This window comes from Lathamus discolor, chromosome 6, assembly GCF_037157495.1.
Source record: "Lathamus discolor isolate bLatDis1 chromosome 6, bLatDis1.hap1, whole genome shotgun sequence".
Classification (NCBI taxonomy): Eukaryota; Metazoa; Chordata; class Aves; order Psittaciformes; family Psittacidae; genus Lathamus; species Lathamus discolor.
Genome location: NC_088889.1, coordinates 82,838,354 through 82,960,249, shown reverse-complemented (window position 1 = coordinate 82,960,249; position 121,896 = coordinate 82,838,354). Strand labels below are relative to the sequence as shown.

Here is a 121,896-nt window from a genome sequence, read left to right as displayed (position 1 = left end):
TCTCCCTCAGCCTCTTGCGCCTCCAGTAAGCGGTCGGGCCCCTGCAGGGCTCAGCTCCTGGCTCCCTGAGTCTGTTAAAGCCACACAGCCACCACCCGTGCCAGGAGGGCAGCTCTCTGTGGGGATCCTGCCTGTCACCGCGGCCTGGCCCCCTCCATGGCTGCAGCCGCGTCCCCGGTTCTGCCGGCCCGCAGCTGCGAGGGGTTTGGCCCTGCCCCTTCCGGGGGGCTGTGGAAAGCCGGCACGGAGGGCGGCTGTGGGGGTTACAGCTTGCCCGGGGGCTTTCTGCTGCGTGGTCTTTTGTTTCTCAGCCGCCGTGTCAGTCCTTTGTGTGTCCCTTCTCCCCAGCTGCGAGGGCTGCTCCGGCCTGCGACCGCCGTCCCTCAGCGGGAGCAGCCCCGCTGGCGGGCACTGACCAGCCCTGGGCTGGGCTCTGGCGCGGTACCTGCGCTGAGGTGAGGCACAGCCGACATCTTGAAAGGAGCGGATGCCGTCCCATTCAAGTACCAGAGGGAGCGGTTCGCGCTGGTGGAGGGTTTGTTGTGTGACCCCTCTCTTCCCTGTGCTGCTTTTTTACCCCCCTCTTCCTCCTCTTTAATCCCCACCTTTCTTGGATTTAGCTTTTGATCTTCAAGCACCAGTGCAAAATGCTTCCACAGCTCAGGAAGCTGACCAGATTCGCATTTAACTTATTTAAATATATCGGGCTGAAATTAAAGCAAAGGGAGACAAAATTGGGAACAGACCAGAGAGTAAGTGTATGTGTGTGTACGAAGGAATAAAGGCACTGCTGACAGATACACGGGGAAGATTAAACATGGGGAAGAAGACAGGGAGAACCCAGTCCCTCTTTGTTGTTGTATCAAACACACTGTGACTAATGGCGATAATTCCCCCCCCCATCAGTAACATAATAGAAGAATAAAACTAATTGTCATCTGCCACCCACTGTTTGTAACGCAGCTTCTCTTAAATAGTTCTTATGTATTGAGTTCAGCTGTCAAAAGGAGCTGCTTTCTTTATGGTCTGCAAAATGCATTTCAGTATGAACACAGCTCCATGCAAAGGTCACCCTATCAAAAATGTTTTCCCTCGGTAGTGAATGTAACAGCATTTTGCAGTCTATTCTCACTATTTTACTTGATATTTCTTACATGGTAGACAGCTGGAGATTAAATTCCTTTTGATGGGCAGAATTTGAGGGAGAGTGTTTTGTAGTGTGCTTTGGGTTTCCCCCTCCTCTCTTCCATGCTGCAGTATGGGCTTTTTAATAGCTACTTATGACAGGTAGTATGAGCCTTAAAAAGAGCTGGAGACAGAAGAAAATTACCTATTGCTTTTCAGATTGGCTACTGTTCCTTAGGTTACTAGTGTGTGTTCCTGTATGTGCTAGTGTTTTAATGGTAGTTTGGTTCCTGGATGCTTAAACTACTCTCTCTGTCAGTGTTTCCATTTACTTGACACATTCCAAATATGAAAAGACTTTGGGAGCCAGCCTACAGAGCGAGGGAGACCACAGCGACAGTAAATATTGGTACGGACAATAGGCAGAGGTCAGACAGCAGCAGGAGGGAGGGTTCCTGCTAACACTTCCACAGGAGAATCAGGGTAAGGTGAAGTTATAATTACAGGTGTACTCATGCAGGGGTGCCTGCTCTCCGTGTGTGCTCCTAGACCTGCCTGTAGTGTAAGCTGGTGGGGGAAAGAAGAGAAAGGTCTGACTGTCTCCTGCCAGGCATCTGAAAGTGGGTGTTACCTCTTCAGGGGTATAACTGGCATATTTCACACATGTTTTTACTACAACTTTGCTGTGTTTTGGAGTTGCAGAGGGGAACTTTGGAGAAGGCTTTATTGGCCTCCAGAGGGAATGGTTTCCTCTGTTGTACTGCCTGGGTTAACCCGTGGTGACCCTTGCCCAAAAGACCGTGTGTAGACAATGAAAACAGTGGCTCTGCATCATCCTTCCGAGTGCATGTGAAGTGATCTTCCAGCAATGGCAAAGGGAAGCTCAGGATAGCTGAGAACGTAACACCAGGTGTTCTCCCTCTCCTAGAAGGAGGAACCTGTCTTGCAAAGAAACATTCCTTATGATTTCATCTGTGGTTCAATTGTGTGCGTTGATTTAGGTGTCACTCTGCCAATGTGAACAGAGATCTTAAAAAATTAAAGAAAATGGCAGGGAGAAATGGTGCTAAGCTTTGAGATTTAGGACCTTCATTAAAGGCAGTCCTCAGGAGAAGTTCATGTTGTAGAAGTGACTGGTGATCAAGTTGTCTTGGAAGATTTGATGGTGGTGGTAGGTCACCTCAGCAGACAGGAGGTTGTACTGCCCCGAGAATAGATGAGTGGTGAGCCAGGGCTTGCCTCAGTGAAAGTAATGTAGTGTCCCAGTAGTGTCCTTGTATAGTGGCATGGGCAGACCGTGCCCTTGACTTTGTGTGAAAACAGTCAGGGCATACCAACAGTTTGGAGTTCCTAAGCATCAGCCTTCAGCTGGGGCCCTGGATGCGAATTGACCCTGGAGTGTCTGATTGATTAAGCCTGGGCTGTTACTGTTTGATATGTTAGAGAGTAGTAGTACTGGATGGAAATTTCTGTTGGACCAGCTTCTGAGACAGCAAGGGGCAGCTGGGATAATGTAGACCACACCTTACCTGCAGGGAGGTACTCTCCAGTAAACCCTGAACAACTTCTCTGGTGGTAGGTGTGCTTTTTCTCAAGCTATCCATCAGCACAGAAAACTTCCAAGTCTCTCCAGGCCTTATTCTTCTCTTGAATGTGAGAGTTCTCTTTTTTAAAGGGCGACTGTACCACATATAATAGATTTTAGTTACAAGTGTGCTCTGAATGCAGCAGAACCTGCTTTGATCTATTGTGCTAGTAAAAATGTCTTGACACGGATGGGTGTCAAAGCCCTGGGCTGAATTAACTGGCCTGGAATTAGTGGATGTTTAGCAAGGGTGTTCCAGCCAGGGAAAACCACATGATCTCGTCTCTTCTTGCTTCTACGCTGCTGTGCAGTCCAGAGAGCTCCTTTGTTTTAAGTTGTGTTGTTCATGGCAGAGTAACAAGGGTGAAAGTCCATACTTTTTCTCTGGGCCCTTTTGTGGGTGACAGTGCCACGAGGTGGCAGTGGCCATCAAATAATGTCTGGCAAGAAGTACAAGGTCCAGGCAGTGCCTTTGTTCAGCTCTTTGCAGTCTGATGTGGGAGCACAGTCCAGCACCTAAATGCCAGCCAAGGCACTGTTCTGGCTTATACTTGTCCTCTGACTTTCAAGGAGACCCAGATTCCCATGTCTCCATTTTCATGTTGTCTGAGCACCTCAGTAAAGTGAGGGTGAGCAATGACTGAATTCTTGATGAACGCTGCATTGCTTCACTGTGTGCACACTTCCCAATGCTTACTGCCTTTGGAGGGCTTGCTCCTATTCAGGCTGCACCTTCTCTGCAGGATCATCTCAGGCGTTTTGTGTAACGGTTCTGTCTCTTTTCCAGCTATTTAGTTTTTGAGTGTCATTTTGCTCTTCTATGTCTGGCTACATGGAATGGACAGCAGGAATTGCAGCCTGAATAAAAGCTAAGTCACTTGAGGTTCTCCAGGCTTGGCCAGTTCAAGAACCAAACCAGAGGCAGATGAAAATGTCTTCATGATGCGGCTGATGGCTGTCTCTGGTGTAAACAGTGTAAAGTAAGAGCCAATCTCTCTAAGGAGAATGGCCACAAAAGACAGGATGGCTTTTGTGTTGTGTAGTCAAGTTGTTGGAGAATCTAAAGGCAGGTCAGGAAGATGGAAAGAAAGCAGAATCCTTCTACTGATAAATCAAGCACAATAGCACAAAATGTAATAATGTGACATTTTAGGTAGAACATTGCACATGAGTGAAATGTGCTGCCTACCTCTGATGTAAAACTTCACTTTCCAACAAGGGTCTCCATTGCTGTCACATTAATGGGGCTGGTAGATACCATGAGCCATAGATTTCTGTAGGCAAACCTCCCATTTCAGGTTCTTGCCTGTAAAATGGTTCACCCGTTCAGGGGTAATGTGAGGATATGTTTGTAAATATTCTTGGGGTCCTCATCTGTTTTTGGGAGAGCACTGTGAAATGCTTGAAAGGGAAATTCTGTCAAAGCATACCCATAATTAAACTGTTCCATTTATTCGTGAGTTCGGGCAGGCTTATTACTGTTTTTTTTCTGACCTTGATCTAACAAATTGTGTAATGTGGTGTGCCATGCATCTGCTGTTCTATGTGTGCTGGGGAGGGTGGACACCTGGTGTCAGTGGAGGGGCAGTAGTGGAGTGAAAACAGTGGCCTCACTGGGAATTTTCTTCTAAGATAAAACCCCTTCATGGCTATTTGTGAAACATTGCTCTTGAAGCAGCAGCATGGGTAGGGTTGTTACAAGCAGGAGACTTTATAAAAGCAAATAACTGCCGAGTGCTTAATGAAGGTCTGTGGGTTCTGACAGCTGAACTCTTCTGGCATCAACACTGGCTGCATTGCTGTGTTACATGCTGGTGGTTGCTCTTGAAAGACAAATCTGTACAGGGTACGTGGTGCACATGTTGCTCCTCCTTGGTGTAAGACACAAGCTGTTTCCATTGTGTTATACTGTGGGTCAGATAGGCAAAGTACCCATGTAGTCACATGCAAGGACCATGACTGGTTCTGCACTCCTAAGCTGGGGGAGGCAGAGAGAGGAATTGTGGACAGTTTGGTAGGAAGGGAAGCAACCTGCTGGAGAGGGGTGGATGCCTGGGCACTGCATCTGCCAGCGTGGACTCTTGAGTCTTTGCAATATATGTCATAGGAAATGTGTGTGCTTTTCTCATTGTGTCAAAGCCAGAAAGCCCTGGCCCAGCTGGAGGAAAATAAGAATTTGAACAGAGATCTCATCAAGCAAGATGTTCCAGCATGTTACGAAACAACTTGCTGTATGCTTGAAAGGCACCTGCAATGCATAAAAAGAAATGGCTCAACCTTGCATTGGAAAATCTAAAGCAGGTATGACCTCATCTTTTCATGCTGGAAAATTACTGCCACTTGCTGTTCTTGCCATCTTAAAGTGCTTACTGGGGAGTCAGTGATTTGGGAGCAAGTGTAAATGTGGCTCAGTTGCTTATCAAGTTGCAGCAAAGTCTCTTGGTTGGAAATATGTTTAATGAATGGAAAAGCAAATGAATAAGCAATATTGTCTGGCTTGTAACTGGCCTATTCAAGGTATCTGGAAGGCTTGATAGGGAAGAATTTTAAGTGAAATGTGGTGCCTGACCCTTGCACTGAAGGTAACTGTGGTTATGCTAGTCACAGTAAAGATTTCTGGTCTAATGCCCCACCTTTTCATTCAGGAAGCATGGTCCCAGTGACAAACACTGCCACAGCATTTAGGAAAATGAGCTGGTTCCATGATGCAGGTGCAGTGTACAGTTTGGGGATGCTCTAAGTGGGCTAACAATAGGTGGCATAGATGGTTGTATCAATCTGTCCATTCCTTATGCGAGTTCAGAGTACTGTGCTTTCGTTGTGCTTGCAGAGCTGGGAGAACCCTTTCAGGTAGGCTTGGAGGTGAGGTCTGCTCACAGGCTGTGTTCTACTGGGGGGGGAGATGATCCCTCTGTGGTGGGCTGCCATGTTAGAGATCTTTAGAATAGAATATGACCTTTGGGAGATGAGTGTTTTATGAGCAAAAAATACTCAAAAATTAGGCCCAGCATCTCTGGTACTACAGCCATTTCCAGAGAGTGCACCCAATGAGAGAGAAGTTCCTAAGAAAGGGAAAGAGTGGTGGCAGTGGCTGGAGAGACCTGCAATCTGCATTACTAATTGTGTGCTTCACTCACGAGCAGTTGAATATTCCTTTCTTCTCAGCAAATTACATTGCTCTAAAAAAATAAGTAGGGTCTGTTTCTAAGTACAACAGCTCAGGAGCTCTGAGCCTGGTGTTTTCTGGAGGTCTGCAGGTTGCTATAGGCCCTGCCAGGGGAGTGAGAGCCAAGTTTGGGCTAGGGAAGATGCTCCTTGGCTTCAGGCTCTTGTTTCACAGCAGGACACATGTAAGCCAAAAAGGCCCTTAGCCTTGAGGCAGGCCATGTGGGATGGGACCACTGCAATATGTCTGTTTGGCACATGTGACTGTGTAGGGATAGACAAAGCAGATTAAAGTATATCACCCAGCAGTGCTATACTTCCCAGTGGGGAAGTCTGACACTTCCCCAGGGAAGCCATTCCAATGGTTTAATTGCTCTCAGTGCTGGGAAACAAGCTTTTATTTCAAAGCTGAATTTGTTTGACTTCAGTTTCTGCCCATTGGGTCTTATTTTGATGAGGCTTACTTTTGGCTAGCTCTTCCTTTTGCAAGTATCTGTGAGTATCAACTGAGTTGTCCCTTTGTTTTATTCAGACACATTAAATTCCTTATGTCTGTCTCTGCAGGAATTGTTCTCCAAGCCTGAGTTTCCTTTCAGCTCTCATTTAAACTTATTTCCATGTCTTCCTATTCTCTGAAAGCTGACCCTTTGGTCTGGGGACAGTCCTTTGGATTTAGGTCTATGTACAAAGTTAAGGTCGCTCTCATGCTGCCTGGATCTTCAGTCACGCAAGAATGGCATCAGCACTGCAGAGATCATTACTTTTTTCTCTGAATCCTTGTTTTCTCTCCTGTAAACACATTGTCTTTTTAGTTCCCAAATCTCCAGCCTTGCATTGTGTTCTGCAGTGTTAATCCAGCAAAGGCTGTGCTTACTTCTGCAGACAGTGCAGCAGGTCTGGTTGGGATCTGGGGCTACGTGACACTAGTGGATATTGGCACATCCTGCCAGGTTGCTGTTTTCTATCAGGTCAGTCGTCTGTGTGTTACTAGCACTCATGGAAATGGGAAAGTTCTCCCTATGACCTCCATTTCACAACAATTTGCTTTGCAACTTAATTGTTGTTTGTCAACATTAGAAAATGTCTTCAGGTTTGGCTAGGCTTCAGCAAAGTAGGGAATGGGTACTGCTCTCGCTTCTGTTGGGGTTTTGCTGTCTATCAAGGGGGAGGTTCGGATGGGAATGTGGCAGGGAAGCTGGGTCTAGTGTCAACCATGAAGGCATTAAGGTACCACTGAGATGGCTCTGTTTAGGCATATGAGCTTTTATAGGCAGTTGCAGTGAGGAGCTACTGAATATCGTTCAAAACAACCATCTGGGCAGGCTGTGCTGCTGTCCAGAAGAGCCATCTCTGTTTATGATTAATATTTTTCTTTACTATGAACCCTCTGTTATTTGGCCGCTTTCCACAAGAATTGGTTAACCCCTTGAAAACTCTCAGGAAGTGAGTAACATTGTCTGGATTTGATGTTAAATTAAAGGTTAAATGATGTCTGCCCCCCTGTACAGTGCAGCCCCCATTAGCAAAATCTAGAAGGACCAGAGAAGGACAGATACTGCCTGCAAGACCCAGTTTGCACATCAGAATAGTAAATGTCTGACAGTAATGAAACAGTGCTGGAAGGAATAACAGGTCTCATTCTTCCCAGAATGAGTCTGGATGGAATGCACCCACGGGTGCTGAGGGAGCTGGCAGAGGTCATTGCTAGGCCACTCTCCATCATCTTTGGTAAGTCGTGGGAAACGGGCGAGGTGCCTGAGGATTGGCGGATGGCAAAGGTCACACCAATCTATAAGAAGGGCAAGAAGGAGGACCCGGGTAATTATAGACCGGTCAGCCTTACCTCCATCCCTGGAAAGGTGATGGAACAACTTATTCTTGACTCCATCACTAGGCATATCAAGGATGAGGGGGTCATTAAGAACAGCCAACATGGTTTTATGAGGGGGAAGTCATGTATGACCAACCTTACAGCCTTCTATGAGGAAGTGACTAGGTGGAGGGATGATGGTAGAGCGGTAGATGTAGTTTTTCTTGATTTCAGTAAGGCATTTGATACTGTCTCCCACAGCATCCTCATAGATAAGCTAAGGAAGTGTGGGCTTGATGATCAAGTAGTGAGGTGGATCGAGAACTGGTTGAAAGGAAGAAGGCAGAGAGTTGTGGTCAATGGCGCAGAATCTAGCTGGAGGTCTGTGACTAGTGGAGTTCCTCAGGGGTCGGTGCTGGGACCGGTGCTGTTTAATATTTTCATCAATGACCTGGATGAGGGAACTGAGTGCACCCTCAGCAAGTTCGCTGATGACACAAAACTGGGAGGAGTGGCTGACACACCAGAAGGCTGTGCTGCCATTCAGCGAGACCTGGACAGGCTGGAGAGTTGGGCGGGGAGAAACTTGATGAAATTTAACAAGGGCAAGTGTAGAGTCTTGCATCTGGGGAAGAACAACCCCATGTACCAGTACAGGTTGGGGGTTGACCTGCTGGAAAGTAGTGAAGGGGAAAGGGACCTGGGGGTCCTGGTGGATAGGAGGATGACCATGAGCCAGCAATGTGCTCTTGCGGCCAAGAAGGCAAATGGCATCTTAGGGTGCATTAGAAAGGGTGTGGTTAGTAGGTCAAGAGAGGTTCTCCTTCCCCTCTACTCAGCCTTGGTGAGGCTGCATCTGGAATATTGCGTCCAGTTCTGGGCCCCTCTGTTCAAGAAGGACAGGGAATTGCTTGAAGGAGTCCAGCGCAGAGCCACAAAGATGATTAAGGGAGTGGAACATCTCCCTTATGAGGAGAGGCTGAGGGAGCTGGGTCTCTTTAGCTTGGAGAAGAGGAGACTGAGGGGTGACCTCATCAATGTTTACAAATATGTAAAGGGTAGGTGTCAGGATGATGGAGCTAGGCTTTTTTCAGTGATATCCAGTGATAGGACAAGGGGCAATGGGTGTAAACTGGAGCATAGGAAGTTCCACGTTAACATCAGGAAGAACTTCTTTACTGTAAGAGTGACAGAGCACTGGAACAGGTTGCCCAGGGGGGTTGTGGAGTCTCCTACACTGGAGATATTCAAGGCCTGCCTGGACAAGTTCCTGTGTGATGTACTGTAGGTTACCCTGCTCTTGCAGGGGGGTTGGACTAGATGATCTTTTTAGGTCCCTTCCAACCCTTGGGATTCTGTGATTCCCACCTGTTCTGCATCTCTGCCTTCTGCAGTGTCTTTCTAATGCTGCTGGGATTTCAATGCAGTGCTTGAGTATGTACTAAGTTTCTAATTTCTCAGACTTAGGAGGGACTAAAATGTGTTTTTAATGCTTTGGTGAATGGAGATATTTTGCCAGAAAAAACCCAATATAGAAATCTGAACCAGAAGGCAGGGTATCTTTTTTTTTGTTTGTTTTGTTTTTCAGAGTTTGTTTTTCTGTTTAAACACAAATATTTCTCCTTGACACCCTGCTTGAGAACAAATAAGGTGATTGCTCCTTATGGCTATTCAGGTTTCCTCATTTGAGTCTGCTTAATGACAGTCAGATTAAAAACAATAAATGGCAGGCAGTTGGGCGGAGATGGTATGTTAAACGTTGTGGAGAGCATGGAAACCCTGTGTCAGCCCAGATCTTGTAAAGGGAAAACCATCACTTGGCAGAGACAGCTTAATAGGCTTGTAAAATCTGGCACCATCAAAACCATGATTTGGGTTTTATCAAAGCATGGCAGTGGAGCCTTGAGAAATGACAGCTGTATTATCCATCTTCAGATCATTCTGAGAGTAACATCAGGAGTAGGCTGAAAACAGTTCAGAAAATAACTGCATATAGAGAGTTTGCTGAGGGCAGAAATGTATAGGTAAAATTGAAATGAAAGAATAGCAGTATCAATAAACTTCCTACAGAAGCTATCAGGCATGACATGAAAATGACGTGAAAGTTGTCACCTACTGTGTATTTTATTCCCATCAGGAAGGTTTGAGGGATGAGAGGAGAATGCAAACAAGGCAATTAGAAGACTGGAGTGTGTTGGGGAAAGGAGTTACGGCTGATGTGTAGAATCTTTCTATGCAGTTTTCCCTACCAAACATAGGGGCTAGGCCAAATGCTGATATAGTGGAGCAGATATGGGAGTGAGCAGGCTTCTGGAGTGATTGCAGTGTCAGATGGTGAGCGCAAAGGTGGTACATGCAAGATGCTGATTGTTGCAGCAAATGACACAATGCTGCTCTTCCTAGAAGAGTGTCCTAGAGGCAGAAGACTCTAGCTGGCGTTTCTCACTCACTGCCAAAATCTGTGAGCCTTTGAGCATGATTCAAATTCACTCAAGTCGTTGCCAGGATTTCCAGTACTTTTTCTGGGCTGTGGACCAATCCTGCTTAGTCAAATCCAGGTAGTACGGATGTAGGGGATAGTAAAATGTCTTTTTTTTTTCCTGTCAGCGTATTCTGACTCTGAGGCATTTGTACTCATTCTTTTTCTCCAGGATGACTTGACTCACAGCCAGGAGTTCACTGTACTTGCTTTGGGACTCTGGGCCCAAACTGGAACTGGCCACAGCTACTGGAAAAGAGAGCCCAGCAAGTAGGTTAAACCACTTATGAATGATGGCATGGCTGAGGCAGCCAAACTCTATTTCTGAAAGTGACTTAGTCACCTAAGAAATGAAACCACACTGAAAATGTTCCCCTTCCCGAGATCCAACTGCTTTTCAGACATTACCTAAGCCATCAGGCTGTGACTGGGACAGACTACTGTGATTCCAATTTGCCAGTTTCAGGTCATTAATGTCCAGAGAAGGGACTTGATTTTCAGACTTCCCCAGACACGGCAAGTATCTATTGCAGTTTATGTTCAGCTTGCATAATTCATCCAAAATTGACATTGCTTTTTTGACCTATATTTAGCTATATTTTTGCCACATAGCTGGCCAAACTTGCAGTGTTTCCAAGGGAAAAGAGAAGAAGTGAAGGTTGCAGTCTCTATTTTCTGAATTAACGATTGTATGTCTGAGAGCTTCAGAGTCTTGATCAGAGAAGCTAGCAAAGAAGAGAAACCATTTGCATGAACGTGTGGTGAATGCTGAGGCACAGGCTCAGTTGCACAGGGCTGAGAATACTGTAGTGTTTATATGCAGGGGAAAAAAGTGATATGAAAAGAGCAAGCTAGTAATTTTAGAAAGCTGGTCATTACTTTCTCTTTTGCTCTCAGCAGTCTCTCTGAAATTAATTGGTTACTCCTTTGTACTGGAGATAGATATAAATAAAGAGGTTTATGCTTTTGGATGGAACACAGGCACTGAGCTGAAGAGCAGGTACTGCCTCTGCTGCATGAGACAGGCTGAGGTGTGCCAAGCAGCTGGAAGTTGCTGGGAGGCAGGGGAGTAGTTTGATAGCTGGAGTGGGGTCGGTCACCTGTCTACAGGTTGGTCCCATGCTGCACTCATGACAGGACTGTATGCTGTTCAGTCCCAGGCCTTTGGTTCACATTGGGAAGCCTCTGATATGCTGGTGCTCAGAGCTGCAGTGCACACAGACCATGGTTCCTGAAGCCAAAGGGCATTTGTGCTGCTGGAGAGTGGCGGTCGTAGGGTGGGTTCACTTGTAGGGTGGGAGCATGACATTCTAAAGCAAAACAGGGCTGTCTCCATGTCCATTCCTGTAAGCTTGGTACAGAAGGAGAAAATGCCTTTTCAAGGGGAAAAAAGTCAATGTATTCACTGATCAGAGCGTTCAGTGGGTTTATTTGCCAAAATAACCTGTGTGCCCCCAAAATAAGAAAAGACCTCCATGACACTGAGTCTGTGATTCTAGATCCTTTCTCCCTTTGAACATTTGCTCTTCTTCTGCAATATGTAGTTATTCAAAGGTAGCTTCAAAAGATCAAAGTTGGATCCAGTCTTTATAGCATTCATGCCCCTGCCATTCAGTTTATGCAGATATTAATGAGGTGTATTTTGTATGGCCTGACATTCATGTCTTCTGTTTAATGAGATTGTTCTGCTGTCCTTCTTGGTTTAATAAGCAACAGAGTCTCCATGATCATGTTCTACAAAGATATTTTTCCACTTCAGGCTTATCAGGAGCAAAACTAGAAATGATAATTTTAACAGGTATAAAACATCAGGATCTTGCGTCTGATGCCTTCAAAGCAGTGCTTTCTCCTCTGCTTCGCCTACTCTGTATTATCACAGGTTTCAGGCTAACGCGTACATTTCTTGCCCTTTTATCTCTCTAATTGTTTTCACAAGTTCATTAATGATTTTGCAAAAGCTGTAGTGAAACTAAATAACATGCTCATAAACCTTTAAAGGAGAATATACCCAGTCGGTGATGAGAAAAGTCTCATTAGTCTTTTCAAATCGCTCCCAGCAGGTTTTTCTGCAGATTCCAACTTGTTAGGCACATAAATAAGCTTCTCTAATTTAGTTGGCTGTGCTGATTGTGTGACAACTGAAGTTTGCTTTGCTTTTAAGTAGCTGCTAAAATCACCTTTCTAAAGCAGATGTTCTGAGAGCCAGAACCAGGCTGAATTCTGAGAGGTTTTTTTTGTTTGCACTCTGTGGAATTTCTTGGGCTACTGATGTCACCTATGCTTTGTTGCCAAGAAAATCCTGGGGTAGCTCTTTGGAAAATTACTGTATTTTTCTCTGAACTGGGAATATTGAGGTGATGATGATATAGCATCCACAATATATCTTCAGGCCAAGGCTTAAGATGGTGTGGGATTTTTGCTGGGACAAAAACTTAAATTTTATATGATTAACCATGAAGTGATAAGTGAGCTCTTTTGTGTTCTCTACAGATGATATGTCCTGACATGTGCCTGGGGCAGAGAGAAGAGCTCGATAAAATGAAGGCAGCTGCAGCATCTGTAGGACAGAACATGTCCTGTGGGAGGTGGTCCAGCAGTAGGAGGCAGAGCCTCATAAAACAGCATTTCAGTCCAGCAGGATGTGGGGGCAAGTGTGGAGGACTGGCCTTGGCGCTGAAGCAGCCATGGAGAAGCAGGAGGGCTGGAGGCTGGGAAGGGAAGGAGTCCAGGAGTGGAGGAGCCAAGGGGAACCAAGTCCAAAAGGTTCACCACTTCTGCCCGGGACATCCTGAACTGCTAGAGCAGCACATTTCCATTCCCCCTCATCTCAAAGCTGTTCCTTCTATGCTGAGATAAATATGGAAAATGATTTTCCAAGTCTTGAGAATGCTTTCCTTTGAGCTCATCTAGATGAGGATATTTGTACTACAGAAACCTTAATTGAAGTATTTGATTTCACTTTTGTATGTGAAATTAATTTATGTAACATTTAAACCACATTTTATTTATACAATAGGAACTTAGAACTAGAGTAAGTGATTAAAACAACTGAACAGCCTCTTCTGAAATTTTAACTTTGCTAAAAGCATAATGATCTTTTGACATGATTTTCTAATCAAGAATTTCTGAAAGTAAGTTAAATACAAGAATACATTTTAGAGAAGTATTTTACCGTGCAAGCTCTATTTTATGCCTGACACTAAAGATTCTGGAGGAGTTTTGATTGGACTAGGAAGGGAATACTAATATATGTTTTAGGGCTTATTTCTCAAAGTTGCATAAATGAAGTTGAACTGTCTGGTAATGTTACTTCAAAGGGTTAAAAATCCCTTCTGGTTGTGTTTATCGTGTGCTATGTTGTCACCTCTCCATGTAAAGCTACTCAGCATCAAACTGGTGTTCTCACATTAGAGAGTAGTCCTTGGTGACACAGAGGAAAATCAAACTTCCTTCCCCAGGGAAGCAAAATAAGCATATCCAAACTCAACACTGAACTGAACTAACTGAGTCAGGTTTGCATCACTACCCAGTGATGATCACTGCCTAGCTCTGTGGAGCACTTCACATATAGCAGAGAACTGAGACATCTCTTTTATCTGTGAGCACAAATGTTATCTACTTGTCTTGTGCAGGCCTTTCTTGGAAAGGGGATTCAGCTCTAACCATTATTAAGGCCTTGCTTTGTCTGAGACTTTGCTCAAGCTGTAAATGGCAATTTTTGGTTGTTATAACTGACAGCTGTCGTAACCTGCACTTTTCACACAGCCCTGCATGGATCACAGTAAAGTGCAGCTGTCAGCCCTGGCCAGCCCAGAAAACAAGACACGCATCTGCTGACGTTTAACCTCGGCTTTACTGGAAAGAGCAAAGCCCTTCCTGGAGTTAATTGCTCTGCTGAAATGTCTTGGGTGAGATGCTGCACATGTAGGACTCTCCTGACCATAGCAAGTGCTTGCTGAGCACGGCTGAGGGCTGTAGGTGGCCCATGCACTTAACTTTGCACACCTAACCCTGCTCACCTACCTGCAGTGTCTGTACCTTCTGCAGGGTGGCAGGAGCAGGAATCTGGGCAGGCTGTGCTCTGAATTCAGCTGGGCATCTTCCTGCCCCAGGGCCCACCTTCTAATATCCATGCTGTTCCCAGCTGCTGGCCTGAGAGGGACAGATAGCTGTGGCTGTGCTCAGGCTTGCACATCCCCCTGTTAGTTTTACTGGCTAGATGGTCTCTGGGATCAGTTTCCCTGGGATCAGAGACTGAGCTCAGTGTTTTTCCAGAAAGGGAGGTCACAGGGAAGTGCCGGTTTCTGCAGGTTTTCCAAACTGGATTTTGCTGGGTATCATCTGAAACTGTAAGAATGAGATTCTAAGTTTCCATTTTAAAATGTTTGGCAAACCTCCTTGATTTCTGCGAGAAACAGTTCAGGATAACAGATGAGACTCCTCAAAGCTGATTGTTTGTTTGTCGCTGTTTGTTTGTGAAAATGTCAAAATCTTGACCTAACCTCTTGGGATTAACTGAGGAAGGGCAAATCTCTTTCCCTTCCCCCCTGTCTCTTCCCAGGGCAAAAAAAAAAGTTTTCCACACAAATCTTGAGCCCTCATTATGTGAAAGTCACAATTTCCAGTCTCTCATCACTTTGGCTATTTTAATCACTTTTTTAGTGCCCAGCTTCCATTCACTTTTCCCACTTTCTATAAGAGAGCAAATGTCTCCTTTCTGAGAGCATAGTTGTACTGCTGCATTACAGTGTACAAAGCTTTCTGAAATCTTTGGATAGGAGCTACAGTTCAGTGGAAAGTCCTTCCATTACACAAGAGAAAATAATTTGCAATTAATTAAGTTATTGGATTAATTCCTCCTTTGTTCTGTCTGAAAATGGCCTGTGAGCACATTGCTAAATTCGCAGACAATTCACTACATAGTTTGTGAGTTTCTTCATGAAATAATTCCTGGTTTGACCAGAACAAATAGTTCACAATGTGCGAGTGGAATTCATAATCTCTTAGTTTCTCCATTGGCTAATGTATGGAGAGAGGTTCACCATTCAGTGTAAAGTGCAGGCAGCAGAGGACGTGACTCAAAACTTGCAAATGAAACGTGCTTGTGGCTGGGATGTGAGGGATTAAGCAGCCCACAAGTGAGGAGCTGGACACAAGGATGGGAAACCAGGACAGACTGGCCATGTAGCTTGTGTCTGGTAGTGCTGGTAGAGGTTGTGTGGCAAAGCACTTGATTGCCGCATCATCACCCAGCCTGTCCAGCTAGTAAATATTACAGGAGCTGAAAAAATGAATGGGAGCAGGACAGAAAATGTCACTGATTGTGCCAGCAACTCCAAAGGGCTAGCAGGGTGACACTGGCAGCCCTTTCTGTCACTGCTGCAGCCACAACTCCTCTGTGCTGCTTGCAGGCAGCTGTTGAATATCAATCTCCATTCCTCTCTTCTTGGTATTTGGATAAAGCACAGGATGCAAAAAAGAGAGATGCCAGGTTTTGTTTTATTGCATTCTGTTGCTTTCTGCTTTGGTGGTTTTGTTGCCTGACTTGGTATAAAAGCTGGCTGGAGTATTTTCTCCTCTGTAAGCTAAATCTTGTTTTTATACTCTTCTTGTTGCAAAGAGTTGCATATGGTGCTTCTGAAGTCTGCCTGTGCTGGCTCATGATCAGCCATTAACACAAAAGTGAGCACTGGCTAATGAAGATGGAAGTGTTGGCATTCAGACTGGTGCTGATTTGCTAGTCTCTGGTCTCGATGTCTTTGCCCCCCATTAAAACCACCTAGGTGTAGCATATGCCACAATGTTCACTTTGTCAAAACATTGGCTGTCTTTCTAGATTAGTGCAGCTCACAGACCAACTGCACTGGCATCAGAAATTATTTCATTCTACCTCTATTAATTAAAATAACCTAAGATTATCTCATGTTATTGTGGCTTTTAAGAGCATACTTGTGTCTATCACTGTTTCCACAGCTGAAGTTTGACTGATTTGTGTTGTGACTGTGTAATGGTGGCTAAATCTGGAGTGAAACAGGAGCAGCAGTTAGTGAAACCCAAAAGATTTCTTGCTTCTCAACTGTCTTTGGCTCCGTGGCAGCTTATATCTCTACCATCTCTCTTGTGAAGAATTAGAGTTGAAGAATTGTCCCTTGCTACTTGGGTGGTGGAATCTGTCGAAGCAGCAGTCAGTAGATGGCACTGTTAGACCTGCTTGAGAGGTTATGTGGCAGGTGAACAGCGCAGGTACAGCTCTGAAAGGTGTTTTGGTGTTTGTACTTGGCTTCTCTCCTGGACACACTGGTTGTAAGTGGCAGGTGGACTTTTTCCCCCAGCTTAATCTCTTATGCCAGTGTCTGGTGATCAGGGTGGGGGAGCACATCACTATTGTTTTGACATGGTGCCTGCTGAAAGGGTCCAACCCCTAAAGATGTTTTGTGACCTCTGCTCAGGCACCAAGTCAGACAAGGCAGTTGGCATTAGCTCCACAGACATCTTCCTCCATGCAAGAGAACTGATAAAAGTACCCAGCTCAGCTTCACAAGCACAGGGGGTGATGTTTCAGTTTTGATTTCCTTGAAGGTCATTGGGGTATTTCTAAGGGATGGGGAGCCCTGGAGCTGCTGGGGGAACCAGCATGGAGGCAGCATGCTGTGGAGATCAGTACAGTGCTTTTCTGTGCAAGCTTGGCTTGTTCTGTGTGGCACTTCAAAATTGCAATATGGTCTTAAAATAATAGCCAGTTCTGCACTGCTGATGAGAGAGGCTTGTTTCCTAAGGGATGATTCCTGGAAAACTAACTAGCATTGCTGTAAAATGAGGATTTGTGATTTAATAGTTATCGTGGGAGCAGCTCCAGGAATCCCTCTGCTGCGCAGTCACCATCCTGCATAGGCTTCTGTTCTCTGATCAATGCCTTTCTTCCAGCTTCTGGAGCAGACACCGAGTTTGACATCATGTTCATCTGTCCATGCTCTGTAATATTGTCAATGACATTCAGTACTTTAGGGATTTTGACTGCTGACTTTCAATGACATTTGGAGCAATCTCCATGCCCAATGTGAGGTACTCCTCTGTGCTAAAGAATATAAAAGAGACTATTGCATTTAATATATTGAAGGGCATGAGACACAGGAGCAGTTTGTGTGATTTATTGAGAAAGGCAACAATGTGCCATAGCATATTCTGTAAATACAGGCACAAACAAATTGTGCTACATCCTGCTGCAAATTTTGTTTACTGCTAGAGTGTCTAAATTAACAAATGCAGCAATAATGGATTAATTCAAACAACAGGTTCCATCACAAGCTACTTGGTCATTAAGATGGGGATGCACTTGAGTGCCCTCACAAGGATGCAGGACTTCAGATGATGGTGACATGGGACAAAACAACATGTCATTTAGGGCATGGCCCAATGCCCTTGACTCTGCAGGAGGTGTTTAGTCCTGGCTAGACTGGGGAAAGGGGCTGCCTCAATTTCTGTGCTGTAGACCACACTCTCTGAACCACTTTTGCATCTTACATGAAGGCTAACCTGCATCTCTCATTGGCTGCCTGCCCTTGACCTCACTTTTTAAATGGGTATCAAGCACAAGACAGGTGATTTCTGTGTTTTAGTGTCTGAATCTCTCTCTCGTTGCATTCTTACTCACTTTTGCTCTCTTTGTATCTGGAGGGTAGGTCCAGGGAGAATTGCTCTTGGTTTCTTTGGACAGATTCCCAAAAAAGAAGAAACAAATAAGTAAGTACATACATTTTTTTGAAATAGTATTGATTTTTACATGTGATGAGGCTGACAGAAGAGAGAAGCTGGCTGACAGGAGGCAGTGTGGTGTGTCTGCTATCACATCTTATGCAAAGTTTGATGTAGCCAGCTGGCAAATACCAGCAACTCTTCTGAGTTCATCACTCACCATGTTTGTGTTGACATTTCTGGCAACGAAAGGTAAAGAGTTATCCCAGCTGCAATAATCTGCGAGGTCGCACTCTGGGTTTCTCTTAATTTGCCTGAAATTAAAGTCTCTTTCAGCAGGAGCAAATCACATGCTAGTGTTTGCCATCATTACTACTTGATGGACCTGTAGTAGGAGATGGGTAGAGGACTTGTGGGAGATGGAACCTGTAGTGATCCAGTCCCAGCTCTGTAACTGCACACCAGTAACCGCACAGCTTACACCTTCATTTCCTGCCTCTTAAAACCTGACTTTGTTTTAACCTGTCTCCCTTCAAATGCAGTACACATCCTGCTACATCAGGATGGTGTGAGGTGCTGCAGCCCCAAAATGAGCAGTAGGCTGAGCCTTGTGTTGCTGGAGAGGCAGATGTGGGGATGCTCAAGTAGCTCCTGAAGAAAAGCCTTCAAATGAGTATCTTGACCATGTGTCCTTGTATGGGGACTTGCCATTTTATCAGGGAAGGCTCTGTGCTCCCATGGCTAAGTTACGCTTCTCGTACTCTTCACAGCATGTCAAGCTTGTGCTGTTTGCAATTGACAGCAATTAGGATTGAGTTTTATTACTTGTTTGATATTAGCTGCTAGATAACATAAACAAGCTTTATCTGAATTCTGTCCAAGCATGTGAGATGCTGCTGATGGGCAAAGACTGTGTAAAGACACCATTAACTCTAAAGAAGAAGCTAATGCTGACAGTAGGTTTTCTTTGAACTATCAGAGTCCATTTCAGCTTCAGATGCCTTTGCATAGAACCCTTGACTTAATCAGTAATATTGAAGTCTTTGGACCTCATTCTCTTCTCCTACCCGACTCACCCTGAGGTGACACTGGAATGATTTTCCTCTTGATTCTGATGTATCAGAGTGAGACAAAAATTTGACTTCTAACGTGAACCTAGAATATATATCAAAACAAAAAAGAAACAAGAAGACAGAACTGACAGGATGTTTGCAATGTAGTGGAAATACAAGGTACATTTGATATGTTGGTTGAAGGTATTGAGAAACTTTACTTGCATTGCAATGGTTTTTGGTCATGGAATATAATGGCGTGGCATTTTGTCTTAGTACATGAACACTTACTAAAAATAAAGAGTGGATGTGGGATACTGGACTGGTATTTTAAATAATAATAGAAGAACCAATGCTGATGTGTGAAGAACTTTTTATGTAATTTTAAATAGTTGCTATTTTAGTAATCTAAATTTTCCTGCTGTACTTTAGATGGAATATGTCAAGAAGTTCTGTCATTATCTGGTGTTCTTTAATAGACTTAACTGGAATCTTATTTACAGATCAAATCTATGGACCAAATAGCAGTGAGAAATCCCTTTTCTTTCTGAGAAGATGATGTGTGTACCCTAAGGAAAGCAGTGGTGGCATGCTCTGCCAGCTCACATTCTCCTCTTGCTAGGGATCTCTGTGATACATGCAGACAGAAAAATAAATACAAGGGGATGTTGGCTTGGTTGAATTCATCAGTCATTAGGTGAACTAAGTTCTGTCTCCCAGTAAGTTTTTCTTGCAAACTTTCATGTCCTAATCATTATTTTCCTAGTAAGGAGATAATGACTAGGATTTAGGAGAAGGTAAGGTACAATAGGATTCCAAGAGCCCTAGCAAGGAAGCCTGACGTCTTCAACTTCCTTTTAAAAATACTTCTCAGTCTCTGCTCAGGCTCCAAACCCCCTAGTACCTTTCACTGAGAGGAGGCAGCAACATATTTGACCTTTAATTCTCCTCTTCCATTTCCCCAAGAAAGGAAAGGGTACCCATTCTTCCTGCAGTGTTGAATATACTGTAGAGGTTGTTGGGCAGTAAACTTGCTCTCACATACACGCTCTAGTAATGTCATGATAGCACTTGTTAAAAAGTCCACAATTAAAAGTCAACAAGAAGAAAATGCTCAAACAGTAGTGATAAAACTATGAGTGAGCCAGAGCTCATTTTTGACTCAATACAGCGAAAGCACCAAGGCCCTGGGAAGGAAAGTTCTGTCTTAACTCTTTGGCCTTTTTAGCCTTTTGCACAAGCAGGTGCTTGCAGCTCTTCCTGAAAACTTATTGATAGGACCAGCTAAATAAATGCATAGAGTTTAAAAGTCACTTTCTCTGTGCCTTTCTCCATCTCCTCTACCAAAATAATTCTTGTTAACATTTCTCCTATTAACCAAGATTTTCAGGAGATTAAATTCAACACAGTAGTTAATTGCCAACTTTATTAAATATCAAGGCACTAGTTATGTGAAAAAGAAGTTCTCTAGACAACTATTAAGGTCTGGAGAGGGTATTTCCTCATTGCATAGGAGCTAAACTTCAATTTGTATCATTATTTAGTGTTCTGTGGCAGGGTCCCAGGTGGTATGTGAGTTATTGACATATTTAGATGTTTTTGTTTAAAGTATCTTGTTATTTATATCTCAGAGTCCCTGTCGCCCCCCCCCCCCAAAGCAGTAAATTGTCAGATTTGGTTTAAGTATTAGTAGTTCTACTGTCAAATCTTAGTGAATCAGGTTGTACAGCTCCTAACGTATACTTGAAAACCTTTGCACCTTCATGTGGTGCTGCTTGGAGCCTTTGTCAAAATCAACATTTTCTGATTTGGTATTGAAATTACAGTTGTGAAAGAGAAAAAATGTCTTTTAATGCTGACTGCATGGGAAGCTGTGATGCTGAAGTGATGGACTTGCAACCCAAATTCCAGTGAGGCAGAAAAAATCTATACTGAGAAAAAACAAATGCTGTTCTCATTGCAGTTTTAAGCAGGTTTGGGACATGCCAAAGCAGGTTTAAGCAGGTTTAGGTAACATCTCTGACACAGAGATGAGGGCAAACAATAAGAATATGCATCTCCAGCCTCTTTGTGGGTGTTAAATGGTGTTTAGGACAGGCACTGACTGGCTATGATCCAAATCCTGCTGAAACAGGGGAGTATTACAGAATCACAGAATCCCAAGGGTTGGAAGGGACCTAAAAAGATCATCTAGTCCAACCCCCCTGCAAGAGCAGGGTAACCTACAGTACATCACACAGGAACTTGTCCAGGCGGGCCTTGAATATCTCCAGTGTAGGAGACTCCACAACCCCCCTGGGCAACCTGTTCCAGTGCTCTGTCACTCTTACAGTAAAGAAGTTCTTCCTGATGTTAACGTGGAACTTCCTATGCTCCAGTTTACACCCATTGCCCCTTGTCCTATCACTGGATATCACTGAAAAAAGCCTAGCTCCATCATCCTGACACCTACCCTTTACATATTTGTAAACATTGATGAGGTCACCCCTCAGTCTCCTCTTCTCCAAGCTAAGGAGACCCAGCTCCCTCAGCCTCTCCTCATAAGGGAGATGTTCCACTCCCTTAATCATCTTTGTGGCTCTGCGCTGGACTCCTTCAAGCAATTCCCTGTCCTTCTTGAACAGAGGGGCCCAGAACTGGACGCAATATTCCAGATGCGGCCTCACCAAGGCTGAGTAGAGGGGGAGGAGAACCTCTCTTGACCTACTAACCACTCCCTTTCTAATGCACCCTAAGATGCCATTTGCCTTCTTGGCCACAAGAGCACATTGCTGGCTCATGGTCATCCTCCTATCCACCAGGACCCCCAGGTCCCTTTCCCCTTCACTACTTTCCAGCAGGTCAACCCCCAACCTGTACTGGTACATGGGGTTGTTCTTCCCCAGATGCAAGACTCTACACTTGCCCTTGTTAAATTTCATCAAGTTTCTCCCCGCCCAACTCTCCAGCCTGTCCAGGTCTCGCTGAATGGCAGCACAGTCCTCTGGTGTGTCAGCCACTCCTCCCAGTTTTGTGTCATCAGCGAACTTGCTGAGGGTGCACTCAGTTCCCTCATCCAGGTCATTGATGAAAATATTAAACAGCACCGGTCCCAGCACCGACCCCTGAGGAACTCCACTAGTCACAGACCTCCAGCTAGATTCTGCGCCATTGACCACAACTCTCTGCCTTCTTCCTTTCAACCAGTTCTCGATCCACCTCACTACTTGATCGTCAAGCCCACACTTCTTTAGCTTATCTATGAGGATGCTGTGGGAGACAGTATCAAATGCCTTACTGAAATCAAGAAAAACTACATCTACCGCTCTACCATCATCCCTCCACCTAGTCACTTCCTCATAGAAGGCTATAAGGTTGGTCATACATAACTTCCCCCTCATAAAACCATGTTGGCAAGAATAACTTGTTCCATCATCTTTCCAGGGATGGAGGTAAGGCTGACCGGTCTATAATTACCCGGGTCCTCCTTCTTGCCCTTCTTATAGATTGGTGTGACCTTTGCCATCCGCCAATCCTCAGGCACCTCGCCCGTTTCCCACGACTTACCAAAGATGATGGAAAGTGGCCTAGCAATGACCTCCGCCAGCTCCCTCAGCACCCGTGGGTGCATTCCATCCCGACCCATCGATTTACAGATGTCCAGATTGCATAGCTGATCCCTAACCCAATCCTCATCTACCAAAGCAAACTCCTCCTTTGTCCTGACTCCTTCTGGGGCTATAGAAATCCGGGGCCCTCGGCGAGAGTCTGCAGGAGTAAAGACAGAGGCAAAGAAGGCATTCAGCACCTCTGCCTTCTTTATATCCTCTGTCTCCAGGGTACCCACTTCGTTCAGCAGTGGGCCTATATTGCCTCTTGTGTTAGTTTTATTTGCTATGTATTTGAAGAAGCCCTTTCTATTGTCTTTAACCCGACTAGCAAGATTGAGTTCCAAGGAGGCCTTAGCTGTCCTAATTGCCTCCCTACATCCTCTAACAACTGTCCTATATTCCTCCCAAGCGGCCAGCCCCTCCTTCCATAATCCATAGATTCTCCTTTTCCACTTGAGTTTGCCCAGCAGCTCCTTGTTTAACCACGCCGGTCTCCTAGATCCCTTACTTGACTTCCTACTCATTGGGACGCTCCGATCCTGAGCTTGGAAGAAGCGGTCCTTGAATGCTAACCAACTATCTTGAGCCCCTTTACCGCCTAGTACACTTTCCCATGAGACTTCCCTTAGCAGTTGACTGAAGAGGCCAAAGTTGGCCCTTCGGAAATCCAGAACTGTGGCTTTGCTAGGTATTCTATTCCTCCCACACAGGATCCTAAACTCCACCATCTCATGGTCACTGCAGCCAAGGCTGCCATTGACCGTCACCACTTCGACCAAACCCTCCTTGTTGGCAAGTACTAAATCTAGCAGCGCTGCTCCCCTAGTTGGTACGTCCACTATTTGCATTAAGAAATTATCATCAATGCACTCGAGGAACCTCCTAGACTGTGAATGACTGGCTGTGTGAGTCTTCCAGCAAATATCGGGGTACTTAAAGTCCCCCACGACGACTAAGGCATGTAGTCGCGAGGCTACTTCCAGTTGCCTGTAGAAAGCCTCATCAACTCCTTCATCCTGATCAGGAGGTCTGTAATAGACCCCCACAACTGTATCACCCGTGCCAGTCTGCCCCTTGATTCGTACCCACAGACATTCCACTTGCTCCTCATCCGACCCCGGACAGAACTCAATACATTCTAGTTGCTCTCTCACGTAAAGAGCAACTCCACCACCTCGCTTCGCTGACCTATCTTTCCTAAAAAGGACATAGCCATCCATGACCACATTCCAGTCATGTGAACTGTCCCACCATGTCTCTGTAATTGCCACTAGATCATAACCTTTAGCCCGCACACAGACTTCTAACTCCTCCTGTTTATTCCCCATGCTGCGTGCATTGGTGTACAGGCATTTCAGGGAGCCAGTCCTAGTACCCTTTTTCCCCTGCGGGACAGGGTCTAAAAAGCTATCCTTTCCCACAAGTGAAACAAGAGATTGATAGTCCTCCTTAGCCCGAGTATTTTGGTGATGTTGGTTGGCTGTGGCTTGGGACTGTGATGAGTAATGGAGGAGGGGGCAGATTTTGTGTTTGCCTAATGCTCTCTCAAGTGGTGGAGCTCGGCTGCTAGGGAGCATGGTCTGAAGGCTTCATTTGGAAGCACTTTTCCATTCTTGGTTCTGGACTCCTGACCCCACTAGCCTTTGGCTAACTGGCTCTGGTGATAAAGTCCACAGCGGACACCACAGTGACGAAGATCTCTGAAGCAACCTTTTCCTTCAAATAATGCAAATGGGAGACATCACTGGGACTTTGCTCTCCATGGGCGAACCTGTGTGGTCCTACTTCTTTGAGCCAGGTTCTGTGTAAATCATATTGCAGCTGATTTTCCTTTGAGTGGATCAGTTCTTGTTGGTACCCTGTGTGTGATGGTGCTTTGGGTTGTTCATTAATGTCCCCTTAAATGTTCTCTGTCCCCACATGTTCCCTTAAACAGCTGATTTCTGTCAGTGCCTCCTGGCACTCCCCTGTCCACCAACAGACAAATTGGTGTTATTAACTGCTGTTACCATACTGATTGCTCTCTGAGGGAATGACCCTCGTGTCAAGATTTCTGCTGAGTACAGGACATTTGCTGCCCCTGCTGCTGCAACCCCCAAATCTTACTTTAAAAAACAACAGATCTTTCCTTCTGTCATCACCCCAGCTGTGCTGTCAGATCCACTCATGAAGACACTCTGAATAATTGATTTCTGCCTTGTGCAAAACCGAAGCCCAAGGAAAGTATCACCCACATTGGTAGATAATTTGGTGCAAAATCCTTCATGAGGCAGTGACCTGGAATAACTGAGAGGCCAGAAGATGAGGGCCAGCAATTCTGTTGTCCCTATGATCTTGTCAGCATGTGAAAGCTACTGGGGGGCAGGTACTGACTAAATCTGTGCACACATACTCTTGAGCTAGATTACACCAGTGCAAGAGTTAAGGAGGGACAGATCTACATGTAAACAAGTCATTAATGGACTATGCAGAGAGTTGAGCTTAACTGCTGCTGGACAAATGTCTTGTGAAGCCTTCTTTCTCTCTGTCTTGAGAAGCAAACAGAAATACTTTCTTGTCCTTAGGAGCCAATAATTTACCTTCATGGAGAGGAGAGGAAATTAAAACCTAAAAGAAACCCAAATGATGTGACTCTGTTGCCAGCATCCTCTGCTTCTTTAGGCTTTGTTCCAGTGCTTGCATTGTCTGTACTGTTAATAAGACTGTTTTCCTGTGAAAGGCAGCTACTTATATATTCTTGCTTCTTTTTAAAAATGTGACCCTTTAGCTTTTGAGATTTCATAACTGCTATTAATCTGTTCAATGAGGAAAAAATAGTGACATAAAATATAATCTGATTTGTCTGACTTCAGTCTTCAACCCCAGCATTTACTCTTTTAGGTATGTCTTCCCTGCTCTTGGGAATGCCAACCCCTGCCTGGGGCATGGTGGCTGGGAGCACAGAGCGCATCCTGAGCGCATCCACTGCAGCCTTGTGTAGAGGCAAACAGGCTGTCTCTTGTTTCTGATTAGGCCTTCATGTCCTGCCCTCCCTACTGCCTTTTTGACCTGCTGTTTGTATTCAGTAGCTATAGTCATCTTGTGGCTCAGCCTCCAGTGCCCAAGAGGCCTCTTGGTGTTATGCATTCCCTGGAGCTGTGCCTGGATTGTAGGTTTATGTTCAAAACCTCAGACTTGGTAAATGTAAGATGATAGTCCTGTGATCAGAGCTGCCCTAAACTTCCTTATACTTTCTTATATGCCTTGCAATTTCAGAGCAAACATACTTCTAAACTACAGATATTTGAGTGATGGGAAGTTATTTTTCCAACCCTTTTCAAGGGTTGAATCTCACTCTGTCACTGTACTTCTCCAAAGTGGGATCCAGACCAAACTCTGTCCACTGAGTGCCCCCCCTTCAGAAACACTTCATATTGTAGCACAGTACAAGGTGAACAAATACTGAAGTGAAAGCTGGAGGTCAGAAGAATATTCCTTTCCTCTCTTCTTACCTATGTATACCATGAAAGCACCTTTCAAGCGCCTAATGTTTGAGTAATTCTCCTCTTTAATGCCTGAAAGTTCTGCTCACCTCTGCCTTGCTGGCTGACTGAACTCACACTGCCTGTGTCTCCTTCCAGGATGACAGCCAGGAAATTATTACAGTGCGATCTGAAGACCATAAAATACAGGATGAGCAGATGGCAGGTCACGTCTCCTTCTCATGAATAGCCTATGTCACCGTGGCACTGCCTCAGCACATGCTGAGCCACACTCACAAGGTCTAAACAAGAAGCATCACCAGTGGAGGAGATGTCTGTCAAGACAACATCCCAGCAGCACAGACCTTGCGACTGTGACAAAGAATTTGGGCATTGGCAAGAAGCTTAAGTGACAATGAGCTTTAAATACCTGCTGCTAAGATAATCACAATAATCTGTCTGCCAGCTTTTTCCTAATGTGCATTTTTTAATTCATTGTGGGAGGCAAAATCCTTTGACTGGTGAAATGAAGACATGGCACTGTGACTATAATTTACATTGTTAAATAACTGGAAGGAGCACCTATCAAAAGCTGGAAATCCTACCCAAAGCAGAACATCTGCCTTCATGGATTAATTTAAAAAAAGATGAGAAATTAGTGTTTTCATAGAAAGGAATTCCTGATGCAAGAGATCCTCAGTTCTGTGAAAGGGATTAAAAAGCAAAATGTCTTGGTTGCAGGATTTGCTGTGGTTCTGCTGTTCTTCTGATCTTTTTGAGTCCACCCTTGGAGTAGGGAATCTTAACCCTCTACCTCTCACTGCTCTGTGCACTACTGTACTTTGTGGGGACAAGATGCTGGAATAGCCATTTTGATTGTTCCTGGTGTCCCGGAGAGGATGTTTATGAGCAAATTATTTTCTCTTCTCTCTAATTGGGAAACTCAAACAAAGCTCTGTCACGTATTGGCCCTTTGTGCAGCAGTCAAGTTGATCCCACTTATCTTTTCAGTGTTAATTGCAAAAGACCTCTGCTCCTATGAGCAGCACTTTGCTGAAGAAGGCTGTATGTTACCTATCAATCAGCAGCACAGTTGGGTATATTTGATGCATGGGGATACACCATGGTGTAGAAATTGTCATTGTTCCGTTACTACTAGAACAAATGAAAGATCTGGGATTCACAAATTTCTTGGTAGAATGGAGTTGTTAGTTTGATAGGAAAGTATCTTCTCAAGAAAATGGGGAAAACATTATATCTAAATGAGCCACTGAGCTCTAACAGCAGGGCCAGCAGGTGAGTAATGTGTACTGAGAGAGACACAGCTATTCAGAAATCATTTCTTATGCAGTTTGTTTTCAATTAATGAAGATGACTGTTTTTCTTCCTTTCACACTCTACAGCCTCGTTTTCTCCCCTGTCCTGAGGTGAATGAGGTGGGAGGGAGCAAGAAGCAACTTGTCAACCTAGGTGGCAGCTCAGGACCTCAGTCTATGAGCAGTGCCTGGCTTGCATGAGATCTGATGCGTATTTGGATAGTGTTATAAAAAACACCTTTCCTTGGTCCTAAGGTGAAATGAGCTGTAATGTCACTCTGTTCCCGTGTGAGTATGTCCATGCCCTGCAGAGGCTGCTTTGAGCACCTGACACCTTTGTTGGCAAATGGGTGTGAGAGGCAGATGTTCATGGAGCTGGGACTTGCAGCTCCCTGCTCACCTCTGGAAGGGGCCCTTTCAAGGACATTTTTAAGGCATGTTTGCAGACGCTTGCATTGCTGCTCACTGTTCATGCTGAGGAATAAATTGGATTTGACTATCTGCAGCTGCTTTTGGCACCTTTCACTAGTGCAGAAATTCCCGTTGTGATCTATGAAAAAATAACCACCAAAAATCCTTAATTTTCTGAGAAATATTCCTGGGCAAAATGTCACCTTTCATATAGCACAGCTGAACATAGCAAATTGTACCGTTTATTCAATAGGGAGCATTATAGTTTGCACTTTGCATTTCTAAAACTTGAATTTGCTAAATGGAGCACTTCCCACTGACAGAGCTGAGGTTGTGGTGTGCTTTTTTGCCCCCCCCCCCCCTTTTTTTTTTGCAGCTGGAAGCCATTTTTAATTGTATCATAGAGCTTCTTAGCCCTGTTGAGTCTGGCTTAGTGTTCCTCAAGGGACAGAGGAAGATTTGCTAATAGCTTTCCAACCCACTTTAGTCTCTCTCTTCCTAACGAAAGCTCTCAGCAAAACAGACTTGAGCAAGGTCTTTGTCCTGGATGACTTTTTGCTGAATAAGTTAGCAATGCTCTACTTAGCAAAATCTCATATCCCCTGTGGATGCATTCAAACTTACTGGTACACTACAGTGGGGCTGTGACAAAGATAATATGAAAAATACTAAGAGAGGAGTTGTGTTCACATTTAAACCTTAACGCAGCCAATACCCAACATGGGTACTTGCACATGCCAAGGAGATAAAGAAATATTTTGACCTGAATCAGAAAAATCTGTCATTTTTGCACAGAGAACCTGAAACTGGTCCCTCTCTCTCACAGATGAATAGCCAGAATAAGCTGTCCACCTTCAGAGAATTAGTTGACTTTGCCTTTCAAGAGCATTTGTTTCTTCTATATGAAATGTGCTAATAAGTGTGCTTTTTACAGCAATCTTGGTTCCTAAAAATACGTATCCTGGGGTTTTAGATTTTTATTTTTCTCAGACTTGTGTGGAAGTTGTATGCTGTAGGGCCTCTTTTTTTTTTTTTTTTTTTAATGCTTTTTCTTATTCCTGTCATACAGTGAAATGAATTTTTAGGTGATAGATACTGGACTCTGACAGGCATCTCATCTTGTACTGAGGCTAGTGACAGCCTGAAAGAAATTGCTCATCTGAGTCAACAGCCAGCTTCTCCAGTTGTATTTGTCTTCAGTGCTAATTCCATTTCTTTGCTCAGTTTTCCTGAAATCTGAGCACACACACACTGACCTGATAAATAACTGAAGCCAGCAGTAAAGATAAAGAAAAATTCTACACTTCAGAGGTCAAGCTAGCCTCCAAATCATATTTGCCCTAATGGAGAACAAATTCAACACTACCAAAAGTCAAATGAATGTTTAGTCGCCTGAGAAAATACCATTATAAACTGAAATGAGCTCTCATTATTTTTTCCATTTTATTTCTCTAATTTCTCCTTGGCTTCTGCTACAAAACTAAATGTAGGGGCATTAGTCATGGGGTACTTCAGAGGCACCCTCAAGGCAGAAGCAAGGTTCGAAGGTAAATCAGAGCTGGTGGCTCTTACAATGGATGCAATTGCTTGCATTAGGCCTGCAGGATGCAGATTTTCATTTACTTGATTTATTCCTATTGTTTAAGCTGTGAAGTGGCACAGGCGTGGTGGAGCCAGGCTGATGAGGGACTTTATAGTGAGCTGTCAGGGCAGAAAATCCCATTGCGAAGGGACTCTTTCCTCAGGGCTGTTTGTGAGGATGGTGCAGCAGCAAGCTAAGTGAATGATTTAAAAGGGTAATGGAAAAAAAGACACATGGGGAAATAGGAGATTAATTATCTGACATGCTGTTAGGCACCAAGGTGTCGGACTGCCTCATGCAAACAGCTGCAGACCTTGGCAGATCAGGCCTCTTTCTGGAGGTGAGGTGGTGATCCCTTTCTGGAGGTGAGGAGGATATCTCAGCCCCTCATCCTGCTCTGCACAGCAGCTGATTTGTCTCTTCCCTTTCCCACAGGAGCTGGTCTCTTCCTTCTCCAGCATGAGAGATGCTGGTAACCTGTATCCTAATCATACCCATAAGCCTCCCTCTGCCTTGTTACATGCTTTGAGTGTGTGACTGCAAAAGCTGATAGCTGTCTAATGCAATATTTCTAACAGCCAAACCTGTTTGTTTTGGAGCCCAAAAGGTGATAAGTAATAATTTTTTTCTGTCATTGCTTATGTCATCAGGTCACGTTCCCACCTTATTTTATCACCGGCATCCTAGAAAGAACATCCTGAGTAAGGCATCTTGGCAATAACAAGGTGTTTTATTGATAGGTATGTTGCCTTCTGGAGAAATAATGGAACCATCAGGGCCAAATACCGCTGTAATAGCATGTTCAAGACTTCCTCTTGCAATTTATGTCTTGGAAATTCCATAAACCACATTTATTTTGCAATGCATTGGAAGATAGTAGGGAATTACTGTGGAGGTAGATATTACCATGGGCTGGGGAAAAGTGTAGAACCTTTTATGTATCCCTCTGTGTCCCTGTAAAATCTCAGCTCTGTCTTACCTCATTTGATATATGTTTCTTACTTTGGGCATATGAGTCTTAATTGGTTACAGGAACTTTTCTACTTAGTCTAAGTGCAGTTGTGGAGTTCATTATGGGCAGCTACATAGCTATGGTCTACATACAAAGGATGAAACATTTTCTGTTCTGTGGGTCTCAATTATTTATTACAGAAATCTGTTTGTAATTTAACTTCATTAGATTTGCGTTGATGACAGAAGTAATACTGACCAATTGACTTGCATGTAGTATATGGAAAAGGGTGGACATCAGTAATGCCTTTGAATTTCTGTGCTGTAGGAACATCTTAACAGAGCTGTCAGCAAGCCGACTTACTACTTAGACTGATTTTTTTTTTTCACCTATGTAAGATAGTGTGTGCATTTTATAGTAAGTTACATTGAACCAGCTTACTGAAGGATGTCTTTCTGATTTTGTGGCTTTTGTTCATCCGCTTGCACTGTATTTGTAATGGGAATTCATTTGGTGAAAGTTTCCTGTAAATATCAAATGTTCCCCCTCCCAATATCCCCAAGCAACAACTTGCTCCTCTTCCCACACAATCAAAATATTTTCAGAAGAAAATTCTAATTTTTGTCAAAACAATTTTCAGAAAAAAACCCCAGGCAGTATCATGGTTCATTTCAATATTGACATGGTCTGCTTGAGGTGATCTATTTTTAGTGATAGCTGTGTCCTTCTCTTCCACTGACCAGGTTTCCAGCTCGCCAGTGGCTCTCCTGGTACTGTGACATTTCTCTTCTTATGGAGCTGGGGGATTTCTGTGTCAGTGATGTGTCTGGGATATGTAACCCAGTGCCAGAGGCTAGGCTGAACAGGAGAACGAGAGCAGGGGGTATGCAGCTGTGTGGGCACACATACAATCAGATATGTTAGTATCTTTTTTTAAGTGAAGTCTTCTGAATTATTCTTTTAAGGCATATCCCTTTCTTTCTTTGAGTTTGGAATGATAACAGATATCAGTTTATCAAACATCCTAATTTTTGACCAGCTATATACAGAGCTCAGTACATTCTGTTTTTTTCCCCGTTTCCTCTGTTAAGGGGTCAAAGCCAGCTCCATGAAAGCATGTTACTTTCCAGCACATATTATCCAGTTTTAAGGACAAAAGGACAAATCTTTTTTGGAGGAGGCAGGTTTGATGATTCGCAATTGTAATGACATATTTATTCCAGGGCTAAACTTGTCCAACTATTTATAAGTGCACACAATATAACAGCTGTATATGCTGTATGTATTGTTTGGCTGTGGGAGAGTGAGTGCTGCTCCTGGCATAAAAACAACAAAGTGGATGAATCTGAGAGCTAATATGATATCCTAGGCACTTCTCCATATATCAGTAGAAGGAATAGTACTAAAAAGGCTGCTTCTCAGATTTTAATAAGATGGTGTCTGTGAAGATTACATTTTGGCTTATGGTACAATATTTCATTTTCCTCACTTCTTTAGAATCTTTTTTAATAATGCATCTGTGTGTACATTTTGTGGTTGCAAGCATATTTTAGGTCACTCAGTCAAGTGACATTAAAGAAACGTGCTAACAGTGAATTTCAAATGCTGCTGGTAGATGGATGCAATAGCTCATCTGGTAAACAAGCTGTTCCAGAGAAAAAGTTACTCATACTGTGTATGACAATTATGGTAACTGAAAATGTTAGTTCAGCTTCATGTCACCAATGCCATCAGCAGGCAGATGGCTTTGAGATAACCCCAGTCGGACTGGCCATGTCTGTTCCAATAGCAAAGATAAAGTTGTTTTTTCTGTCCCTATATTTAACATAGCCCGTACCGATCCAGTATCACACTGGGTAACTCGTAATAAGTCTGCAGAAATCAACCATTCAAAGGAAATCTGTAGTTCTCACTCAGCGCTCTTCCTTGTTCTTATAATGTGATGTATGTTTCACAGGGCTGCATTATTCTATATATACTATATATACTGGGCTCTTATTCCAGCCACACCTTATAATCAGATTTCCTGGAAGTTAGAGACAAGAGAAATTCTTAAATGTTGTTGATTTTAGTTGTCTTGCCGATATTTAGATCCTGGCTGATCAAGTATGCATGACACTAGTGTTGTGTTTACTGAAAAACAAACAACATTTGCACTGGTGGGAAAACAGTCTATCTATACCTCATCTTAGATTCAACACCTGTGTCAGCACTCCCACTTGTATCAGAATGGTATATTCTCTACTAGCAGGCAGCAGTCTAGGCAACCCAGAAAGTATTATCTGCATCCCTGAAAATTCCTGTTGCTGTTACAGGGGCAGCAAAGAGTTACATTAGTCTTTTGAGCTGAAAGCTCAGATCTGGACATTGCTGCTTTGACTCAAAGTGTGCAGAATGGAGTAGAAAATGTCATTACTTTAATGTTAAGTGAGCAAAAATGTGCAAATCATGGAATGTGCAGCAGTTTTTTAAGTCTCTTGAGGACAAAATAGATCTGTGTAAGCTTTGCTGTAACTTATCTGCAGGTGAGCCCAAATTTCATTAAAGCATATATCTCACAAAATTATTTGTTGATTTAGACCCCTTTAAAGGATCTCACTGTCTGAGGTTCTTGTGCTGGCACATTTGCAATGAACAGTTCCATGGAAGGGTGGCTCAGAGTAAAACTTGTTGGTGGGTAGAATTATGTATTTAATATGTTCAACATCATTAATTGTACCTGCTATTTATATAGCGTATTACAGGGTCAAATTGTCATCCTAACTGATTTATGCAACAGTCAAGATCTTTTACACATTCTAACCTTGAATCAGGATGGTAAAATGACATGCCTCATGTCACCCAGAATGTCAGTGGCAGCGTCAAGGTTGGTCCCATAGTTGCCAGATGCACCTGGGGGCTCATTCCTCCTCCATTTACTGTTCAAGGACACCTATATGGCTGAAGTTTAATTTAGGTAGTTTCTCAAGGAAAAGTAAATTCTTTCAGTGGTCTGATGAAACAGAATGTGTATAAGGAACAACTGAACATTATTTTAGGAATAATCAGAAATGTTTAATCCAGATGGGAGAATCAATACCCAATAGCCACTGACAGACAGAGCTTAACACAGAGTACCAAATAACCACTTACAGTTTAAGTTCTCTTTATGACCACCTTGTGAGCAGTTTGCACTCTTGAATATATTAAGCAGCTGTGAGTAATGAACAAACTTGTAAAAATGAATATGGTTTTTTGGGGGACAGTCAATGAACTGAGGAAGAGCAAAATTTATTGAACAAGTCATTTATTTAATGGACAGTTTGACTCAAAAGTATGGTGCCTCCACTGCAGCTCGTAGCTGGACCTAAGGGGCCCATATATGTTATTCTGGTATAAACTCCCTCCTGTATATTTTAGTGCTAAGGTAGACTTCTGGCCTTTCCAACAGGATGTGAACAGTTAGATAATGACAGCAAGCAGTATGGAAACAGTGGAGTTAAGTCCTGGAGGAGCATCACTGCAGCCAAGATAGAGCAAGATTAAAAAGAGGATTGAACTTGTAATTGAACTAGCAAAAACATCCTGAAGGCTGATGTTAGCAGATTTGGGAAGGTAACTGGTATGTCATCCTTCAGGTTGTAAGGGTAAATTTTATTAGTAGCTTGGATGAAACTTTTTTGGAATGAGACAATTATCTCCTGTGTCTCTGCTGCAGCCTCTCTCTGATGGATCTGCAGTTGCCTGGTGACCTGCGGCAGGACCTGTGCAGGCCAGAATCTTGATCCATTTTGGCAGTTCTCATGCATCTTTTAAATCTTGTAGACACTTCCAGCACAACCATGGTGTAGACATGTATAACAGAGTATGATGAAGAAGCCTTTTGCCTGTTCCCACGGCAGGTTGTTAATCAGTTTTTCCCGAGGTGTCTGGGACTGGTCACTAGATGCTTGACTCAGCAGCTGATTCCATACAGCAATTCTTATACTGTTTTCAGCTTTACTCTGCTTAAAGCTAGATCAGTCTTGGAGAAGAATTTGGTTTTCTGTATGTTTGCTGGTTTTTGAAAGGAAATGGCTGACCACAGCTCGCACATACAAACCAGGCAGGACAAATCAACAAATAAGCTGTGTGATACCATGCCAAGGAAGCCACTTCCCTGCACCTGCAGTATATGAAAGGAGGTATAGCATGGCTATTTTATAACCATGTGAATACTTGGCTCCAAATTGGTAGAGAGGATTAATGAGTGATTGTTTTGTTGATGAAAAGCACACAGCATTTGTGCCCTCTTAAGGGAATCAGGTGCCAAGACAAAAACATACTAAGCCACTGCTTTTAGCCCTGAGTGGAGACGCAGCCCTTGGAACTGGGAAAGGGTATGTTAAAGAGTAGAAAACAGATCGATAAGTGGTTCTTAGAGAGGAATGTTTGGTGCTGCTTAAATGGTTATGCTGCAGGGAGCTAGAGAAGGAAAAGCTGTATGAGGAACGATGAGAAAAGCTACTGCAAAAAAAGGGCATTAGTTGTTAAAAGCAGGGCCTTACCCAAATCGCATTTTTTTAATATATAAAGAAAAAAAACCCACACCAAAACCCAAACCTAACCTTGAGTGAATAAAGCATCAATTTTCCTACATTTTAAATGAGATCTAAAAAGAACTCAGTAATGGCATTGGTTGCCATGGTGTTTAAAGGTGAAGCTCCACAGACACTTCAAATAACAGGAGATGCTTTTATCTATGTGGCTGAGTTAATTTTCATCTGCTGGAATTATTCATTTAGTTTGCTTTAATTATTCTATATTGGCAGTATCATAAAAGGGCCTGATCCTGCCATCCTAATACAGACAGAGCTCTTCTTGAGTCCAGGGGAAGAAAGACTAGATTCAAGCTGAACTAGTCACGAGATACAAATTGGAATGCTGAGTCTTTGGGCTTGAAGAGATGCACACAGACATACTGCTAATGGCACAGAAGTCCATTTAAATAGGGGTCAGGCCACAACTGGGCAGAGACACACCAGGGTCTGAAATGTGAGGGTGCGTGGAAAATCCACAGAAGGGGTGCTGTGTCCTGTTAATACAGGCATTCATGCTCTCCCACATCCGTTTGGAGGGACTTTGGAGGTTGAAAGATTCACTCTTGCGTCCTTCCAGGTTTTGCCCTCCTTTTGTCAGGGCAGTAATGTCCCCAGCTGGGCTAGCGAATGTTGGTGAAGCAGACAAAGCCTGTCCCCTTGCTTTACTCACCTCTAAACTGCTGGCATGTTGGACTGCCCCATGCCAAACAAGCTTTTGGGCTTGCTTCTTTTACGTGTCTTTTGTGGCACTGGGAATGGTTGACCAAATAAAAAATTTACTAAGTAGATGGGACCTGCATTTAGATTCCCAAATCCTTACCACACACTTTGGTCTGATTTTTGAAGTGCTAAACACTTGGCTTCTCCCATAGCCTTCAGTGGTACCTGCTGGGTGTTTGCTGCTTTTGATAGCAATGCCTACTTGAGTGAATGCTAAAATCCCTGCTCCTGTGCTCTATTTGCAATAGCATCCCTGTGGCTATGAAGAACCTGGAACTTGTCTCAGATCTTGTCTTATATGCACACTTTATTGATCCTGTGCCTTATTACCTTTGTATCCCACCAGCTTAGCTCCCTCTTCCCCTTGTATTTTGGCTAAGAACACAGCCATCAATACTAGCATTGCATCTCTAAACACAAATATCTCTTTGCTGTTTTTGACTTTACTTAAAACACAGGAATGACCTGAAAGAGGGAAAATTAGAAACTGATAATGCAGCCTTGTGTAACTATACTATGGCTGTCATTTGAAGCAGATGAGTAATAAATATCTTTATCATGGTTTTCATCCAGATATTAGTTGTCACATAATCCACAATGAATCAGCATTCACAGTCTCAAGAGCTTTTCCAGCGCCCTCTGTATGTTATAGTTTATTGATTTTCATCTTTTTCCCCTTAGATGCATAAGTCATGAACCCTCTGTTATTAAGAGTAGTCCCAATTGCACATACCTTTCATTTCCTTTGGATTACATTAATTGCCTGACATCTAAAAGTGATCTGGGCTTTTCAGTCTTCAGCACTGGACCACAAGAAATATTTACCAGCTACGGCAGATTTATAAAGATGCCACCAAGATGCCTTGAGACTAACAATCAGAAAACACAGCAGCAAAACAACACCATTTTTTAAAGTTAAATGCTCAGAATGCTAAAAAGGAATAGCAGATAATAAAGCTAAACAAAGACTTGTATTCAGACCATTTTTTCATCCACTTGTCTCACATAAAAGGAAGGTGCTGGTGGTTTAAAAACGATTGCACAGCATCTGATGACAATTAGAAATTTAAAAAAGTAGCTTTAATTTTAATTTGGTGTTGGGTCTTTTTTTATTTCAGATATCTTTTAGATTCAGCCCTCTACCTCTATTACACAGTTGTTTTCTTTTCTTGCATGCCTTGCTTCCCTGTCTTTGTAAGACTCAGCTGAGAATGGCTGGATGATACTCTATAAAGAGCAGCTAAGGTGAAGAAGGGATTTTCTAGGCTGATGTTAACAATCTAGAACTCAGACATGTTCTGCACAGAATCATAGAATCTTTTAGGTTGGAAAAGACCCTTAAGATTGAGTCCAACTGTTAAAAACACCATTAAACAATAGTTAAAGGTGATACACTGTACTGTAAAGCTGATGAGAATACAACACAGTCCTTCAGTATAATATTTGCATGACTTCGAACAAGTCATTTAGCCTCCCTGCACCCTGTTTCCCAGGTATAAAGTGAAGGTAATTGCACTTCTCTCTCACTGAAGACTGTGAGGATAACTGCTGTAGGAGGTGCTCAGGTACTATGGCAACCAGACCAGGAAAGGAGCTTCGACAAAGGAAATATCCTGTAGATGTGTAGTGGGAAGGAAATGATACAAAATGTGCAGTCTTAAATGCATCAAAAACTTTGCAGCTTTGTTTCAATGACAGAATTAATAGGCCTGATTCTCATTCAGCCACAGTCACCACTTCTTGTGTCTAATAAGATCTGTCCTAAGGCCCTACATCACTGGCAGAGACGCTACCCTTTCACCTATACAGGTATTAGGGTCTTTTTCACTGCATTGAGGAAGTGACTGAGGTCCACACGTACGATATGAAGATGTTCCCTGCTTTAAAGTGACTTCAGGTCTGCAGGTAAAAAAAAAATAAACTTAAAAAATAGATCTTTTACACTGATCTTGGTGTAATTTATAATTCAAAATGCAACGTTCTATGTACAAACCCAGTGGAATTGAACCATTTAAAACTAGTCAGCAAAGGCAGTAATAACCATTCTTTAATGATACACAGTGAGAAAAGGTGATGCAAAATGTTAGTAATTCTTACCCAAGTGACCTTGTAGCAATTGTTTGTGTTTGTCTGGGTTTTAGATAAATGCTGTACACTTACATATTTATAAATCATTTTCTTTCAGAGGGAAAGGACTTGCTCACAGGGGATGACACTTCAGCAACACACCTGACCTGTCCTGAGGTTCTGAGAGCCAGGGGGGAGCAAACCACGTTCCATGGTGAGTGGGGATTTTAAATAACAGAGGTGCCCACTGTGGTGGGTGTACTGGCCTCAGCTGGGAGGCCATCAGAAAAGATTGGCAGCAGCAGGGGAAGGCTGGAATTGGTAGTGTTTTTCTTCTCTCAGTGCCTCAATGTAAACTTGAGAGATGCTGTTACGGCCTGCCAAGCTGGTTAAGTGAGCCATCTTCCTAGGAGTAGCCAGAACTGCCTCCAAGAGCAGCTTAAACTCCCTCAGTGGTGAGGAAATTGTTGAGCCCTTTGCTACTCTCTGAACTACCTCTTTGTAGTACCACAAGTTTGTGCTGGGAGCAGGTTTGAAAACCACCTTAAACAGGATAAAAGAGAGAAGAAAAGTTCCACAGTGGTATAACCTTCCATTAATAACAATTGAGACATTATTGGCAGGCACTGTTGTCTTTCTAAGCCTTCTTTGAGATTTTAATTTCCCTTAGGAGGTGGATTAGATTTAGTCCGTTTGTCTGTAGTTTTTCTGAAAGGTGCTATTGCTGCAATGGGACATGCTGATGCAGGTGAGCGGCTAAGCTGCTGTTGCAGGTGACCTAGACAACTCAGTTTGGATGACTGGTTACTTAGCAGCTTCCTGAAATTGGTTTGCAATAGGTAGGTGACCTAGGTACTTTGAGCAGACCAGAAGATGAGGTGATAGTGAACACTGCAGGTTGCTAGCAATTTAGCACAGCAGGGTGCCTGGTTTGGAGCAGGGTCAGCCCTTGCATTGTACCCTCTGCATTACACAGGACAGAGTGGTTGGTGGTGAGGAGTTTTGCACACTGGTTAACATTCACATTATCTATATGTGTGTGTAAGGCTGAGGTATATAGCCTAGCTATTTTAGGGAAATGCATCATTGTTATGTATTAGGAATACCTATAGGGGCTTGAAAGTTTGGATTAAACTCCTATACAGACTCTGTTGACAAGTACCCTGATTTCAGTTTCTCAGTCTATTACCAGAGTGAGTTAATTAAATAAAAACAGTCTTAAATAATGTTGATGAACTCAGTGGTGTAATGTGGTTTTAACCAATCTTGTATAAATTAATATCTTTAATGTACATTGTTCTTTCAGAGAACCCTTTGATAGATGAGGTCTAAACATAAGCTTTAAAATCTTCAATTGTTTTATACTTAGCAGCAAGTAGAAATACTTGTTTTGAGATCCCATCTTTGTGACTGGTTTAACAAGCTGATTTTGTTTTTCCAAATGTGTATAAGTTATTTTCCAAATGGAATCCTTATTTGAGAAATAGTAGGATTTTTTTTCACAAGCAGGTACTTGGTATTTGTCAGCTATTTTATGTGCCTGACCCTCTTTGCCAACATGGCATTGAAGGAGCTGTTTTACTTTTTCAGCCTCTGAAGTACTGGATGGCAGGTATTATTAATTTTGTGTGGTTATATCACATTGTGACTCCAAGTTTATTCTTCTGCAATGAAAAAGGAAAGATTTTCAGTTTGCAGTGCATTAGAACATCACATTCGTTATTCTTTCTTATTTTCTTCCCTCTGCCATTCAAGTTGGAAGGAACTCCTCTAGCTTGGAAATGTGTCTCTTTCTCTGTGGGCCTTCAAATCTTTCAAAGCCTAGGGCTGGCTGCAGTAATCCTCCTTTATCCATTTTTTTAACCCTTAAACAGAATTAATCATGTGAATTATTACTCATGTGAACCTGCAGTACTTGTTATATTATTGTCCTCAGTCTCAACTTTGACTGCTTTTGATGATTCAACTCAAACTGTTATCATATATTCACTTTCAGGAAAAGACTGTGGGGACTTAAATTCTTCTTTAATCCTGCCCCTAGCTCTGAACCTTTGGAACAGAGAACGTGTGTGTGTGTGCTTGTGCGCTTGTCTGTATGTGTATGTCTGCATAGGTTGATCTACTTGAGTGATCTTTTCTTGAGGATCTGCCTTATCTGTTTATAGATATAGTTAAGACCATAGAGGGATTGTACCTAGTAATCTTTGGCTCCAAATACTGAAGTCATCTCTAAATTGGAGATGCCTCAGCAGTGGACAAGGGAATTGGAACTATTGCTTTTACAGACACACTTCAATATTGTATATTTAACCCATACTTTATTGCCAGAACAAATTGCTTCCCAGATCAGGCACTCCTGGGGAGCAAGAATGTATTTGTGGAGGTCTCCTGATGGGGACTTTCATTTTGGTCTTTTTTTGTTCACTTGTTTTGTTAACCTAAAATAATTGGGTTTAATTGGGTAATCCCTGTGTATTGGGGAGGTTGGGGAGGAGAGAGTATGTAACTTTTGCACAATTAATAAAAAATCCTCCAAGGCTTGGGCTGAACAAATCTCTCTGAGGAATCCTCATTTTCACGCTGCATACAAACAGCACCAGTATAAACAGTCTAAGCAGTTAGTTAGTGACATGCTCTTTTGCTGACCTTAGTGGCCTCAGAAGCAGACACCTGCATCAGTTCCCCTTCTTCTAATCTGTACTGTAGTATGGGAGGACAGAAGAGGAAATCATTAAAGGTGGGGGAGATGTCCAGTGAAGAGGACAGGAATTGCCAGCTGTGATACAGCAACAGGTTCAGGGATGAGAGAAGGGAGCAGAAAGACCCTTAAGCAGCTGGGAAGATTTCCACAAGCAGAGAATACCAGTCATTTATCCAGGATATTTCCTCTAAGAAAATTAGGGAAAGGTGGGAGAGTAACTTACCTCCCTGTGTGAAAGGAACAATGCTTCAGGGAGAAGAGACTCCCGAGAAGCACTGAGATATGAGAGGTGGCTATGTTCTTCCCATTAGGATGAAGAACTGCTGCTGCAAACCAAATGAGTATCTGACTGAATGAACTTGAAGCAAACAGCTAATAAAATCTGAAATAAATGAGATAACTGAATCAAATCGTAGAATGCAAAATATTTGTGTAATTGTACAATTCAAAACTGTTGCAATATTAATGAATATTGTAATACAATGATTAAACAGAGTTTTCATTTCTGTTTTGCAAATGTGCCTAAGCCTTTAATCTAGCAGGGTATTACTACCTAGGTGAATTCTGTTAAGCCTTTCTGTGAAAGCATTTTATTTAAAAAACACAAGTACAAACCCCTTTGTTCAAAGCCCTCATCATCACTCATTGTTTCCTTTAGTCTGCTTCTTCCCATTGTTTCTGGATCACCTACTGAAGATAAAATGAGACAATATGCAACTAAGACAACACATTGAGCAGTGAGAAACCGAGGATATAGTTCAGCACAGCTGAAGTCCAATTGCCTAAAGCACTTTTTTATTCAAATCCTGCCTTTTCTTTTCCTGTAGTCTGATCTAGGCTCTTGTATAAAGTGTTTTTTCTCTGAATAATCTTGCTGTTCACAGTCAACTCTTTTAGGAGCAAGGTCCTATTTAATGGCAGTAAGCATGGCAAAGACTAGCCCCAGGAGGAACAGTAAAATCTTAACTGCATCCTCATTTATCTTAATCTCTATTATTTAAATTTTGTTTATGCATCCCAACAAGCCAAACATAAGCCAAGCAGTATTTTTCCCTGTGAGTTTTTGGATCATCTTCTCTTCAGTGGTTAAAAAAATGACGTTCAAATACCTTTGTGTTTCTTTCAGTCTTCAGGAAAGTTGCAGAACTTCAGCCTAGGCTGAACAAAATTGATTGCTCCTATTTTCTGCTGTCTGGTAACTAATCTTGGCTCCTTGGAGCCTTGCTTTAAGTTGTTCTACAGAGCTTTTGTGCTGTTGTAAATCACTGCTGTTGTCAAGATAGAAAAGCTTTGAGCTTTCATCCCTTAATGCTTGCTAGTGTAAGGCTGCTGGCTTGTCTCTGGACAAAGTTTGCTTGATCCTGGCAAGAAGAGGGGCAGATTTCTTGACTGTAGCCTTTATGTCAGCACTGTGCAGCTGGTTGTTTCACATCCTGTGATGTGAGCAAGGCTAAGAGCTTTTCCAGCCCCTTGAGTACCCTTCCTACCATTTGTGTTTGAATCTGCTCCTGGTCAAGTCACAAAACCGGAACTGTATGGGCAGTGGGGGGCCATGATAACAGCTCAGGGACTCCTGTCCTAAGCAAGGCAGGTGGTTTTGCTGGTTCAGTTTCCCATGCTTATCTCCTTCCCCAGGGAGCTGTGATGCTGAATCCCCTCAGCGGGCAGCTCCGCCTCCTGCTCTGTCCCCACAGCCTCTCCCTTTCCCCCTGCAATGTACAAATCATAGCTACACCAGTGTCAGTTCACGAAAGAAGTGCCCAGCGGGTCTGATTCAGCTCTGCAGGCACCAAGCCATACGAACCAGGCATCTACCATTCTATTGATGAGTAGACTGTAATATCTATGGCTTTGAGAATGTTTTCTCTCTCAAAAAGCTATTTCACCAAGAGAAGCATCTTCCCTGATTACTGGAAAACCAGTGAAGGAGGAACAGATGTATTATGCCTAGAAATAGGTGTATGTTTTTGCTGCAAGGGGAATTAATAATTTGAACAATTTACCTTGGCTTGTGCTGGATTCATTGTCACGTGAAGTCTTTAAATCAAAACTGGATGCCTTTTCTAAAAATAAGATCAACTTCATTCAGAAGTTATGTGTCTGGTGAAGGGCTTACTGGGTGAAATTCTGTCATACCGGTGACCATTCTAGTCCCTTTTAACACTAAAATTGGTATGAATCAGTGCTAGGAAGGTGGGTGAACCTTTCCCACACTCTGAACTACCTAGCAATGGATTGTATGGTGTTACAGTGATCATGTGAGTTGCCTCCATACTTTTCATACCACATACTTGCACCCATCCTATACTGCAGCAAGTCAGTGTGATAGGATCCATTCTTTGTAGGGTGATGGAAGAATCTGGTGAAATTACTTTGATTTACAAAACAAATTGCAGAAGAGGTATTAGTAGATCTAAGGTGTACAAGGATGTGCATCTGCCCTTTCACTCCTCACAAGTAGCAGAGCAGAAGGCAGTTGTAATTTTCTGTCATGCACATACAGCCTTTTGTGCATTCATTTGTAAATATAGACCAAGGTTTAGATTTCTGGCCTCTACACCTGAACATAGCAGTATGGGCTTAAGGTTCTTTGAAAGGCAATGAAAGATATTATCATGCTATTGCCTCTGTCGTGGTTTAACCCCATCTGGCAACTAAGTACCAAGCAGCTGCTCACTCACTTCTGCTGTCTTGGTTTAAGGATAAGTTGTCTGATGCTTGCTCCAGCAGACAGAGATGTCAGGACTAGACCAAGACTGATCCTGGGTTGTGTAGACAGAATACAAGATGAGCTTGGTCACTGCAGAGGGCATTACTATGCAATAATAGCATCGTTTGCATCAGTTTTTAGCATCAGCCATGTAGTTTTCGAATCATAGAATAGTTAGGGTTGGAAAGGACCTCAGGATCATCTAGTTCCAACCCCCCTGCCATGGGCAGGGACACCTCACACTAAACCATCTCACCCAAGGCTTCGTCCAACCTGGCCTTGAACACTGCCAGGGATGGAGCATGCACAACCTCCCTGGGAAACCGATTCCAGTGCCTCACCACCTTAACAGGAAAGAACTTCCTCCTTATATCCAGTCTAAACTCTCCCTGTCTAAGTTTTAACCCATTACCCCTTGTCCTGTCACAACAGTCCCTAATGAAGAGTCCCTCCCCAGCATCCCTATAGAGGCCCCCTTCAGATACTGGAAGGCTGCTATGAAGTCTCCATGCAGCCTTCTCTTCTCCAGGCTGAACAGACCCAACTTCCTCAGCCTGTCTTCATACGGGAGGTGCTCCAGTCCCCTGATCATCCTCGTGGCCCTCCTCTGGACTTGTTCCAATAGTTCCATGTCCTTTTTATGTTGAGGACACCAGAACTGCACACAATACTCCAAGTGAGGTCTCACAAGAGCAGAGTAGAGGGGCAGGATCACCTCCTTTGACCTGTTGGTCACGCTGCTTTTGATGCAGCCCAGGATATGGTTGTCTTTCTGGGCTGCAAATGCACACTGAAGCCGGCTCATGTTCATTTTCTCATCGACCAGCACCCCGAAGTCCTTCTTCACAGGGCTGCTCTGAATCTATTCTTTGCCCAATCTGTAGGTGTGCCTGGGATTGCATCCGATGTGCATGTATATGTTCAAGAAAGGTCTGGCAATGCATGTAAGTACTGCCCTAGCTGCTTGCTGGGTAGGTTTAACTGCACAGTGGTATTTGATTTCCCTGTCCTGTCATCCAAGATGGTTGATTCCTTTATGTTACCAGAAAATTCTATTTCCCAACAATGATTTTTCTAAAATAACCTTCCCCCCCACACCCCAGTTTTGCACTAGAAATCACAGAAAATTGTAAGTGAATTGCAGGTGCAGATGGGGCTAATTGCACCTGTCTGAAAGAGCAAATTCTAGCCCTCTGAGCCTTCCAAAGGCTGTGGATTCAAATTGCAGTCTACAAAAGGACAAATGGAAAGCCTCTCTGAAAGTCAGGCATTTACTGAGTATGGCAGAGGTCCCCCTAAAGCTGTTAAACCAATGAGAGGTGATGAGCACTCCTGGAAATTAGGCTATGAGAATTTATATGCCTTAACTGTGGGAACTCTCACAGAGAGGCCTCTGCAACAAGTAACCCTGCCTCAAATAGAGCAGTCACCCTCTCAGTGCACAAATGTTCAATTCAGATGTTTTTCTTTCCACATATATTTTGTATTAAAAAAGTATTTGTACATTCATTTAATTTTTTGCACTTTTTCTCATAGTGTATGTCCACTTTGCCCCTGCAGTTCTGTTGGTTTTCCGTGCTGCTTTTTCATGTGTGTTTTGGTTTTGGGTTTTGTTTGCTTTGTTATTCTGTCATAAAGCACCTTTAGGTGAGCAGTGTGGATGACAAACCATGGCCATGTGTGCCAATAAAATACAGCAGAGGAGGAAATGGGAGGTGGGAGAAGAACTTTTGGAGGTGGCAGAAGAACTTATGGAGGTGGCAGCTGGAGGTTTGGTGGGAACCTGATTGTGATTTGAAGTGACTCAGGGATGTAGGAATGGTCTGAAGGAGCCCAGAGAAGAGTAAGGCCACTAGAACAGCAGGTAGGGATTAGCAGAAATGGAATGTCAAAGAACAATTTGTATGCAATTTTTGCCTCTTTGTGGCCAAAATGATTCTCCAGAGGCACCTCAGTGTGGACCCAGGGGTAAACTTGAGGATAAGTTGAAAAAGCTGAACAAAAAGGGGTGGGTGGACTCTTCGACAACAGGAGTGTCCTTAATGTGTGATGTGTGTGGTCAGCCTGAAGCCTGGCAGGAGAGGCTAGGCATGGAGAGGCAGAGGTAAACAGAGCATTGAAGGTGTTGAAATGAGGTACCTGTGCATGAGGACCTAATGGAATGAAGAGGAAGAGTGATGTGGATAAATCAACAGGTGGCTGCCAATGGAGCCAAACAGATATTACTGTTTTTCTCTGCATTGGACATATCTAACCTATTTTCTTCATGTTCTGTGGTTCTCCAGCAAGAGAGTGTGTTTCTGTGCATGTCCTCTCTTTTGCCATGGTTTGTATTATCATTGCTGAAATATTCCTTGGCTCCTGTTTAGCTGATCCTATATTGTCAGTACCTTTGTGTGATCTCCACAGCTGGGAATACTCAGCATAAATCACTGCTATGTAAGTGCTTTTTTTGTGTGTGACACTTCTGGCAGCTGAACAGTGCTCAGTTGTGCACAGGGCGAGAGGGCTGTGGTGTGGATGGAGCAGAAATGCAGAAAGGGAGAAAGAGTGGGAAGGTTCACAGCCTGACCTGCCTTCTTAGGTACTGTGCTGAGCTCTCCTGTAGTCTTTAATGTATCCCCCTGCCTGATGCGAGTTTGCTGCCAAATTACCCATCTTGAGAGTTAGCATCTGACACAGAATTTACATTTTCTCGGCATCTGGAAAGCATGTTCTATAAGGAAAAATGCAATTTCACTATAAACATGGCCCAGCCATCATTTTGAATGGGAATAGAGCACCTTCAAAATGAATTGCATTATGCTGCTCCATTGAAGTGTTAAACTGTTTGATGAGCATTTCAAAGCTGAAGCCCTGCCACTGATTGCTAACAGCACACATACATCATGCATCCTAGCCTGTCAGCATTGCTGGAGGGCTGCAGCGAGTGCCTGCTGCTCTCTCCTGGAGTAGCTCTTCCACCTGAAATGTCTCGATTTACTGCTTATTGCTTATAGTGCTTAGACTTCAGAATAACTCTGCATTGGAGTGCTCAGTTTTTAATGGCCTCTGACATTCAAACACACATCCTAATGTATTTCTCCTCAAAGTATGACTTCTCACATCTTTCTGAGAATGGAGCTGGTATTCCCAGGTATTTCCCACACCTGGGAATGTCTCAGTTTCCATTTTACTTTGGAAAATACTGGCTCTCAGCCATTAGTAGTGCTAAAATGATTAATTAGTATTCCTTTCATCCCAAAACTTTGTGAGAAGATACAGCTAGTTTAGGAGCACCATGACTCTGCTGCCTTGTATGAGGGAGGGATTGCTTCCTGCTTGTGTTTTGTCAAAACCAGAATAGCCTACAAGAGCTGACAGGTTTGGGCAGGAGAAGAGCTTAGTGATAAGAAGGAACAACGACAGCCAACCACCTCTTGGCAATCAAGCAAAGAAGCAGTGACATCCATTCTCCTTTCCTGTGGGAGAAGTAAGACTGAATGTCAGCAACTACTTGTATGAACATGGTTCTTTGTGAGAAAGAAGCAGGGTTTCAAAGTGGTGAGACACCAAAGGTGGCTGCTGCAGTGACAGTGAAGCCAGTGCTTCAAAATCCTGCTGCCACAGGAGAGAAAAATCCTGTTTGCTTCAGAATTGCTCCGCTGCACTGGTCTAGCTCTTCTGCCTTGGAAGCATTTTGATTTTATTGACAGCACAGTGGGACCTAGTGTTAGAATCACTCAGTCTACCTCCACAGCCAGCATTTTTGTAATAGTGTAAGTAACCATTTGTGTAACCCCCAAAATCAGGCTGTAAGAATCAGGGCCTCACCTGAGATTATTTCATTTTACTAAGCAGAAGCTGTGCCTTTCTAGACAGCAGTACTAATTCCTGCAGAAATCCTGTCCCTTGAAGATGTATTGCCTCTGCTCAGACTGTGGGCTGCTTTTTACAGCTGGATTTGCTCTAAACATTTATGTTCCCTCATTGCTCAGGTGCTGGCCTGAAGGCTGTCTTTGTCATCCATGCTCTCATTCGGCATGAACACTTTTTCATCTCAATTCCCTAGTCAGATATTTACCACTATAACTCTGGCCACAGGAAGGCAGAATTAATGTTCCTGCTTGATGTTGCATCAGGGTATCACATAGAAAGCTGGGAGTGAAAGGCTGGAGAGAGGCTCCAGAGACTTTCTAGCTCAAGGCGCTGCTCCAAGGAAGGATCAAGTCAGCCCATGCAGCTCCCAAGACATACCACAGTTTAACTGTTCTCAGCAATTGCAATGAAAGGTTTTCTGCACATCTAAAGGCAGTGTATTTTGATCCTTTACTACCTTAAGAAAATATTTTTTCTTAGTATCCAGAAAGAATCTTTGCTGCTAATAAAGCATTTCCCCCACTCCTCCACCTTATCCTCATTCCCACTTCCTCAACCACTAGGGTGGAGAATAACCTGGAACTCATCATCCTTTATAATAACATTTAACATATAGAAAGACTATCAACCTACCCCACTGGCTTTCTGTTTGGTAGATTGAACAAAGTGAAGCCACTCAGTGTTCATTTTTCCAGAACTTTTCTCATTTTGGGCTTTCCCCAAAAGTTCAAACTTCAGAGAAGCCTCCAAAGATGAACGAAACATCACTTTTCCTGGTTACTGGGCCCCACCTATTTACGACTTCTTTTTTCTTTTCATTTTAGTATTATTGGAACTAAAAATATCAAAGGGGAAGTCTGGAAACGTGAAACTCTTGCAAATCAAAGTCTGTCTGAATTCGTGTGTATTTTTTGACAGGTGAGATTCAAGCAGCTCATCAATCCATGCTCTAGCTCTGTTTCAGACACTGCAAGGAAGTTACTTAAAGCAAGAGTTTTTTTTCTCAACTTGCTTCTTTCTTGCAGCCTCCATCTGTAGGCAATACCATCTGCAGGAGCAATGTCTTCTTCAGGCTTGCTGTTAATCCTTAACTCTCTCCTAGGCATTAACTACTAAAGAAAATTTTTTGTTCTTTTCACATGAATACATCCTCATTATGGTATGACAATTTAAAAGGAAAGAAACACATCCTAGATCTGGTAAAGGAATGATTTTAACTTGTTGGATACCGTATTTTCATTCTATGTGATGGTATTTCTTGAACATCCTCATCTGCAATGTAATCCTAAAAGATTTGCCAGTGTGCTGCACTTTCTGCTCGGTGAGTGCACTCTGGGAGCTCCATCCCTTCTCACTGATAGCAATAGATTGTCTTATCAGTACTTTTTCCACTACATCTGCTGACTGGCTGGATGCACCACAGAGTACTTAGAAAATTCTTTGCTGTAGAGAGAAACAATTACAAAGCATTTTTAGAACAGTGAACTGAATGTTTTTCACAGCTGGCAGTTCTGATTTATGACAAGTAATAATTGCCTTGGCTGAAAAAAAGGAAAAAGAAGGTTATTTTTAAAGGGAATTTGGTACCCTTGGATTCAAGCAACTGAACGGTGAGGGTGATGAGAAGGATGGACTGGGTCTACAACAAGGTATTGCTCCTAGCTGGTGGTGCCAAACCTATAAGAGGTATAGCTGTACACTGACCAGGTGAGGACTGAAATAAGTGGGGTTTTGGTTTTTGTCTGTGTGTCTTGGTTTGTTTGTTTATGAGCTTTTTGGGGTGTTTGTGGAAGCTGTGTCTATCCTGTGGGACTGAGAAGCTCTTCTAAGCTCTCTGGCCTCAGTGTTGTCCTGGATGTAACTAGAAAGCATGCAAGGGTGAAACCTGAGCCTATACGATGAAACAAGACCACATCTCTGGCCAGATTCCTGGCTGCTCCAAACCTTGCCTGTAGGAGGTCTGTATTCCTGTGTAGGAAAATGCTACTTCTGGAGCATCCTCAGCTGGTAAAGGCAGCATGTGACAGAGACGTGAAGTGCCTTGCCAGAATGGGATTCCTCTTACGCAGCCATTGTGCAAGAAAGTTATAGGGCTGTATCCTGAAGACCAGCTCTCATCTGGTGGGAAGAACTGTGCAGTAGAAACTGTGAGCAGAGCTGTCACTTGCTCCAGGACTGCAAATTTTGTACAATGGCATTCACTCCTCACAAGTGATGATGCAGCATACACCCAATTAGTGAGCAACTTGGGCCAGCTATCTAGAACATTTCTGTCTAGAACGTTATCTAGAGCATGTGCTATACAGTAGTGTATAGATCCCCAGGCTAGAAAGGGTATACTTATAGAAACTCCTTCTGAAATTGAAAGAATTGGACACTAACATGAAGCATTACCTTCCAAGTATGCGTTTTCTGTTAAAGAAATTTATGAGGTTTGGAGCTGATGGATACTTCTGAGTTAGAGTTCAAAAGGCTTGAGCTCCTATGGCTTCATACAGATTATTCCTCAGCACCACTTTTTTCACTTACAATTTTCCTTAAGAAATTCTAAGACAAAATATTATGTCTTTTGAATTTGAACTCCTCAGAGCAACTGTTTCTATGGATTGTTTCTCAGTTGGATAGGTTCTGTGAGTACTGTTCAAAATCTAACACATTTTTAGTGTCCTGGCAAATACTTTTATTGAAATATTTCCCAATGAATCACCTAACAAAGCTTACAGCCAGCAACAAGCAAAAAGGGAGATTGCTTTGCAGGGTGCAGATAAACTCTCTCCATTTCTTTTCCTGAGCTCACAACACTTTTCCTACTTTAGTGGGAGGACAAAATTTACCAAGGCATGTTGTAAATAGCATTTCCATAACTAGTAAAGGTCTTTTATTGATGCTTAAGACTATTTATTTTCATGCAGAGAATGTTACATAGCCCATTTAAAATGGACAATATACTTTTTATGTTTCTTTGCTGTATGCAAGCATGGGTTCCACATAATCTTGGCTGGCAAGAAAGATCTTCCAACTCCTTATAAAGGAAGACAGAAAGGAACTGCCAGGACAGTCCTGCAAATGTAGGATTGCTCAGGGAGTGCCCCTGCTTTGTGGCTGGAAAGCCTGTGTATCTTGGCATCACCAGTCTGACTTTCTTTCCAGTCTCTGCTGTGTCTCTTCCAGAGCATGGGCTTTAGCTCAAAGCAGCAGGAGGGGATGAAGAAAAGGAAAAGATCAGTGTTTACTGTGACTTGGCTATGGCATCTAGGTTGATAGCATCTAAGAAGTGGCTGGCATGATGTGAGCACCCAGTGAAGCTTTTGGCTGGTCTTTTTATTTAGACTGTGAATTATTATCTGCACAGATCCTGCATCCTATCATGTTGTATGACATTCTGGGCAGTATTTCAAGACAAATAAATAAATAGAAAGACTAATAATTCTCTTGCACTTTTCTCTCAGCTGCAGGATTTTGGGAACCCTTAGTACACATTTCTTCTAGGTCTTCACTTTTGAATGTGCTTATGATGAGGAGAATTAAAACAAGCAGTTGGCTCTAGAAAAGAAGGACAGTTAAGCTTTCCATTAGATCTTGCACAGGCAAAGCCCAAAGCACCCTGATCTCACATCAGTATTAGCAAACCCATAATAGCAAATAGTTTCCTGGAATCTAAGACACTTTGGGCTCTTCAGAAAGAAGTCAGCAGGGTTTTCCACATGCTGTAACTAACATGTTTTATGTGCTTTCTTGGGCTGAGGACTCTCATCATTGTTTTCTGTTGATACCTTGGAGATTTTCTGCATTTCTGTGTATGATTAACGGCTTCTGAAAAAGCCATTTTATTGGTAGTCTGTAGGGGCTATTCTTGGAAGAGAAATGAGTAGCATATTTGAGGAAAATGTATTGTTTATCCTTCTCCCTACATGACTATGTGGGGTCACACAGGGACACCTGACTTTGGGTTCTAGTGCTATCGAGACAAGTTTTCATCAGACATCTTGTGCTGAAGTGAAAGCAGAGCCGTGTCTGTCATAACAACTGAGGATTCAGCCTTTTTAGTGAGCATAAAGATTAACTTCAAATCTCATGCTGCCACCGCAGCAGAAATGGATCAAAAATGGTGAAGAATAATGCTCTATTGCTTTTTTTGTCTTAGGCTGCACATGTCTGAGCATTGCAGTTTCAAGCAAAATAAACCCCCCCAACTCCCTTCCTAGAGATGGATTTTCAGAGACAAGAGGATCCCAAAGCAAGCAGAACATTGTGGTGGAGGAAAGGAAAGTTATATGTAAGGGCTCAAAGGGGCTGAAACATGAACGTTTCTTTATCAAGAGCTAAATTTCTGTTAAAAAGAGGGCATATTACAGTGAAAACTCCTCCATTGTACCAGCATGTGATTCATTATGCCCAAGTGTGCATAGTAACTCCCTAAATGTAGCCAGGCAATGGCTTCTACTATCAGGATGCAAAAGCTTGAGCCTGAAAAGGAGAAGGCTGGAACTGATTTTGGAAGAGCTTCTTTAAGCTGGAAAGGAAAAGCTAACACTGAAGAGGGTTCTGTGTGCACAAGCACTGGGGTTCATGTGTTTATGCTGAGAAAATAGATGGAAGGAAACCCACCATGGGGAGGTGGAGTAGGGAGAGAACTGCCAGGCAGCAGAGAGGCAGCTTATGCCAAACCAGCAGTGGCTTTAATTAGGCTTTACTGCTGACTGAATCCTGACCTGTGAGTACTGTGCTACTGCAAAAGGAAGAGAGCAACCAGCTGCCTTAGGAATCACCTAGTTGCAGGAGAGACTTTGAAAAGTTTTAATTATACTTCAGGAACTAGGTATTATGTGCAGATATTATATGATGGCTTTATCAACTGCACTGGTGTTTTCCTGTGTTGCTTAACAAATACATTTCTGCTACACTGGTTGCTATTTGGGAGTGGAGAAAGTACCTCACTGAGCATTGTAAAGACTTTTCAACTTCACAGGTTTCTGGAAGGAGAGCTGAGCCAGTGATTTGCTTGTAACCTTTATAAACAAGACCTTTTGGCAGTCAGTCAGGTCTTGGCAGAAGACATGCAGTTGCTTATCACAAAAGTCTTTCATGTAAGTATGTCAAACTTAACTACACTTTTCTTTTTATTTTGGCCTTGATTTTGAATTCTTTCCAAGTAAAATTTTTTTAGCCTCTGGCTAGCCAAGACTCTTGGGTAGTTATTAAATTACCAGTTACATACGGTATCTCATATAGAATACATACAGTTGGTTTATACCTGATCTGAATAGCTATCATTTTTTCTTTCTTTCTGTTTCCTTGCTAGGGCTTGTTTCTACCACTATATGCTTTTGTGTACATTTCAGAGCCAATACTAATAATTCATCAAGAATCACAAAAACGCAAGTGTGCAAGTGATGATGCAGGCCAATGCTTGGCTCTCTTGTTTGACAAAAGGAGCATTTCCTTGGAGAAACAGTGCTAAGGCTTAACACCCCTTTTTGCCTCACTGTTTCTCCTGCTGCAAGTGGAAGAATGTGTCTGTTTCTATGCTAGATCTGGTTCTCATTCAGGGCAGTCATGCCTCGTTTTGGGGGAGAATTTGAAATGAGTGGAGGAAGCTTGTAAGTGTCATCTGCTTTGTACCTGTCTGCATAATCCACCTCTAGCTGTTCAGAGGCAGAAAGCAGAATGTTGACAAATGCCAGCACTCTTTTAGAACACATTGTAAGATAAAACCTAAACCATATTTACTCTTGTGTTCTGATACCCTGGGTATAGCTCTGTGCCTAGAATATGTATCTAGAACAATTCTTCTGTTTACAGTTTAAACATGAGCTATAGAGTGCTTACTCCAAGTGCTGGTTTCCTGGGAAAAAGGTTTGCAGTGACCATCTATTATCTCTGCTGCAAAAAAGTAAACGCTTAACCACATGTGAAATTAAGCGATTCTTTTTTAGCAACTTTAGTTTTGGTAATAGTAAGTGTTGGGTTGTAATTTAATAGGTCATTATTTACTTTGCTTATAATCACAAAGTAATAAATAAATATTGGCAAGATGGATAATAGCTAGGCCTGAAAGCCATGAAAAAGATAAAGCAACAAGCAAAACCACACACTTTATATTCATAGGAAATGGATTCTAGCCAAGAAGTGTGATGTAAACTGATACGAGAGTAGATTTTTATGAGATGCCTCTGAGTTGTCGATGGCTAAACATCCACATTTACAAGAGTTAGTTGTCTATCTAGTTTATAAAACATGTTTTGGACATGTTACATAGAAGTATTCCTTTCTAAAGAGTTAATTCTGTATCTAATGGACTCTGACTCATGATCTCATGGACCTAGACTTCCTTCTGAAAGACCACACTAGCCTTTTGGGCCCAATTAATCAAGTCATTAGTGCTTCACTGTTCACTTGCTGCCCTATTCAACATCTGCTGCAACTGCTGCAGGTTGTACTGAATTTTGGGCCACAAATTCCTCATCGTTTCCTTTCTTGTGATATCTTACGCAGTTCATGTCAAACAAGTAGTGGCCTCTTGTATCTTTTTGTATTTTTTCAGCCATTCTTCTTTCCTTCTGTGCAATGTAATAGTCATTGCAACATACTATATTGCATAATTGCATAATTTCTGTCATAAATTCATCTTGTTGGTTTTGATTACTCCTAGATGCAGTGTGCAGAGCTCCAAGCTTACTCTGTAGTGTGCAAGAAAGCAGATAAGAAATTGAGATCCAAATGAGGCAACAAACTTCCTCAGGGTTGGATAGGGAGGATGGCATGGCTGTGGTGCTCATCACCAGCTCTTGAGCTCAGCATTTATTTCTTATGTGCCTCTATTCTTCATTTGGCTGGGGCCAGAAAAAGAAGATGAAGGCAACGTATAGATGCCTTTGACATGGTCCAGTTTTGAAAATGTGGGAATACAGTTGTGCTGTTCTGAGCCTGACATCAAGGTCATGCAGAGGAAGCCAGTGGCTGCTGTTGAAAGGTTTTTGATTAATGAAGAGGATTGACTTGAAGTATCTGTCCTTTTCCTTTTCAGGAAAGTTCAAAGAGAAAATGTCTTTGCATATTTTTAGGAGGCGAGGCAATGGGGGGGAGGAGTGAGATGACTGCAAAAGTGCCAATGGATGTTTATTCACGAGAGAGAAACAAAGAGATCTCTTCCCAATTTCTCATCAGCCTCCCCCATTTCCAATACATGAGCTTTATATCTGATAAACTTAAGAACAAAATGTGCTCAGGGAAAAGAGATAAAAATTGTGAAACAGTTTCCTTTCCGATCAACAAAACTGACAGAAAAGTGACAAAATGCTTGTGGGAACGATTAAAGAGAGTGAGTGTTCTCATTCATGTCATGTCGTATATTGCTAATTTATATGTATTTGCTTTCATACCAATCTGGCAAATTTCAAGAAAGAATCTGCCAGGAATAAATGGGAAAACCAGCCCTGTATATTTTTTTTAAATTAATAATAAGTATTTGCTGTGTTTTATTTGGATTTTAATGACATCTGTAATGAGTGATGGATACCAGGAATGGAAACAACCAGTAAAAAGAGACAGGATGGCTCACAGCAGGACTCTGGAGGCTTGGGACCTCTTGCAGGCTCTGCTGTTGGCCTGTTGGGTGACCTTGGTCAATCAGTGTACCCTCCTCTGTGCCTCCATCTGGGCAGTGGAAATACTGGTGCTTGCCAGCTTTGCAAGCTAGTTAGACTGTGAGGTAGGATTGGCCAGGAACCAGGAATTCTGCTCTGTAAGGAACAGCAAGGTCCAGTGTTTCATTTTATCTACAGAAAAATGGAGAGGTGAGACCTCTGAAACTCTCCAACAAGGGAGCAAGGCTCTGTGCAGTGCAGAGTGGGGATCTGAATCTTTGCCTTCCGCCCCTCATACATGTGCTCTTGATTGTTGGTTTTCTAGGGGTTCCTTCTGTCCTTTTCTCTCTTTTCTCTTTCCTTCTTTCCTATCTCTAAAGAAATGATAAGCCTCTAATTTCCTGGTTACTCTGTCCTGAGTGATACATCAGTTAATAAATGCAAAATATAAACTGGGCATAAACATTCTTTCACTTGCTAGGGTAACACTCTCCTTGCTCATCTTTTGGCCACTCCAGTTTTCGATGTGTCACTAACTGATGCTTTCATTTTCCACTATTACTCTTTCCTCATTGCCACTGATCTGCAAATATGAGACACTCACCTTTGACTTTTTCCTTTCAGTTTGACCCCATTATTTGGCAGCATTTCTCTAGATCACCCTAAATATCCTCTAATTTCTTCAATTTCAATTCTGTTACTTTTCCCATAGCAAGTAGGGAGTTATTTAAAGTTCCACGAACTCTGCTGGTTCCAGTGATGTGATGTTGAAATTAAAAATTCTCCTCTATAGCCTGAGAGGGGTGGTGGTAGAGATTCTGGCTTGTTCACCTGGCTTTGCAGAGGAATTCAGGTGCCCAAATCCTCTTGATTTCTCTGTCTCTGGAGAGTTGGCCTTTAATGCTTCAATAGCCTGTAGATGTGCTGATATAATTATCATTCAGCATGGTTATATAGATTTCGTTTTTTCAGTCTTTCCTTGTAAAGTATCACTTAGAGCTCCTTAATCACTCTGGTACTGATTTTATCTCATTTGCATGCCAACCTGATTTTTTTGGCAAGGTTATTGCCTTCTAGGTTTTTAGCCTGAGTGTCAGGAACATGGCATGGCCAAGAATAGACCAGGAAATATGGTTCTTGCTAATCTGTTTCTACAGAAAGAAAATGAAATTCAATGAGAAGAAACACATGCTCTCTAGCAGAACTCAGTGTAATGGGAAAAGGAGAAGAAAGTAAAATGTCTGTGAGGGGTAACAATGGGGAAGCTAAGAAGAATGTGATACAGGAACTCAAGAGGAACACCACACAGGTGGTATATCATCCCAGCAAATGTGCTATTTTCCTGTCTGAATCCACTGATTTGATCCGAGAAATGTGTTGTGTCTAATCTGTGCCATCCTCTTTCTCAGAGAACTTTTGACAATGCACCTCATCTCATGAATCAAATTGCATTTTCATACTCAGAGGCTGGGGCTTCAGGCTGCTGAGGCATTTTCAATTTGCAGGAAGGCTAAAGCACTGTGTGGCAGAGGACAATTCCTTGTATGATCAATATGTATTTCCAAAGGGGAGATTTGCCTTCATGGCCAGCCAGACTCAGTCTCACAATATAAATGATATGCTGTTGGGGGTCTTTGTGCAGGGGGCCCCACTGACCCATATTTTTCTCTCTTGACACCCATGCGACATCTCTTAGATAACCTAAGAAGGGCTGGCAAGGGCCCAGGCAGCCTGGGAGGGCTGTGAACACCAGCGCAGTGAAGCAGGGTGACCACTTTCCTCAGCAGGTTTCCCCTTTCCAAGGGACTTAAACCTGAAAGAACTGCTTGGTCAAATGATGGAACTGCTCCATCTCCCTAAACCACTCTATGGTGGGAAATTTTATTTATTTCTTTCCATTCTGTGGATTCCTTTTACAGCAGGGGATGTCTGATATGATTATCTCATACTCTGGTGTTGGAAGGAATGTCAGCTCAGCTTTTTCGTTGGAAGCAGAGGTGATATTAACCCAGCCTGTGTATGGGAAAGGGGTGGAGAGGTAATCTTGGTCTTGGAGAGCAAATGACTTAATTTACTGGAACTGCTTTGAAGTCTGTCTGTTTGGGCTGACTCTTCTCTGACTTGACTTAACACAGGAGTTATCAGCCAGAGGAATTACTATGTTTAGTGTAAGGGAAAGGGGATTAAGGGGCAGGGCCTGTGAATTGTACTGATGTTGTTTTGGAAGAAAGGTGATGTAAAGAGAACACAAACAATTGGTGCATATACTGTGGTTTTTATCTTCAGAAGCCTGTGGTAGGTGTGCCAGTGTGCTGTTGTTCAGTAATTAGCAATAAAGGCAGACAGCAATTAACCACGTCTTCTGTGACTGGTAATGCAGGTTATTTGTATTTAACCTTCATGATTCATGAACCACTTTCTTTCAAGGAACTAGGGAAAGAGGGAAGAGAAATCTTATAGACCATGTCACCATGTGAAAAGTGGTCAGGTTTTAGTTGTCAGTAATGAAAAAAATTATATACATAAATAAATATAAATGTATAAACTTTTCCAATTATTAGCAAATGAGATATAATTTCTCATATATTCGTGCATGCATACATATCTATATACATATATGTATTTGTTAGATGACAATAGAGTTCTACTTCTGGGAATTTCAGGCTTTGTTTATTTTTAGGATCTCAGATCAGGTATGTACTGAAGCCAGTGGAAGAATTCCCATCACTATCAATGCCTGTTGCATTTGGACTGCTAGTAAAACCACCGCTGTAAGAGCCATAGGCTTTGAAAGTTGTTGTTTTTTTGTCCCATGTGTTTTTTAAGATATTAGACTTACTTGAGAAAATCGGCCTGTATAGGATTCCGTATTCAAAGGAATGCTATGGGACACCCAGATTGATGCAACTAAGCCTGTAGTGATGCCACATCCTTTTCAAGGATATTTGAACTGGCAGACAGTCCTCAGGAAGAATTGTTATTGGAATAGGTACAGAGCTCAGTTAATTTCTGTATTTGATATCTTACATTTTTTATTATTTTATATTTTATTATTTTTAATTATTTTTATGATTTTATGTTATTTTATTTTATTTTTACTATCCCGGCTGTGGGTCATTCTCTGTTAAAGAAGAAACAACTACTGCACAAAAATTACATACACTGTAAGATAACTTTTTCTTTTCCCTTGAGTTCTGTCACAGAACTTGTTTTTGGCAGAATGAGGTTTAGCAACCAGTTTGTCTCATTATAGGCAAACAGATACATTTTGGATAGTTTTGACCATTGCATAAATCTGGGCTTAACTGTAATGAACCTGCGCCAAAATGTGTATGGGAATATTGATTTTTGTGAATTAATAAGATATTGTTTTCAGGTTTTTATGGATTAATACTTAGCTACAAGCTGTTCAGCATTTGGATAGAGAATATCCTAGTAGTAAACTGCAATTTTGTTTTGAAAACAGATGGAGCAATTGGATTGGTGGACAGATTGTTTTAAAGGGTAGCAAGGGATAAGCAGAAAGTGCCTTTACTGGTTTTTCTGTCAATACAAGTAATATGTATTTCCAGTTAAAATCCAAGGAGAGTGAGTTTTCTTTTTGAAAATAGAGTTTTGGGGGCTGTTATTTTTGTCTGTGCCTAAAAATGTAGTTTATATTTTGGAAGGAAAACAATTAACTTTTTGGAATAAAAAGATATCATTAAAATTGTGTTCCCATTTATGAAAATGTACCACTTGACTTTGAATCAAAAGCTTATTTAATACTTAAAGCAAACACGAAATCTGCTTTCCCCCTACTGTCCTTATTTCCACTGGGAACTCTAAAATTTTCCAATAGGAACTTTTGCAAAGGTGAATTTTCTCAGGAGAATTTTCTTTCAAAATACATACCTAATAACTGCCTCATGGAGCATTTCAGATGTTCCACAGTGAGATGAAAAGAGGTCATGGTACTGTAAAAGGAGTTGAAGGACAAGAGAAGTGATTTGTGCTGAAGACTCTCAGACTTGTTGGACCATTTGGACCACTATCAATGGGCTAAGCATGTTGCAAAGGTTGACTGGCACAAACGAGAATGTACTCTGCAATTTGTGACCACCCTGGGAAGTTCGCTCTGCTACTTTTGTGTGTGTTACCTTTGAGCTACCAGACTCTGGACCAGACAAAGAGCAATGATGTTGGTTGGTGCCTGTGGGAACAGTATTTCGAGCTGCACTGGTCCAAAAGGGTTTGCACTACAGCATATTGGAGGAAACAGCAAAGCCTATGTGTTTTGCCATCCTTTATTTGACTTTAATTATTCAGCTATGCCAATGCTAATTCTGATTTCAAATGCAATGCTAGGTAACTGCACTGGTTTCAGAGGAGTTAATCCTTAGTTGCTGAGCGGAGAGCAATATGGAGGCCATGATTTCTGCTACTAAGCAGTCACAAACACATCAAATAAATAACCATTGGCACAGCTTCAAGAAATGTGTTTGATCAGTTATGGTTTTTGTGCCATGAAAAGACCTGTTACAGAGAATTCCTGTAGGGAACACGTTACACTTGAAATGTAAATCAAATTCAGTATTGTTAGACTTGTTAGTACAGTCTTTGGTGCTGCTTAATAAATAGACAGCACATGGGGCCTTGACATATTGCTGTTTGGGCATTAATAAAGTACTTGGTCTGCATTGTACCTGGAAGGCAACAGGGAGAGATGCACAGGAGTGGATGAACACTTGTTCTGTTATGTACTTCAGAAAAGATGTGAAAACCTTGAGTGTCCTTTGATTGGAAACAATCTTTGCTGGATCTCGAGGATAAGACTGTGAAGGTGAATACGTCTCTTCCGGAAGCTCAAAACACACTGTGCATCATTATCAAAACATGTTGTTTTGCAGGTCTGGAGGAAGCATAGCTAAGCACAGCTCATCAGGCAGAGCGTGCAGCTGAGCTCTGAGGAGGGATTTGCTTTACAGGATTGCCTGTGAGATGCTTCTTGATCAGAAAAGAAATATCTAATCAGGTCTGTCTCTTGTAACTGTCATGTAGAGAAAACAAGTCTCCAGATTGGATTTGTGTGATCAATGGGCAGGAAAGACCACTTTGTCCACCTTAGTGAAGCTGGCTTACAAAACTAGTGTTTGATGACAGCAAGGTGTTCTGGCAGGACCAGCTCTTTCCTGTTTGGCAGCTTGAGCTGTTCTGGAACCATACACTGATCATTTTAAAATTTTAGCCACAATTTGTACCTTCTTGTAAGTCAATAGAAAACCAGCTGCTGAGTTCAGAAAGAATAAGATTCCTCTTACAGCAAAATCAAACGAGAAATTTGCACTGGTACCCTAGTAGATGCACAGAAAAAATTGGGTACCTAAAGGTATGTTTTGGAATTGATTCAAATGCATCAGTGAATTAGGAACCTGTACATAGCTTTTCAAAGGCTAGGGCTGCAGAGGCGAGTGTGGTGCAGGGACATGACCCAAACAGAAATGGATTCAGGGCGTGAGCAAAACCTCTGCAGCCAGGTCTGGCACCATGAGGTCACTGTTAAATAGATCATCCAGACCTGACAGCTCACAGCTTCAAGCATTTGCAAAGCATGAGCAACACAGCAGGTCTTGCTGAGTCTAGTGGCACTGTAAATCTAGTAAATAAATAACTGCAGAGAAGATGGGAGCCATATATGTATTTTATGTCTTACAGAGCATAGTGACTTGGGTCTGCTGAAGGGTCTGAGTTATCTTGATGGGTAATGAAACTATTTTCTAATTTTCTCTCTCTCTGTTTATTAGAACTGGACTTTTTGTAAACAAGGGACTGTAGGCAGCTGGCCACAATCTGGATGTCTCCCCAGGAGTCTGAGAGAGAGGCTGATGAGATGAAGAGTGCGGCTTTTGAAACCTCCTTGAACATGAAGAGCTGTAGGATCCGTTTGGAGAAGAGCATAACTGCATCCAGGTATGAAAAGGAAATGGGTCATGGACACTAAATGACAAGTGTAATGGAGTTGGCCTCTTCTAATGACCTGATGTTTGCCTGCTCTGTGAAATCCTCTTTAAAGCAATACTCCAGTTTGAAAACCAAAGCAAACCAAACCAAACAATAGAACCCAGACTGGGAGCTACAGCTACAATTCCTTACTTCAGAAAATGGAGCTTTTCTGAACAATACCATCTTCAGTCGCGCCTAATCAAACTAATTAAAAAACACAACCACACTTTATTAATGTAATTTATCTCTTGCCTGAGGTGAACTATATTTGTGCTCCAGTTACTCAAACATTACTGTTCTATGTTTGAAGGAATAATGTTACTCAGTGATGTTTATATTCTGCAGTATGAGGCAGTAATTGAACAAGTGCCTGGGAAGTTGGATATTTTCTATTTCAGAAGAACTTCTTTGGGGAACGCATTGTTTCACAGGTACATTGATGAATAAGCTGGACTTGGGCATGTCCTTCTCTGAATTGCAACTGAAGGCCTACATAAGCCAAACATTCGTCTGTAATAATTATATACATGAAAAGCCTGTTTAACTGAATGCACATGTTCACGTCATTTAATGAATTAGGCCTAGGAAGCCAAATTAATTCCAGCTGAAGATCTGGCAGGGAAAGGCTAATATGTGCTGAAGGAGGAAGGAAGGAAGGAAGGAAGTTAGTCCTAGAGCTTAAAAACATTAAAGAAAATGTCAGTATTAAAAAAATGTACTTAGTTTAAAAGTTATTAATGGCTTTTGTGAAGCATGCCTCTAGTGTAGCGTAGTTGCTAATGGGCACAGCATCCACCAACTGGAAGAAGTTTTACATCCCTTGTGGGGTAGAACAGCTTGACACAATGAAAAACATTGTCCAAAACTGACCAAGGAGTTTTCCAGGTAATCATGTGCAAAATTATTGCTATCTGCTTGATTAAATCAGATAGGAGAGACAAAGGACAGAAGCACAAAGCTGTCATGGGCCTGGCCTTGTAGAGGGCTGAGACAGAACTCCTGATGTGCAAGGGTGGAGGTACAGTGAATTGGCAGGGGAGACAACAGCCTTCTGCCTTCCCTACCTACCTGGCTTCATTTACAGTGCTGAGCTGAGCTGAGCTGAATGAAAGCCACTTTGGCTGTCTACCCATGCTACTTCATAGAATCACAGTTTGGTTTGGGTTGGAAGGGACCTTAAAGATCACCTGGTTCCAAACCCCTGCCTGGATTTGAGGCTAGCCCTGGGTGCCTGAGAGGAAACCCCAGTGGAGTTTGGTCTTGAAAGTACACTCAGAAAGGACATTGCTTATGGCCTTTTTCTACATCTTGAGCAGATAAGATGGGCCCTTTCCTACCGGGGACCAGATTTTGCTGTAAGGGCAGATGAGATTTGTAGATGTTTGAAACCTGAACTGGATTCAGGCTGCTTAGGTATGGCATGTGCAGAGTTCTGGGAGAGCCTGGGCTCAGGCAGCGTAGGAATATAGAAGACAGTGGGGAGCACAGCTGGGTGGGAAGATGACATCCCACCTTGTGCTGTTGCACACTTTTCAGTCTCAGACCTGCAGGAAGATTTGCTGTCAACAGTTTAGAGTGGGACTATGTCAGCTGTCTTCCAGCCCACTGGGCATCAGTGCAATGACTATGCCATTTTACTGAGGTTGATTTAGAGAATTTCACAGCTGAATTTAAATATTTAAAGCACCATTAAGTAGGATGATATGTGGGGAACAACACCATGCTGTTTTACATTTTTTTTAAGCTTAGTGTTTGTGTTTCCTGCTTTCCTAAGTGGGTTCTTAAAAAAACCAGTAGATTCTGTCTTGCAAATAGATCCAAATGAATTTTATTAAGAATTGCATAAATCTTTTCTACCCTGCTCCCAAGTTGACTTTGGCAGTTTAAAAATGCTTCTATGAAAAAGGAAAAAGGAGTCTTTATCCTTTATGAATAAGTGAAATGCAAATTTCCTTGGGTAATGGTTAAATCTATTTTGGACTTTCCTAGAAGAGAACAATGACTCACATCCATTGACAAAGTACACCTTACCTCCTTATTATTAACAAGTGCAGTCAGGTGGATCAGATTGCATCTGCCATTGAGAATAGAGACGCTTGTTTGGAGGACAGAGCAGGACTGAGCTCCCAGCATGTTGTGTTTATGGTTTCAAAACCAAAGTACAGATTGGAGATTTGTCCCAGGTCAGAGTCTCCTTGACAGCCTGTGCACTGTTGCAGATCATTTTATGCTCCTGTATAAAGAAGTTGGATGGCAAAAAATAAATTCTGGTACTCTAGAGTAAAAGGCAAGTCCTGATGTCTTTCACATTCTAGGAATGTGCCTCTCAGACTGCCAGCTCAAAATATAGGGTAAAAAAACAACAAAAAAACCCCAAAGTCACAATGAAGATGACAGGATGATGTGTAAGGTGCAAACTGGCAGCGCCTGCGGGAAAAGAATAGAAATTATTTGGAAATAGAAAAACATGACTGGAGAGGTAACAGGATAGCATGTTGAACCTGATGATAAAACAAGAAAAATCCATGCTACAGAGCTGGTCATTAATCTGTGATTTTACTGCTATGTTGGATAGTTTCTTTCAACAGTGGAGAAATGGAAAGAATATGCCCAAGATAGGGGATCTGTTAACAAATAAGTCAGCTGGAGTAAGCATGTAGTATTCCATGAATGTGATGAGATCCAAAAAAAGCATAAGGACTGAAGAAAATGGTAAAATGCATGACACAGTAAACTGTCATTCTGTTGTAAAAGCCATTATAGCAAACCCAAAGCTTTAGTGATTTATGCAATCAAGAAACAGCAATTAATTGAAGCTGGAAGAGAGTTTTCCAGATACAAATCTGGCTTCATATTTCTAAAACTTTCTATTACTATTATTATTTTATTTGCAGCTATTTATCTGAAGGCTGTTTGCATATTAGGTCTACCAAGTCCTGTCTTGTTGTTTCATACAGATCAGTCTTTCCCTAGTATTACTGCCAACCGCCCTTCAAAAGCTGTGGTCATCCAAAAGCCTCCTTTGGCAAGCAGCCTGGCAGTGCGTCCTGCCTCATGGAAGGTAGTGGCATGTCCCCACAGTACCATGTCAGTGTGACAAGTAACTTCTGGTGTCATTGCCTTGAAAGAAAAATTGACAATATAGATTTTCATGAAAAAGAAAACCTACTCTAAGTGTCTATGATTTCTGCCTCAAAACTGGTGACCTGTACCTGGAGCAGGGTAAGATACTGTAGTCCTAAATTGTTTTTGTTGCTCCCTACCCCAGTAAAAATGAGAGAGAAAGCAGGATTGAAGCTGGAAGGGAATTGGTTTTGGAAGCTCTGGAGTAGTGCACAGAAATACCTCTTCCCCCTTCCACGAGAAACGTCTCTCTGCAGCACAGCCAGGCAAATGAATCACAGCAGAATTTAACAGGTTCAGAAGAAGTGAGTGAAAGTGCTTGGTAACCCTATGAGATTTATTGCTTTATTTGCTATTTATGCAGACAGCAGATGCAATACAGATTTAGAGACTGACTACAGTAAATAAATGGCTGATATGGCCCAGACAGATGCATTAAACACTGGCACTTCATTGCTGTTGCACCAATATGCTAATTTTGGTTCCTAACCTAGTGCTCAGATATCGATAAAAAGAAAGTAGCACCCACACAAACTAATGTTTCCATTGAGGGTGACAGCAGCAGAGCTAGGACAGAATGGTGCCTTTGTCCTGGGAGCTGTGAGGGGTAAGCGTGCAACACAGCCAGGAGATCTCCCTCCAGCACCATAAGGTGATAGATACTGAATGGCAAATCTCTTGCTTAAGAAATGGGGTATCTGTCCCTTCTACCGACGGTCAGCTGGGGCTAATAAAACACAGAACCTCCAGGGGCTTTAGTGGCCAGTGAGCCTCCTAAGCAGTGTGCCAGGACTGCAGGAGCTGTGCTGACTTGTGCGTGCAGAGGGGCAGATCCTACAGGTGGCTCCTGTGAGGCCTCATTACTTGGGGGAGAAGCTGCTAACAAGAGCTGTACGCTCCACTGGGTCATGGCTGTTTTGAGGGATGAGGAACAAAGTTGCTTCTACAGAAAAGGGGAGAGCTCCACTACTGACCTTTGGTTGTTCAACTTCATCCCTTGGAAGTATGATAGAGGAGCCTGCAACTGTCAGGGGTGAGTGACTTGGGGGTTGTTGTGGCAAAAGCTTTATGCTGGGGAAAAAGAGTAAGAGGAGGCTGAGGTGGGCCAAATGGTGAGCTGGGAAGGTGCTTGCTTGATGGTTTGTTGTCTGGCCATGAGAAGGAATTGTCTGGCTGGGCAGCCCGATGCAAGACAGCTTAGGGAAGCTTTGCTCCTCTGAGTCCCCTTCTGTTGATGTGTGGCTTTCTGGAGCCTCAGTTTATTTTTACAGCTGGAGGATGGCTTGTTTCCTTGCATGAGGTTATTTTCAGGTACAGTTCAGTTTAGTCCTCAGGGTGGCTCAGCTCCCTGCAGGTGTTGAGGAATGACCAAGTAATGGGGCTCGGCATACCTTGGCCCTGATGTTAGTGATTGCAGCTTTAGCAACACCCAGCTGTATAGATAAGCAGTTTTCCCCCTTCTCAGAGTGTACTGCTTTGGCTCTGTTGTTGCTGGTGGCTTTCCTCCTCTTAGGCTTTCATGCTGAGAATTTTGAACCACAGCAGCACGTTGAGCGCAAGAGATTAATTGGTACAGCACAGTTTTGGGGGAAGCATGTGGAGGAAGGTTTCAATCCTTTGTGCTGTTCTGAGCAAAAGGCTTCTGTTGTGGAACTAACTAGGTCCTTTTTTGTATGATGTAGAAAGTGCATTTTCTTCCAGTTAGTGTGATATATTTCATACATCTGTCTTGGCCAAAACAGAGCTTTAACAATAGACATGGGGAGAAAGCACTGACTGAAGGTTGTTCTGCTTGTGTGTAGCTGTTGCTGAATATTCAGTGATGATACGGCTTCTTGGCATAATTTAAAATAAGTTTTTACTGTTTGTGGTTATAGGAAATATCTCACACTTAGATTCCTTTAGATTTAGATTCCTTAGATTCCATCATTGATGGTATCATCTAGCTTCTGGGTCCATGTAGGTGAGAGCTTCAAGGGGAAGCAGCACTGTCTGTGCTGTCTCTGCTTGCTGTTGGTGCAAACCCTTGCCCCTGTGGGGTAACACAGGGATGCTGTGGCAGAAGAAGGAGGCAGGTGGAGGTACTGTGGTCTGGACTGTACCTGTGGTGGGCTCCTCTGCTGTTTGCACTTGGCAGTAATAGGGCCATTAACCCTAATGTCCTGGCTGCAGCCTGCCTAATTACATTCTGCCTGTGAAGTGGTGTATTTCCAGTGAAGATTCAGGTGTGGAAATAATTCTTCTCTTCTAAACAGTGTTATATGAAGGGTAATCTAGTTCTGAAGATGAAACCTGTTTTATTCAGAAACCTTAATCTGAATTTAGGGATGTAACAGAAAGTGGAGCCTTCAAAACAATGAGCAGACTCCTGAGCAGGCCCAGGTGCAGAATGTGTTCTCTGTTTTGCAAATTATTCACATTCCTTTATTAATAACAAACCTCCTAAAATCTATTTAAGCTGATTACTTGTGGCAAATAAAAATACTTCATGCAAAAAGGAAACAGATGGTCCTGGCTGTTGAAGATCTATTTGAGATGTATTTTCAGCCCACTGTCTGGAACTTGTCTGAAGTTGTAAAGGAATTGAAGTTTAATTACAAGCTCTGCAACACTAATACTATGTAACCAGGGGATTCTCACATGTTGGCCTCTTTGCATATCAACATAACTTAGTGTTTTATGGTCTCCAAATCCTTGTTAAAGGAAAATACTTATGTGTGTGTTTGAAGGAAAATAACCCTGGGGTTGGGGATTTCTCTTCTGGGACTTAATCTTAGAATCAAAAAGTTTTACAGTTAAGCTGGAGTGAACAAAAAATCTGCATTAGCTAGGCTGACCTGGCATCCTACCCATGGATGTGGTACATGTGTATACTTCCTGCTAACTTCTCATTTACACTTCAGAGTAGAAGCTGGGTTGTGCAAAGAGCCTCAGACTGCATCTGTGTGTACAGTACTGCAGCCTGCAGTGTCTGTGTATTTCTCATGTCTGTGATCTTAAAGCTGTATTTGGGAAAGTGCAGGTTTTGAGCAGAAGCAATGGTCATGGATTTTTTTTTTTTTTTCCATGGGGACACCTCAGGAGGTTAATTCAGTCTGTGCTGCTCAGAGTCCACAGCTCCTGCTGGCACATCTAGTTTTCATTGTAGGTGTCCTCCTTCCAGCTGAAACACAATAGGGTGGGGTTTTTTAATGGAAAAAAAACCCTGTCACACAGCTGCTGTTGTGTCGGTGTTGTGCTCTTAGATGACCCATGGATATGTTTCCAATCAGGTAGATATGATCACACAAAATGAATGAGTGGGGGAGGAGAACCTAAAGCCAGAGCTCATGCTGAGCCTAAGCAGAGGAAGGGCTGCATGTTGGTGCACCAGCATCTGCAGGGCAGGTTAGCCCATTTCGTAAAATAATTATTATAGTAAGTTGTCACCAAGATATTTTGTTTGGGAGGGAGGTCATGAATCTGATTCTGACATTAAGGTTCATGGGATATGTGAGTAATGATGCTGTTCCTTACAGCCAGGCTGTTGAACGCTTGTGCTGAGTTTGATTACTTGGGATGTCTGATGCTTTTCTGCCTAGTTGGATGCTGCACACCTTTGTAGCAGGGCAACAGCAAATGACAAATAACATGCATCTGAAATGAAGCTCTAAAGGCATAAATTTGGGCATGAGACTGTTGAATTTACATTTGCATAACATCTTGAATACCAGACTGGTAGTCAAACACCTATAAATAAAATAAAGGCTATCATGTAAAGGAGTTTGAATTTAAAAATTAATGACTTGAATGTAGGATTTTTATGTAATGAATTTCTTGTAGAAATCTTATTTTTGCCTGAAATCTAGGACTTGTTTTTTTCTCACTTCCTCCCCTCATGCTTTCACAGGAAGATTGGAATAGCTGTAAATGTAAGGGTTTATGGAGGAGGCATTCTCAGCTTCTATCTAATAAAATTATGGAGAAAGAAAAGGTTAAGCAAGTTTTCACTTTTCAGATTTTCTAGCAGTTTTTCTCCTTCACCTTAATTGAAAAATAATGAAGTGAAAAGTGTTCTTAAACATAATCAAAAGGAAAACTTCTGTATTCTGCAAAAAAAAAAAAATCAGAATTTTCTTTCAGAAAAGGTGAGTGACAGGATTCTAACCTTGAAAATACCTGATGTTCCCTACTCTACCTCCTTCACCCCAAAGTCCCACCAGCTCTTCAGTGAGAAGATGCCTCAAGATTACTCTCTTTAGCAAAGGAATGTTTCTGGGTTTTGTTGCTGCCATTGTTGTTTCTTGTTTGTTTTGGGGGTTTTTTGGGATATAGAAATCTCTGTTATTGCAAAATAAGCTAATGTATCCTGGCTTATCCTAAAGGAAAAGAAAATCCAAACAAACTACCTAGTACTAAATGTTTGTGTAGCTGGGACCTTGATTTGCTCTTCTGTGTCTGCCTGCAGCTGTGACTGTGGGCAGAGTGATGGGGCTGGGATCTGGCAGGTTCCTTGGTGTATCTAATCTTGGGGCTGGCCTGATATTCTGCAAAGGCACCAGCATTATTCAATGTGTGTTTGTGTGTGCTTGTTTTTCCATGGACTGGCTTCACATTTTGGCTGTTTGAGGGTTTCTTATGATTCAGCCTCTGTGCCCAGCTGGGGGGATTAAAAAGCCTCTTGTATCTTCAGCCTATAAGCAGGTCCAGCTGCCCCAGTGAAGGGATTGATGATGCAGTGTGAGCTTAGCTGGAGGCCTTGACAGGGTCCCTGGGGTTAGTGTGTATTCCCTTTCCAGGGCTCAAACATGTTTTTCAGTGGTTTTGTTCCAAAACCACGCCTGATTTTATTATTCCATTTACAGCAAGGGCATTCCTCTGCATACCCATTTCATAGCTCTAATAATGTTCCCCTCTTAATTTTCAACTAAGTATAAAACATGACCTCAGGAAGAGCCTAACCTTCCCCTGACAGCATCCGCTGCTTGCCCCACAAACGTACAAAAACTTGATATTCAGTCACCTTTGAGATACTGCCTATCAAAATCAGTCTTCTTTGGTCCCAGTGCTCATATTTTGTCTGTGTGTCGCTTTGCGTTAATATGTATTTTGGTTTTGCCTGTCTACTCTTTATCCAGGATACAAGTGTTATCTTGTTTTGCAAGTGGTCCCAAAATCTCTGATCAAGAATCCAAATGAAGTCTGTTTCCTAAGTGCCCAGCTTTGCTGTGAGTAAGAGGGTCTCCCCCTCTGTCTTTTACTTTGAGTCTGTCAGTGAAACTTATGTGTGGTCTTGGACCTGTTGCAGGCTCAGGCATCTGGTGTCAGATCCAGAAGTGTCAGTGCTTGAACAGAAATAACAGGTCCTCCCCATACTAATAATATCTGTTGTGGACTTGATGCTGCTGTTCATTACTTGGTGGTGTATGCTCCCGAATAGTCCTGCAGAAACCACTGCAGGAAAGAATGGTTCATCTCCAGTATGTTTTATAGTGTGAAGTTCGAAGAATATTATCTTCAAGGCATGGAGTTAAACAATGGTTATATTGTTGAAAGCCACAGTAACATTAGTGTTTCTATGGCAAACTGCAGTGTGAAGTCAGTCCAAATAGCTTTTTGGCATTTTTAAGAAATCTTGAATGTTTTGTATTCTTCCAGAAGATGGATTTTGTACCTTCCCCCAATATGTAATCTGAAAACCCTTCCCTGATGTAGATTAATGCACTAAGATTGGCATTTTATGAAAACACAGGAAACTAACCAACCTGTTTGGTTGGTTGTTTTTCTTTTTTTTTTTTAATTGCAAAATACAGTGAAGCTGCTCTACACAAATGTCACCAATCCCTTCCTAGTGGTGTTTGTTATTGTATTTGGACCTGTGATCTAAGATCATGCATAGCAGAGCTTCTCTGCCAGCCTTGTTGCAGAGAGTTTCTTCCTGAACATGTAGCTTATTGTTCTCCAGATGTAATTAGACCAAGTGTTATGACAGTTGGTAGGATTACAGCACTTTGATAAATGACTTCTTTCTTAGAAGGGAAGGTTTGTGAAAACAAGACCATTCATCTCATTTCTTGCTCATTTCTTCTGCCCAACTTTCTTCTAGAAAATATGCATATGGAGTAAGATGTATCCCCAAGGAGAGGACAGCCTGTGGCTGTGGTTCCCTCCAAGTAGCAGCCCTGCCCCTGGGTATATCAGCTGATCAATATGATGTCATTTGCAAACTTTGCAAGTGGGCTCTTATCAGCTCCTGCAGGCCTCTGATACAGATATTGAAGATGACAGGTCTCAGTACAGACTCCTGCAGTACCCTGCTTGCTACTGGCTTCCAGGTACTCCTGAACCCCTACCTTCTGGAACCCAACCATCCAACCTGTTTTTGCCATCTAGTTGTCTCCTCTTCTCTTTCAGACTAATACACACAAAGTTATATAAAAGACTGTGGGAGGTGGTGTCAAAAGTGTTGTGGAAGTAGATGTAAATGAAACCTATAGTTCCAATGGTTCTCCCATAGCAGGCAATCACATTGGTCAAGCATGATTTGCCTCTGTTCAGTCCAGGTAGACTGGTCCCAGCTGCTGCCCTCTTAGGATCCCAAGAGGATTCCATGGCTTTCCCACCAATCAAGGCAAAGCTGACTTCCCCAGACTGTCTTTTTGGCCTCTTTTTGGAGATGGGTGCAACACTTGCTTTTCTCTGGTCTTTGAGGACTTCCTCAAGCATGACAATATCTCAAAGATTACAAGAGTGGTCTTCCTATAACACTGGTCCTTTCAGCACTCTTGGGTGCAACTCATCTGGTTCTGTGAGCTCAGAATCAAGAGACGGGATGAAAAATCTTCAATTTCTGATTTTTGTAACTGTTACTGAAAATGCACTGTGGAGGTCAAATGGACTCAATGTCATGTCTCTTCCAGCCACGGTCACTGTAATTAACCTGATAGACCTGTGCTTCATGAAGGGAACTAGTTTTGTCTCTTGGCACAAATTAGCCTCCTTCTAGGATGTTTTGATGACTAGTTCTCATCGGTTAATGTAGATATTTCTGGCCATGCTGAAGCTTTAGAGGAATTGCGAGGTCATTTGGAGACGGTTGCTTTTCCAAGCTGGTTGGAGCTAAGTGTGAGGGCTTCCCTGTGAAGTTCTGCATCCTGGAGTTGATAATTTAGTTATTTTCTGAGTAATATGTGTGTCAGAACTCAAGACAGTAGCTCGCCAGAGGCTTGAACAATGGTGACTATCCATTCCACTTTACAGTGTATTCTTTTATCTGAAATTGGGTTTTAGACTTTCCCCTGTTGAGCTGTGTGACTGATCTTGAAAGCTTCTTGATATATTACCCAGGCCTATTAGATTCTGCTAGACCTCTCCATCACCAGGAATTGATTTCCCCCTCTTCTCCCCTTAATGCTTGAACTTAGAAGGCCCTTAGGGCTTCTGGCTTAATTAAAAATTAAATTTACAGATCATTTCTCAAATCATCCCTTAAGCAGCCAGTAATAATGATCACTTCTGAGTGGTGTGTGTCACTGTCATCACAATGTGCTGTGTTGTAGATAGTAATGTGTCCCCTCTGTGAACCCTGTGTAGAGCAAGCTGTCACAGAATCACAGAATCACAGAATCCCAAGGGTTGGAAGGGACCTCAAAAGATCATCTAGTCCAACCCCCCTGCAAGAGCAGGGTAACCTACAGTACATCACACAGGAACTTGTCCAGGCGGGCCTTGAATATCTCCAGTGTAGGAGACTCCACAACCCCCCTGGGCAACCTGTTCCAGTACTCTGTCACTCTTACAGTAAAGAAGTTCTTCCTGATGTTAACGTGGAACCTCCTGTGTTCCAGTTTACACCCATTGCCCCTTGTCCTATCACTGGATATCACTGAAGAAAGCCTAGCTCCATCATCCTGACACCTACCCTTTACATATTTGTAAACATTGATGAGGTCACCCCTCAGTCTCCTCTTTTGCAAGCTAAAGAGACCCAGCTCCCTCAGCCTCTCCTCATAAGGGAGATGTTCCACTCCCTTAAGCTGTCCTATGCTGCTTTCTATTTGTGTATAATACAAAAATCACTGTGTTTTGAGTCCTGGGCATCTATACCATATTCCACCTTCAGTCTGACTGAACATGCTAGTTAGACTTGTTCATGTCACTTTTTCCTCCTTACCATAGAGGAGGAAAGAGTGAATTGTCCTGCATCTATTAACACTTCTGTCTGTTCTGAAAACTATTTTCATCTTGCCCAAGTGTTTCCTCTATAATTTGAAGTTTTGAGGTTTTGTTTGTTGTTGTTTTTTTTTTTTTTCTCCTCACTAGGATTTTCAGTTTCTTGAAGTCCCTTTTCTTCCAATTGAAAGGAAACTTGTGTTACATGAGGAGAATAGCTGCCAATCCAAATGAGTACAAAAGGTTCTTGCTGTGATGCTTCACAGCAAACACACTGCTGAGAGTTTGTTAGGTACTTTGGTATTACAGGTGGCAGAGTTCATTGCAAATGGATCATCCAACAAACTGAGCCCTTTCTTATGAGAGTTCTCTATAGGCCAATCCACTAATGGCTTTATGGGGGGGGTGTGTGTTATGGCACAATTTGCCTGAACTTATTTAATCTGTGATGAATCTGCCAAGAGTTTTCTCCGATTATTGCTATTCATGCCATGTAATTGATTGCATAAAGCATTTGCTATATCTGCCCTTTTTTTTTTTTGTTATTCTGTGGGTTCTCTGTATGTTTTGAAATGGAGAATTAATGTTAATGGATACTGAATACTTTTGCTGGTGTGCAAGTGTCTGTCCTTGTGAAATGTAGGTGTTTGTATGAAGGCACTTTCAAGCATTTGATTAATATTTCACTGAGTGTAGACCTGTAGACTTGCACAGATGAGACATTTGGGGGCTCTGTCCATGTTTTCTCATCAGATAAGTGTTTTTCTTTGCTTTGTATATTTGCTTGTCTTCTCAGTTCCATTTTATTTTTAATTTTTTTTCTGTATTCTTCTCCATTGTTCTAAAAGGCATGTACCTTAATATTTGAATTTACTCTAACTTCAGAGTTAAACATGCCTTTCTCTAACCTGACCTCAGTAGTCCTATATGAAGCCAGGAAAGGCTTGTGCTTGTTTCATGATTTGGCCAGCTTGGATGTTTTTCATTGTTCCTCACAAACATTTTAGCAAGCTGTCTGTGCTGTCACACCTTTCAAGCTGCCATCAGTGGACCTGTGCCCAGCAGCCTCAGTTCCACCAGTTCGAGCAGTGTTGTGTTACTCTGATCTGTGGCTCAAGCGAGCTGCTCTCTTCGCTATCCAGGCACCGCTCTGTTCTATTTCCAGATATATTTTTATTCATTAAACCCCTAAAAGAGAGGCTGATCAGAAGGCAGTCCCAGGGAGCATTTGGCCTAGAGATGCTTTGCCAGATACTCTTCATTCAAGGTTGAATTTTGATGGGGATGAGCATTTAAGAGCTCTGCAAGTGGTCTCTGAGCTGAAGCCCTGCAGTGATAGCGAAGAGCAAGCTTAGGAAGAAAAAAATACCCTTTGAAGCCCTTTTTACCAGAGTAGTACATAGTTTAGTAATTGTTGAATTATTCCAGTGAAAGCCCCTTGCACTCTAAGAAACATCACTAGAGAAAAATGTTAGCCCCTCCTGACTTACCAAACCATTAACCTCAGTTACTGAAGTGACAGAGCCTGTTTGGGCCTATGTGAAATAGCTATTCAACTAGTGGCATCAAAGGAGTGGCTATTCTCCACATTCTGAAGGGGAGAAAAAAGAGGAAATGCTGTTTAGAGTATTTTGTAAAACAGTCAGGGCTGCTTTAAAACAGTGGCTTGAATTCACTCTGATTTGCAGAACCCCGAAACTTTCCCAGTGGAAGTTTGGGATCCCGCCCAAAGTGGCGTCTTTGCATAACTGCCTGCTGTAGATTCCCTGGAAACAGCCCAGAGACACTTCTTCCAGTCAACCACAGCCAGTTTGAGCAATTCACAGCTCCTGATCCTGTTGCTGCTTGGGCTGGGGCTGCAGTGGGAAGGGCTGTCCTAGAGCTAGGAGTTGCTAAAGCTTCTCTGAAAGATCATCCCAAGGGCAAATCAGCTGAAGAGCTGTGGAGTAGTATGAGGCCAAAGAAAAATGTTGGCGGTTCCTCTCTTAGAGGTGCTGTTGCACCACAGCAGATACAGGCAGAGCAGCATCTCAAGTGCACAGCTCCTCCGGTGGTTTGGGGTTTAAGCAACAGGGTGCCATTAATCTTCTGTCAGCAATTAGTCATGTTTTCATTTCCTTTCCAGATGTGAAGGATAAACTCTGTGTTACTGCTCCCAGCAGCAGCAGTGGGGGAGTACTTGTCTAACTGTGTGCCACTGGCATACATGAGTTAGGTCCCTGATGAACACGTGGATAGGTCAGCTTTCACCAGGAGCTCAGTGTGGTTGCGGAGCACAAAGGCCAGAAGGATAGGTCAGGGTAAACTATCCCCCCCACCCACAAATAGCATGATCGCTCTTGAAATGAAGGCAAGAGCTCTCCTGAGTGTTATTCTGGAGTCTGCATGCATGTATGCCACAGATGACCTCAGGGTTTTCTCACAACTTGGGCTGTCATAACAAACAGACTCGGAGTTTGAGGCACCTCTTGCATCATTGATTTGCTTTTCCTCATTCTCTCCCTTTTCCTCACTTAAGGATGCTAGTGCATGAGAAGTCCTTGTTCCTGATCCCAGATCACTCCAGGGGGTTGCGAATTAATAGTTAACATTTTTGGGATGGCAACTTAGTTGATGTGCTGTTGTTTGAACTGGCTTGATTGATGCCTCCATGTGTGAAGGCAGGAGAGCAGCAGCCCTGCAGGCAGCTGGCTTGCCTAAGGCAGGCTGGGCATGGTAGCAATCTTCATTTTTCTCACATGGCTCAGGCCAGTGCTACCTTTAGTTTTCCCCCTCACATATCACTAAGGATGCATCCGTATCATGTGGCTGCTGTTTGTGACGGTATCTGCCAACACCACTGTGCTTGTCTTGGTACCAATAATTGGTTGAGGAAAAGTCCTCCTTCAGGCAGTCTGCCTACACCCATGGTGAAGGGGGAAGGCATTCTGCTGGACTTGCTTGTGCAGCCTTAAATAACAGCCTTTTTATCTTTGTTCTCTGAGTGTGTTATTTCTTAGAGTAATGCTGTGTTTCACAATACCTGAGAAACTTCAGAGTGCCTGCAATAGAGAGAAACTATAGATTGCAGGTGATCTGAAGCTATGCCAAAGTAAATCTGTTTTGTGGAACTGTATAAGATAATTATTGAATATACCTAGAAATAATGCCTCTGGGGCTCCAGTCTTACATTGCCTGGTTTTGGGGTGTCCTGATAAGAGTTCAGCACCAAGGGTGCATGTGTACAGCTAAAATGTCATTGTACCTGAGATATCCTCTCTGTCTCGTAGGATCCTAGTTCCTCGAAACTATCTGATATGAAACTGACTGAAACTTTGAAGTTTGGCAGGGAAGCCCCTGACTCATGCAAGTTTCCCTGGAAGACAGCTCTTTGGGGTGGGTGACAGGGAGAATACTTGTGTGGGATCAGTGAAAACGGCATTTTAATTTCTGATCTGCTGACATAAGGCATATTTCTATGCCAAACTAAAGAGGATTCCAAGTGAAAAGTAATATTAATAAGGATAAAAAAAAAAAAAGTTTTGCCATAATGCTGCTTTTTGCTTTACTCCTTAAACTGTCCCTCCTCCTTCCCTGCAAAGTTCTGGTAAAGTCACTGGGATCTTGCCAAGTATTTAGCAACAAAATGGTTTAGTTCTAGTGTCTTTTGACAGATCCATCACTGATCATTCTCTGCAGTCTGTCTTGTCTGCTCAACACTTGGTTCTGCTCAAAGAGTCTACTTGAACTGTTTGTGTGTATATATAAATGATGGATTTAGACAACGCCCAAAATAATTGTAGAGTCCTGCTGTTTTGACATGCTAATGTTTTACATTCACTTTGCACAGGCATAAAGGATTATGTCAGGCACACAGTATGGGACATGAACTGTATCTTCCTTTAATGTGTATTTAAGCTGCCATCTGAGATCATGGTAGCACTGACTTTTCTGTGGATGGAACAGTTACGGCTCGCTGGAGTTCAGGAGAGTTTATACCTTATTGAGTGACTGAATCTTCCAGTGCTGCTTTGAGACTGGGTTTTGAGCAGCTCTAGCCAGTTGGGTTTTGTGGAGGTCCCAGTGGTGCAAGAATGATGTTGACCTTAAGCCTGGTATATGTTGGATGCATTTTGAGGTTCTTATCCCAGCTACTCAGGAGCATCTAGTTTGCATCAGCTCATCAGTAGGAGCAGTGTGGCTTTTCCTCTGTCCTCCAAGGTGGGCAACTCTGCTTTATGCATATCTGTTCTGCTGCAGGCATAGCTGGGGTCCCTCTCCCTGGTTGCAGGCTTTGCACCCAGGGCAGAGCTGGTTGCTTGTAGACCTCTTCAGGGTAGGCTGTGAGCAATTTGGAAGGCCTCCACAGGTGGTCCTGTTCTCAGGTGGGCCAGAGACACTTAGCAGTGAAGCAGCAAAGCAGCTAATATTCTCAGTAATGATAAAAATGCAAAATATTAATGCATGTGAGTATATATTTAACAAATAGAATTAAACCCTATTTTTTTCTGTCTTCTACTGTTTCTTCTGTCAATCTGTGTGCCACCAGTCCCACCCGGAGGACTAATACCATCAGTGCTGTGATGACTGTTTATACATATTTGTGTAAATGAGGTTGTTTGATCTAGTTGTTTAAGAGGAAATCATTGAAGTGGCCTCTGTACCATGCCATGCTGTTCTGTGTCCAGTGCACCTAGCCTCTGCTGGAACAAGATAAGCTGAGCAGCCCTTTCAAGCTCCCCAGCCAGAGCTCTGATGGTCATCTTGGGGGGGACTTCTTCGCCAGCAGAAGTTTGTGCTTGTCCTGCTGAGCCTTGTCTCGCATCAGAGTTTTTCTTTCTGCTGCCTTGAAGTAAATTAGCTTCTACTCCGTTTCTCTCTTCTCTCAGAAAAAGAAAAGAGGAAAGAAAGGATAACAGCTAGCTTGGGAACTGTCGCATATGTGAATGCAATTTTAAAGTAGAACTTGTCTGTTTTTCTTGGAGGCTGCAGCCATGTTGTCCTGCCTGTTCTTACCAGGCTTGCATGTCAGTGCTCCCAACAGGCTCATGAAGTCCAATTCTGTCCTATCCTGATGCAACTGAATCCTAATGCAGTGAATTGGGGAAGTATCTTTTGCTCACTCTGTTTCTGTCGAATGCTGCTATCAACTTGGTTATTGCTCAGCCATGGTGATATTGCTGCTTGATTTATATGGCCTCTATCCTTCTTGTTCCTCTGCTGCTTGAGTACAGCCATTATAAAAGCCATCTGCAGCTTGTGCCTTTATTCCTTAGGTTTCTAGGCTGGCAGATGGTATGGACAAAAAAAGAGCTTTCCTCTGTCTAAATTAAGCAATAACACGTCAACTTCCAATCACATTCTTATTATCACCTCGTGATCGCACTTTCATAAAATCCCTGTTTCTATAGCTAAGCAGGATAGATATTTCTCAGCCTTATGGCTTGTGTCTGGAAGGACTCTGTGCCACCAGCCCTAAAAGAATTTCAAGAGATGACACACCTGTCCTTGCCTCCCAATTTCCCGTTTGCAGCAGCTCTGCTCAGCCAGCCATTTGTTGCTGCTAAAATAAAACATCGACAAATTCTTGTGTTTGATGGGGACCGGAGGTAGCAACAGCCTGGCTGACGTGCTGGTGCCTGAACGGGCTGTTCCCTATCTTCTGTGCTCTCATCTGGTACGAGTTTAGGTATCATAGTAATTCTGAAATCTCATTTCAGGGGTTTTATCTTGTCACAATAAAAAGAAATAATTTGATTCTGTTTGGTTATGGATTTATTTTTTCCTTTTGGCCAGCTGGTTTATTATAGTTTCCTCATTTGGCCTAATTAAAGTGCTGTGTACAGCAGCTTGTTAGCCTTAACTATGTCCCTGCATCACTCCGCGTAATGCATCTTCACTGATCACTTTAGCAGCAAGATTGGCCCTGGGCAAATAATTTGTAGCAAAACACTTGACTGACTGAATACCACCTCCTTTTTTGGTTTATGAATTGTCTGTGGCTGATCGTTATTCTCTTAAGCTTGTTTCTTGCAGTGATTTCCCAACTAATTCCTGTAAATAATTTCTGGCTGAAGTTGCTCACCCATGGATCCTTGTGACTCTGCATTTGCAGTTCAAGTTGCTCCACCTGGGCCTGTAATTTGGTTGAGATGCTTTGGCTTCTTGATTTAATCAGTATAACCTACTTCTACACCTATACTTAACAAAAAGTCTGTATTTTCTTGGGCATTCTGGATATTTTAGTCAGACTTTCAGCTTTAGTGAAGGCTTGCTTTATCAGATGTGGAAGTTGAACAAAGAAAATAGAAATTAATTACAGGAAATGTCTGATTTATCCCTGGCTATTTTGTGTTATATACTCTTTTGTATTATTTCCTTAGTTCTACTTACCAGTCTTCCCATTGACCTCTAAAAGGAGCTGGATTTCTGTGACTCAAAGGGACCACCCCACATCCAAAACTAGGGGAGCAGAGATGACAGTAATGTATTGATGTAGCAGAGGAAACCTGTGGCCGAAGCTAAACCCTTCTGTCTTTAATCTGCAGCAAATGCTAAAACTTGCCTGCAGCGACCAGTAACTTCTTGTTTCGCTTGGCTATAAGCAAGCTTTGAACAGGTGAGTTTTGTGGCCTGTTCCCATGAGCTGATGAGGCACTGGGGCTCTGTGTTTCTGCACAGTCATGCAGAGTCACGTCCAATTCTGGGTCACTTCCAGCACTTGTATCTCTCCAACTGCCTCTTGTGCCTTCATCAGCTGTGGCAGCTCTGTGCCCTCCAGGTGAGACAGTGTCTTACTCCCAGAAGGAGGCATTTGCTGTGCAGCAGGGGTTAAGTTACTTGCATAAATGAAAACAAAGTGCTTAGTTTCTCTGCAGAGTGCTCTAATGGAAAAATATGCTGGCTATTTTCTGCTCTTTCCTCAAAACTGATGTGTTTGTAAATTCTAAACAAGTACTGACAGGTGACTAAATTATTTGTGCCAGCTTAGCAACAAAGGCTACCCTTTGCCACCCTGTTCATTTGTTATGGCATTGCATTGGCTGACTTTGAGATTCATTTGGGTTTTTAATATATCTTACTGATACATCATCGTAGCTGTTCAGCTGCATTCCTCTCCTTTTCATAGAATCATAGAATAGTTAGGGTTGGAAAGGACCTCAAGATCATCTAGTTCCAACTTCCAAACCTAATTAATTTCTAATTTCTTCATGTTATTTCTTTAATCTTTTACATTGACAGATGTGCATCTACAGATGGGCATTTACAATTTGCCGAAGATGGTGCTGCTATCCTAAAGCTGCAGTTTAGAAGCTCATCAGATTGTTGCTGACTTATACCTGTATTTTTACAGCATAAAATGCAAGGAGAAATGGAAGAGGAAGAGAGAAAAAATTTATTTTATTTTTTTTAATTTTATTTTTCTTGAAGATGCAATGTACCATTGCCAAAAATGATGAAGACTGATGTGCCAGCAAGCGCATGAGTATGTCAGTTAGTGAGTACTGTCAGAGTTAATAAGTGCCTGGAGCAGTGACAGCGCCAAGCGTTCTCCCAGCCGCTCTAGGCTGGTGTGAACCCAGCCAGCCCAGGCAGTGCTGTGGGAAGCACAGAGCTCAGTGTGGGCAAACCCTGCACATGTTCATCTACCTTCTGGGGAGACTGGAGCTGTTAGTATTGTGGAGGGACACCTGAGAACAGATTCAGCTCAGCTCTGATAAGTAAAGGGCTGGGAAAGTAAGGGATGGACCTTTGATTTTCCTGTACATAGAATCATAGAATAGTTAGGGTTGGAAAGGACCTTAATATCATCTACTTCCAAGCCCCCTGCTGTGGGCAGGGGCACCTCACACTAAATCTCCTATGTAGCCCACTGATCCCCATAATACAAATGAAAATCATTCTCTTGACCTGCTTCTGCTGTCACCTAACACTGGGTGTGATACCAGGGGTAGTAGGACTCACCTTCAGCAGCTGATGCTCAGTCTGGGACTGGCTGCAGCATTTGACCAGCTATAGTGATGCTAGGGCAGGACAATAGTTCCTGTGAGTCTTCTCACCACTGTGTAGTGGTAGTGGTAGTGGCCCAAGTGTATGTCAGCCACCCAGAAGAAGTCACTTGTCTTGTTCTTGCTGATGTGAAACAGCAGTTGCTCCTCCAGATGGTCTTAGTTTTGCTGGTGACTGAAGTGACCTGTGCTGAACCTGGTTCAGAGTTTCCAGGCATCCTTTGTGCTTGGAGAGGTAACTCTCTGCCCTGCCTCCTGGTGTCTTTGTAGCATGTCATGTGGCCAAAGATGTGTTTATAGTGGGTTTGGTCATTATTGTTTTTCATTGGTGTCTGGCAGGAGCTTATGGTGGTGATACAGAAAAAGCCAGTGACTTGGCAGATGTCACTGTGTGCTTGACTTTGTGCTATTTTCAGTATATTAATGTGAATAAGCATAGTAGCAGTCTTGGAGATTATTGGTTATTATTTTCTTGCACACCATTCCTTGGACAGTTCTAGATCCTTTTGTCTTCATGCATCAGTTTAAAGCTGATGGATCTTTTTATTTATTTGTAACAAAGTTCCTGGGAACTTCCCCTTAATGTTATGAAGGCACACATTGAAAAATATCTTTATAGCATGTTTCTAGACTCTTTAACTTAAAAAAGCATTGAGTAGTTCACTGATGCCACCATTGCAATTATCTGTCCTCTGTGCATTCCTCTTAGCTGTCAGACACAAACCCCGTGTTAACCATACATCATTGTTAGACTGACTTCGTAGCACTAATTGACACAATGAAATTCAGAGCAGGAAACAGAGAGGCTCTACCATTCAGTATGAACGGACTGAAAATTAGTGTTACTGCTGTAAAGGTTAACTTGGATTGAAAACTGTTCTCTTACTGCCATGTAAGCTGAATGCTTCCTTTTAGCTGGGGAGGGGAGGAAATAGCCATGGTTGACATTTAAAAGGAGAGGGGATGCAAAGGGAAGGAGAGTACTTTACCCTGAGGAAATCCTGTAGCAATATCTCACTGCTGTGCAGTGAATATGGACATACTAAAGAACATGTGCTGGTTGGATCAGATTAGACCTCTGTGGTACTGTTCCATTTCCTTTGCTCAAAGCAACATGCCTCCTCAGCGCCCACCCAAAAATGTACGAGAGGCTGGATGTGCTAAGTGACCTATCTTTTGTCATAGTTCAAGTGTGGCATCTTGATAGTGTCTTATTATTTTATGGAGGACATAATACGTGGAAGCTTACCTGACATAATTTTTTAGAAGCTTCAACTGGAATAAATGACTGCAGGTATTACTTGGTCCTTGGTAGGTCGAAAAGGCTCTTCTGAAATAGGGTGGAAATACCAGAACTAGTGACTGGGATTGCATATTAATGTCAGCCTTAATCAAAAGTGATCATTTGAACTTCCTAGGCAACTGGAAGGTACCTAGGCAACTTCTGAACTGAGAGGTCTTAAGAAAACCCTGAATTTAATGTGCATGCATGGAAGGGAACAAGCCCGTCTCAGTTTAGTGAGCTGAAAGTCTGGGACATCTGAAGTCAAATCAGGATAGGACTAAATGCTCAAATGTACATAGGCACACAGCTTACTTCTTTCTTACCTTTAAGCCACAGGTTTGTGTGAATTAAAAGTTATGGAGCAAGTCTTGCCTTTCAGAAATTCATCTTGAGACCTTCAGTTTTTGGCAAGTTTTTGTGTTAGGAGTTCACTGTAACACTAGAAGTATCTATTTAAATAGTTGAGTTCACTGAAAATACTAAATTTTGGTCCAAAATGAACAGATAATGAACCTTTGCTGCTGAAAGCAGAACACAGCAGAATCGTCATCTGCATTATTCAGATTTTCTCATGTGATAATATAGAATAGTTTGGGTTGAAAGGGACCTTCAAAGGTCATCTGGTCCAAACCTTGAAGTTCTTTCATTCCTCCTGTTCCTGAATCACTGCCAGTGGACACTTTGGAAGAGATGTGCTAAACAGAGATGTCCAAGTGCACTGTGCTTCCCATTTCACCTGTAGCTGCCTCTCCTCCAAAAGACCCCCTTCCTCCAAAGCACTGCCACTCAGGTATAGCAGTGTCTATATTACCTTGTCCTCACAGCCAGTCTATGCAAACAAACCAAATAGCCCAGGACACTCATCAGGATATAGCATCAGAAACAGGTTTTCTAAATAGAATCAAAGTTTTGTCTAGCCTGCAGATCTACAAGAGGATTGTAATCTAATATGGCAATCTTTCCCATGATTATAGTATTACAGTTCTTTTAAACCTAAGTTTTACCCTTAAAGTCTGTAAGAGTCCAGAAACATAAAGGGTTAGCAATACATATAAGAGCCAATAAAACATTCATTCCTTGACAGACAAGCTTATTAGAACAAGTTCATATATATATATCAAATATGTGTTTCTTGATAGTTATTGTAGTGACGGCTTATTCAAACCAAATGTGCTGCCCATGTTTCAGCCACAGGGTGAATTTCCATATGGCATGAGATGCTGTTTCTGATGACACACACACAAAGAGCCAGTAAAACCTGATAATATATTGCTTATTAGAATGCATGAAGATGCCAGAGGGTGTCCAGACATGCTTTTTTTGCTTACAGAGGTGTTCAGACAGAGCTTTTAGAAAAGCTGAGTGGACGGTTCACTAATGACAATGTACTATATGAGCTTATGAAAGCAGGGAAGTGCTGTGCAAATGGTTCATTAATTTCACTATAGATGAACCATAGAACAGAAAACTGACTATTGGTGACTAGAATAATTTGACTAGGAAAAACAGTCATACAAAAAAACATTTACACCCTCTATGAGAAAGGTATGTGCTTTAGAAAAATCAGCATAAATGCTGCATCACCCCATGAACCTTTAGCTTTTTCTTCTGCAGGCTCCTTGTTCATCCGTTGGCTGATGAGATGTAGCAAGAGCCCTTGAGAGGTTTGACCTCACTTTGTGAAATGAACCAAGTCTGCTTTGCCCATCCACAAATGACACTGCTGCAGAGAGGGTCTGAATCCTGGCATGATGAGAAGCCCTACTTTCTTACTCTTTCTGCAGAAAGTGGTAACTGAAAGCCAGAGTATGGTTTGAATCCCATTTGAATTAAATTCCTGCTGCTGCCATTGTATTTAGCAGCAAATTTTCTGAGGCATTGAACTCAACATGGAAGTGGCCAAACTCTGTAGCTTTAACTTGATAATAAAATACATCTTGTCTATAACTTTAGGTGGAAAGCCTAACTCTGCATGCTGCAGAAAACATAAGAAATACACAGGCTGCTTCCCAGCCCACTGACAGGTGTCCAGTCCGAGAATTGACTTAGGGTGGATATTTGCAGCTCAGAATTGCATGCATAATAGTGTGTAACCTTTTCTTCTGTCAGTTAAAAAATCAAATAGTGTATGTTTCACTTTTTTTTTTTCTTAATTTAGTTTTTCTTGGTATGCATGCCACCACACCAATTAAGTAATTTCTTTCTTGGTTTTAAAAATAATTTACAGGCAGATTCTCATGAACTAAAGCATCTTTTATGAAAGATTACAGTGGAAGTGTTTATGTGCGCTGTGATCAGACAGCTGGGGCCACATCCTGCGCCCTGCCCCGAGGTGTGGCTCTGGCTGTGGAGACCCTGAGGCTGCCGCTGATGGGGGCTGCTCTGCTCTTTCCAGGTCTGCTTTGTGTGTGGCGAGATGGGGGCCACCGTCGCCTGCAACGAGGTCGGCTGCGGCCGCAGGTTCCATCTCCCCTGTGCCGTGGAGGGTGGATGCGTCACCCGTTACTTCCTGCCGTACAGGTACCCCCTCTACCCTTCTCCCCGTCACCAGGGCAGGACCCAGCGCTTCTCATCTCACCCATCCCTTCCCTCTTCCCCTAGTTCCTTCTGCTGGGAGCACCGCCCACAACAGCAAGAGCTGGCGGCTCCAGAGGACACCAACTGCCTCATCTGCATGGACCCTGTTGAAGGCAGAACGACCTACGGGACCATGGTGTGCTCAGCATGCAAACATGCCTGGTTCCACAGGGCGTGCATCCAGGTAGGAGCCGTTCCCTTGCTCCGGGCACGGCAGGCTCTCAGCAGCACCAAAGCCTCACTCACGCTCTTTCTGTTTCTCCTGCAGGGGCAGGCTATGCGAGCTGCCGCTTTTTGCTTCCAGTGCCCTCTGTGTCAAAATACAAAACTGTTCCTAACAGAAATGCTCTGCATGGGGATCCGAATCCCTGTAAGGTTGGTGTCCTCCTGGCCAGCACTGTGCCACGCCTGGACCTGCCCCCGCAGCTGTGGCCCTCCGTTGATCCCCAAGTCCAGGCTTTAGCTCCACGCAGGCGTTGGAAACAGGGTGTGGGGGAAAGAAGAGCGGGGAGGCCCTGCATATGCCTTAGGCTGTGGCAGCAGGGGCTCATTAATTTTCCTTTCTCCGTCAGACAAGCGTCATGGGAAGATAACAACCCATATGCAGACCTGTACCAGAGGCACGGGAGCTGCGATGCCAGGGAGTGCCTTTGTCCAGGAGGAAGGGAGGAAAACAAGTCAAAGGGGTAAGTTGCCAAAGATGCACCCCAGGGCTCGGCACGGGATCTCTGTCTCAGCAGGGGCTCGAAGCAGAAGGGCTGAGAACAAGAGCTCTGCTGGACAATCCCATGCTGTGGGCACTTTCTCCTTAGAGACATGAACCCATTTCTTTCCCCAGGCCCTGGCAGCTGATCCTGTGCCACTCCTGCGCTGCTGTGGGCACTCACAGACGCTGCTCCAACCTGGGGAACAGGCGTGAGGACACACGGAGATGGGAGTGTGACAGCTGTGCTGGCCTGGTCACCTGTAAGTGTCAAAGCACCCGGGTGCTCCTGGGCTGGGGCCAGGGGCCAGGCAAGGCCCGGCAGTGGGTGCCTGCTGTGGGCTTGGCAGAGCCTGTCTGCTCCGGGAGGGCTGGGGCACCTCTCTGGCCTACCCTGCCCCAGGCCTGGGAGACAAGCCCTTAATGTTCCTGTTTTCCCTTGTAGACCCCAGTGCTAGCTCAGAGCTCGCTGGTGCCGGCACTGCCAGCCCAGCAGCATCGGGGCAGTCTCCTGGATCTCTGGAACTGGAGTTCAGCAGCCCTAGCCCCAGCAGCCAGGCAGCATCGGGGCAGACTGTTGGACACGCAGCACAGGAGACCAGCAGCCCCAGCACTGCCAGCCCAGCAGCATCGCAGCACACTCTGGAGCCTCAGGCACAGGAGTCCAGCAGCCCCAGCACTGCCAGCCCAGCAGCATCGGCGCACACTCTGGAGCCTCAGGCACAGGAGTCCAGCAGCCCCAGCACTGCCAGCCCAGCAGCATCGGCGCACACTCTGGAGCCTCAGGCACAGGAGTCCAGCAGCCCCAGCAGCAGCGGACAGATGCCATCAGCACCATGCCACAGTTGCCCAGTGTGTGAGGGCAGCAGCCTCTCCAGCCAGCCTGGGCCTGACCGACGGCGACGCCAAACCCGGTGCACCCGTCAGACCCAGACGCCCTACACGTGGCCGAGAAGGCTGCAGGAGAGAGGCCGACCGCCAGCAACGCGCCCTGCGAGCAGTACCCGCCGCCAGGCGGTGCCAAGGCGGTCCCAGTGCTCCGCATCACGTGGGACCCGCAGGCGCAGCACCAACAGGCAGCAGCCATCGGCGGCATCCCGTGGCTCCGCACCACTGCAAAGAAGCCTGAGCAACAGGCCCGGTGGGCCCATGCGGGTGCGCGACCGCTCCCGCTTGCAGCGTCGGGCCCAAGCTCCCTATGCGCGGCCCAGAAGACGCTCCCAGGGCAGCCGCACAGCAGCAGCACGAGCTGGGAGGAGCCCCCGCAGACAGGCTCCGCCCAGGCTGTCCCAGGGCTCACCAGCACGTGCGAGCCGCAGCCGCAGCCGCCGCACCACGACGCAGCGGCCGTCAGCATCATCCCGTGGCGCTGGAGCACGACAAAGAGCCAGCGCCTCAAGATCCGCCGGGCCCGTGCCGGTGCGAGACCGCTCTCGCTCGCAACGCCGGGCCCAAACTCCCAGAACGCGGCGCAGAAGGCGCCGTTAGAGCAGCCACATGCCGCCACCACGTGCAAAGAGGAGCACACGCAGACAGGCTGTGTCGGGGCTCTCCCAGCGCTCCCCAGCACGTGCTAGCAGCTGCTGCAGCAGTGAGAGTCAGGAGTCATCAGGGAGCAGCGCTGACAGCCAGGAGGAGTTATAGCCATGCCACAGTTCCCTGGCACCAGACACTGACACTGCAACAATCGGGCGGTGCCACGGCTCCCCAGCATGCTCCCAGTTGAACTGTCACACCCAAACTGCCTACACGCGGCCCAGAAGACAGCAGGAGAGAAGCCAACCGCCAGCACCACATGGTGAAAGGAGCACCCACAGCCAGGCAGTGAGGGGCTGTCCCAGCGCTCGCCACTACCTGAGACCAGGAGCCCCAGAACCAGCAGGCATCGGCCATTGGCAGCATCCTCTGACTCCACAGCACTGGAAAGCGGCAGCAGCTCCACCCCCGCTAAGCCTGCGTGTGTGTGAGACAACTCCCACTTGCAACATCAGGCCCAAACTCCCAACGCACAGCCTGGACACCTCAGTGGGACCAACCGTGTTTCATCTCTGAGCGACCGCTGTGACCCCCCTCTACCGGCACAATAAAGGTGGCCCTTCGTCTCTGGACTGGGAGATTCCAGGCTCCTTGGTTGGCTTCTTCCTCCTCTGCCTTTCTCAAGGGGCAGCATCAGGGCCTGGGCCCAGAGCGTTGTCCTGTCCCTAGAGGTCAGCAGCACCTCCTGCAGACTGACCTCCTGCACCCACCCACCCAGCCGGCCTGGCCCTCAGGGCTCACCCCCCAAAATCATGCACGCCAGCGCCAGTGACTTCTGGCACGCTTCAGCTCTGTTTCCTTCTGGATAAGGCTACAGGCAATATCCTATCCTCATCGCCTAGGTTAGTGAGCGTGGTGGCAGAGGGGCAAAGCTGGTGTTCCGTTAAGAGTTCAGTTCAGTGTCAACGTCTGCGCAGAGCACTAATTAGGGTAAAAGCTGCTGTTCTTCTTGTGTAAAAGTAACTGTCACAACACCAAATCTCTTCGCTGAACAGGTCTGTGGAGTTTCCTAATCCCAAAGGACTCTCCCTGCTGTTATGTCCAGTTTTCAGCTAGATGAGAATGGGGTTTTGCCTCTCTCCCTCCCTGCCTCCTGCCATCCCTCCCTCTCCCATGCCCCCACAAAATGCTTTGCTATGAATCCTTGTTTGTAGACAAGCCTAACCATACAGCTCTGGCTAGACTTTCTCAACAGGCTGCTGAGATGCTTGGCTGAGGAGCAGTAGTAAATATTGCAGAGTATGTTCTCTAATTCTTCTAAATTTCCTGAACTTTGTCAGCACTTCCATTTTTTCAAAAAGAAAAGACCCTTTCTGAAGGTGCTGAAGGTCCTGCTTTACACGAACAGATCCTGTTTATGTACTCTGGAAGGCAACACCACTGACTTGCTTTTGCAGCCCAGGCAGAGTGACTGCTGTTGTGGTGTCATCCTGAAAGTCTTAGCCTCCAGGACGAAATCTGCAGAGCACAGGGACTGTTGGCTCTTTGTGTGGAGTGACTGACACTGCCAGCGAGGCGGGTGACGAGGAGGGGACTGTTATTCTCAACACCGAAAGATGAGGCCAAGGTTTCCCCTCTAATAGTTACATGGCTCTTCTCGAGTCATTGAGTTTACATGAGGTTTACAACAGCATGTAGTGACAGGACAAGGGGAATGGCTTTAAGCTGAAAGAGGGCAGATTTAGATTAGATATTAGGCAGAAGTTCTTCCCTCTGGGCACGGTGAGGCGCTGGCACAGGTTGCCCAGAGAAGCTGTGACTGCCCCATCCCTGGCAGTGTTCAAGGCCAGGTTGGATGGGGCTTGAAGCAAGCTGCTCTAGTGGAAGATGTCCTTGCCTGTGGCAGGGGGTTGGAGCTGGATGAACTTTAAGGTCCCTTCCAACCCAAACTCTTCTGCAGTTCTATGGATGTAGGTGAGTAGATGGTGTCTCAGGAGCTGTTAATTCCAAGGTACAAGCTTCTCTTTGGTGCATTACTGCTGCAGATGTGCAATGTTCGCTCTCTTTTAGTTTTCCCTCCCGTTTTTAGTCCCCCCACCAGCCTGAGACCTCCATCCTCTTTTTATTTCAGCTTCACACATATTAGTGCATTGGCTGCCTCGTCTCTAAGAATCCTCGGGCTTCCCAGACTGTACCAAAACGTTTCCTATGGATGCCACAAACTGCATGACTGCCGCTCCTGCCCATGGGAGGTCGGGGCCGCAGGAGGTTTCTCTACTATAGTCTTGCGCTCTCAAATTTTAAGACATTTTAAGCAGGAGCGGGGGAAAAAGTGAAAAAATAGAGCTTAATTTTTAAATGTAGCACTTGTTCTGGGAATGCCTTCCCTTGCTCCGGCCTGGGGGTGACCCCAGCGGGGTGCTGCTGCCCCTCGCTTTCCTTCACAGGCACTGGAAAGGGGCAGGAAAACCACCCGGGAGTCTTTTTGCCAGCAGCGTGCCCGTGGTTTATTTGAAATAAATTGTGATTTCTAACTCCAGAGATGTCCTGCCTCAGGATGGGATGGGGGGGGACTTCTGCAGTAGAGGTCACATCTGGCTGACCACTACTTCTCTTTTTAAGTGGGAATAAGACCTTCACTTAAAAAAAGGGGGAAAAAAGTGCGCAACAGTGGCTTTGATGACTGGTTCCTTCCACAACTTAAAAAAAGTTTTCAAGTTTGCCTCCTAGTGGATATGAGAGCCAGAGACCATCTAGAAACAGAGGAGCATCACATTAAAAATGAACAGCATAAAGTGTTTTTAATAAAAACAGGCTTTGTCAAAAGACCAGTCTTTGCAGAATTGCTAACGTCCTGAAATAAAACTAATTTGTTCATTTCACAGAAGACCCTGTAACTGCAGTTTGAAAAGGGTAGGCCATTCAAGGACACTCTCTTCTCATAACGCATCCACAAGACAATCTATCACAAATACCTCTGGCTACTACACCTCAGGCCGTGGCTATTTTACGGAAGCATCCGAAAAGGCAGAGTTGGAGTTAGCTTTGGAACCCACATGCTCAAACTTTCATAGATTCTATTAAATAACAACCATGGTCTTTTAACCATATTCTCAAAGAAGGAGTCTCTGTTTCTTGGGCTACAGGAGTCTTCTCTGAGGGTTAACCTACCTGCAGCTGCTTTGACAACTTCTCTCCAGAGTCAACCCATACGTTAAAAAATTACTGTTTTCAGTTCTTAGGTTGCAATGAGATAGAGTTACTAAGTCCTTGCCCATTGCTGGCCCAAACAATGTGAATTGACATTTAATGGGAAATATTGCAAGTTTCTAGATTTCTTTTCCATTATCCAGTTTTCTTGACACCTTGATTTTTCTGTGCACCAACTGCTGTTACAAATCTTTATGAAATAATAAAATGGAAATCGAGTAATGCAGGCATAGCAAAACAGTAAGAAGTTTTCAGTTCTGAAGTTATTTAAAACCCAGGTCTGGAAAGCAAACTCAACTTGCAAACATTAAGAGAGCACTATGGTAGATCAACAAGGTAACACATGGACTTTGCAAATGAGGTACTCATTTGAAGCTGCACTAGAGAGGAGAGTATCTGAGCTTCTCATGAAACAATGCTGGCGGAGAGATAACTGATTTCTGTTCTTTAATGCTGACATAAGGTAAGATACTTCATCGTTTGTTTGGAAAGAAAGCAGTCGTAGTTGTTCTTGTAGCAATAGTTGTTACTCTTCAAGAAGAAAGTAGACATGAGTGCACTGCAGTGCTGTGTTTATACATTTTTGTAGGAGGTGCAGAAATATCTAATTCTCATCCCTCTGTCTTCCCATTTATAAAAAAAGAAAAGTAATTCTGAGGATACTGGTTGCCTACAGCTTCTGCTTCTTGTTGACTGACTCAACATCAGCTTGTTTCGTGAAGAGGAGGCTGAGGGGCTTCAGATTCTGGGCTAACACTACCCCAATGGGAGCTGTAAAAATGATGGTAAAGTTGTAAAGACAAATGCTTCTCAATCCTGGGCAAATGGCCCCAGGATGGAGGTTCAGCTTGGATGTCAAGGAAAGATTCTTCACTTGCAGAAGAGTGCTCATCTGGGGCAGCTGTCAAATCTCCAGCCTTAGCAGTAGTTAAGTCTCAGCCCAGGCAAAGCTGAGTCTAATATAGTTTGGTGCTTTGAGTAGAGACAGGACTAGAGACCTCCAGTAGCGCCTTCCAAAGGATATCTTTACCTTGATGTGGGCTTGGTGGTGCCTGCAAAGGATTTTGCCAGACTGCAGTCTGCTTGTTAGTGCCTATGAAGTCTTTCTCCTCTCCCTAAATTTCATGGATTTGCAGGAATTTCATTGTCACTGAGCTCCCTAGCTCCTTCCACAGCTACCCTAGGTCTCTATCAGGATAGAAAAATGCATCTGTAGCTTAAAAGTGGTGTGTATTGTGGGCAAGCACAGCATTCTAATGAGATTGTTGAAAGGCAATGAGATCCTTCGAACATGATGTCATGAGTCTGAGGTATGACAGTGATCCAAATATTTCAATGTTCATAAGCATTTATACCTGAACACCTATTAAATGTCATCTTATTCTGATATTTTTTGTTCTTTTTTAATAATGTCTCTATGTGAAATACTGTATGAATGTAGTGCTGGTTTCTATTTGTCATGAACTGTTTTAGCAAACATGTACTCAGGATAAGATTGACTATATATTCAACTCACTATTTCTCCAAAGCTGAATTTCTAGTGGAACTATGGAAGCAAAAGACAAGCATTTAATAACAGATTTTAGTGAACAGTATGCCACTAATCATGTGTTAGATACGACATTCTTCACAGGGGCTGGGTTGAACTATACTGAAGCGCTCCATGTTGTAGAAACTGTTTTTCTAGGGAAATCTTGTGTTGTAATAAACATTAAGCAGCAGCACTGGAGCTACAGCATCTGACTGCCTATCTCTTACACAGATTTGGAGATCTACACTGTGAAGTTGAGTCTGATCTGACAAATATTTAGATAACTGTAAGGAGGAGAGTACTTTATTGCTTTTCCTATATCAGTATACACAACAAATGCACTAAAGTTACTCTTCCCAATAATTCTAACTCTGCCTCAGTACTGATAAGCTGTCTGAGCTCATTACCTGCTGATGGCGCATTCTGTTGAGGAGTCTGTGGTGGTTTTTTCCTTTTCAATGTGCTGCTCTTCTTAAGAGATTCCTGGACTATTCCCCACCACCATCTGATTAAAAAGTAAACTTGCAAAGTCGTAAAACAATGACCTGCAGTGAAGCTTCAAAAGACACAAACAACCCCTAAACCCAACAAGAGTAAGGGACATGGTAACGTCTATTAAAAATTTAACAGTAAAAACTGTCAGGCAGGTCCAAATTAATTTTGGATTTGAGATCTGGGTTATACTCGTAATCCAAGGATTGCAAGGTATGCTAATTTTACTTGGAACACAGGCCTCCTGTAGTTACCCCTTCCCAGCTGCAGCCAGCGCCCTGAAAACCCTTGAAGAGTTCCCGGTTCTCCGGCACCCCTAGAAGTTCCCAGGAGATCTCAAAGGAAAGCAGAGAAACTACTCATCTGTTAGCTGCCTCTTTTAGCTGCGCTCACCGCATGAGTTTATCGGAGTCCTGATGGCTGCCACAACCAACAGCGGCTTCTCTATAAACAAGACACCAGCCACTAAGTGGACCTTTGAAGGTCCCTCCAACCCAAACTATTCTATCATTCCTTTTCCTCTACTCTGGTTGTGCTCCAGACACGGTCTGGTGTTTGTCCTGCTGTCGCAGGTGAATTATTCAGGGAAGTCATCCTTGGTGGGTTAACTAAAAGGGCTTTCTTCATGATGAAGCGGTGATCAAATGGTAAGGAATCGACGACTGAAGGAAAATCATAGTGTAAGCAAATGGTGATAAAGTAACAGCGGAATGGCAATGAGAGTCACAGGAATCATTTAGGTTGGAGAAGGCCATGAAGGTCATCGAGTCCAACCGTTAGGCAAACAGTGCCAAGTTCACCAGGAAACCATGTCCCTAAGCTGGCCCTTGACTCTGCGCTTGCAGGTGGAGCAGCTGCCCGGCTGACCTGGGTGCCAAGGGCTCGGGTCCCTGCCTGTGCGCTTCACATCCAGCCCTGTGATGCAGTGCCCGTGTCACAGTGGGTGCCGTGTGGCCGAGGGTGCCCTGCCCATATTTGGGGCGCACGCAGGCCAGCGGCGCTTACGTCACAGAGGCCACTGTGACTGGCGGCGGGGGCAGGCCTATAAAAGCAGGAACGCCGGGCACAGTGCATCATCACTGCGACCCGGTGAGGTACGGGCAGTAGAGGGCAGGGACAGGGCTGTTGGGGGCCTGCCGAGGGAGGAGGGGGCTCCACACCGCAGGGCTCTGGGCCTGTGCTGCAAGCTCACCCGCGTCTCTCTTCTCCCTCAGAGGTAGCAGAGGAGCATTTGGAGAAGAAGCCCCAGCGCTGCTGGGACAGGGACTCTCCAAACACCCACCGTTCATGTCTGCCACATCCGCAAGGAGGCGTAGGAGACGCGACTCGATGGAGCAGGGTGAGAGCAAAGTCCCCCTCCTACAGCCAGGCAGAGGGACTCCTGAGGCTGTCGGCGTGGACCGGGAGAGTTGGCGGGGGGAGGCAGGAGCTCCAAAGCCACCCTGCAGGAGGGCCGCTCCTCTGCTTGGCAAGCGGGACCGGGGCCGGGCAGTGCGCACCCTCCGGGACACCCATGCCTGCAGGGCCCTTTCCTCTCCAAGGCTTCCAGCCCTGCTCAGCAGCCAGCTAGGCAGGGACAGAGCAGCCCTTGGGGGCAATCCCTCAGGGACGCATCCCTGGCCCCACAGAGGTGCTCATTCTCAGTGGCATTTGCTCTCTCCCCTCCAGCATGCCTGCTGTGTCGCCGCGCAGAGGCAGACCCGGACATCTGCGGGCCAAAACAGGATCATCAAGGGATCTGTGTCCATCGCTTTTGCCTGGTGAGTTCCTCTGGGGCTGGTTTCATCTTTGCAACGCACCTGCCCTGCCACATGCCCCTCATCTGCTCCTTGTCTCTGCTCTTCTGCAGCTCTTTGCCAGTGACCTTCAACCGCAAGGGACCGAAGAGGAAGAACAGATGGCATTTCTTTCTGTGGATATTCTATATGTAATCCAGCTGGCAGCCGAGATGGTGAGGATCTGAGATGATCAGGGTGATTCGTGCCAGGAGAGGTTTGCGGGAGCTTAGAGCAGATGCCAAGAACAGAATCCCAGCCTTTCCACCCAGCTCTGGGACAGCAGTCTTGCTCCCAGCGGCTCCACACAGGCTCCAGCACAGGAGCCTGCTCTGCCAGGTGGATCTGTGGCCTGTGATCCAGCTGGGGCCACATCCTGCGCCCTGCCCCGAGGTGTGGCTCTGGCTGTGGAGACCCTGAGGCTGCCGCTGATGGGGGCTGCTCTGCTCTTTCCAGGTCTGCTTTGTGTGTGGCGAGATGGGGGCCACCGTCGCCTGCAACGCGGTCGGCTGCGGCCGCAGGTTCCATCTCCCCTGTGCCGTGGAGGGTGGATGCGTCACCCGTTACTTCCTGCCGTACAGGTACCCCCTCTACCCTTCTCCCCGTCACCAGGGCAGGACCCAGCGCTTCTCATCTCACCCATCCCTTCCCTCTTCCCCTAGTTCCTTCTGCTGGGAGCACCGCCCACAACAGCAAGAGCTGGCGGCTCCAGAGGACACCAACTGCCTCATCTGCATGGACCCTGTTGAAGGCAGAACGACCTACGGGACCATGGTGTGCCCAGCATGCAAACATGCCTGGTTCCACAGGGCGTGCATCCAGGTAGGAGCCGTTCCCTTGCTCCGGGCACGGCAGGCTCTCAGCAGCACCAGAGCCTCACTCACGCTCTTTCTGTTTCTCCTGCAGGGGCAGGCTATGCGAGCTGCCGCTTTTTGCTTCCAGTGCCCTCTGTGTCAAAATACAAAACTGTTCCTAACAGAAATGCTCTGCATGGGGATCCGAATCCCTGTAAGGTTGGTGTCCTCCTGGCCAGCACTGTGCCACGCCTGGACCTGCCCCCGCAGCTGTGGCCCTCCGTTGATCCCCAAGTCCAGGCTTTAGCTCCACGCAGGCGTTGGAAACAGGGTGTGGGGGAAAGAAGAGCGGGGAGGCCCTGCATATGCCTTAGGCTGTGGCAGCAGGGGCTCATTAATTTTCCTTTCTCCGTCAGACAAGCGTCATGGGAAGATAACAACCCATATGCAGACCTGTACCAGAGGCACGGGAGCTGCGATGCCAGGGAGTGCCTTTGTCCAGGAGGAAGGGAGGAAAACAAGTCAAAGGGGTAAGTTGCCAAAGATGCACCCCAGGGCTCGGCACGGGATCTCTGTCTCAGCAGGGGCTCGAAGCAGAAGGGCTGAGAACAAGAGCTCTGCTGGACAATCCCATGCTGTGGGCACTTTCTCCTTAGAGACATGAACCCATTTCTTTCCCCAGGCCCTGGCAGCTGATCCTGTGCCACTCCTGCGCTGCTGTGGGCACTCACAGACGCTGCTCCAACCTGGGGAACAGGCGTGAGGACACACGGAGGTGGGAGTGTGACAGCTGTGCTGGCCTGGTCACCTGTAAGTGTCAAAGCACCCGGGTGCTCCTGGGCTGGGGCCAGGGGCCAGGCAGGCCCGGCAGTGGGTGCCTGCTGTGGGCTTGGCAGAGCCTGTCTGCTCCGGGAGGGCTGGGGCACCTCTCTGGCCTACCCTGCCCCAGGCCTGGGAGACAAGCCCTTAATGTTCCTGTTTTCCCTTGTAGACCCCAGTGCTAGCTCAGAGCTCGCTGGTGCCGGCACTGCCAGCCCAGCAGCATCGGGGCAGTCTCCTGGATCTCTGGAACTGGAGTCCAGCAGCCCTAGCCCCAGCAGCCAGGCAGCATCGGGGCAGACTGTTGGACACGCAGCACAGGAGACCAGCAGCCCCAGCACTGCCAGCCCAGCAGCATCGCAGCACACTCTGGAGCCTCAGGCACAGGAGTCCAGCAGCCCCAGCACTGCCAGCCCAGCAGCATCGGCGCACACTCTGGAGCCTCAGGCACAGGAGTCCAGCAGCCCCAGCAGCAGCGGACAGATGCCATCAGCACCATGCCACAGTTGCCCAGTGTGTGAGGGCAGCAGCCTCTCCAGCCAGCCTGGGCCTGACCGACGGCGACGCCAAACCCGGTGCACCCGTCAGACCCAGACGCCCTACACGTGGCCGAGAAGGCTGCAGGAGAGAGGCCGACCGCCAGCAACGCGCACTGCGAGCAGTACCCGCCGCCAGGCGGTGCCAAGGCGGTCCCAGTGCTCCGCATCACGTGGGACCCGCAGGCGCAGCACCAACAGGCAGCAGCCATCGGCGGCATCCCGTGGCTCCGCACCACTGCAAAGAAGCCTGAGCAACAGGCCCGGTGGGCCCATGCGGGTGCGCGACCGCTCCCGCTTGCAGCGTCGGGCCCAAGCTCCCTATGCGCGGCCCAGAAGACGCTCCCAGGGCAGCCGCACAGCAGCAGCACGAGCTGGGAGGAGCCCCCGCAGACAGGCTCCGCCCAGGCTGTCCCAGGGCTCACCAGCACGTGCGAGCCGCAGCCGCAGCCGCCGCACCACGACGCAGCGGCCGTCAGCATCATCCCGTGGCGCCGGAGCACGACAAAGAGCCAGCGCCTCAAGATCCGCCGGGCCCGTGCCGGTGCGAGACCGCTCTCGCTCGCAACGCCGGGCCCAAACTCCCAGCACGTGGCGCAGAAGGCGCCGTTAGAGCAGCCACACGCCGCCACCACGTGCAAAGAGGAGCACACGCAGACAGGCTGTGTCGGGGCTCTCCCAGCGCTCCCCAGCACGTGCTAGCAGCTGCTGCAGCAGTGAGAGTCAGGAGTCATCAGGGAGCAGCGCTGACAGCCAGGAGGAGTTATAGCCATGCCACAGTTCCCTGGCACCAGACACTGACACTGCAACAATCGGGCGGTGCCACGGCTCCCCAGCATGCTCCCAGTTGAACTGTCACACCCAAACTGCCTACACGCGGCCCAGAAGACAGCAGGAGAGAAGCCAACCGCCAGCACCACATGGTGAAAGGAGCACCCACAGCCAGGCAGTGAGGGGCTGTCCCAGCGCTCGCCACTACCTGAGACCAGGAGCCCCAGAACCAGCAGGCATCGGCCATTGGCAGCATCCTCTGACTCCACAGCACTGGAAAGCGGCAGCAGCTCCACCCCCGCTAAGCCTGCGTGTGTGTGAGACAACTCCCACTTGCAACATCAGGCCCAAACTCCCAACGCACAGCCTGGACACCTCAGTGGGACCAACCGTGTTTCATCTCTGAGCGACCGCTGTGACCCCCCTCTACCGGCACAATAAAGGTGGCCCTTCGTCTCTGGACTGGGAGATTCCAGGCTCCTTGGTTGGCTTCTTCCTCCTCTGCCTTTCTCAAGGGGCAGCATCAGGGCCTGGGCCCAGAGCGTTGTCCTGTCCCTAGAGGTCAGCAGCACCTCCTGCAGACTGACCTCCTGCACCCACCCACCCAGCCGGCCTGGCCCTCAGGGCTCACCCCCCAAAATCATGCACGCCAGCGCCAGTGACTTCTGACACGCTTCAGCTCTGTTTCCCTCTGGATAAGGCTACAGGCAATATCCTATCCTCATCGCCTAGGTTAGTGAGCGTGGTGGCAGAGGGGCAAAGGTGGTGTTCCGTTAAGAGTTCAGTTCAGTGTCAACGTCTGCGCAGAGCACTAATTAGGGTAAAAGCTGCTGTTCTTCTTGTGTAAAAGTAACTATCACAACACCAAATCTCTTCACTGAACAGGTCTGTGGAGTTTCCTAATCCCAAAGGGCTCTCCCTGCTGTTATGTCCAGCTTTCAGCTAGATGAGAATGGGGTTTTGCCTCTCTCCCTCCCTGCCTCCTGCCATCCCTCCCTCTCCCATGCCCCCACAAAATGCTTTGCTATGAATCCTTGTTTGTAGACAAGCCTAACCATACAGCTCTGGCTAGACTTTCTCAACAGGCTGCTGAGATGCTTGGCTGAGGAGCAGTAGTAAATATTGCAGAGTATGTTCTCTAATTCTTCTAAATTTCCTGAACTTTGTCAGCACTTCCATTTTTTTCAAAAAGAAAAGACCCTTTCTGAAGGTGCTGAAAGTCCTGCTTTACACGAACAGATCCTGTTTATGTACTCTGGAAGGCAACACCACTGACTTGCTTTTGCAGCCCAGGCAGAGTGACTGCTGTTGTGGTGTCATCCTGAAAGTCTTAGCCTGCAGGACGAAATCTGCAGAGCACAGGGACTGTTGGCTCTTTGTGTGGAGTGACTGACACTGCCAGCGAGGCGGGTGACGAGGAGGGGACTGTTATTCTCAACACCGAAAGATGAGGCCAAGGTTTCCCCTCTAATAGTTACATGGCTCTTCTCGAGTCATTGAGTTTACATGAGGTTTACAACAGCATGTAGTGACAGGACAAGGGGAATGGCTTTAAGCTGAAAGAGGGCAGATTTAGATTAGATATTAGGCAGAAGTTCTTCCCTCTGGGCACGGTGAGGCGCTGGCACAGGTTGCCCAGAGAAGCTGTGACTGCCCCATCCCTGGCAGTGTTCAAGGCCAGGTTGGATGGGGCTTGAAGCAAGCTGCTCTAGTGGAAGATGTCCTTGCCTGTGGCAGGGGGTTGGAGCTGGATGAACTTTAAGGTCCCTTCCAACCCAAACTCTTCTGCAGTTCTATGGATGTAGGTGAGTAGATGGTGTCTCAGGAGCTGTTAATTCCAAGGTACAAGCTTCTCTTTGGTGCATTACTGCTGCAGATGTGCAATGTTTGCTCTCTTTTAGTTTTCCCTCCCGTTTTTAGTCCCCCCACCAGCCTGAGACCTCCATCCTCTTTTTATTTCAGCTTCACACATATTAGTGCATTGGCTGCCTCGTCTCTAAGAATCCTCGGGCTTCCCAGACTGTACCAAAACGTTTCCTATGGATGCCACAAACTGCATGACTGCCGCTCCTGCCCATGGGAGGTCGGGGCCACAGGAGGTTTCTCTACTATAGTCTTGCGCTCTCAAATTTTAAGACATTTTAAGCAGGAGCGGGGGAAAAAGTGAAAAAATAGAGCTTAATTTTTAAATGTAGCACTTGTTCTGGGAATGCCTTCCCTTGCTCCGGCCTGGGGGTGACCCCAGCGGGGTGCTGCTGCCCCTCGCTTTCCTTCACAGGCACTGGAAAGGGGCAGGAAAACCACCCGGGAGTCTTTTTGCCAGCAGCGTGCCCGTGGTTTATTTGAAATAAATTGTGATTTCTAACTCCAGAGATGTCCTGCCTCAGGATGGGATGGGGGGGGACTTCTGCAGTAGAGGTCACATCTGGCTGACCACTACTTCTCTTTTTAAGTGGGAATAAGACCTTCACTTAAAAAAAGGGGGAAAAAAGTGCGCAACAGTGGCTTTGATGACTGGTTCCTTCCACAACTTAAAAAAAGTTTTCAAGTTTGCCTCCTAGTGGATATGAGAGCCAGAGACCATCTAGAAACAGAGGAGCATCACATTAAAAATGAACAGCATAAAGTGTTTTTAATAAAAACAGGCTTTGTCAAAAGACCAGTCTTTGCAGAATTGCTAACGTCCTGAAATAAAACTAATTTGTTCATTTCACAGAAGACCCTGTAACTGCAGTTTGAAAAGGGTAGGCCATTCAAGGACACTCTCTTCTCATAACGCATCCACAAGACAATCTATCACAAATACCTCTGGCTACTACACCTCAGGCCGTGGCTATTTTACGGAAGCATCCGAAAAGGCAGAGTTGGAGTTAGCTTTGGAACCCACATGCTCAAACTTTCATAGATTCTATTAAATAACAACCATGGTCTTTTAACCATATTCTCAAAGAAGGAGTCTCTGTTTCTTGGGCTACAGGAGTCTTCTCTGAGGGTTAACCTACCTGCAGCTGCTTTGACAACTTCTCTCCAGAGTCAACCCATACGTAAAAAAATTACTGTTTTCAGTTCTTAGGTTGCAATGAGATAGAGTTACTAAGTCCTTGCCCATTGCTGGCCCAAACAATGTGAATTGACATTTAATGGGAAATATTGCAAGTTTCTAGATTTCTTTTCCATTATCCAGTTTTCTTGACACCTTGATTTTTCTGTGCACCAACTGCTGTTACAAATCTTTATGAAATAATAAAATGGAAATCGAGTAATGCAGGCATAGCAAAACAGTAAGAAGTTTTCAGTTCTGAAGTTATTTAAAACCCAGGTCTGGAAAGCAAACTCAACTTGCAAACATTAAGAGAGCACTATGGTAGATCAACAAGGTAACACATGGACTTTGCAAATGAGGTACTCATTTGAAGCTGCACTAGAGAGGAGAGTATCTGAGCTTCTCATGAAACAATGCTGGCGGAGAGATAACTGATTTCTGTTCTTTAATGCTGACATAAGGTAAGATACTTCATCGTTTGTTTGGAAAGAAAGCAGTCGTAGTTGTTCTTGTAGCAATAGTTGTTACTCTTCAAGAAGAAAGTAGACATGAGTGCACTGCAGTGCTGTGTTTATACATTTTTGTAGGAGGTGCAGAAATATCTAATTCTCATCCCTCTGTCTTCCCATTTATAAAAAAAGAAAAGTAATTCTGAGGATACTGGTTGCCTACAGCTTCTGCTTCTTGTTGACTGACTCAACATCAGCTTGTTTCGTGAAGAGGAGGCTGAGGGGCTTCAGATTCTGGGCTAACACTACCCCAATGGGAGCTGTAAAAATGATGGTAAAGTTGTAAAGACAAATGCTTCTCAATCCTGGGCAAATGGCCCCAGGATGGAGGTTCAGCTTGGATGTCAAGGAAAGATTCTTCACTTGCAGAAGAGTGCTCATCTGGGGCAGCTGTCAAATCTCCAGCCTTAGCAGTAGTTAAGTCTCAGCCCAGGCAAAGCTGAGTCTAATATAGTTTGGTGCTTTGAGTAGAGACAGGACTAGAGACCTCCAGTAGCGCCTTCCAAAGGATATCTTTACCTTGATGTGGGCTTGGTGGTGCCTGCAAAGGATTTTGCCAGACTGCAGTCTGCTTGTTAGTGCCTATGAAGTCTTTCTCCTCTCCCTAAATTTCATGGATTTGCAGGAATTTCATTGTCACTGAGCTCCCTAGCTCCTTCCACAGCTACCCTAGGTCTCTATCAGGATAGAAAAATGCATCTGTAGCTTAAAAGTGGTGTGTATTGTGGGCAAGCACAGCATTCTAATGAGATTGTTGAAAGGCAATGAGATCCTTCGAACATGATGTCATGAGTCTGAGGTATGACAGTGATCCAAATATTTCAATGTTCATAAGCATTTATACCTGAACACCTATTAAATGTCATCTTATTCTGATATTTTTTGTTCTTTTTTAATAATGTCTCTATGTGAAATACTGTATGAATGTAGTGCTGGTTTCTATTTGTCATGAACTGTTTTAGCAAACATGTACTCAGGATAAGATTGACTATATATTCAACTCACTATTTCTCCAAAGCTGAATTTCTAGTGGAACTATGGAAGCAAAAGACAAGCATTTAATAACAGATTTTAGTGAACAGTATGCCACTAATCATGTGTTAGATACGACATTCTTCACAGGGGCTGGGTTGAACTATACTGAAGCGCTCCATGTTGTAGAAACTGTTTTTCTAGGGAAATCTTGTGTTGTAATAAACATTAAGCAGCAGCACTGGAGCTACAGCATCTGACTGCCTATCTCTTACACAGATTTGGAGATCTACACTGTGAAGTTGAGTCTGATCTGACAAATATTTAGATAACTGTAAGGAGGAGAGTACTTTATTGCTTTTCCTATATCAGTATACACAACAAATGCACTAAAGTTACTCTTCCCAATAATTCTAACTCTGCCTCAGTACTGATAAGCTGTCTGAGCTCATTACCTGCTGATGGCGCATTCTGTTGAGGAGTCTGTGGTGGTTTTTTCCTTTTCAATGTGCTGCTCTTCTTAAGAGATTCCTGGACTATTCCCCACCACCATCTGATTAAAAAGTAAACTTGCAAAGTCGTAAAACAATGACCTGCAGTGAAGCTTCAAAAGACACAAACAACCCCTAAACCCAACAAGAGTAAGGGACATGGTAACGTCTATTAAAAATTTAACAGTAAAAACTGTCAGGCAGGTCCAAATTAATTTTGGATTTGAGATCTGGGTTATACTCGTAATCCAAGGATTGCAAGGTATGCTAATTTTACTTGGAACACAGGCCTCCTGTAGTTACCCCTTCCCAGCTGCAGCCAGCGCCCTGAAAACCCTTGAAGAGTTCCCGGTTCTCCGGCACCCCTAGAAGTTCCCAGGAGATCTCAAAGGAAAGCAGAGAAACTACTCATCTGTTAGCTGCCTCTTTTAGCTGCGCTCACCGCATGAGTTTATCGGAGTCCTGATGGCTGCCACAACCAACAGCGGCTTCTCTATAAACAAGACACCAGCCACTAAGTGGACCTTTGAAGGTCCCTCCAACCCAAACTATTCTATCATTCCTTTTCCTCTACTCTGGTTGTGCTCCAGACACGGTCTGGTGTTTGTCCTGCTGTCGCAGGTGAATTATTCAGGGAAGTCATCCTTGGTGGGTTAACTAAAAGGGCTTTCTTCATGATGAAGCGGTGATCAAATGGTAAGGAATCGACGACTGAAGGAAAATCATAGTGTAAGCAAATGGTGATAAAGTAACAGCGGAATGGCAATGAGAGTCACAGGAATCATTTAGGTTGGAGAAGGCCATGAAGGTCATCGAGTCCAACCGTTAGGCAAACAGTGCCAAGTTCACCAGGAAACCATGTCCCTAAGCTGGCCCTTGACTCTGCGCTTGCAGGTGGAGCAGCTGCCCGGCTGACCTGGGTGCCAAGGGCTCGGGTCCCTGCCTGTGCGCTTCACATCCAGCCCTGTGATGCAGTGCCCGTGTCACAGTGGGTGCCGTGTGGCCGAGGGTGCCCTGCCCATATTTGGGGCGCACGCAGGCCAGCGGCGCTTACGTCACAGAGGCCACTGTGACTGGCGGCGGGGGCAGGCCTATAAAAGCAGGAACGCCGGGCACAGTGCATCATCACTGCGACCCGGTGAGGTACGGGCAGTAGAGGGCAGGGACAGGGCTGTTGGGGGCCTGCCGAGGGAGGAGGGGGCTCCACACCGCAGGGCTCTGGGCCTGTGCTGCAAGCTCACCCGCGTCTCTCTTCTCCCTCAGAGGTAGCAGAGGAGCATTTGGAGAAGAAGCCCCAGCGCTGCTGGGACAGGGACTCTCCAAACACCCACCGTTCATGTCTGCCACATCCGCAAGGAGGCGTAGGAGACGCGACTCGATGGAGCAGGGTGAGAGCAAAGTCCCCCTCCTACAGCCAGGCAGAGGGACTCCTGAGGCTGTCGGCGTGGACCGGGAGAGTTGGCGGGGGGAGGCAGGAGCTCCAAAGCCACCCTGCAGGAGGGCCGCTCCTCTGCTTGGCAAGCGGGACCGGGGCCGGGCAGTGCGCACCCTCCGGGACACCCATGCCTGCAGGGCCCTTTCCTCTCCAAGGCTTCCAGCCCTGCTCAGCAGCCAGCTAGGCAGGGACAGAGCAGCCCTTGGGGGCAATCCCTCAGGGACGCATCCCTGGCCCCACAGAGGTGCTCATTCTCAGTGGCATTTGCTCTCTCCCCTCCAGCATGCCTGCTGTGTCGCCGCGCAGAGGCAGACCCGGACATCTGCGGGCCAAAACAGGATCATCAAGGGATCTGTGTCCATCGCTTTTGCCTGGTGAGTTCCTCTGGGGCTGGTTTCATCTTTGCAACGCACCTGCCCTGCCACATGCCCCTCATCTGCTCCTTGTCTCTGCTCTTCTGCAGCTCTTTGCCAGTGACCTTCAACCGCAAGGGACCGAAGAGGAAGAACAGATGGCATTTCTTTCTGTGGATATTCTATATGTAATCCAGCTGGCAGCCGAGATGGTGAGGATCTGAGATGATCAGGGTGATTCGTGCCAGGAGAGGTTTGCGGGAGCTTAGAGCAGATGCCAAGAACAGAATCCCAGCCTTTCCACCCAGCTCTGGGACAGCAGTCTTGCTCCCAGCGGCTCCACACAGGCTCCAGCACAGGAGCCTGCTCTGCCAGGTGGATCTGTGGCCTGTGATCCAGCTGGGGCCACATCCTGCGCCCTGCCCCGAGGTGTGGCTCTGGCTGTGGAGACCCTGAGGCTGCCGCTGATGGGGGCTGCTCTGCTCTTTCCAGGTCTGCTTTGTGTGTGGCGAGATGGGGGCCACCGTCGCCTGCAACGCGGTCGGCTGCGGCCGCAGGTTCCATCTCCCCTGTGCCGTGGAGGGTGGATGCGTCACCCGTTACTTCCTGCCGTACAGGTACCCCCTCTACCCTTCTCCCCGTCACCAGGGCAGGACCCAGCGCTTCTCATCTCACCCATCCCTTCCCTCTTCCCCTAGTTCCTTCTGCTGGGAGCACCGCCCACAACAGCAAGAGCTGGCGGCTCCAGAGGACACCAACTGCCTCATCTGCATGGACCCTGTTGAAGGCAGAACGACCTACGGGACCATGGTGTGCCCAGCATGCAAACATGCCTGGTTCCACAGGGCGTGCATCCAGGTAGGAGCCGTTCCCTTGCTCCGGGCACGGCAGGCTCTCAGCAGCACCAGAGCCTCACTCACGCTCTTTCTGTTTCTCCTGCAGGGGCAGGCTATGCGAGCTGCCGCTTTTTGCTTCCAGTGCCCTCTGTGTCAAAATACAAAACTGTTCCTAACAGAAATGCTCTGCATGGGGATCCGAATCCCTGTAAGGTTGGTGTCCTCCTGGCCAGCACTGTGCCACGCCTGGACCTGCCCCCGCAGCTGTGGCCCTCCGTTGATCCCCAAGTCCAGGCTTTAGCTCCACGCAGGCGTTGGAAACAGGGTGTGGGGGAAAGAAGAGCGGGGAGGCCCTGCATATGCCTTAGGCTGTGGCAGCAGGGGCTCATTAATTTTCCTTTCTCCGTCAGACAAGCGTCATGGGAAGATAACAACCCATATGCAGACCTGTACCAGAGGCACGGGAGCTGCGATGCCAGGGAGTGCCTTTGTCCAGGAGGAAGGGAGGAAAACAAGTCAAAGGGGTAAGTTGCCAAAGATGCACCCCAGGGCTCGGCACGGGATCTCTGTCTCAGCAGGGGCTCGAAGCAGAAGGGCTGAGAACAAGAGCTCTGCTGGACAATCCCATGCTGTGGGCACTTTCTCCTTAGAGACATGAACCCATTTCTTTCCCCAGGCCCTGGCAGCTGATCCTGTGCCACTCCTGCGCTGCTGTGGGCACTCACAGACGCTGCTCCAACCTGGGGAACAGGCGTGAGGACACACGGAGGTGGGAGTGTGACAGCTGTGCTGGCCTGGTCACCTGTAAGTGTCAAAGCACCCGGGTGCTCCTGGGCTGGGGCCAGGGGCCAGGCAGGCCCGGCAGTGGGTGCCTGCTGTGGGCTTGGCAGAGCCTGTCTGCTCCGGGAGGGCTGGGGCACCTCTCTGGCCTACCCTGCCCCAGGCCTGGGAGACAAGCCCTTAATGTTCCTGTTTTCCCTTGTAGACCCCAGTGCTAGCTCAGAGCTCGCTGGTGCCGGCACTGCCAGCCCAGCAGCATCGGGGCAGTCTCCTGGATCTCTGGAACTGGAGTCCAGCAGCCCTAGCCCCAGCAGCCAGGCAGCATCGGGGCAGACTGTTGGACACGCAGCACAGGAGACCAGCAGCCCCAGCACTGCCAGCCCAGCAGCATCGCAGCACACTCTGGAGCCTCAGGCACAGGAGTCCAGCAGCCCCAGCACTGCCAGCCCAGCAGCATCGGCGCACACTCTGGAGCCTCAGGCACAGGAGTCCAGCAGCCCCAGCAGCAGCGGACAGATGCCATCAGCACCATGCCACAGTTGCCCAGTGTGTGAGGGCAGCAGCCTCTCCAGCCAGCCTGGGCCTGACCGACGGCGACGCCAAACCCGGTGCACCCGTCAGACCCAGACGCCCTACACGTGGCCGAGAAGGCTGCAGGAGAGAGGCCGACCGCCAGCAACGCGCACTGCGAGCAGTACCCGCCGCCAGGCGGTGCCAAGGCGGTCCCAGTGCTCCGCATCACGTGGGACCCGCAGGCGCAGCACCAACAGGCAGCAGCCATCGGCGGCATCCCGTGGCTCCGCACCACTGCAAAGAAGCCTGAGCAACAGGCCCGGTGGGCCCATGCGGGTGCGCGACCGCTCCCGCTTGCAGCGTCGGGCCCAAGCTCCCTATGCGCGGCCCAGAAGACGCTCCCAGGGCAGCCGCACAGCAGCAGCACGAGCTGGGAGGAGCCCCCGCAGACAGGCTCCGCCCAGGCTGTCCCAGGGCTCACCAGCACGTGCGAGCCGCAGCCGCAGCCGCCGCACCACGACGCAGCGGCCGTCAGCATCATCCCGTGGCGCCGGAGCACGACAAAGAGCCAGCGCCTCAAGATCCGCCGGGCCCGTGCCGGTGCGAGACCGCTCTCGCTCGCAACGCCGGGCCCAAACTCCCAGCACGTGGCGCAGAAGGCGCCGTTAGAGCAGCCACACGCCGCCACCACGTGCAAAGAGGAGCACACGCAGACAGGCTGTGTCGGGGCTCTCCCAGCGCTCCCCAGCACGTGCTAGCAGCTGCTGCAGCAGTGAGAGTCAGGAGTCATCAGGGAGCAGCGCTGACAGCCAGGAGGAGTTATAGCCATGCCACAGTTCCCTGGCACCAGACACTGACACTGCAACAATCGGGCGGTGCCACGGCTCCCCAGCATGCTCCCAGTTGAACTGTCACACCCAAACTGCCTACACGCGGCCCAGAAGACAGCAGGAGAGAAGCCAACCGCCAGCACCACATGGTGAAAGGAGCACCCACAGCCAGGCAGTGAGGGGCTGTCCCAGCGCTCGCCACTACCTGAGACCAGGAGCCCCAGAACCAGCAGGCATCGGCCATTGGCAGCATCCTCTGACTCCACAGCACTGGAAAGCGGCAGCAGCTCCACCCCCGCTAAGCCTGCGTGTGTGTGAGACAACTCCCACTTGCAACATCAGGCCCAAACTCCCAACGCACAGCCTGGACACCTCAGTGGGACCAACCGTGTTTCATCTCTGAGCGACCGCTGTGACCCCCCTCTACCGGCACAATAAAGGTGGCCCTTCGTCTCTGGACTGGGAGATTCCAGGCTCCTTGGTTGGCTTCTTCCTCCTCTGCCTTTCTCAAGGGGCAGCATCAGGGCCTGGGCCCAGAGCGTTGTCCTGTCCCTAGAGGTCAGCAGCACCTCCTGCAGACTGACCTCCTGCACCCACCCACCCAGCCGGCCTGGCCCTCAGGGCTCACCCCCCAAAATCATGCACGCCAGCGCCAGTGACTTCTGACACGCTTCAGCTCTGTTTCCCTCTGGATAAGGCTACAGGCAATATCCTATCCTCATCGCCTAGGTTAGTGAGCGTGGTGGCAGAGGGGCAAAGGTGGTGTTCCGTTAAGAGTTCAGTTCAGTGTCAACGTCTGCGCAGAGCACTAATTAGGGTAAAAGCTGCTGTTCTTCTTGTGTAAAAGTAACTATCACAACACCAAATCTCTTCACTGAACAGGTCTGTGGAGTTTCCTAATCCCAAAGGGCTCTCCCTGCTGTTATGTCCAGCTTTCAGCTAGATGAGAATGGGGTTTTGCCTCTCTCCCTCCCTGCCTCCTGCCATCCCTCCCTCTCCCATGCCCCCACAAAATGCTTTGCTATGAATCCTTGTTTGTAGACAAGCCTAACCATACAGCTCTGGCTAGACTTTCTCAACAGGCTGCTGAGATGCTTGGCTGAGGAGCAGTAGTAAATATTGCAGAGTATGTTCTCTAATTCTTCTAAATTTCCTGAACTTTGTCAGCACTTCCATTTTTTTCAAAAAGAAAAGACCCTTTCTGAAGGTGCTGAAAGTCCTGCTTTACACGAACAGATCCTGTTTATGTACTCTGGAAGGCAACACCACTGACTTGCTTTTGCAGCCCAGGCAGAGTGACTGCTGTTGTGGTGTCATCCTGAAAGTCTTAGCCTGCAGGACGAAATCTGCAGAGCACAGGGACTGTTGGCTCTTTGTGTGGAGTGACTGACACTGCCAGCGAGGCGGGTGACGAGGAGGGGACTGTTATTCTCAACACCGAAAGATGAGGCCAAGGTTTCCCCTCTAATAGTTACATGGCTCTTCTCGAGTCATTGAGTTTACATGAGGTTTACAACAGCATGTAGTGACAGGACAAGGGGAATGGCTTTAAGCTGAAAGAGGGCAGATTTAGATTAGATATTAGGCAGAAGTTCTTCCCTCTGGGCACGGTGAGGCGCTGGCACAGGTTGCCCAGAGAAGCTGTGACTGCCCCATCCCTGGCAGTGTTCAAGGCCAGGTTGGATGGGGCTTGAAGCAAGCTGCTCTAGTGGAAGATGTCCTTGCCTGTGGCAGGGGGTTGGAGCTGGATGAACTTTAAGGTCCCTTCCAACCCAAACTCTTCTGCAGTTCTATGGATGTAGGTGAGTAGATGGTGTCTCAGGAGCTGTTAATTCCAAGGTACAAGCTTCTCTTTGGTGCATTACTGCTGCAGATGTGCAATGTTTGCTCTCTTTTAGTTTTCCCTCCCGTTTTTAGTCCCCCCACCAGCCTGAGACCTCCATCCTCTTTTTATTTCAGCTTCACACATATTAGTGCATTGGCTGCCTCGTCTCTAAGAATCCTCGGGCTTCCCAGACTGTACCAAAACGTTTCCTATGGATGCCACAAACTGCATGACTGCCGCTCCTGCCCATGGGAGGTCGGGGCCACAGGAGGTTTCTCTACTATAGTCTTGCGCTCTCAAATTTTAAGACATTTTAAGCAGGAGCGGGGGAAAAAGTGAAAAAATAGAGCTTAATTTTTAAATGTAGCACTTGTTCTGGGAATGCCTTCCCTTGCTCCGGCCTGGGGGTGACCCCAGCGGGGTGCTGCTGCCCCTCGCTTTCCTTCACAGGCACTGGAAAGGGGCAGGAAAACCACCCGGGAGTCTTTTTGCCAGCAGCGTGCCCGTGGTTTATTTGAAATAAATTGTGATTTCTAACTCCAGAGATGTCCTGCCTCAGGATGGGATGGGGGGGGACTTCTGCAGTAGAGGTCACATCTGGCTGACCACTACTTCTCTTTTTAAGTGGGAATAAGACCTTCACTTAAAAAAAGGGGGAAAAAAGTGCGCAACAGTGGCTTTGATGACTGGTTCCTTCCACAACTTAAAAAAAGTTTTCAAGTTTGCCTCCTAGTGGATATGAGAGCCAGAGACCATCTAGAAACAGAGGAGCATCACATTAAAAATGAACAGCATAAAGTGTTTTTAATAAAAACAGGCTTTGTCAAAAGACCAGTCTTTGCAGAATTGCTAACGTCCTGAAATAAAACTAATTTGTTCATTTCACAGAAGACCCTGTAACTGCAGTTTGAAAAGGGTAGGCCATTCAAGGACACTCTCTTCTCATAACGCATCCACAAGACAATCTATCACAAATACCTCTGGCTACTACACCTCAGGCCGTGGCTATTTTACGGAAGCATCCGAAAAGGCAGAGTTGGAGTTAGCTTTGGAACCCACATGCTCAAACTTTCATAGATTCTATTAAATAACAACCATGGTCTTTTAACCATATTCTCAAAGAAGGAGTCTCTGTTTCTTGGGCTACAGGAGTCTTCTCTGAGGGTTAACCTACCTGCAGCTGCTTTGACAACTTCTCTCCAGAGTCAACCCATACGTAAAAAAATTACTGTTTTCAGTTCTTAGGTTGCAATGAGATAGAGTTACTAAGTCCTTGCCCATTGCTGGCCCAAACAATGTGAATTGACATTTAATGGGAAATATTGCAAGTTTCTAGATTTCTTTTCCATTATCCAGTTTTCTTGACACCTTGATTTTTCTGTGCACCAACTGCTGTTACAAATCTTTATGAAATAATAAAATGGAAATCGAGTAATGCAGGCATAGCAAAACAGTAAGAAGTTTTCAGTTCTGAAGTTATTTAAAACCCAGGTCTGGAAAGCAAACTCAACTTGCAAACATTAAGAGAGCACTATGGTAGATCAACAAGGTAACACATGGACTTTGCAAATGAGGTACTCATTTGAAGCTGCACTAGAGAGGAGAGTATCTGAGCTTCTCATGAAACAATGCTGGCGGAGAGATAACTGATTTCTGTTCTTTAATGCTGACATAAGGTAAGATACTTCATCGTTTGTTTGGAAAGAAAGCAGTCGTAGTTGTTCTTGTAGCAATAGTTGTTACTCTTCAAGAAGAAAGTAGACATGAGTGCACTGCAGTGCTGTGTTTATACATTTTTGTAGGAGGTGCAGAAATATCTAATTCTCATCCCTCTGTCTTCCCATTTATAAAAAAAGAAAAGTAATTCTGAGGATACTGGTTGCCTACAGCTTCTGCTTCTTGTTGACTGACTCAACATCAGCTTGTTTCGTGAAGAGGAGGCTGAGGGGCTTCAGATTCTGGGCTAACACTACCCCAATGGGAGCTGTAAAAATGATGGTAAAGTTGTAAAGACAAATGCTTCTCAATCCTGGGCAAATGGCCCCAGGATGGAGGTTCAGCTTGGATGTCAAGGAAAGATTCTTCACTTGCAGAAGAGTGCTCATCTGGGGCAGCTGTCAAATCTCCAGCCTTAGCAGTAGTTAAGTCTCAGCCCAGGCAAAGCTGAGTCTAATATAGTTTGGTGCTTTGAGTAGAGACAGGACTAGAGACCTCCAGTAGCGCCTTCCAAAGGATATCTTTACCTTGATGTGGGCTTGGTGGTGCCTGCAAAGGATTTTGCCAGACTGCAGTCTGCTTGTTAGTGCCTATGAAGTCTTTCTCCTCTCCCTAAATTTCATGGATTTGCAGGAATTTCATTGTCACTGAGCTCCCTAGCTCCTTCCACAGCTACCCTAGGTCTCTATCAGGATAGAAAAATGCATCTGTAGCTTAAAAGTGGTGTGTATTGTGGGCAAGCACAGCATTCTAATGAGATTGTTGAAAGGCAATGAGATCCTTCGAACATGATGTCATGAGTCTGAGGTATGACAGTGATCCAAATATTTCAATGTTCATAAGCATTTATACCTGAACACCTATTAAATGTCATCTTATTCTGATATTTTTTGTTCTTTTTTAATAATGTCTCTATGTGAAATACTGTATGAATGTAGTGCTGGTTTCTATTTGTCATGAACTGTTTTAGCAAACATGTACTCAGGATAAGATTGACTATATATTCAACTCACTATTTCTCCAAAGCTGAATTTCTAGTGGAACTATGGAAGCAAAAGACAAGCATTTAATAACAGATTTTAGTGAACAGTATGCCACTAATCATGTGTTAGATACGACATTCTTCACAGGGGCTGGGTTGAACTATACTGAAGCGCTCCATGTTGTAGAAACTGTTTTTCTAGGGAAATCTTGTGTTGTAATAAACATTAAGCAGCAGCACTGGAGCTACAGCATCTGACTGCCTATCTCTTACACAGATTTGGAGATCTACACTGTGAAGTTGAGTCTGATCTGACAAATATTTAGATAACTGTAAGGAGGAGAGTACTTTATTGCTTTTCCTATATCAGTATACACAACAAATGCACTAAAGTTACTCTTCCCAATAATTCTAACTCTGCCTCAGTACTGATAAGCTATCTGAGCTCATTACCTGCTGATGGCGCATTCTGTTGAGGAGTCTGTGGTGGTTTTTTCCTTTTCAATGTGCTGCTCTTCTTAAGAGATTCCTGGACTATTCCCCACCACCATCTGATTAAAAAGTAAACTTGCAAAGTCGTAAAACAATGACCTGCAGTGAAGCTTCAAAAGACACAAACAACCCCTAAACCCAACAAGAGTAAGGGACATGGTAACGTCTATTAAAAATTTAACAGTAAAAACTGTCAGGCAGGTCCAAATTAATTTTGGATTTGAGATCTGGGTTATACTTGTAATCCAAGGATTGCAAGGTATGCTAATTTTACTTGGAACACAGGCCTCCTGTAGTTACCCCTTCCCAGCTGCAGCCAGCACCCTGAAAACCCTTGAAGAGTTCCCGGTTCTCTGGCACCCCTAGAAGTTCCCAGGAGATCTCAAAGGAAAGCAGAGAAACTACTCATCTGTTAGCTGCCTCTTTTAGCTGCGCTCACCGCATGAGTTTATCGGAGTCCTGATGGCTGCCACAACCAACAGCGGCTTCTCTATAAACAAGACACCAGCCACTAAGTGGACCTTTGAAGGTCCCTCCAACCCAAACTATTCTATCATTCCTTTTCCTCTACTCTGGTTGTGCTCCAGACACGGTCTGGTGTTTGTCCTGCTGTCGCAGGTGAATTATTCAGGGAAGTCATCCTTGGTGGGTTAACTAAAAGGGCTTTCTTCATGATGAAGCGGTGATCAAATGGTAAGGAATCGACGACTGAAGGAAAATCATAGTGTAAGCAAATGGTGATAAAGTAACAGCGGAATGGCAATGAGAGTCACAGGAATCATTTAGGTTGGAGAAGGCCATGAAGGTCATCGAGTCCAACCGTTAGGCAAACAGTGCCAAGTTCACCAGGAAACCATGTCCCTAAGCTGGCCCTTGACTCTGCGCTTGCAGGTGGAGCAGCTGCCCGGCTGACCTGGGTGCCAAGGGCTCGGGTCCCTGCCTGTGCGCTTCACATCCAGCCCTGTGATGCAGTGCCCGTGTCACAGTGGGTGCCGTGTGGCCGAGGGTGCCCTGCCCATATTTGGGGCGCACGCAGGCCAGCGGCGCTTACGTCACAGAGGCCACTGTGACTGGCGGCGGGGGCAGGCCTATAAAAGCAGGAACGCCGGGCACAGTGCATCATCACTGCGACCCGGTGAGGTACGGGCAGTAGAGGGCAGGGACAGGGCTGTTGGGGGCCTGCCGAGGGAGGAGGGGGCTCCACACCGCAGGGCTCTGGGCCTGTGCTGCAAGCTCACCCGCGTCTCTCTTCTCCCTCAGAGGTAGCAGAGGAGCATTTGGAGAAGAAGCCCCAGCGCTGCTGGGACAGGGACTCTCCAAACACCCACCGTTCATGTCTGCCACATCCGCAAGGAGGCGTAGGAGACGCGACTCGATGGAGCAGGGTGAGAGCAAAGTCCCCCTCCTACAGCCAGGCAGAGGGACTCCTGAGGCTGTCGGCGTGGACCGGGAGAGTTGGCGGGGGGAGGCAGGAGCTCCAAAGCCACCCTGCAGGAGGGCCGCTCCTCTGCTTGGCAAGCGGGACCGGGGCCGGGCAGTGCGCACCCTCCGGGACACCCATGCCTGCAGGGCCCTTTCCTCTCCAAGGCTTCCAGCCCTGCTCAGCAGCCAGCTAGGCAGGGACAGAGCAGCCCTTGGGGGCAATCCCTCAGGGACGCATCCCTGGCCCCACAGAGGTGCTCATTCTCAGTGGCATTTGCTCTCTCCCCTCCAGCATGCCTGCTGTGTCGCCGCGCAGAGGCAGACCCGGACATCTGCGGGCCAAAACAGGATCATCAAGGGATCTGTGTCCATCGCTTTTGCCTGGTGAGTTCCTCTGGGGCTGGTTTCATCTTTGCAACGCACCTGCCCTGCCACATGCCCCTCATCTGCTCCTTGTCTCTGCTCTTCTGCAGCTCTTTGCCAGTGACCTTCAACCGCAAGGGACCGAAGAGGAAGAACAGATGGCATTTCTTTCTGTGGATATTCTATATGTAATCCAGCTGGCAGCCGAGATGGTGAGGATCTGAGATGATCAGGGTGATTCGTGCCAGGAGAGGTTTGCGGGAGCTTAGAGCAGATGCCAAGAACAGAATCCCAGCCTTTCCACCCAGCTCTGGGACAGCAGTCTTGCTCCCAGCGGCTCCACACAGGCTCCAGCACAGGAGCCTGCTCTGCCAGGTGGATCTGTGGCCTGTGATCCAGCTGGGGCCACATCCTGCGCCCTGCCCCGAGGTGTGGCTCTGGCTGTGGAGACCCTGAGGCTGCCGCTGATGGGGGCTGCTCTGCTCTTTCCAGGTCTGCTTTGTGTGTGGCGAGATGGGGGCCACCGTCGCCTGCAACGCGGTCGGCTGCGGCCGCAGGTTCCATCTCCCCTGTGCCGTGGAGGGTGGATGCGTCACCCGTTACTTCCTGCCGTACAGGTACCCCCTCTACCCTTCTCCCCGTCACCAGGGCAGGACCCAGCGCTTCTCATCTCACCCATCCCTTCCCTCTTCCCCTAGTTCCTTCTGCTGGGAGCACCGCCCACAACAGCAAGAGCTGGCGGCTCCAGAGGACACCAACTGCCTCATCTGCATGGACCCTGTTGAAGGCAGAACGACCTACGGGACCATGGTGTGCCCAGCATGCAAACATGCCTGGTTCCACAGGGCGTGCATCCAGGTAGGAGCCGTTCCCTTGCTCCGGGCACGGCAGGCTCTCAGCAGCACCAGAGCCTCACTCACGCTCTTTCTGTTTCTCCTGCAGGGGCAGGCTATGCGAGCTGCCGCTTTTTGCTTCCAGTGCCCTCTGTGTCAAAATACAAAACTGTTCCTAACAGAAATGCTCTGCATGGGGATCCGAATCCCTGTAAGGTTGGTGTCCTCCTGGCCAGCACTGTGCCACGCCTGGACCTGCCCCCGCAGCTGTGGCCCTCCGTTGATCCCCAAGTCCAGGCTTTAGCTCCACGCAGGCGTTGGAAACAGGGTGTGGGGGAAAGAAGAGCGGGGAGGCCCTGCATATGCCTTAGGCTGTGGCAGCAGGGGCTCATCAATTTTCCTTTCTCCGTCAGACAAGCGTCATGGGAAGATAACAACCCATATGCAGACCTGTACCAGAGGCACGGGAGCTGCGATGCCAGGGAGTGCCTTTGTCCAGGAGGAAGGGAGGAAAACAAGTCAAAGGGGTAAGTTGCCAAAGATGCACCCCAGGGCTCGGCACGGGATCTCTGTCTCAGCAGGGGCTCGAAGCAGAAGGGCTGAGAACAAGAGCTCTGCTGGACAATCCCATGCTGTGGGCACTTTCTCCTTAGAGACATGAACCCATTTCTTTCCCCAGGCCCTGGCAGCTGATCCTGTGCCACTCCTGCGCTGCTGTGGGCACTCACAGACGCTGCTCCAACCTGGGGAACAGGCGTGAGGACACACGGAGGTGGGAGTGTGACAGCTGTGCTGGCCTGGTCACCTGTAAGTGTCAAAGCACCCGGGTGCTCCTGGGCTGGGGCCAGGGGCCAGGCAAGGCCCGGCAGTGGGTGCCTGCTGTGGGCTTGGCAGAGCCTGTCTGCTCCGGGAGGGCTGGGGCACCTCTCTGGCCTACCCTGCCCCAGGCCTGGGAGACAAGCCCTTAATGTTCCTGTTTTCCCTTGTAGACCCCAGTGCTAGCTCAGAGCTCGCTGGTGCCGGCACTGCCAGCCCAGCAGCATCGGGGCAGTCTCCTGGATCTCTGGAACTGGAGTTCAGCAGCCCTAGCCCCAGCAGCCAGGCAGCATCGGGGCAGACTGTTGGACACGCAGCACAGGAGACCAGCAGCCCCAGCACTGCCAGCCCAGCAGCATCGCAGCACACTCTGGAGCCTCAGGCACAGGAGTCCAGCAGCCCCAGCACTGCCAGCCCAGCAGCATCGCAGCACACTCTGGAGCCTCAGGCACAGGAGTCCAGCAGCCCCAGCACTGCCAGCCCAGCAGCATCGGCGCACACTCTGGAGCCTCAGGCACAGGAGTCCAGCAGCCCCAGCAGCAGCGGACAGATGCCATCAGCACCATGCCACAGTTGCCCAGTGTGTGAGGGCAGCAGCCTCTCCAGCCAGCCTGGGCCTGACCGACGGCGACGCCAAACCCGGTGCACCCGTCAGACCCAGACGCCCTACACGTGGCCGAGAAGGCTGCAGGAGAGAGGCCGACCGCCAGCAACGCGCCCTGCGAGCAGTACCCGCCGCCAGGCGGTGCCAAGGCGGTCCCAGTGCTCCGCATCACGTGGGACCCGCAGGCGCAGCACCAACAGGCAGCAGCCATCGGCGGCATCCCGTGGCTCCGCACCACTGCAAAGAAGCCTGAGCAACAGGCCCGGTGGGCCCATGCGGGTGCGCGACCGCTCCCGCTTGCAGCGTCGGGCCCAAGCTCCCTATGCGCGGCCCAGAAGACGCTCCCAGGGCAGCCGCACAGCAGCAGCACGAGCTGGGAGGAGCCCCCGCAGACAGGCTCCGCCCAGGCTGTCCCAGGGCTCACCAGCACGTGCGAGCCGCAGCCGCAGCCGCCGCACCACGACGCAGCGGCCGTCAGCATCATCCCGTGGCGCCGGAGCACGACAAAGAGCCAGCGCCTCAAGATCCGCCGGGCCCGTGCCGGTGCGAGACCGCTCTCGCTCGCAACGCCGGGCCCAAACTCCCAGCACGCGGCGCAGAAGGCGCCGTTAGAGCAGCCACACGCCGCCACCACGTGCAAAGAGGAGCACACGCAGACAGGCTGTGTCGGGGCTCTCCCAGCGCTCCCCAGCACGTGCTAGCAGCTGCTGCAGCAGTGAGAGTCAGGAGTCATCAGGGAGCAGCGCTGACAGCCATGGAGTTATAGCCATGCCACAGTTCCCTGGCACCAGACACTGACACTGCAACAATCGGGCGGTGCCACGGCTCCCCAGCATGCTCCCAGTTGAACTGTCACACCCAAACTGCCTACACGCGGCCCAGAAGACAGCAGGAGAGAAGCCAACCGCCAGCACCACATGGTGAAAGGAGCACCCACAGCCAGGCAGTGAGGGGCTGTCCCAGCGCTCGCCACTACCTGAGACCAGGAGCCCCAGAACCAGCAGGCATCGGCCATTGGCAGCATCCTCTGACTCCACAGCACTGGAAAGCGGCAGCAGCTCCACCCCCGCTAAGCCTGCGTGTGTGTGAGACAACTCCCACTTGCAACATCAGGCCCAAACTCCCAACGCACAGCCTGGACACCTCAGTGGGACCAACCGTGTTTCATCTCTGAGCGACCGCTGTGACCCCCCTCTACCGGCACAATAAAGGTGGCCCTTCGTCTCTGGACTGGGAGATTCCAGGCTCCTTGGTTGGCTTCTTCCTCCTCTGCCTTTCTCAAGGGGCAGCATCAGGGCCTGGGCCCAGAGCGTTGTCCTGTCCCTAGAGGTCAGCAGCACCTCCTGCAGACTGACCTCCTGCACCCACCCACCCAGCCGGCCTGGCCCTCAGGGCTCACCCCCCAAAATCATGCACGCCAGCGCCAGTGACTTCTGACACGCTTCAGCTCTGTTTCCCTCTGGATAAGGCTACAGGCGATATCCTATCCTCATCGCCTAGGTTAGTGAGCGTGGTGGCAGAGGGGCAAAGCTGGTGTTCCGTTAAGAGTTCAGTTCAGTGTCAACGTCTGCGCAGAGCACTAATTAGGGTAAAAGCTGCTGTTCTTCTTGTGTAAAAGTAACTATCACAACACCAAATCTCTTCACTGAACAGGTCTGTGGAGTTTCCTAATCCCAAAGGGCTCTCCCTGCTGTTATGTCCAGCTTTCAGCTAGATGAGAATGGGGTTTTGCCTCTCTCCCTCCCTGCCTCCTGCCATCCCTCCCTCTCCCATGCCCCCACAAAATGCTTTGCTATGAATCCTTGTTTGTAGACAAGCCTAACCATACAGCTCTGGCTAGACTTTCTCAACAGGCTGCTGAGATGCTTGGCTGAGGAGCAGTAGTAAATATTGCAGAGTATGTTCTCTAATTCTTCTAAATTTCCTGAACTTTGTCAGCACTTCCATTTTTTTCAAAAAGAAAAGACCCTTTCTGAAGGTGCTGAAAGTCCTGCTTTACACGAGCAGATCCTGTTTATGTACTCTGGAAGGCAACACCACTGACTTGCTTTTGCAGCCCAGGCAGAGTGACTGCTGTTGTGGTGTCATCCTGAAAGTCTTAGCCTGCAGGACGAAATCTGCAGAGCACAGGGACTGTTGGCTCTTTGTGTGGAGTGACTGACACTGCCAGCGAGGCGGGTGACGAGGAGGGGACTGTTATTCTCAACACCGAAAGATGAGGCCAAGGTTTCCCCTCTAATAGTTACATGGCTCTTCTCGAGTCATTGAGTTTACATGAGGTTTACAACAGCATGTAGTGACAGGACAAGGGGAATGGCTTTAAGCTGAAAGAGGGCAGATTTAGATTAGATATTAGGCAGAAGTTCTTCCCTCTTGGCGCGGTGAGGTGCTGGCACAGGTTGCCCAGAGAAGCTGTGACTGCCCCATCCCTGGCAGTGTTCAAGGCCAGGTTGGATGGGGCTTGAAGCAAGCTGCTCTAGTGGAAGATGTCCTTGCCTGTGGCAGGGGGTTGGAGCTGGATGAACTTTAAGGTCCCTTCCAACCCAAACTCTTCTGCAGTTCTATGGATGTAGGTGAGTAGATGGTGTCTCAGGAGCTGTTAATTCCAAGGTACAAGCTTCTCTTTGGTGCATTACTGCTGCAGATGTGCAATGTTTGCTCTCTTTTAGTTTTCCCTCCCGTTTTTAGTCCCCCCACCAGCCTGAGACCTCCATCCTCTTTTTATTTCAGCTTCACACATATTAGTGCATTGGCTGCCTCGTCTCTAAGAATCCTCGGGCTTCCCAGACTGTACCAAAACGTTTCCTATGGATGCCACAAACTGCATGACTGCCGCTCCTGCCCATGGGAGGTCGGGGCCGCAGGAGGTTTCTCTACTATAGTCTTGCGCTCTCAAATTTTAAGACATTTTAAGCAGGAGCGGGGGAAAAAGTGAAAAAATAGAGCTTAATTTTTAAATGTAGCACTTGTTCTGGGAATGCCTTCCCTTGCTCCGGCCTGGGGGTGACCCCAGCGGGGTGCTGCTGCCCCTCGCTTTCCTTCACAGGCACTGGAAAGGGGCAGGAAAACCACCCGGGAGTCTTTTTGCCAGCAGCGTGCCCGTGGTTTATTTGAAATAAATTGTGATTTCTAACTCCAGAGATGTCCTGCCTCAGGATGGGATGGGGGGGGACTTCTGCAGTAGAGGTCACATCTGGCTGACCACTACTTCTCTTTTTAAGTGGGAATAAGACCTTCACTTAAAAAAAGGGGGAAAAAAGTGCGCAACAGTGGCTTTGATGACTGGTTCCTTCCACAACTTAAAAAAAGTTTTCAAGTTTGCCTCCTAGTGGATATGAGAGCCAGAGACCATCTAGAAACAGAGGAGCATCACATTAAAAATGAACAGCATAAAGTGTTTTTAATAAAAACAGGCTTTGTCAAAAGACCAGTCTTTGCAGAATTGCTAACGTCCTGAAATAAAACTAATTTGTTCATTTCACAGAAGACCCTGTAACTGCAGTTTGAAAAGGGTAGGCCATTCAAGGACACTCTCTTCTCATAACGCATCCACAAGACAATCTATCACAAATACCTCTGGCTACTACACCTCAGGCCGTGGCTATTTTACGGAAGCATCCGAAAAGGCAGAGTTGGAGTTAGCTTTGGAACCCACATGCTCAAACTTTCATAGATTCTATTAAATAACAACCATGGTCTTTTAACCATATTCTCAAAGAAGGAGTCTCTGTTTCTTGGGCTACAGGAGTCTTCTCTGAGGGTTAACCTACCTGCAGCTGCTTTGACAACTTCTCTCCAGAGTCAACCCATACGTAAAAAAATTACTGTTTTCAGTTCTTAGGTTGCAATGAGATAGAGTTACTAAGTCCTTGCCCATTGCTGGCCCAAACAATGTGAATTGACATTTAATGGGAAATATTGCAAGTTTCTAGATTTCTTTTCCATTATCCAGTTTTCTTGACACCTTGATTTTTCTGTGCACCAACTGCTGTTACAAATCTTTATGAAATAATAAAATGGAAATCGAGTAATGCAGGCATAGCAAAACAGTAAGAAGTTTTCAGTTCTGAAGTTATTTAAAACCCAGGTCTGGAAAGCAAACTCAACTTGCAAACATTAAGAGAGCACTATGGTAGATCAACAAGGTAACACATGGACTTTGCAAATGAGGTACTCATTTGAAGCTGCACTAGAGAGGAGAGTATCTGAGCTTCTCATGAAACAATGCTGGCGGAGAGATAACTGATTTCTGTTCTTTAATGCTGACATAAGGTAAGATACTTCATCGTTTGTTTGGAAAGAAAGCAGTCGTAGTTGTTCTTGTAGCAATAGTTGTTACTCTTCAAGAAGAAAGTAGACATGAGTGCACTGCAGTGCTGTGTTTATACATTTTTGTAGGAGGTGCAGAAATATCTAATTCTCATCCCTCTGTCTTCCCATTTATAAAAAAAGAAAAGTAATTCTGAGGATACTGGTTGCCTACAGCTTCTGCTTCTTGTTGACTGACTCAACATCAGCTTGTTTCGTGAAGAGGAGGCTGAGGGGCTTCAGATTCTGGGCTAACACTACCCCAATGGGAGCTGTAAAAATGATGGTAAAGTTGTAAAGACAAATGCTTCTCAATCCTGGGCAAATGGCCCCAGGATGGAGGTTCAGCTTGGATGTCAAGGAAAGATTCTTCACTTGCAGAAGAGTGCTCATCTGGGGCAGCTGTCAAATCTCCAGCCTTAGCAGTAGTTAAGTCTCAGCCCAGGCAAAGCTGAGTCTAATATAGTTTGGTGCTTTGAGTAGAGACAGGACTAGAGACCTCCAGTAGCGCCTTCCAAAGGATATCTTTACCTTGATGTGGGCTTGGTGGTGCCTGCAAAGGATTTTGCCAGACTGCAGTCTGCTTGTTAGTGCCTATGAAGTCTTTCTCCTCTCCCTAAATTTCATGGATTTGCAGGAATTTCATTGTCACTGAGCTCCCTAGCTCCTTCCACAGCTACCCTAGGTCTCTATCAGGATAGAAAAATGCATCTGTAGCTTAAAAGTGGTGTGTATTGTGGGCAAGCACAGCATTCTAATGAGATTGTTGAAAGGCAATGAGATCCTTCGAACATGATGTCATGAGTCTGAGGTATGACAGTGATCCAAATATTTCAATGTTCATAAGCATTTATACCTGAACACCTATTAAATGTCATCTTATTCTGATATTTTTTGTTCTTTTTTAATAATGTCTCTATGTGAAATACTGTATGAATGTAGTGCTGGTTTCTATTTGTCATGAACTGTTTTAGCAAACATGTACTCAGGATAAGATTGACTATATATTCAACTCACTATTTCTCCAAAGCTGAATTTCTAGTGGAACTATGGAAGCAAAAGACAAGCATTTAATAACAGATTTTAGTGAACAGTATGCCACTAATCATGTGTTAGATATGACATTCTTCACAGGGGCTGGGTTGAACTATACTGAAGCGCTCCATGTTGTAGAAACTGTTTTTCTAGGGAAATCTTGTGTTGTAATAAACATTAAGCAGCAGCACTGGAGCTACAGCATCTGACTGCCTATCTCTTACACAGATTTGGAGATCTACACTGTGAAGTTGAGTCTGATCTGACAAATATTTAGATAACTGTAAGGAGGAGAGTACTTTATTGCTTTTCCTATATCAGTATACACAACAAATGCACTAAAGTTACTCTTCCCAATAATTCTAACTCTGCCTCAGTACTGATAAGCTATCTGAGCTCATTACCTGCTGATGGCGCATTCTGTTGAGGAGTCTGTGGTGGTTTTTTCCTTTTCAATGTGCTGCTCTTCTTAAGAGATTCCTGGACTATTCCCCACCACCATCTGATTAAAAAGTAAACTTGCAAAGTCGTAAAACAATGACCTGCAGTGAAGCTTCAAAAGACACAAACAACCCCTAAACCCAACAAGAGTAAGGGACATGGTAACGTCTATTAAAAATTTAACAATAAAAACTGTCAGGCAGGTCCAAATTAATTTTGGATTTGAGATCTGGGTTATACTCGTAATCCAAGGATTGCAAGGTATGCTAATTTTACTTGGAACACAGGCCTCCTGTAGTTACCCCTTCCCAGCTGCAGCCAGCACCCTGAAAACCCTTGAAGAGTTCCCGTTTCTCCGGCACCCCTAGAAGTTCCCAGGAGATCTCAAAGGAAAGCAGAGAAACTACTCATCTGTTAGCTGCCTCTTTTAGCTGCGCTCACCGCATGAGTTTATCGGAGTCCTGATGGCTGCCACAACCAACAGCGGCTTCTCTATAAACAAGACACCAGCCACTAAGTGGACCTTTGAAGGTCCCTCCAACCCAAACTATTCTATCATTCCTTTTCCTCTACTCTGGTTGTGCTCCAGACACGGTCTGGTGTTTGTCCTGCTGTCGCAGGTGAATTATTCAGGGAAGTCATCCTTGGTGGGTTAACTAAAAGGGCTTTCTTCATGATGAAGCGGTGATCAAATGGTAAGGAATCGACGACTGAAGGAAAATCATAGTGTAAGCAAATGGTGATAAAGTAACAGCGGAATGGCAATGAGAGTCACAGGAATCATTTAGGTTGGAGAAGGCCATGAAGGTCATCGAGTCCAACCGTTAGGCAAACAGTGCCAAGTTCACCAGGAAACCATGTCCCTAAGCTGGCCCTTGACTCTGCGCTTGCAGGTGGAGCAGCTGCCCGGCTGACCTGGGTGCCAAGGGCTCGGGTCCCTGCCTGTGCGCTTCACATCCAGCCCTGTGATGCAGTGCCCGTGTCACAGTGGGTGCCGTGTGGCCGAGGGTGCCCTGCCCATATTTGGGGCGCACGCAGGCCAGCGGCGCTTACGTCACAGAGGCCACTGTGACTGGCGGCGGGGGCAGGCCTATAAAAGCAGGAACGCCGGGCACAGTGCATCATCACTGCGACCCGGTGAGGTACGGGCAGTAGAGGGCAGGGACAGGGCTCTTGGGGGCCTGCCGAGGGAGGAGGGGGCTCCACACCGCAGGGCTCTGGGCCTGTGCTGCAAGCTCACCCGCGTCTCTCTTCTCCCTCAGAGGTAGCAGAGGAGCATTTGGAGAAGAAGCCCCAGCGCTGCTGGGACAGGGACTCTCCAAACACCCACCGTTCATGTCTGCCACATCCGCAAGGAGGCGTAGGAGACGCGACTCGATGGAGCAGGGTGAGAGCAAAGTCCCCCTCCTACAGCCAGGCAGAGGGACTCCTGAGGCTGTCGGCGTGGACCGGGAGAGTTGGCGGGGGGAGGCAGGAGCTCCAAAGCCACCCTGCAGGAGGGCCGCTCCTCTGCTTGGCAAGCGGGACCGGGGCCGGGCAGTGCGCACCCTCCGGGACACCCATGCCTGCAGGGCCCTTTCCTCTCCAAGGCTTCCAGCCCTGCTCAGCAGCCAGCTAGGCAGGGACAGAGCAGCCCTTGGGGGCAATCCCTCAGGGACGCATC

The 121,896-nt window shown here is 45.9% G+C and overlaps 1 long non-coding RNA gene across 3 annotated transcripts; it reads left to right on the top strand.

The window, feature by feature from the left end:
- The first annotated feature begins 244 nt into the window (after window positions 1-244).
- Window positions 245-83,429, top strand: LOC136017792 (uncharacterized). 3 transcript variants are annotated; one of them, XR_010614091.1, is made up of 6 exons: window positions 245-455; window positions 4,850-5,011; window positions 37,685-37,780; window positions 59,311-59,435; window positions 60,205-60,370; window positions 83,346-83,429. It is a non-coding gene; the product is annotated as an uncharacterized LOC136017792 (long non-coding RNA). The 3 variants fall into 3 exon arrangements; XR_010614090.1 differs by lacking the exon at window positions 59,311-59,435; XR_010614092.1 differs by lacking the exons at window positions 4,850-5,011; window positions 59,311-59,435.
- Window positions 83,430-121,896: the final 38,467 nt, after the last annotated feature.